Genomic DNA, 128333 nt, shown 5'->3' on the forward strand with positions numbered 1-128333 from the left:
AAAGATATATATATAATATATATATATATATATATATATATATATATAAAATTCATAATATATATTTCTATTGATATATATATATATATATATATATATATATATATATATATATATATCAATAGAAATATATATTATGAATTTTTTCTAGGAAATAAAGAATGTCGACTGTGTAAAATATAAAAATAATAAATAAATAATAACAATTAAAATATTTTTAATTAATTTAATGTAGTAAACAAAGTATGTTAATTCTGTAAAATATATACTAATAATAAAATAAAAAATGAATTATTTAATGAATTTTCTTTAGGAAACCAAGTATGTAAAATATATATAATAAATTTAAAAAATATATATTTTATTGATTTATTAAAAATGTATTTAATATTTTAGATTAGTCCATTCTTTCCCTCCATTTGTGGTTAATCTTATGTTACTTTAATAACAAAAATATTGCTCATCATACTCTTTACCTTCTTCTTTCTTGCGGTTATTTTCCATGATAAATGATTTTCATAATATATTTTTCTTCCAGAAGTCAAAACACATGGCGAGGAGTTGTACCAGGAACACTTGAGATGAAGAAGAAGAGGAAAACAAGCAATGAGGTTGATGATGAACGAGGACATGGAGATGTTTGTAGAGATGAACAAATATCGTATCAGACGGAGGTCTTGCCTTCATAAATCAATCCACTTGACATCACAGAAGAAGGGAATGTATTCTCTTTTAAGAGACTCTGCTCTTTTGGCTCGCGAGTGGCTCATGAAATAATTAACTCAAATTCATGTTGACTTACCGTGTTATTAAATCAAAAAACACACATCACACACAACACAAATGTTTCATTTTATATTCTAGATGGCTGAAAAACGCATAAAATATACTTTAATATATATATTTTATTTAAGAGCTTATTTTTGATTTAATTATTAATTGGTACTTATATTTATACAGCGATTTCTTTCGCATTCACCCACTGATGGCAGTAGGCTGCGATCCACTACACCACCACCGTACAAGCTATTGGGAAATACAGAAAGTTTCTTCATACAAGTCATTTTCATGTCTTTTAAATCCATATTTATCTTTTTTTAAAGACATAATTGTTGGAGAAAATGTATGAAATGCTCATGATGCTCATATACTTCCATTTTTTTTAGTTTATTAATCAAGATTTACAAGAGTTTTCTTCTGTTCCCTGCATTTCATTTTTTTCTGGCACATTTGGACCCATTCATGAAGAGACTGGAGACGTCGCTCCAGTGATCCGGCCTCAGATGAATCGTTGGTCATAAGCAGCTTGGACACGGTTCAGTTCTATTAAAAAACATCTTTAATAAATTCTTCTTGAGCCCAAAACCTCAACCTACACTCACGTCTCCCGCCCTCAGCTTATAGCTTTGGCCTGACATCGCCAGGAGACAAGCCAACGTCGACAAAGACCTCAGCGGTGGAAGTCGTAAAACCCTCATCCATAATTCCCTTTATTGTTTAGGGGAAAAAAAACACGGCGTTATTCTAACGAGATTGTTTCAGCCTTTACGTCTCGACGTGGAACCACCCGGAATATCCCCGTGACGTCGGTCCGGTGACATCCACCAACGAAAATACGCGTATTATCGTAACCTTCTCCACCCGGAGACCCGCGAACGCACACTGGAGTCGGACGAGTCGATGCGAGTCATTAAAAACCGCAAGAGAACAAAAAAAAAAAACGAGGTTGAGGAGCGGAGACCCCGGAGCCAAACCTCGGGTCGGCCGCGTGGGAGTGTGTGGGAACGGACCGTCCGGTATCAACTGGCGGTTGAGGTTTGAAAACCCATGACACATAAACCGGTTCTCAGATGACCCGAACATTTAAATCTCATTATGTTGACGGCTTAGTGGTGAAAAAAAAAAACCGGCCGACGGTCGGTTCCCGACAGATTCATCTCAGAGAAACGACGAGCCAAAAACTGTTGAGTCGTTTTAAAACTGAGCAGGAGTCTTCCCAGACCTACATTAACCCATGAGTCACGACCCATTCCACTGACTCGTAAAACCAGCTGTAAAATATACAGTAAAGGTTTGACCAACAGAGGGCGACGTGGGTTAAAGTCAAGACTGAGAATCAGTGATGGCAAGACAGGAAGTTGTAATAAATCAGCAACACTAATGACTCAGGTCGTCTCTCTTTAGAACGAATCATGCCAAAGTTTAAAGCGGAAACGAGTCGCTCTTTGTGTTGACCAGTGCTGTGTCTCAAATCGCATACGAGCGTACTAAAAGTTAGTATTTTTAGTACGTTAGTGTTTCTCAATTCTTAGTATGCGAAATTTAGTGCGCCATGCATACTAAATTGGCGTACTAACACGCCCACAAAACTGAGTATGGTTCGATGGACACTAACCATACTAAACAGCCGCCATTTTAGTGACGTTTTAAACGGAAGTTACGTCATATATAAATGCATATATATGCATATACTTAAATGTGTATTTTCAGCAGCAGTAGGAGGATAAACACGTCTTCGCTGCTGATACCAGCTTAAATATCTCTTGATTATTTAGATTCTCATATTTTTTCTTTATTTCTTTTTCCAGTGACTCGATGATAAGAGTTAAAGAGTGAAAATAGTCACATTTTACAAACTAAAGGTTGTGCAAATACTTTGGGAATTCTTCCGTGTCACATTTAAGAGGAAGTCATCTTGAGTTAAACTCGTGCTGTGTCTCAAATCGCATACTAATCTTAGTATGCTAGAAGTTAGTATGCATCAGTTTAGTATGCATACAAAGTTGCAAAACGTGCTGCCAGCAGGTGGCGATAGCGTTCAAACAGCTGGTTGAAACATCGTTAAATAGAAGTAGAAGAAGAAGCTGTCATGTGATTTCCGGTTAGTGTGTAGCAGCAGAGTTTGATTTGAGACATACTATCTGCGGAGAATTTGCGTACTAGTTAGTTGTAGAGTCGTTGATATATCAGAGGGAATCAGCGACTCAACAGAAAGTGAGTCTCTTCTGCAAAAGAAGTAGTAATGAATCCCCGTGACTCCTCACAGAAAAATGTTGTTTTGTTAAATGAAAATTTGAACAATTGTGGGGGTTTTTTCAACTCAAAAAATTGCTGGATCAGTTTTCCCCACAACTAAGTGAGTCCCTGGTAGTTTTTTTGAGTAATTTGATTCATCAGGAAGTGGGTAAGAATCATGTGACCATTGACCAGGTTTAGCCTCCTTCACTGAGCACCAATAAAAGTTTTGTAAAATGTTTTTAGGACAAAAAAAAAATGTTTACAACTATTTTGAATGGAAATACAGGAAAGGGAAGTGATTCGCTTGTTGTTAAGTCACTAAAAACCAATGAGTCAAAAGTGTTTAAAAAAGCATTTAAGGGTATGTTGTCTATCACTGAAACAGGTTGACTTAACGAGTCACTTAAATACTTTAAATCAGTTTAATGAATCGCTTCCATGAACTAGTGAGTCACTAAATACTCAATTTCAATTCAGTTTTTCTCAGCCGTCTGGAGGTTTTTCAGTCGAGACCGTTACCTGACACGTCTGGTCCCAGTTATATATAAAAAAAGGGGGATCAGGTTGAATCCCAGGAACTCCCAAAACATTGTTTTTTAATCAAAGACTTGATTCTCCGGAGATTGAAACAACGTTCCTTGAATCCGACCACAGTTTGGCTCTCGGACGACGATCGATTCTTAAAGGTTGACGTGGCAACCGTGAAGGAAGAAAAACAAAAACAAGTCAGAGGATCAACAAAAATCATCATCATCACCTCCTGATTTTGCATTAAATTACTTTAACTGTGGATATTAAACCTGGTCAACACTTAGAGGATCAGGTTTGTTTGAGTCAGAGATGAGTCATTGTGACGACAAGGTCCAAATTATTTTGCTGGGATAAAGACATTATCTGACTTCCAATTTATACTCATGCTGTGTCTCAAATTGCATACTTGCATACTCAAAGTTAGTATTTTTAGTGCGTAAGTGCGTCTCAATTCTTAGTATGCCAAATTTTAGTGCGCCATGCACACTAAAATGGCGTACTAAAACGCCCACAAAACTGAGTATGGTTCGATGGACACTATCTACCCTAAACGGCCGCCATCTTAATGACCTTTTAAACGGAAGTTACGTCTTATATATATATATATATATATTCATATACTTACAGGTGCATTTTCAGCAGCAGTAGGAGGATGACACGTCTTTGGGGCTGATACCAGCTTAGATATCTGGCGAATATTTCGATCCACATATTTCTTCTTCCAAACTTCAAAAACGTGCTGCCAGCAGGTGTCGATAGTGTTCCTACAGCTGGTTGAAACCAACGTTAAATAGAAGTAGAAGAAGAAGCTGTCATGTCATTTCCTGTTAGTGTGTAGCGACAGTGTTTGATTTGAGACATACTATCTGTAGAGAATTTGCCTACTAGTTAGTATGTACACTATCCTGATGCATACTAACTTCTAGTATACTAAGAGAAGATGCGATTTGAGACACAGCAACGCTGTTAACTTACATAAAGTTAGCGTCACTCGAACTTCCTGTTTGATTTAAACCTGGTCAAAACACGGAGCTTCTCATGTGTGCTGTAAACTGATAAATGATTCACTTCATGGAGGATTGATTTGAGTCAGAGACTCATTGAACTTAAATACCTCGTGTTTACAAATCTTGGGATCAAAGCATTGAAGAAGTTTACGGGACCCTCGACGAGAGGATTGGCCGGGCTTCGCCGTGATGATGTCACCGCCTACGTGCAGATATTGTTATCGGGAAATATTTACCCACCAGTTTTAATTACCGCCTGCAATTTCACGATGAAATCAAGCATCTCCGACATAACTCAAATCCAGCCGAGCCCACGTAAAAATAGCCGCAATGTGGGAGCAATTTATGCTAACTAGCCTTTTTATTTATGGTCCAATAATTGGGCGCATTTGAATTGTTGATGATGTTTTTTCTCTTTCTTGTCGTCCCCCCGGTGCGCCCCCTTTTCCTCCGCCCGCTCGCCGACTCCGCGGAACATCAAAGCTAGAGCCTGAATAGATGGTAATGGTGCGCGGTGGCTTAAAAAACAGTGGACGTGGACGCGATTAGCACAAATTACGTCCACCTTTTCACGACGGCCGCTCCCGTTTGACCTCCGAAGGGGTCCCTGTCGTCACGTTTTCCCCTCGATTCCCCCCCCCGGGGGTCTTTCCTCACCGTCTGCCGGCCCACACACAGAACCGCTCGCTCTCTGAAGTTTCCTTCGCCCGCGGGCTAGCGATTCCTTCCAGTCGGAATGAGCCAGAAATGTGATTCTGAGGAAACAAGGTGCATTATGTAGGTGGGAGGTGACCGAGCCATTGAGGGACAATTAGCATGAAGCCCAGACCATTGGAGGTCCGCGAGAGCCGGGGCCCGATGGGATGAAAAGATTAAGACTTGAGAAAAGATAGCGGGGCATGGGAAAAATCCAAAAAAAGGGAACGAGGCGACTGAAGTCGCCAATGAGCGGGAGCAGCACAATGGAGCAAAGAGGAGTGAAAATTAATGTGCTCCGATCTGATGCCAAGTGGGTCCACATTCCTGCAGGAGCACCAGTTGTTTGTGTCCACGTCCAGGGGCCGTCAAACCCCCGGACCAAAGAAGGGGTTCCTGCCGAAGCCGGACAGGTGACGGACGGAATGTTTTTTCGCTCTTGATTAAAACGCTGGTCGTGAAAGAGAAGCTGTCATGTTGAAGGTGTTGAACGCAGTGACACTAACCGTGGTGTAGTCCAGGGGTTTGAAAACTTCACCACGCCGAGGCCCCCCGAACCTCGTTAGCCTGTGGCCTGGAACCCCCTTTACAAAAAAAACAACTGAAAATGCCTCTAAATATACGAAGAAACATGTATTTTCTGACTTTTCCTCACTATTTTATTCACAATTCAATACCCGTTGAATATGTTTTATAACAAACTGTCAACTGATGCTGTGGTTCAGTAAAAACGGACAATACCTGAATCCGAATATCAAGGTCGTTTGTTAAAAAAACTTTTATTTTATATTAAATTCCATTCGTCCTTCTCCTCCACCTTCTCAGGCCCCTCTAGTGCCACTCTTCTTCTAAAACCATCAGCAAAGAGCCGAACAAAAATGTTTTTTTTTACCAAACAGGAAGTACAAGTCTGATTGCGATTCTATCTTTTTATTCTTGAAGGTTCAATCTATACTCATTTTCTCTTGTTCTCCTACAAACACATCATTCCTTCATCATCAGTTTTTATCGTATATTCGAAGTCTCATGATCATAGTTCATTATCTTATCTTAAACCACGAGCCATCCTTCCGTATGGCCACATAAAATGAAATGACTTGCAAAAAATTTTTAAAAAAGGTTATGGGGTTATTAATGCTGACACGTGTATAATTTTCTACAGTAACGGACACGATTCAATACATACGGTTGGTTTGGTTCACTTAACTATCAAGTTTCTTAAATAGCTAACAAATTAAATGATATGGAGACTTGTTTGCTTGAGACCCTGGCTCTTTAGAGGGTTTGAGTGAGGTCATCTTCTAAAAGAGCCTGTCTTTGTAATAGCCTGAGCAAGTGTTACCAGGTGGTATGTATAACTGCAATATTTGATATAAATCAGTTCTTTTTTAATATTAGAAATTCATCTTTTATTTTAACAAATGTATAGTTTTGTATAAAGAGTGCGTGTTTGTGTGTCTGTGTGTGTTAGTGAGTCTGCAGATGGTCTTTTGTTTTCTCACGTCTTTTTCTTTAGGAAGACCAAAAGACACCTTAACAAGCTGCAGCTCTTCGGTCTCTGCCTCTCCTGAGCTTCTGGTTCGAACTTTCGTCCCTCGGGAGGATTCAAAGATTCACCTCAAGTCCAGACGAGTGAAAGTTTGATTCGATTCCTGTCGGAGTTTAATGTAAAAAGTTGCACAGCTGAGGACGATCACAGTCTTCTCGTCGACTCCACCTGCGCAGGTTAAATCAGTCCTGGAGGCGTTTCTGAAGATTTCTTCTCTGAACGTCCACAACTCGGTCTAATGTTCATCGTGTAAAATAAAATGAAAAAATAATTATATTATAGATGAATGATGAAAATACAATATAAACAAACTATATAAATATTATTTTATATTCAAAAACTCCTGACACTGATGTTAAATCTGTTGACAGATTTAATTTGTTTATGATCTCCCTTGTAAACTGTAGTGGTCTAAGTCAAGATAACTCCCCAATTCTGCTTTAAAATGAGCATTTATATTTAAATATATACAATACATACAGCTATAGTTGTTTATAGAATGAATTTCACTCAAGTTTAAAAAAAATAAAAACATTTCCTAGAACTATTTGACTTCATTCTGGTTTTGACAGAAGTAATTTTGTATCTATCTTTTAGTTTGTTGCACTACAGAATTGGTCGGAGACGACAGTTGCTTTTATTTCCATCATGGCTGAAGTATTGAGAGGAATATTTAAAGCTTTGAAGAAGGGAAAATAGAGCTTTTATCTTGCTTTTTGGATACATATTTAATTTAATATAATCAATAATAATCGATTAATTTAATAAAGCATGTTTTAATTCATCTAACTGCAGTGGTGGGAGACCCTTCAGTTTTCACGACAGTTTACACTGTTGCAATTCTACTTTTCCAACATTGGGGGGAGCCAGAAAAAAAAGTTAACTCTCCCAAGCTGCTGATTATGTAAATGAATTAAAAAAAATTAAAAACATGGAATTGAAAACGCAAAAAGATTCACAGTAATGTTACATTATGGTAAATAATCCTTTTTTTTCATTATTATTGTCAATTTTTCTTTTTGCTAGCCTGGAAGACGTGTCAAACTTCTACTGGCTAAGAAATGTTAGGAAATAAAGTGATTAATTCTACTCGCCTACTTGTTTCTTGCCACTGAAGAAAGTTGCTTCAGACATAAACGGTTTTCTTTTAATCACAAAATAATGATTCAATTGATGTAAGGTCAACAGGAAGTTCATCCGAAGTCCACTTCAATCAGGAGCTTGATTGTGTCGCCGCAGGGCTGGAAATTAGTCGCCATAATTGCTGCCCGAGGGTTTGTTTTTTTCGAACTACTTGATTTGAGTTTTTTGGTCCAAACATGGTTTTGAAAAGCTGAACAGTAAAAACACACAAACTGTTTCGCCTGTTATTTAGATGCTTATTTGTGGCGAGCTGGGATGAAGTCTGGTCTGTAGCTCGTCCAGTCGCGCTCTGAAGGTTCCAGAACCGACTCGACCTGGAGTGAACTTCTGCTCTTTGGGCTGTTTTGATGTTTGTTTTCTTGTTTTCGACACATCCAACTGGCCTTCCCGTTGTTGTTCTTCTTATGTTTCACTCCAAACGATTTGAAGCTTTGGTGACCTTTTTTCTGAAGTCCTCCGTGTCCACTCGTCCATCAGTAGATGAAGAAATCGCTCACAGTCACTTCTGATCCAGTCGTTTGGCTTCAACGTCGCTTATTGTTTCCAAACTCTTGTGACTTATTCTGCAAATATTTCAATTATCCCGTCATCGATTTGATGTTATGAAGCGTTGCCTTCCAGAACGAAATATCTTCACTCGCTTATTTTTTCATTTTGGATTCAAGAAATTAAATTAAACTGGCAGGAGGTCTTTCTGAAGTCATGTTTACTAGTATGATGCTAACAAATGTAAATGTAATATTGACTTGTAAGCGTCAAAGTTTGACAGGATTTAAGACTCTATATCTGTCTGTTTAAATTTTGTGCTGAGAAAGTTTAATAACTTAATAAAAAATGGACTTCTTTGGGACGTGTACGCCAAAATCAACTTGGTGACACGCATAGCTGTTGGTTTTATAAGGCGTTTAATGTCGCTTTTCCACGACACAGTTCCAGCATTAGTCACCTCGACTCGACTTGTCTCGACACTACTCCACCGGCCCTGCTACATACTCGCAGTGGTCAGGACCATCATGAAGGCAACAATGTTCTTACCAAATGGGTCTGGACCTCATCCGAGGAAAAAACATTTCCGACATACATACCGTACTGCTTCTCGCATTCTCGTTTTTTTTTAATGGCAGGTTTGTTTCTTGTCTTGGCAGTCGCGCTGCTGACCAGTATGTGGTCGGTAGTGAACCTCCAGGATTTAGTGTGGATCGATGGACACTTTCCACCTTCAACGGCCGCCAACTTAGTGACGTAGATGACGCTAAACGGAAGCTACGTCTCTGACGAAACGTCTTTGAAACAGATACTTGCATAAATGTCTCAAGGAAAAACGAATTTTACCACAAAACAACAATAATAACACCATAAACCACAACTTGTTTCTATTGGTGAAAAGTGCTGTCAAGTGTTAGCAATAGTGTTCCAACGGCTAGTTGCAATCAGCGTTAAAAAGTAGTAGAAGAAGAAGCTGTCGAGTCATTTCCTGTGTGTAGTGTTTGATTTGACACAGTACTACCCTGTCGAAATTTGCGCACTGCGCAATTACGTGCACTGTCTTACAGTGTACTGTAGAGTAGTGCACTTAGAGTGTGCGATTTAAGACACAGCGACGCTCAACTGAGTGTCTACAGTCCCATGTCAAAAAAAGGAAAATTTGATAGGTAAGTGACCTCCTTTGAGGACGGCTTGAAGTTCATCATTAAAAATTATATTTCCACAGACACATGATTCCAGCGTCAGTTAGCCTTGATAAGGAAAGTTCACTCTGAAGCAGATGATGTAAGGTTGCGTGCTGAGGACCTAAAGAAGGTCCAAAAGTAATATTTTGAGTATTTATATGATTTTAATTCGTATAATTTGACAGTGTAACACCCAGCTAGCTTCGCTCATAATGAACCCCTCCAGGCTTTTTGGCTGTTACAGTAGTAAAACATTCGGAGCGTCCAAACATGTCTCACTCCCGACATCGCACGACTTTTAAAACGCCAACTAATCTGGCGGAACGGGCTTGGAGCATCAACCGGTCCGCGCTGCCAAATGCGCAGTGAGTTAAACAGCACTTAAGTCAACAGCATCTCCACAAATTAGCAAACCAAACAAGAGTCAGAAGAAATCGCTGAGGCAGCAGAGGCGGACAAGAACCAGATGTGATGCGATGTTCTGACACCCGAGCCAAGGGGTCGCGGTGTAACGACGCCTGTTTAGAATCCATCAGATGCTTCCAGAAATGTTCTCAGGGTGGTAAGTAACCAGCTCCACCAAGAGGTGGGACCCCCATCGCCCTCCCTCTCCCCCCCTTTGACTCCAAACAAAAATCTTTCCCTTTCATTTCCCTTCAACGGGCTGATGCTTTCATGTGTGTTGAAAGGACCTGGCGGAGGAACACTCGGCATGGAGGAGCACTTACGGACGGCGAGCACAGCAGCTTTAATGCAGCTGTGGGACTGAGGGAACGTGCGAAGATCAGGCCCTAATTTCTAGCACGTTCAATGTTGGTTCAATCATGGGCCCTTCAGGTTGGGTAAAAAAAGCCGATCGCAAGATCCTAAACCTCGATATTTACCTGAAAACAGGTGGATAAATGTTAAAAAGATTCTTGTTTGTAGTAGGAAACACCTAACATGTACCTCCGTGGATTTCGTGGACCTTGTGGCAGTGGTCCCGCGGGTGCACATGAACTCACTGTGGCGTGTTGGTCTCACGAGCAGACGAACCACAAACTTTTGTTTTCCTGTCTGGGAGTAGAAGTGTTCTTTTGTGTCGCTTTTAAACAGGAGCAGCTTTACCCGTTCAACGTCAGGGCCCTTGAATGTGCTCCATCTTCGACCTCAACAGTCCAGACAGGATGGTCTTGTGAAGTCGAAAAAACGTGTTTGAAATGAAATGAATCTAAATAAAGGTCTAGACACAGTGAAAGCATCGCTCATAACTCACAGGTTAAACTCATCAGGTCTGTGCTTCTATATGTCTCCATTTGTGTCATCTTATGTTCCCTCTTTATCTCCTTTTCCTTAATTGATCCCTCATTCTTAACACCCATGCTGGGTCTCAAAACACACTTCTATTAGTGCTTTACAGTGCACTAACTTGCAGTGCAAACATTAGAACAGGGTAGTACTGTCTCAAATCAAATACTGCCGCCACATCACTTACTGGAAATGAGTCAAGATCTTCTTCTACTACTACCAGCAGTAGGAACACTATCGTTTTAAGTTGTTTCATTGTGGTATTATTATTGTTGTTGTGTTGTTTTGTGGTAAAATGAGTGTTTTCTTGGGACATCAACGTTGTTCACGGCCGCCATTTGAAAAGTAGTCCATATAGCGACGTAGCTCTAGAAGTAGCTTCATCTACGTCACTAAGATGGCGGCCGTTGAGGGTGGAAAGTGTCCACCGATCCACACTCAATTTTTTTGGTCCTTTGACTGCACCAATTAAGTGTGCATAGTGCACTACATTTTCACACACTGCTCAAGGTGAACGCTTGTGTAAGTGTAAGTGCAGAAATGGTGATTTGGGCCACACCACCAATGTTGCTCCTTACATTCCTATCTTTAAATGTCGCTTCCTTTGTTGCCTTCGTACTTTTATCCCTCCGTTAACGCAGATGAAATAGGTTTAGCTAAAATACTTCTAGCTAGTCTAGTCCCAAAAGCCATTTGCAAAGACCCCAACTTTCGTAATTCCTGAGTTCTTACTCTCATCTATGGTCACCAACTTTCAGTAGTGACCAAAAAGAACAGAACATAGATGTTCTCTGTTCTCTCTCTTAGGAACATGGTAAGGTCCTCACTCGCTGTCCAAGCTACTCAAAGTGGAACCACTGCTCCTTCACATCTAGAGAAGCCTGTTGAGGCAACTTGGGAACATTTTGAAGGAACCCTTTGGATGCCTCCAGTGGAGAAACTATTACTATTACCTGGAAGAAAGTCAGCATTATTCAAGAAGAGCTGGAAGAGATTTATTTTGGGAGAGAAAAGTCTTGACTTATTTGCTCCGCCTGTTACCTGCACAACCTGATCTCAGATAAGATGGAAACAATCTGTCAAGCATCACTTAAAAGAGTAAAATATATTGTTGGTAAATCAAATCTAATCTACTCTAAGAATGATGTTGAATCAGACCAATAACAAATCAATTCTCCTGCCATGAACGCCACTTTTTTTCCCAGCCTCCTTTCCAACATCCAAACACATCTCCCCCTTTGTCTCAATGTCCCGGTTGTGAGAGTCAACACAACGACTTTCCCAGGATTCCTGCCTGGCTAACAGTTTTTTCGCTAACAAGGAAAGAACCTGCTCGCGCCGCACATGGAAAGCTAGTTTTCCCTGCGTTTTTTGGAAGAAAAGATCTTTGGACTCAAGCTGAGATTTCGTCCGCCCTCGCACTGTCCCTCTGTGTGGCGATGCATTCAAGGACCCGCTGAGGTTCTCAAACAAGGTCTGACTAAAAAAAGCTATTTGGAGCCGTGAGCGAGACCTTTCGCAGCCAAGTAAAACATCAATGAGTCTCGGAGACGCAGGGCTCTATATTGCTTTCAACAATTATTTACATCTGCCTTTTTGAGGTTTTTTTTTGGGGGGGGGGGGGTTTGGCATGTTTGAGCATGCTTATCTTCTCCATCATCGGGCGGGAGTGAACGGGAGAAAGCAGGGAGCCGTGAAGTCGACCGAAGAGTGACAAGTGAGTCTGGGTGAGTAACGGCGGGCTTGCCGGGGGGATCGAGGAAGGCGCCCCCGCCGATGGCGAGCTCAAGAAAACACGATAACGTGGGACGACTGATAGTGACGGGGAACAGGAAACCGACGCAGGGGACTGAACAAACAGCAGGAACCTGCCTCGCACAAGAGGAACATTGTTTCGTCCGTTTGAAGGATGTAAAACATTCGTCAGGACTGACATGGATCTGTCTATCTGACTTTCAATGAGTGGGAGTCACCCCCCCATTCCCCCCCCCCCCCCCAACAACCTCTCCTCCGCCTCCTCACCCCGACTCCCCCACTTTCTGCTGTTTTTGGAGGTTTTCCAGACTGGACGTCTGACTTGATGTGTTCAAGACTTCTTTAACCTTTCAGGACCTCTGTGACACGAGGACCACTTATCATCTCATCTCGCTTGTGTTTGTTGAGGTGCAGCTCATCGTTTCAAGGCCTCGCCGCTCAGAACCGCTGTGTGTTCCACAAAAAAGTTCTAACCCACAAAAAAGCTTGAGTCACTATCGAAGATGCAAAAATAAGTCTGTTTTCAATTTTCTGCGCTCGAGTTTCCCCCTCATTCCCATGCACACGGAACAACATTATGACCACTCGGCTATAACTCAAACAGAGATTTACACCTTCTATCCATGAGGTAAACGTACTTAAAACATTATGACCGCTTACAATTGAAGCAGGAAGGACGGCTGTCAAGCTGTGTGATGAAATAAAAAACATTCACCAGAACTGGTTCTTAACATTATGACCACCCATAGATGACTGTTAAATAAGGAGGCATTTTGGGCAAAAGTCACCACAGTTTTCTTCTCTTGAAGGAGCAAGTGGCGCTATTGAAGTCTACTATGCTCGACTGAGCTTCCCTCACTCGTGAACAAGACGTCATATTGATACTTCTCAGACTGAGAACATTGGCCTATTTACGTTTGCATGTTTCCCTCAAAATATATTAAAATTGTGTTTTAAGGTAACATTTTAATACTACACTTCATTTTCAATTGTACCTCTTTGTATCATCACACTGTAACTTCATCTTTAATTTAAGAAAATGTCTCTGGAATTTGTTATCCTTCCAATCAAAATCATTTCTTCAACTTGGTTTCTAAAAATAAACAACATGAATATACATGCCATAGTCGCCCAAAAAAAACAAATAAAATAAGCAGTTGGTAAATAAATATTTTTTTTATTCTGTTATTGGCTTTTTACAGGTACAAAGCGTACATCATGTTATAGTTTTATCAAAAGTGGAAAATACTGATGTTACATATGTAACAAATGTAAAAAATAAGTCTTTCAATCTTACTTTCCCCGAAAGTAAGAACATACATTTCAGCGTATGAAAATATCCATAAAAACACAGCTTAAGTGATTTAAGTTAATAAAACGTACAAAAACAAAACAAAAAAAAATGAGGATGGATTTACTTCATGACTTCACCATGAATTCAAAAATGTACACTTTTCTTTTTTTTCAGTTTGACAAGATCAAAGTTGGCTGGTGAGAAAACAAAAAACGACATTTCCCATACTGCAATTCTCAAATGTCTATAAGGCAGGGAACTTAATAAAACACTCACTCGTTCACCAGTAACACAGGACATGATGCCTTCAGGTGCAGTTGGCATAAAAACATGCTTCTTTTTTTTTTTGTCGAATTAAACAAGCATCTATACGAGGACTTTATTTTGTCCTCAAAACTCTTGTCGCCATGTGAACCATGTTTATTTTTGAAAGGATAATTCCAGCATAAATGATCAGAGGTTGGTGTCAGAATACAGACATGATCTCCCTTCATAACAACTCTGCAGGCCACTCATAATAATTTGGCAGGCCAGATTTGTCCCCCGGGCCTCGGAAAGTGAACCAAAAATTGAACCTTGTCACACTCAAAGTGAAAAAACACTCGTGCATTTAAAGAAAGGTGTTACTGAACTCCAACACTTATCATGTGTATATACTTAACAATGATTTAAAAATGTGCATCATGTCACAATTGTTTATTTTGCAATATATTTGTTCATGAAACTCAAAGTTCCTTGAACGCATCTTTGAGGCGATGTTCATTTTTCAAGTATTTAAACACTAATTTCTCATTTCGAAGTGCTTAGAACTATGTGCTCTCCTAAATGACCTTTTTTTTTTCTGGTATTTGTATAAACGTTGACGATTAACAGTTGCGACACCGACTATCAGACCTGTCTGAACCAAACAATTCATCTTAACAGTTTGTATTTTGGGTGAATCCCATTAATGCAGGGGCTCTAGAGTTAGCGTATGTTAGCATGTGACGTACAGATTACCACATTTGATTTCTTCACATGGCTGAATTCTTCATCGTAAACATGACGAGCTTGTTCGTAGGGAGAGGCAGAACCGGTGACGAAAAAACATTTTTGATAACAACAAAAAAGTCATTCAGAGTCAACAAAAAAAACACGACGAGGCATGAAGGTACAGTTAAGGTTCCGCCGCTAAATTATTCAATACGTCATGTTACAGGTGCTTCTGCTGCCTTACTGCATTGAAAGTTGTCTTCAGTCAAAAAAAAAACACATGGAGTCCGATGTTCTCTCAAAATGTACACTTCCTTTTTTTTCAAACGGAGAACATCACATTTGTACAACGTCGTAATAAATAGTCTCATACATATTGCTCAGCTTCTCCTTCATTAAGGATGGTCACCGAACCGTCGCCGCTGGTCATTTCAATGTCTTTAGCTGCTGCGTTTTCAGGAAGTAAGGCCAAGTCCTTGAATACGTCTACATAATGTCCAAAGCCTGGGCCCCAGTTTAAGAGATTGTCCCAGTTGAAGCTCCCACCTTGCTGGGATATTTTGTGCGGCAAGGTGTAGTGTTGGTCTCCAGGGGGCATCTGGACAATTCCAGGCCCCCCTTCTGCCCTCCTGCTAGGGTAACGCCTGGGCTTGAGTCTCGCACCGTAGTCGTCGTCATCTGCATCGGATTCGTTGACTTGCGAGAGCTTGGGAACCCTGGAGCTGTAAGACACAGGTTTCTCCCTGTCGTACTCCATCTCTGAGCAGGTGAAGGAGTCGTGCGAGTCACTTTCGGAAGATGACTCTGGTGCAGGAATGCCGTCGGCAGGGTTGCGGACCCGTGAAAGAGGCCTGCGGCAGTCGTCCTCCGAACTTGAGCGCCCATGGTCAGCACTGCAGATGCTAGGATTGCGAGGGCGAGGTGTGTTCAGCCTCTCAACTTCTTCAATTGACAACCCCACTGGTGGCCCAGTCTCCAACGGGATTTGCTCAATGGGTTGTTTCAGGCGACTGCTTGGCCTTGAGGTGTGGCCGTGATTGGCCATGGTCTGGGGGCTTTTGCTGCGCCTCCCTAGTCTCGTTGCATAGTTGAACATCGGCGGTGGCTGACACATATCATTGTGCAGGTCAAGAGGACTACCCTCACGACGTGCCAGGTTTAACTCTCTGGTCGGTGTATTTCTGTAGAAGGAGGATGGCTTTGTAAAAGGAGCCGGAGAGTGTCTTGACAACGGGTTTGGTGTTGGACAGGCGGAGTGAGAGTGGCTTAGAGGTGTTGAGCGCAGGGCTTGTGTGTATTGGGGCTGGTAGGTGTAACTTGTTGCTCCCAGGGGTAACGGGGACTGTCGGGCAAAACCAAGGGGACTGTGTCTCTGGATGGAGAATTTCGGGGTGTGGCTTCTGAATTGTTTGTAATGCTGTATGATGTCTGCATCTGAGGGGGCGATACTGCTGGCGTTGTCGATGTCATAGTGTTCAATATCAGCCTCTGGTCCATTGCAGGGGGCACAGGGAGCACTAGGGACGGTTTCATTGTTGTGCGGAATATCTGTTTCATCATATATCAGGTACGGATTTTCTCTCTCGATAATGTCTGGTTTGGGATTTCCTTCCGGCTGTTTCCTTACCGTCATATCGTCTCCATATGGCGGAATATTGTCCGGGTCATCGAAGGCAACATTCTCACTTCCCTTCTTTTTCTTCTTTTTCTTCTTCTCCTTAGGTTTCTTTTCCTTGGTGTCCTTTGGCACTTTGGTCTTGTTTCGTCCCCTGCAGTGGTTGCACAGGATGAGGCTGAGCACAACCAGTGCGAGGACGGTAGCACAGCTGCCAACAATTGCGGGCACAGCCCAAATCGGGAGAACCATAGACTCCGCCGTTGGGTTTGGACTACAGACAAATCCACCATTGTTGGCGGTTTTACAGACGGTACCTTGTGGACACTGGACACCGAGGCAGGCCACCAGTGTCTCACATGTTTGTCCAGTGTAGAATTCAGAGCAGATGCAGGTGAATCCCGAGTGTGGGTCCGGCACACAGCTGCCTTGGTTCTGGCACGGATTAGAAGAGCAGTCTCCAGGCGGGACGCACTGGTAGGTGTACCACTGGTTGACACACATCAGGCCATCCCAGCATGGACTGCTTTCACACAAGTTAGGGCCTCTGCAGCCGATCTTGACGGAAGAGCTAGTTTTGGTTAGCGCCACAAGGTCATGTTCTCCGTTAAATGGAAGATTCTCGCCGTTGTACTTCACATAAGCCAGGCAGCCGTCGAAACCTGCAAACAACAGAAAATGGGTTCAAGTAAAAGAAGCAGTCAACAACAAAACTGCAAGAAGAACCGTGTCCTCTCGCCACACGACAGTAACCCTAAAATGTCTGGTCAATCAGCTACCTCAGAATGAACGGAATTTTGTTTTGGCTGAATAATCATTTCAAGATCGTCTGGGAAAAACCCCTCGCAGAAAAACAAAACAGACTGGCCCAAATCTATCACTAACCAATTTTAGACGAGAATTATTATCTTGAACAGAGAACCCACCGTCTGGGTCACAGAGACGGACATCTGGGTTGGATGAACAGTTCTGTGTTCACTCAAGGTTTTGTTTTGTGTTCTTCCTCACAGCGCGGCCGGAACAATTTAAGTAGATATAAATTAGGGTCGTCCAAACTGTGTCTCAGTCTTTTCATCAGGACAGCAGGCAGATTAACATGCCGGAACATTGAGAGGACGACCTCGACACACTCTTGATTTTAGAAGTTTGTGATGATTAATGCTACGGACGACTATCGTGTCTGACTTTTCTGTTTCTTGTAAACTGACACTCAGCTGCTTCCCATCCAGTTTTTGTGTTTTGCACATTTGTTCACTTCCCCCTTCCTTGACTCTGACTTATAGGCTATAACTTTTATTTTTGGCTGCCATAGATGATTGCAAAGGCCTGCTGCCTCTTCTACTGTGGAACTTAGCTGTTAAGATAATATTCAAAACAACAGCCTCAAATGCATCTTGTTTTCAGCTTCCACTTTTCCTTTAGTTCAAGGTCAGGTCAGGACGTGAGGTTGACATGAACAAGGAGCTAACAAGCTAGAAAGGTTTATAAGATTCTCAATTGAGACCAAAGATTCCCCCCTCGCTCTCACCTGCTGCTGTTTTCTGTTGACCATTTCCGGACGGGATCCCTCCCAGGGAGAACGTCAAGACACCGAGTCCACCGAAGTCCTGCGTAGCGTGCTGGACGACCCTGCTGTGGCTGCCGTCCACTCGGATGACGGTCGCCGAGGCATTCTTCCGCAGTTGCAGTGTGTGCCACTGGCCGTCGGACAAGACGAGGTCGCCCACGGTTCGCTCCACCTTCCCGCCCACGCCGGCATCAGAGATGTAGTGGACGTTACCGTTTCTCAGCTGGGGAAATAAAACAGTAGATCTTAAGAGTCCTGACAGAGATTTAGCACCAAGGTCAAGTCGATCAGTGAATGTCTTGCTGGTCAGTGTAACCTGCTGGCTTCATGTTCTCGAGTTTGATATGACAAACATGCAAGAAGAACAATTCCAGATCTTTTCTAACAAGCGACATCGTTAATGTCTTATCCACACGTTGGTGGAGGAGTTTCCTCCGAAATCATCAGATAAGCCGAAGAATTGATTTGAAAAGCAGAATGTTCCTCCGAGCCAAAGTAAAGCGGAACATTCTGTGTGGGGGATTAATCAACGCCTTTATCTGTTCACCATATTGTTGTGTGTAGTTCAGACTCTTAAAACTCACCACTTGTGTTTCCGCTTGTTAAAAAATGTACTTTGAAGTGGGTATAAAGTTAGTCGATTCAGAGCTTAGAACTCAAGTTGGTTAAGCTAAGTTAGTTCAGATGAATTGGTATACAATTTTGGTAAGGCTAAGTTTGTAAACTTAAGTTAGTTAAGCTAGGTGAGGAAGCTAAGTTGGTGATGAAATAGTCATCAAGCTTAGACAGTGAAGGTCAAGCTCAGACAGTGAAGGTCAAGCTAAAGTACTAGTTTGGTTCATAAGTGGTATTTCAAAAGTGGTGGGTGGTCATGCTATGTTGGTCAGATAATGTGTAGAAGAAAAGTGAATCTTGCTAAAAATGAGTGATGTTAAGTTGGTCATGTTAACGTGATCACACTAAAAGCTTAGCCTTACAATGGGTCATGCTAATGTGGTAATGCTAAGCTAGTAAAGCTAAGTTGATAGCACTAAGTTGATCATGCTAATATGGTTAAGCTAAGTAGTAAGTACTATGTTGTTCATGCTAACGTGGTAATGCTAAGATGTCATGTTAAGATGATCACGCCAACATGGTAAAGCTAGGAGAGAAGAAAGTCCACCGCTCTGGTCTGGTTTTACTAGGCAACTGTGGGAAAGGACAAAGTTTGGACTCGGACTGAGGAACCCGATAGCGGTGGACGATGAAATCAGATGCTTTTAACGGATTATAAGATCGTTGTAACGCGGTGGAGGAGTTGATCGTCGATAACTGCGGCGCTACCAGCCCGACTCAGACCGACCCGTCTCCCTCGCCTGCTCTGATCCAAACTCCAGACTTCCTCTGGCTCTATTGTTCTGGGCAGAAGACGTCCAGTCCCACTTTACAGTCAAACCGCGACCGGAGCTGCTGACTTTCATTACGGAGGAGAGCGAGCTGCAGGATGTTGTTGTTGTGCCGTGATGACTCTAGCAGAAGCTCACCTTCACCGTGGTGTAGTTGCTGCTCTCCTGCACGTGCAGCAGCGTGCCGCTCTTCCCGCGAGTTCGGAACTTGAGCTCCAGGCTGCTGGGTCGGACCGGGTCGGGGTTCCGGCCCTGCAGGGACCGTCTCAGCAGGACGTCGCGTTTTGGACCTTGTTTCATGGAGTAGTCCAGGCGACCGGTGCCGTCCAGGGACAGAGCCGTGTCAGCCGTTATATCTGAGAGGAAAGAGCGAGAAAGAAATCACAGTCAAAATCTTCACTCGTGTAACAACTGAGTGTTTTCTTCTGCTACTGATCTTCTTTCAGGAAAAAACATAATTGAAAACAGACTAGTTTTTGCTACAGTTTAATCCTCTTTCTTCAGAGGAGGGTTTATACATTCCAAAAGAAAATGTCTTTTTCAAAAATGTGTGTTTCCAGCACATTTTCTTCCCCCCTGACTGTCAACTTTTATTTTTCATTCAGATTTTTGTGGGTGAAATTTTAAACTCTCACGTGTAAAAGTTTTGATCAGTTTATCTTCACACGCATTTTTTTTCTTCGCCAATTCTATTGCTGCAGTTTTATTTTGTAATTAAAGCACAATTTCTCATTTCTGTATTTTTTCTTTTTAGAGAAAAAACTGTATGTTTTAATGCAAATGTATTATGCTTTTATATTCTGTTTTCCTTTCATGAATGTTAATGAATTATATTTCATCCCAGTTATTTAGTTTAAACTTAACGTATTGTTTGCAAACGTTTAATTTTATTATTTTATGTTTTAAATTGAATCTTTCCAATTTTTTTTCATTACAAAATATATTATTTTGTAGTATAGAAACAACTTTTAAGTGAGGGATATTTTTTGGGTTCTTGGGAGCTTGAATTTGGAAGAACATTTTTTATATTTAAACAGTTGTGAAATAATATCCACGTTTTGTTTTGTTCTATAAATATTAACATTTTTGTTTGGCAAACAAGAGTTCGGTTCCAAAGGTTGCAGACACTTGGAGCACGGATTGTTTTGTGTTCCCTCAGAGTAAATACGTGTTGTTCAAGAAAAATAAAAGTTGAGGAAGAAATATTCGTCTCTGATGCGCCGTCGTACTTTAACTGCCTAATGTCGGATTAGTTGTTTCCCGCTGCAGCTGTTGGACCATCAAATGATTTTTCGGGGCCAAGTACCGCGACCACAAATTGTTCTTCGAGTTCCTGCAGGCCGTTAAAGATTGTGTCTAATAAACGGAACACGGAGGTCGACCTCAGCGCCATTAAAACTTTATCTGAATTTCTGCCTTCTTATGTCATCACACATTTCTTGTAAAACGAAAAGGCTTGATTTTGGAAAATTCTGCTCGAGCTGCTCACGTGGATCAACAAGCTCAAACTTTTGCACATGGAAAAGTGTGACCAGCCATTATTTTAAAAGCTGTTAAAAGCTCCAGAATTAAATCTTGTACGGCTGGTGAACGAACTCTATACTCCATTGTTTTAACACCAGTGTGGACTTTTATGTATTTTTTTTTTTTTTACTATGAAGTAGTTTTTTTAAAAGGAAAATAATAAACATATGGTTAATGGAAAAAAGCTATTTTTAAATCCATCTATCACAATGTTATAGAAAAAATTTAAAGTAAAATGGTTGATTCAACATTTTTCCCTAAGTATCCAAATATTAATATATATATATTTTCCAAATCTGTTTTTGAGATTAAAAAAAAAAACTTTACAGAAAGAAGAAAGGAAAAAAAAGAAAAAGTTTTACAAAAAATATAGACATTTTGCTCAATTTTTTATAGATTAAAAGCCCTTTTACCTGTGGCTTGTGTTAACTTTTTAACACATGTTTTTTAATACAGGTTTATTATAATCTACTTACATTACTTTTTTTTTTAAAAATATGGTCTATATTTTTCTTTTTTGTTCATACTTTAGTAAGTAAGTAAGTAAGTAATATTTATTTATATAGCGCTTTTCGAGACCAGGGTCACAAAGGTATCTTTTATTCAGTGTCTGGGGGTTTTTTTGCCAAAAAAGTAAACTATTGAAAAGCTAACCAGCGAAGACGCCGATCCTAAATTAAAAAAGATATTCAGAGGAAAAGTAAAAGAAAAATGCTACCAAAAGTCTATGGTGATATCAAAGTATTCAGGCAGTTCAGCAAGTTTGTGTTGAACCCGACGACACTTCCAATGATTGGCACGTCGGTACAGCGAAGCAACAATGAATTTTGTGGTGGGAATGTTTCGTGGGTCTACAGCTGCACACTTACATTTCTCGCAGAACTTTCCGGTGAATCCGTCCACACACTGGCACTGCTGCCAGGACCAGTGGTCCAGACAGGTTCCCCCATGTCGGCAGGGGCTGGCGGTGCAGGCTCCCTCCAGTCTCGGGCATCTGTGGGCACAAAGACGACAGGCGGACGTCAGTTTGACGAGTCATCTGTCCCGGCTGTGTGGTGATTCATCGGACCTCAAAGAGTCTCTGGGGATTTGCATATTAAAAGATTCTTCGCCTTTTCAGGAGCCGAGGAGAAAAACTCCTCAAATATCTCCTAATTGAATCCAGAGATGTGAAAAGGAGGCGTCCCGTGGCGTCACTGGGCATGGAGGACAGGAAAAAGAGGGCGGAGTTTTTGGTACTAACCTGTCAAGAATGCCGTGCGACGCCAGCGCCTGACTGGGCTCCAGAGGGCGACCGTTGACGGCGAACTCCATGATGCAGCCGACAAAGTCGTGGGTGGCCACTTGACCACGGCGGTGGAGGAGCGGCTCGATGGAGCGGACGCCGCCGACCAAGAGTCGGTTGGGCTGCACGTCCAGAATCCTGCAGGGACGCATGAGGGGTTGAAATGGGCTATTCTTGGCCGGTTAAACAAAGTACTCACCAGTCCGTGTGAACGGCAACGTTGCTGACGGCGCAGTAACCCGGTTCTTGGTCTTCGCCGCACAGATCCACCGTCAGCGACGCCGCCTGCAGGAGGTCAAGGTTTAGTGGAAAATCCAAAAAAATCCTTCCTGACCCAGTCTCGCACTCTCCCACCGGTCTCACACCTCAACACAACAATCATCCTTCTACTGTTTCCGTCCCAGTAAAATAACGATTTCACCAGCTTCCCACCAAACTCCCAGGGCTCGCCGTGACTGATAGATCAGCAGTCCGGCCGGAGAGTTTCCTGGTCGCAGCTCTGAGATGGACGGGATAACTCTTTCCCCTTTTTCCTGGACCAGATCGCTGGCACCGATAACCTGCTCACTCAGAGTTCAACTGTCAGAGGCTCTTTAGCTCCAAACCCCAAATAAAATAAAGCTGAAGAATTAAACTCGGTGCCAGAAAGGAAGAAGATGTTGTTCAACACCTTCAGAATCTCCTCAAGAGATAGGTCGACAAGGAGTCTTTATTTGAGAGCCCAGTTGGTGGCGCTCTCCATTTAAAAATGACGTTTCATCTATTAGAAGTTAAGAACCAAAGATTATAAAACAGACTGTATCATACTGTGAAATGGAGCCTCATTGACCTACTTTTTAAGGTGAATTTGAGAGACAACAGGAAGTTATTTCCGCACAGGAAACAACAACCACTTAGGTATGAATAGCATAACAAGTATTTGGTGTAAACCCCAAGTCTAAGACCACGGTGGGAGAGCATGCCAGGGTCTCGTAGAAGGATAGCGGAAGGACGAAGATCAGACTTGATGCTGTCACGGGTTCGACTCACCATGCCGGCTCTCCGGGCGATGACGGTGTGAAACTGTCCGTCCGAGACTCGAATCATGGTCATCAACTTGTACGTCCCGCTGCCCAGGTTGAAGGAGAAACGCATCCGACCCTCGAACACCTCCAGAGCCAGGAACTCCGCCTTCTCTCCGGTCTGGTTGTCGTGGTTGTACATGAGCAAGGCGTTGCTCTTCAAGGTGGCAAACTTGATGTATATGTAGTTGTTGTTGGGGTCCAGAGACGGGAACTCCATGTAGGAGAGCTCCTCGAAGCCGTAGCTGTTGAGCTCACAGTGTTTGCCGAAAACCCCTGAATGATGAGAAGAAAATCTTCAGATCCTCACAGCACAAGTGACGTTGGTTGTTCAAATGTATTGAGTTCGAAATCCTTTAACTAAAACAAAAGAAGTGCACAAAATGATGTGAAGATGTGAAGTAAAGTCAGTTTATAAATATGTTAAGTCCTCACTGGTCCAACTGTGGGACCAAAGCTTGGATTCCAAAGAGTTATTATGGAACCACTTGCTGGTTTCACAGAACCAATTGGTTCATGGGGGTATTTTTTTTTTTTACTTTGGGAGGAAACCGGAGTGTCCACAGGAATGAACAAACTCCACATAGAAAGGGGGTTGGACTCAAACCTACAACCTTCTTGCTGTAAACAGTATCCGAGATGTACTTTTTAAAGTCCAACAATGCTCTTACTGTCACTCAGACCACAAGGTGGACACTTGGACTTTCAGGAGTGACTGTAACATTACTTAACTGGACGTAAAGTGATGTAGATGTGTTGGGTCCTGAACTAGAACTCCAGCTCAGAACTCCTGCTTGTTTTTTTGGGGGGTTTTCTTCACAGCCCCGCCATGTGGAGGTTTTTAGTGCGACCATTCATATATTCAATTCACAGACTTCACTTCACAGCTGAACTTAAATCTCTCCACGATTACTCACCAAACGGACAATGACAGTTATATCCGTCCACCCGGTTCTGACAGGACCCGCCATTAAAGCACGGGTTACACTCACAGTGATTGATGATGGACTCACACGTCTTGCCTGGTTCACAAAACAACACAAATCAAAATGGATGAGGTGGCGGATGACACAGGAAAACCCACATGGAGGGAAGAGGCGGAGCTATTATATCATGGACAATGATGTAATGGAATAAAACATGGGAACCGTCTGTGTGTGCAATATAACCTCTTTATTACCCTTAACTCTGTTTAAAACACTTCTTAAACCAAAGCGCTCTTCAAATATTACGTACTTACTTACTTACTTAAACAGGTTTAACCTCTAATAAAACATGCTGATCTAGCAGTTAAGGCGGCAACAACAAATCAATAAAATCTATCAAAATCAGTGATAAAAGGAATTGGCAACAAATTTGTGTAACGATTTGAAAATAGTGAGACAACTTGTTCTTTCCGAAACACGTGATCACTTAACATTTGAAAGCATTTAACCTTCCGCAAATTGGACATTTTCGTCCCCAGCCAAGACTTTGCTTGGCTGCTTAAATCAGAAGAATTTAATTATTTGTGTGTGTTTATTACACATTATGGATTAAAAGAAACTTTTTCTGATTTGTCTATACAGTTTATACAAATTACAAGCACAGGTCCCTTTAATGAAAAACAAGCAAATGTTTTGCACACATGTATAAAAAAGAATACACGATATAATTGGAAAATAAGTGTGTGTATTATTTGTATAAAGGTTGTTTACATTATTACAAACATATTTGTACTCATTGAAGATGTGTCAGTTGTGTTTTTTATTAATAATGGCCTTGAAGTAAATCAGTGCGGTCGATTAATTAAAAAAATACTGTATATTGTTTAAATAAATTGTAAAACTAATCGTTTGTTGTGGCTTTATTCGCAGTAAGGCCAGAAGTGTCTTAAACATCTGTAGACCAAGGAACTCACTGTTTCTTTTTACCGAGGAACCCACTGTTTCTTTCTTTGTGCCACGATTCGTTCCACTTTGTTTGGAAAAAAAAGTTGTTTGTAACGCGATGAACATGAGGTGTAAAAATAAAAACAGATGTGTAATGAGTGGCACCACTGGAGGCAGAGAACGAACCTAAAACATGAAAACGTTGTGGACGATGGAAAGAGTTGTCTAATGGAGACGGATGCCAAAAAACGGGGCGGACAAAACAGGAAGTTCAAAGCGAGGCCAGGGAAACTACTACTAGGTGCAGTTCTCCGGCACAGTCGTTCGTCTTCATGATGGTTTCTTTACCGTTATAATAAAAAGGGACAGTAATGAGTCGGCTGACTGCAGGAACGACTCTCAGCTGCTGTCGACGTCCGCTCGGCTGTTTTAAGTAATTCCACTTCAAATAAACTGATGTGGACTAATCGAGCGCGTTGAAGCCGAAGCACGACTGCGATTAGATCTTTTATAAATCTGATCATTTGTCTCACAGAGACTCTGGACGTGAGAGAAAGTGAGTGTGTGTGGCCTGTGCTGTAATTCGATACGTGTGTGTGTGTGGAGTTAGCTTCATCTATTTTATTAAAGCAAACATGTCTGGCTGATGTTCTTCACCCTCGACAAGAATTCCAAAATAAACCAGCAGCTTTTCAGCTTCACCAGGTTTTATTCAGGCGTGCAAATACCAGTTTCGTAGGTTAGATTCGGGTTAGCTAAAATGCTAAGCTCCTGTGAGTAAATATTGATTCAAGGTTGTTGCTTCTTTCTCACGCAAGAAGCTTTATAGTTGTTTTTGTTCTTACTTCAGAGTGTATAAAACTCTGAAAAGAAAATAAATCGTGCAAATTAAAGCCCAGGAACAAACTCACCAAGAGGTCTTTTTAAACAGCCAAAAAAGTGGGGTAATACATTTAATGGAATTTAGAATAAGGTAGGACTTTACTGTCATTAAAAAGTTTGAGTGAAAGAAGAAAATTAAATTTACTCAATATTTTAAATGGAAGTGCATCTGTGCCCTTGTTTGTTCATGTGTTTATCTAGTCGTCATGAAAATTGGAGTTGTACCTGTGAAGCCGGAGTTGCAAAGGCAGTTGAAGCCGCCGGGGAAGTTCTGGCACAGCGCTCCGTTCTTGCAGGGGTTCGACACGCACTCGTTGACATCCCTCTCGCAGGCCATCCCGGTGAAGCCGTCGGGACAGGTGCAGGAGAAGCCTCCGACCAGGTTGTGGCAGGTGCCGCCGTTGTGACACGGCGAGGGCAGGCACTCGTCGATGTCGGTCTCACACAGCGCCCCTGTGTAACCGGGCCTACAGCTGCAGGCGTAGGGCTGCAGGGGGTGGTTGGACACGAGGATCACTGGGACACTTTCCTCTGTCTTCATATCAGGCCCGACACTGAGACGCCTCTTGCAGCTGCCACCATTCTGGCACGGGTTGTGTGTGCATGGATCATGGTCCACCGCGTCTATTTGCACCCCGCTTTGTCTATATAAAATGTCTTTGATACTCTGGAAGAATGTGGCCACCCCGCTGGGGTTGACATATTGTCCATGACCCCGTTTTACAGCTGCCATCACGAAAGTCTGATTGTTGAGTTCAAACACGTTGTAAAGCAGCACTCCTGTGCCCAGACCCGCCAGCTGAGAGTTGGCGATGCGTACGAAGCCGAGGTAGTGGTTGGTTAGGAAGTCTTTGACTCCCTGAGAATGGAGTCGGATTAGAATGCTGTTGTCCACGGTAGAGTTTGTGAATCCTGTGAAAAGTACTTTGGCTGTGTTGCTGACTGAGCCATGGACGCCATCACTGCTGCGAACGGTCAATTCAAACGCCCCATCTGTCGAGCGCGCTTTAGAGTTCAGGTTACATGTTCCAGTTGGAATATTAAACAGAGCAGATGAGGCCGGAATGAGGGAACAGTGGAACCGGTCCTGGATATCAGGATCCTGTGGCTTGACGTCTCCTAAAGAGCCTCCAGGAAACATGTTCCCAAAGTAGTGGACAAAGATTTCCACGGACCTCGGCTCAGAGGGGTTGTCGTTTTGGTCATTTACTCTGACGTGAATCGTTCCTGTGGAAGACATTTGAGGAACACCCGAGTCTTTGATTAGAACTGAGAGGTAGAAATCGCTGATCTGTTCTCTGTCAATCTCCCGACTTGTGCTCAGAACTCCAGCTTGACTTAAGGTAAAGTAGGTTTTCGCCGAGCTGGGGCTAAGAAGGCTGTACAAGTAAGGGCCTTGGTTGGGGGGTAGATCTGGGTCAGATGCCGTAAGCGTTGTCACTGAGGTGCCAGGCCGTTGGTTCTCCATGGTCTCAGTGTACGTCGATTTCAAAGTTGGACCATTGTCATTAATATCTTCCAGGTTGACAATTAGAGTGCAGCTTCCAGTGGCAGGCGGAGAGCCAGAGTCCACAGCAAGAACAGTTAAGTTGTACACGGGAGTTTTTTCTCTGTCCAGCTCAGCTGAAACTGAAACTTGGCCACTTCTTTGATTGATAGTGAAAACATTCTTATCAGACTCTGGGGCAATGGAGTAGGAAAATCTGCTCCAACTCGGGACAGAGTCGGAATCTTCAGCCCTTACAAAAGTAACCAGACCACCAATTGCCAGTCCTTCACTTATCTGCACATCATATAGTTCTTGAGTGAAAACTGGGGGATCGTTGGCGTCGAGGATTGTTATGTTCACAAATACCTCGTCAATGTCAGCCCCGCGGATGGCTCCCGCGTTCTTGGCCAGAACTCTAAGAGAAATCTTCTCCTCTTTCTCGCGGTCCAGAGTACCTGTGACATAAATCTGGCCACTGATCTTGTTGATGCCGAAGCCGCTTTTCCTGCTTCGGCCAAAAATGAGGTAGTAGACCACTCCATCATCTCCTTGGTCGCGGTCACTGGCGAAGACTTCCCCCACCACAGTGCCTTTTGGCGCGGCTTCAGAGACCTCGAAGTAGTACTGTTTGGAGACGAAACGGGGAACGTATTCATTGGCTCCTTTAAGCTGTATATTGACATTGGCGAAGCTACACCTCTCCTCGTCGGGGACATTGAAGGCCTTCACAGTCAGATGGTAAACCTGCTTAGCTTCATAGTCCAAGAAACCTTGCGTGGTGATGGTACCAGTGTTTGGGTCGATGACAAAAAGGTCGCTGTCCGACGACTGTATCACATACGCCATCACTACATTTGGTCCGGAATCGAGATCTGTAGCGTTCATTTTGACCACCGTAGTTCCGCTTGGAACGTTCTCTTGCACAACCGGGAAGTATTCGTCCGGAGAAAACACTGGTGGGTTGTCATTTATGTCTGTTACATGGACGGCAACAGTTACAAAGCTACTTTTTGTAATCCATCCGCCATCCGTGGCCGAAACCCGTAGCTCGTGCAGCTGTGCTTGTTCAAAGTCCAGAGGTTGAGCCAATGACAGAACTCCAGTTTTGCTGTTCAGCATAAACACACCATCATTGTTGCCTGAGGTGATGTTGTATCTGATCAGACCGTTCATTTCTTTGTCTTTGTCACGGGCGGACAAGGTTCTAATGGCCGTCCCAACAGCAAGGCTTTCGGGAACTGTTGCAGAAATTTGGCTTTGAGAGAATTCGGGTGTGTGGTGGTTCTCTTCAGTGACAATAACTCTAAGTGATGTTTGTGTTGACAGTGGAGGGTTGCCTTTGTCACTGGCTGTGACACCCACACGGAATACTTTGTTCACATCAAATATTAGCGAGGAGGCAACAGTAATCCAGCCACTCGTCTTATCTAACTTGAATTTGTTTGAGCTGTTTCCTCCCGTGATATCATACTCCACAATGGAATTAAGGCCAAAGTCTTTTTTGTCATGAGCTACCAGCTTTATCAGTTTGGTGCCAACCTTCACGCTTTTTGTTACAGGCGTGAAGTAATTGTTGGACTCAAACTCAGGAGGATTGTCATTACTGTCCACAATATTCACAATAACCGTTGACTCGCTCATCAGAGGTTTCACTCCTCGATCTGAAGCAGTTACGATGAAGCTGTGCCGGTTGATGTTCAAACTACCAGCAATGGTGGAGTTGAGATATTTGAGTTGCTGCTTTACAAATATTTCCCCAGAACTTGAGTTGATCCTGAAGTACTCCGACTGCGAGCGAATGAAGTAAAATATTTTGCCGTTGAACCCTTCGTCCGGATCTGCGGCGTACACCTGCGTAACCAGTGAGCCCACTTCAGTAAGTTCAGGATAGTCCAGGTAGTAAGACGGACGACTGAATCTTGGTGCGTTATCATTGACGTCAGTAATAAAGATGGTCACGTCAGTACTGACCGTCCAGCCGGAGTCATGAGCAGAGACTTTGACAATATAGTGGTCTGTATCTTCTCGATTGAGAGGTCTACTTATCGTTATGTCGCCGGAGCTTGGGTTGATATTAAAAGGAAGGCTGGAGTCTGTTATTGAGTAGCGACTGATGGCATTTGAGCCGGCGTCCTCGTCCGTGGTGGTGACCCGTGTGACTGTGTAACCAACAGGCGCATTCTCCGCTACCGTTGCACTGAAGATTTTAGAGAATCTTGGGGCGTTGTCATTTACATCGAGAACATTAATTTTGACGTTTACCGCTGAGTTTTTAGGTGGAGAGCCTCGATCTGTAGCCTTCACCTTCAACGTGTAATGCGCCACCTTCTCCCTGTCCAGAGGCCTGGTGGTGCGAATCTCACCCGTGGCCCGGTTGATATTAAAACTGTTGTCCATGTTGCCATCGACAATCACGTATTCCAGCTGACCGTTAGGTCCGTTATCGAGGTCCACGGCAGACACGGTGAGGACGCCCTGCGGGGAAAGGTTCTCCAGTATCTTTGCATTAAATGGATCTTTGTCAAACACTGGATGGTTGTCGTTCACTTCCAACACAATGATCTCCACCTTCTCATAAGTGGAGTACGGCGGGAAACCTTGATCCCTGGCCTCGATCCAAAGAACGTATTTCTGAAACTTCTCATAATCCAAAGGGTGTCGGATGGACAGCTCACCCGAGAGCTGGTCGATGTGAAAAGCGTAATCCAAGTTCCCACTGGCGATGTAATAAGACAGCGCCCCGCCTCTCTTGGACATGCCGGCCACCGTCGTGACGACGTGGTTGGTCGGCTGACTCTCCGGGAACGTGAAGGTGTGTTGTTTGAGCTTGATAACTGGAAAGTTCCCGCCTGTGACAAAGCGCACCGTCACAGTTGTCGTGTCCATTTTGGGGCTGACCCCTCCATCTTTCACTCGCACTGTGAGGGTGACCTCCGAGGTGCCCGTTAGCTTCTCGTTAGCGGTGATGGCGCCTCGTACGGGGTCGATCTTGAACTTCTCAGAGTTGCGGCCCATCAGGGAGTAGTGGAGCTGGGAGTTGGAGCCCGAGTCCTCATCCGTGACCGTCACCGCGAACACCAGAGAACCTGTGGAAACACAACATGCTACAATTAATACTCGACAAAGCTATCTCATGGAGCTAGCTAGGCAGATGAGCAGCTTTACAACCGCTTTAACTTATCTAGACCAGATTCTACAAGAACAGTGAGTCAGAAACTTTCTATGAAGGTCGTGTCCTCACCAGCTGCCGTGGACGCAGGTATGTGCGTGACGTAGGGATGGTGATGGAAGCGAGGCGGGTTGTCGTTGATGTCGGCCACCGTCACGGACACGGTGGCGGAGCTGGACAGGCCCCGCGGCTGACCGCCGTCTGTCGCCACCACCAGCAGCTGGTAATTGGCTCGCTCCTCGCGGTCCAGCAGGGAGCTCGTGATGATCTGTCCCGTGGCGGGGTTGATGGAGAACTGGCCGTGGCCTCCGGTCAGACTGTAACTGCGGGGACACCAGAGAGTTCGGGTGTGAGGTGAGTTGAGAAGCATGAGATCAAGGTCACGTCGAGTGCTTCGTGAAATTTTAAGAATTTAAAACGATAAAATAAATTTCATGTGACGTTTACACTCATGTCTATAGAGGGCGCTGGTTTATATTCTACAGCCGACTGGATTACTGTATATAATACATTTATAGCTTTGGAACGATCTTCCTCTCTCTTTGCACTTTATGGATCTACTGACTCCTTTAAGAAACATCTTAAGACGTTTTTATTCGTTCAGGCTTTTCCTTAATTTTCTGGAACTCCTGTTGTGTTATCAGTTTTATTTTGATCTTTAAAGTTTATACTTTATTGAGTATTGTTTTGATTGTTTAGGCGCTTTGTGACCCTGGTCTGGAAAAGCGCTATACAAATAAAAATTACTTACTTACTTACTTATATGTATTTGTTTAAACATTTTATGGCAATTATGTCGATTTTTAGTTACAAAGCCAGGATGAGACAGATATATTTTACACTTCTATAATACTTGTTTTTTTACTTAAACACAAAAAAATAAGAATATTTTCAATGACTTTTGAGACTAATAAAATACCTTAAATTCAATTTTTCTAGTTGGTGTTTTGGTGTTGAAGGTTCCTCTCCATATGGGACGTAAGAAAGCTCATAAGAAACGATGCTGACCCTCATTCTCTTCTGGTCAACGATGACATTTAAAGCACTTTATTGTTCCCCGTCAGTGATCATGAAGGGCTTCATCTGAAGTGACCATCACGTGAGTCCGATGGCAGGAGAAGGTCCTCGCTGAGAAAGGAAAGTAACCGACAGCAGCCAGGTTCCACAATGCTGACCCGGCCGCCCCCGATGAGCTGGACTCGCTCTGTCACAGACGATTAACGTCCTCATTACGGTGTTTTGGGAAACCAGCTCTCGCCCGGTACCCCCCAACGTGTTCCCTGTGGGGTGAGCGGGGAGACCAGAGGGTTTCGCGCCGGCGAAAAAAAGGGGGGGTTCAGCTCAGAAGCTCCCGCACGGATCCCCCCGTGGAGGGATGTGCGGGTGTGAAAACAGGGCTTCTCCACTCGGGAGTCAAACAATAACTGGGAGTGTCGAGTGCCGTCCTCACGTTCTGCTCGGCTTCTCCTGTCAGCGGCTGCAGCGAGTGATGAGGTGAGGAGCAGAAGACCGACCCGATTACCGTGGAGTCGGCGCTGCTCGCTTCCCCCGTGAGTCTGCAGCCAGTGAGTCTTGGAAGGCGAGACGCCTCGAAACGAGTTTGAAGAAACACGAAGCTTTGATGAGTAACTCGTATCGTTGAGTCTCTCTGCAGCTGTTTGACTCAAAAGCGGGGACTTATAACTCCTGCTTTCCATAAAGCTGGAATGGATCTCAAATATTAAGGAAATATCTTGTAAAAAACGGTAAAAATAGGTGTGATATGGACGAGTACGGCCGGACCAAGAATAGCTCACAGCGGAGAAGACTGGCTCAACTATTATCAATGTTGAAAATCGCTAAAAGATTCATCTGAAAAAGGGAATTTGGAGTCCCTTCCTGAAATTTCGGAAGGAAAATGATCCGTCACTATGAGCAATAAATGGACCATTAAAAAATATATATATATATCTGTATTTTTCATGGACACTGAAAACAGTGAAGCCTAATAAATATTAAAAGTGTATTATTATTATTATATTCTATTTGAATGTTTTCTTGATTTTTATACTTATACATTTTATTCAAGCTTTATTTTTTTTCCTTCAATGATGTTGCATAGGATTATGTAAGACGATTCAAAACAAACGTTTCTTTTTGTTAACAAACTGTAATAACAACAATAATTCATGTATTTTAACACTTGTGTGATATCCTCTGGTATAAGGTGAATGAACCCCCTTACTTCCATTAATATAAATGTAAATAAATAATACAAGGGATACCTCAAACACATTTGTTTCAGGCCTTTCGGGTCACCTTGTCCCTAATATAACACAAGGGTAAAGATTAAAAAAATACATAAATCCAATAATAAAGTTAATCATACTAACTTAAAAACGAAATAATCCAAAAAGTTAAGTAAAACTTAAACAGAAAATAATATTTTTGGTGTTGAAAATGAGTAGAAATCATAAAAAACTTAATTTTGCTTTAATTGTGGATATTTTTGTGCATGATTGCTAAGTATTATAAACCCTTGATCACCACAGAGCCCTCTAGTGGACAACAATGTAACATGTCTATAAAACTTTATAACCAAGATCAAAGAGTCGTGAGTCACAGTGAGTCACGAGTTATAGGTGACTCCAGCACTCGCGTGAAAAGACTGACCTGATCACGCCGTTCATCCCCACGTCGGCGTCCGAGCCGTTGACCATCAGCACGTCCGTCCCCGTCGGCGCGTCCTCCATGATGGTCGTGTGGAAGTTGGACGACGAGAAAACCGGAATGTTGTCGTTCACGTCCTTCACCAGGACCGTCACCGTCCCCGTCCCGCTCAGCGACGGAGAACCTGCGGATGAGAGAAGAAAAAAAAAAAAAGCTTGCTCAGAGGCTCAAAGTCGCTGAAACCAAATCTTCCCGGCGCCCTTCCTGGGGTTCCGGACCCTCGGCTGGATTTGATTTCCACAGCGAGGAATCTATTTTAGAGCATGTAAGCCAGGTGGAATTCCAGTGAGCAGGAATTCTATTTTCTCCTCACGGTGACGAGGGTAGACCTCAGTCGACTTCCCTACTAAGTTCTGGTTATTGACATCATTCCTGGGAGCACCTGAGGCTCGGAACCCTCGAGCGTTAACCTTCCCTCCCGCGGGTCTCTGCAGGGGGTCCGTGTTATCGCTCCGACACAAACAAAAAACCCTGCGTGTGTGTTCAGCTGCTTGGACGCAGCTTCTCCCACATTATTAAGAGATCATAAAAACATTTGGACCGGCGCCACAACAACAACGCGCCGTGACAAAACAACAGGATCCCTCAGAACCGGGTCGAAGGAGAACCCGGAGGACACGTCGCTCGACCGGAGCAGACGGGAGAGTTTATCTTGTGCAGATGTAGCTCATTTGGAAGTTGGGATTATCTCCCTGGTGGAGGCGATACTGGAGCAGGAACCGGGTCACGGGCCGAAAGTCGTTAGATGTTTGAAAATACTTGTGATTTATTAACGACAGATTCATGATTTGTTGAGACAATCAGAGATAATGAGTTGATCCGGGTCAGTAATTCAAGTCTTTTTTTTTTTTTAATTAATAAAATGTATTTTAAATAATGATGAACGTTATTTGGGGGGAAATACAAGGACAACAATTTAAGTTTTCTCAATAAAAACGGTTGGCAAACAAATATGACTTGAAAAATAGATTAAATGTCACTTTTAAAAGAAATGACTAAATTTGTATCACTTATCTTAAAGAAAACCTATAAATATTCATCTTTGGACAAAAAATGGACAAAAAAAAAGGATTTAGCCACAAAAAAAATGAGTCAAAAAGAAAGAACTGTGAAGTTGTTGAAAAAAAAGAAAAATTAACAAGTAAATTCAGCTAAAAAAGTTATCTTTTAAAAAATTAAAGCAGATAGAAGAGTACATCATAAACTAATATTTCTCAGAAATAGCTGAGATGTCAATTTAAATCACTCATTTTAGAAAAGCCTCTTAACATATTCGTCTTTAAAAAAACAAAAAGTCAAGGTAAGCTTTATAAATTTAAAAATAAATATATATATATATATATGTATATATATACTTAAAAAAAATGAACATTTGTAATAGTAATAATCAGGAAACATTTTTACTGAAGAAATAACTTGACAATAAAAAATACATATGTATATTCTTGGATAAGAATCAGTTTGTTTTTAAATATAAAAAAAATAAACAAAACTAAAACCTTTAGAAAACTCTAGATGGACATAAAGTTTGGTTCTTCTAAATGAATGACGATGATTTAAAGAAAAATGAAGCCGACCTTCTTCGAGAGAGTCGAGAGTTCTCGTGACAAACGTCTTCGTTGAGAAGATCAATGAAGAAACTCTTGTATTAAAAACTTCTGCTCGTTGTCCCGGCAACAGATGAATCTCTCGCTCTTCATCTGATCCTCTTAATTCAGGAGGTGTCTGTGTGGAGCTTAAGACTTGTTGGTCCAGTTCGATATAAAGCTCACGACAGCTGCTCCAGTCCAACTAACACGATTAATGATGCGCGAATAAAAGAACCTTAAAAAACAGGGATTTTAAACTGAATTGTGGGGATTAATATTTAATTATAAATACTATTTTTTATAACAATAATAATCACATAACTGCAGTTTTAAAATATCAATGGGAAAATACTACAAATAAAGTAGAACAACTAAAATCTAATAAAAAATATATATATATTAAAATAAAAGGGATTTCAAATGTATAAAAAACATAAATATGATAAAACGATTAAAATAAACTTTTTCTCATCAATCCAGACTCGACTGTTTTGTTTCTGACAGGAATTGTTTCCTGGCGATGGAATGTGCTTCCAGACAGGAAGTGATGTCACAGCCTGTTTACTGCCACTTCAGGACAAGCGCCTCTGCTACCTCTCATGACCTCCGACCTCTACAGCCTGACCAAGCACCGCCGAGTGGTGAGAACCTGAACTGCAACCTCTGACCTCTGACCCGGCCGTGACCCGGCCCGGCGTTTTGTCACTCCTTCTTCTGGTGCGTCGGCCCTCGCGGCATCACGCCGCTCGCCAGGTGTCACGTGACCGCCGTGACAGCTGTTCCTGCTGCAGCACTCGAAGGCGGATCCGGTTTCATCCCGTCCAGGAAATCCCGGCTCGTATGCTAATGAGCTTCGGATTCAGAAGCTCCGCGCGAGACGGTTCTGGTGATCGCCGTGACGACAGCTGATAAATGACCGGGAGACGATCCAGCCGATCGCTGCTTCAGGTTCTGGACGAGTGCGACGTAATCTCATTGAAGGGTTAATCACAGGTCAGTCTGGCAACACCTCTGAGGACAGAACAACTCTCTTTGAGTCGCTTAGAAATGGATTCGAGTCTTTTGAATCCAGATAAAAATGTGTTTGAGTCTTTTATTGAGTCATTATAGTTTTCGCTACTATAATGAAAACTACTCTTAAACTAGAGTCACAGGGACTTTGATAATGATTCTGACTCAGGGAATCACTTCTTTAGAGTCCAGCCAACTGACTCAAAGCTTGAATGTGACTCAGGGATCCATTGTCTACAGTCAGTTTGACTCGCTCCAGACATGAGTCAGACTCACAGTCGTTAACTTAATGAGTCATTTACAACTAGAAATACAAGTCACAGCTTTTTTTTTTCTTTTTTTAATGCGATTCACTTCTGTTTCTAGTGAGTTAGATTGACTTTCGACTCGAGTCACAGCGACTCAATGACGAATTTTATGATTAAACACAATTTAATAAATTTTTTTTCTGGATCAAACCTGTGAAAAGTGCGGTCTGGGGCCCACATGTGGCCCTTTAAGAGTATTTATGTGGCCCTCATGATTTTTAACATTCACCACTAGTCTCCAAATATGTTTATAAGTTAAGTAATAAGTTAATAATATTAATAATAATAAGTTAATAAGTTTTTGTTTTAGGACTTTGCCTTTATATTTGGGTATTTATTGACCTTCAAATATATTAAAAGTAAGTTTAAAGTAAACATAAAATAAGTTACAAATATGCAACTTAATAAATAATAACAAGCACATTTTACTTTATTATTTTTAATTAACATTTTTTGCACCTTCATTTTTTTATGATGGCCCCTCGCAACAGCCACTCTAAAAAATGTGGCCCCCAACACTGTTCTAGACGCGATATATATATATATATATAGTTATTATATTGTAGTTATTATAAACCTATTGATAGATAACAATTTAATTTTACATTAATTATTACAATATTTAGCTAACTTTCTTCCCTAATTATTCAACCCTGATATATGTTATAATATATGTTCTTATTTTAAAAAAAATATATACAACTGTTCTTTGTTTGTGTCGTTCAATTGTTTAAAAAATGTCTACTAGTTGTGTTAAAAAGAAGGTAAAAGGTAAAAATCTTTCAATCACTTGTATGAGTATGAATACACACTCAAGGGACTTCAGAGATGAGGTGCAGGAACGACAACTGCCAAATATTGACTACAAAAATGCTGGCGTCAAATGAAACCCAGGAATGAACATTAATCAAAGACGAAGGAAAGGAAATTGAAACACAGAACAGGAAGTTTAGGCAACATTTTTGGAGGGTAAAAAAGTTGATGGACTTCATGAACGACAAGACAAACACGTGTGTCGTCATCTCAGTAAGTCCATTATTTCCACCTCAAGCGTCCGTCCAGAGTCCACGTGAGCTCTGAGGGTCCGGGACCAGACCGGCCCGCCATCTGTGCCGGACCGGCCTAAGCCGCTGGACTCCGACATATGTCAGCAGACTGAGAACCTTATTAGTGTCCATTACCAGCGGATGCATCACATTAACCTCCAGCAAGGTGGCGCCGCCATGTTTCCGGCCAGCGGGGGGGGAACGTAGGAGCGCGTTAATGGACTCTAAGCTACCTGTTAGTGCCCGCGGAGGGGCAGACCCCGCTGGGAGGGTCCAGGCGGGGGGTTCATCCGCAGCCACCTCCCGGGAGCAGAGTCCGGTTAAGCTGCGCTAAGACGCATGTTTGCTTTGTTTGACTCACAAACTGCAGAGTTAGACCTGAAGGACCTGGAACGGTTTTTACTACACAACAAAGAAACAACATGTGAAACTAGAAGCTTATGATACTTATTTCAAAAGATTCGACCGAGAAAATAAATAGTTGATATATAAGTTGAAAAAATGTGTATTTGGATAATTTGTTAATAAATGCATTTTATGTTGTATTTTTTTCTTACACATATTTACTAATCAATACTAATTATATAGTTTATTTTACATTTCTACAAATAAAAATGGTAACTAAAAAATCTTAAAATGTCAAATAAAAAGAAACAAATGATAGGAAATAAAGATAAAAATGACAATAAAACAAAATTAAGATGGTAAATGTTGAAACCTTTTTACAAAAAACTTTTTTTTCTAAAAGATTGTATACAAGCTGTTGAAAATAAAAGAAAATTCAGAGAAAAGAAAATTTGAACGCCACAAAAATATTTGTTAGACTGAATAAATGTATTAAAAAGAAGAAGTTTAAAACCAAGTGACCGCGACTATATATGTTTTGTGTTTTGTATTGCAAAAAAAATATTAGGAAATAGCAGCAAAAACTAAAATAATTAGACAATGGTCTTTCAAAAATGCTGACAATGCAAAAATCAGAGTCAAACTCAAGAAAATTTTGATAATTCTTTTGTAAATAATGCTACGAAAATGTTGGCACAAAGCTAAAGAACGAACGTTAATAAAAGTTAAACGAGGAAGAAATAAAAATGTAAAAATGAATACAGGAAGTGAAAACAATTTTGGCTAATCTTTTGGCGGGAAAGAAAAGCTTATCGATTTTAGTCAAGTTGAAATTCTTCTCACTCCGTCTTCGACTTTAAGCTGTGTCTTGGTTCAAATGACGACGTGAACGTTGGAATTCTCGGGGACCCTGACCCGGGGATCACACGGGGGTTCTCACCGGAGGCGTGTGTGCGGAGGCTAAACGCTTCATTGGCGATCATGGACTGCGGCGGCGTTGGCGGCGTGAATCGCACACATCATTACTCGCGGCCGAAGAAAGGTCCGTTTGGCCGGCAAACAAGTGAAATTGAGATTTTTCCGCGACCAGATCCGGTTGCTTTGCGACAAAGCTTCTTTTAATGCGTCGGCCGTGAAAGAGCGCGAGCTGCTGCCCCTGCGCTCGCTGCCAGACTCTGCAAACACGGCGTTCTCACAGTCCACCGCTGCCCTTCCTCTTCCTCTTCCTCTTCCTCAGACCCCTAAGAAGACCCTCCACAGACCCAGAGATGACACCACGGCTCATTAACTCAATTAATGGCTCACTATTTAGCTTCTATGACATGAGGTTGTAGGTTCGAATCCCACTGAGGTAACGAATAAGAGCTTAATAACATGATTGATTCTAGTTTAAGATCATTTATATTAAAAAAAATATTAATAATTCTGACTTTTTCCTCACCTGAATTTTAGTGATTCAATTTCTTGCTAAAATACGGAAAAAAAAAAAACTATTTTCTGTTACACATGTTGTTTTATTTCTCCTTTAAGTTTTGATATTTATACATTTTATATTTTCTATACAGAAATATGGAAAGACAAAAAAATTTAGAAAAAAAAATAATAACTGAAACCTTAAAATTGTAAGAAAAAAAATAAGTAAATGAAAACTTAAAAATTGTAAGAAAAAATAAATATTATAAATAGAAAAGTATAAATCTGTTAAATAACACTGTAAATAAAGCTATAAATGTTGTTGATATAAAAATATCCCCTTGTTTTTTTTTTTTAAAGAAAGTATTTTAATGACACTATAATCATATATTTTTCATTTTCAAATAATTTGATTTAATTTTTTTTATTTCTCCTTTAAGTTTTGATATTTATACATTTTATATTTTCTATACAGAAATATGGAAAGACAAAAAAAAATAGAAAAAAAAATAATAACTGAAAACCTTAAAATTGTAAGAAAAAAATAAGTAAATGAAAACTTAAAAATTGTTTTAATGACACTATAATCATATATTTTTCATTTTCAAATAAATTTGATTTAATTTTTTCTTTTGAAGTATTGTTTTTTAAAGTAAAAAAAATAAATAAACGTTTTTCTTAATTTTTTAAATTAAAAAAAATGCTTGAGGAGCCTTTAAAAGATAAAATGTTGAATATATTTGTTATCATACAATTCCTCACTTTTTCATCCAAGCCTCTTTTGTTAAACGTCTAAAAACGTCCATATCTGCAGTGGAATAATTCCAAAACTTCATCTGATTTACTGTCGGCAAGACTTGAATTCTTCTTCATGTGTGACGACGGCTGGGTTTTTTTTTAAAAGAAGAGAAATTGTAATTTGCTGCAGCGAGTTTCTCGCTCGATGTGCTTTCATTACAATCGCTGCTTTATTCACGCTGCTGTTATGTATTTGGTGGGGAAGCTTCTGCTGACGCCGCTGCACCCACAGATCATAACTCTGGCGCAGAAACACGCTCGTAACTCCAGACGATGCAGAAGCTTTGGTGCTGCTGAGCGTCAAGTTAGCATCACAAACTTCCTCAGAGGTGAGCGGCGAGATGAGGCAGACAAACATCATTAGCAGCACCTTTTGTTTTTAACATAAACAACACCGCGAGGAAAACAGCAGATTAGGAAAGAAAAAGTTTGAGGAAGAGTTCAGTTGAGAAACAAATATCTAACGTCTCTGAACCTTTTCACCAAAATATTTACACTCACAAACATGTTAATAAACAGTCTTTATGTTTTACTTTTTTGTTTCTCTTTTTTCAGTAAAGTTTCTTTTTGTTTCATTTTTTTGTATCCTTTAATTTGCATTATTTCCTTTGATCTATGTTCCTTATACTTGCACTTTGTCATCCCTTGCACTTTGTTCTTTTGTTTACGCTTTGTTCTTGTTTTTATGAAACTTTCTTTGAACTGGAAACCTAATTTCATATCCATCCATCCATCCATCCATCCATCCATCCATCCATCCATCCATCCATCTATTATATCCATCCGTCCGTCCGTCCGTCCATCCATCCATCCATCCATCCATCCATCCATCCATCCATCCATCCATCCATCCATCCATCCATCCATCCATCCATCCATCCATCCATCCATCCATCCATCCATCCATCCATCCATCCATCCATCCATCCATCCATCCATCCATCCATCCATCCAACCCCCTTTCTCTCTCTCTCTCTCTCTCTTTCTCTCTCTCTCTCTTTTTTACATTCATATTATATTTACTTCAGGATTTTCTTGTTTAATGTAAATTATTTTCTGATGTATTAAATATATATTTTGATCATTATATTCAACACTGTATTTATTCATTTAAAATGTTTTTTTCTTATCTTAAAAGCAAAGAAAAAAATCCCGAAATTATAATAATAATAAAAATAATAATAACAATCAGTGGTTATTCAAATTATTAATTTGCCTTTATTCAAAAATGAATTAATATTTATTTAGCTATTTTTATTTGATCATCTAAAAAACGTGTTTTGTATCATTTTTTCGTTTTTCCTAAATTTGATCAATTTTTATTTATCTATCTTTTAATGGCCGGTCGTTTCGAGCAAGCTGTTTGATTTATCACCATGACGACAATAACCCTCTGTGATTGGTCGACCAATTACATATCTCTGATGGGTTCAAGAACGCTGAACAAAGTTCCTCAACACCCTGGTACTAACGTACAGTTCATGAGAGACAGCGGTACATGGATGAACTTTAAGATTTGTCGGAATATTTGAATCGATTTTATCCGCGATCACGACGCAGACACAGTTCTGGCGAATCCGAGACGAATCCATCGGCTCCGGCCCATGCGAGGAGATAAAATGTGACGTGCGAGGATGGATGTCTGCGGTCGCTAATGGCTCGTGGAGACGCACCTTTTAGCTTTTTTCCACGCGCCGCGTCTGGAAGAAGGATCTCGCCCACGCGGGCGCAGCGGGGCGAGTGTGAGCGGACGCTTCTGTGGTCATGGTGTGTGAACGCTGAAATCCAAGCCTGTGGAATAGTTGGGTTTTTTTTCCCTTGCTCTCTGTGAGGAATTTTAATTTTTCAAATATGTTGTCAATTCTTATCTTTATTTAGGACTTTTTTTTAATTCAATTTTTGATCTATTTCTGATTTTTTTTTTTATCACTTTTCAGAATCGAAATTAGAATCAAAGAGATTATTAAAATACCCCAAAAATGTAATAAATGATAGTAATTACCACAAGATTGCATACATTCGAGTCTACTGACCTTTTCAAGAAACATCTAAAGAAGTTTTTATTTGTTCAGGCTTTTCCTTGATTTTCTGGAACTCCTGTTGTGTTATCAGTTTTATTTTGCCCTTTAAAGTATATATTTTATTGAATATTGTTTTGATTGTTTAAGCGCTTTGTGACCCTGGTCTGGAAAAGCGCTATATAAATAAAAATGACTTACTTACTTATACTAATAACAAATTATTAATATAAATACATTTTTTAAAGCTTTGCCTAATGAGTAAACAAAAAATTAAGCCAAAATATATATATTTTTAATTGCAAAAATAAGACATAACTGTTACCATATGTATTGAGTTGTGACACGAGTCTAGGATCCATATCTGGCTCAAGCTAACGCCGCGAGGATTTGTTTGTGTTCGCGTCAGATGAAAGAAAAACACCAAAAAAAACAAACGAGTCAAAAAGTTTTGATTCGTCAACCTTTTGATCCAGACTCGTCTCCCCCGACGGCACCGGTCCCACATCAAAGGACACACCGAGGGCCCGTAATAATACAGTGTAGGTGTCACAGGAGTTAAACCGGGGCCACTTTCTCACAAACTCCGGAGCGGGAGACGAAAATACCCGGCATCACGAAGAGTCACACGGTCGCTCCAGGAATGAAACAAGAACCACCTCAGACCGGCGGAGCGATGCCAGCAGCTCCGGCGAACCTATACTTAAGTGGGAAGCATGTGATTTGGCTGCGACGAGGATACGCATGTACTCCTTCAACTGCACATTAACTGGCCTCCATGCAATAACAAGTTAACCTTTTATCTGGCTATAACAAGCTCCACCGCTCAGTCCAAATAAACACAGGACGCCATTCAACGCCGAGAGGAAAGAAGGAGCTAAAAACTCCTGTGTGTGTTTAGAAAGTTTTCGGCCGCACAAGAGCGATGACTGAAATCAAAACGATGTTTGTTGACTCGGACGAAGATTTTCTTTTCCACTGACAAATGACAAAAGCTCGCTTGATGTCCCGCTCTTCAAAAACCTTCCTTCCTCACGACTCTTGATCTCAGATATACACCATTGTGAGTGTTTGAGCTAATGCTGTTAGCAACACTTTGTTGTAAAATGTTTAAAAAAGGTTGTCAAATTTCGCCTCGTGAATATTTGTGAGCACATACGAGTTCAGTGTGTTGTCGGTTTTTGCCAAGATTTAAACGGTAACAGCCGCGTGGCTAGTTGCTAGCAATGCTATATGCTAGCGACATGATCGGAAACGCCTCCAAGTTTAAATTGACTTCACGCTAATGGCTACTTTTTAAAAGACTTATGATGATGTCACATGACGTGGCTAAATGTAGTTATTCTTACAAAGTTGTAGTGTATTAAAATATTTGCAATAGATAGCATTACTGTAGAAAGAAGTTTCTCACACACGAAAACGATAGACCACTGAAAGAAGCTTAATCTATACTAAACAGACAAAAATAAAAGACTTAGCGACACTGATAACGTTAACCATCCATGAAAAATTATATTAAAATTAACCAAAGCTACATTCACTATATATACTATAAATATTAGGGAATAATTGTTATATTGGATACGATTTTTTCCAATTTAAAATACTACGTAAAACATTGTTGCGCCAATTTAATTTAAATCTTTTTTAAAATTTTGAAAATAATCTGATAATATTATGATTTTAATCTATTATTAAAAAACAGGTTTTGCTTAAATACGGCAAAAACGGACAGTCATGTATAGAATAGCTTCGTATCAATAACGTTTTGGTCGATGCGCAGATGCGTCTCTTACAAACTTCGTGGTTTCCTACCTGAGTCCGTCGCCGTGACAAGCAGGATGTACTTGTCCCGAACTTCTCGGTCCACGGTCTGGATCAGGCTCAGCTGGCCGCTGGACGACAGGCTGAACGCGCCTTCGTCGTTTCCACCGCTGAGCATGTAGCTTAGCTGCCCGTTAGCGCCCTGGTCGTCGTCTCTGGCTACGACCTGAGAGAACGAGAAAAAAGATTTAGGACGCCTAGTACAGCCTGTTTTTACTTTTACGCTATTGCGTATACCTGTTACTACTATGCTAATGATTAATGTAGCTTCATATTTTCTCTAGGTTTTGGCTCCTAAAAGGCGGTTTATGGTTCCCAAACTATATCTGTCAAGTAACACTTTGTGGTCTGGGGCCCTCACATACCTGCATTTATTGAGTTAGCATCCCGACAAACCAGGTTAAGGCATTACCCCGGTCTCAAGACTGCCATTCAAACAAAACCACATCTCGAGCTATTTGATTAACAAAGTCCACTGATTCAATCACTGACCTGTAGGATGTTTTTCGGAAGGTTCTCCTGGTTCTCCTGGACGTGGACGGTGTATGGAGACAGCTGGAACGTCGGGGAACAGTCGTTGATGTCCAGCAGCACGATGTTCACCGTGGCCCGGTCCACTCTGGAGGGGCTGCCGCGGTCGGCCGCTTGGACCACCAGAGAATAGGACGACTGCGTCTCCCGGTCCAGCTGCTTCGCCACCGATATGGCGCCGGTGACCGAATCGATCCTGAAGTCGGCGTTCCCTCCGGAGATGGAGAACCGGATCTGACCGTTGGTGCCTTCGTCGGCGTCCGTGGCGAACACCTGGATGATGTCGGTCCCGGTGAAAGTGCTCTCTTCGATCTCGATGTCGTAGATGTTCTGCGAGAAGCTCGGCGTGTTGTCGTTGACGTCCAGAACCAGCATCGTAACATCCATGTGGGACGACAGCGGAGGCTCTCCTTTATCCGTGGCGACCACCGTGAGGGTGTAGTTGGAAAGCTCTTCCCGGTCCAGTTCTCCAATTAGCCGGACATCCCCATCGATGGTCCCGATGCTGAATTTATTCCCAAACGGTCCCTTCAGGGAGTACTCCACGTAGCTGTTGGGCCCGCTGTCGGCGTCCATGGCCTGAGCGGTGAAGACCACCGTGTCCACGGGCGTGTTCTCCTGGATGTAGGCCACTTTCTGGGAGATGAACGTCGGCGAGCAGTCGTTCACGTCCAGAAGGATGACGGACACCTGAGCCGTGCTGGTGAACCGGACCATGGGGGGCGGCGCCATGTCGTTGACGGTGATCACCAGGTTGTAGAAGGACTGGGTTTCTCTGTCCAGGGCTTTGGTGCTCTTCAGGACGCCATCTTTGCCGATGACAAAATGGTGTTGGGGGTCTCCGGACGCGATCTTGTAGAGGAGCTGGGCGTTGGGACCTTTGTGGAGTCAACGATACACAACGTTAAACTACATCTTCACACGCTTCATGAAACACTAGTAGCAACAAACCTGGGGTTTTGTTTATTACAAACCTTTAGATAGATGAGTGACCACTAGAGGCCACTAGAGAACATTATAACCACCTGACTCACTTAACTCAGGTCTACTTTAAGGAAGTTGCTTGAAAAGGAAGTGGTACTAACTCGTTACATCACAAAATCTTAAACAAATTCCTTTTTTCTTGAACTGCATAATAAAATATGAGTCCATCTGACAAATGAAACAATCCTAGACAGGAAATAGATCCGACTCGTTGGACTGAATCACAGATGATTCTCTCTGACTCAAGTAGCTCGGGAGGAAGTGTGCCGGAGTTGTTCAGTCGCTGAGTAGAGTCAGAGATACTTTTCAGTAACTCCCTGTGACTCATTTTAAGAGCCATGAAATTATCAACCTCACGCCTCAGTGAGTCTCTCGAGTTTGGAAAAGAGAGTGATTCGACTCACTGACTCAACAACCACCCAACATATGAAACTGACAGGAAATGGCTGAAACTCATATATGAACCAAACTCGTCAAAATTAAACGAGTCACTGTGACTCAGGATTCCGAGCCAGGATGCGAGTTAGACCCCTGGACCCCCCCCCCCCACATATAAGGGAGTCCTAATAACTTGAGTAGAACTTATCGACCCATCGAAAGATCTGACTCATTGACTCACTTTGAAAAATCAGCTCGACAGATTTTGGCATCAGAGTTTCTACCAGAGGTTGACAAAGAATAAGAATAAGATTGTGTTTTGATCGAATCACGAGGATGTGAATCAGCAGGAGCTGCACCTGCACGTCTGTTTCTGACTCCAGTGTCGAGCAGGAAGTGGTTTTCCTGTGGTCCCTGGTGACCGTCGACAGCGGAGGTGACTGAAATATCAGTCGCGGACCGAAGATAAGGACGAGAGTGGAGGTCAGCGGTTCTTTTGTTGCCAGTGAAGGTTTCATTATCAACTTGTTTCCACTTATTGTGCACATTTTCGAACCAGAAGACCTCGATGGATGTCCACGAGTGACGTGTAACAATTGATGAAATACCTTGATTTTTTTTTTTTCTCAAGGTCACTGGAAATGACTTCAGTGCAGTGTGAAGGAAACTAAAATAAACTTTTGGAAATTCAATCAAAATCACATGATTCATTTTTGGATGGGGGGAGAAAAAAACTGGAAAATTCGAAAATGTTTTTTTTACTGTAAACAAAAAACAATCTTCTAAAAATAACAACATAATAATTATATTTTTATATCCAAACGTTTATTGTATTTATATATAATTGATTAATTTGGAGATCCTAAAAAACATATTTAATGATTTATAAAAATTTCTATTAAAGACCTGTTTTTTATAAATAAAATATAAACATGTTGTTTTACCGTAATTAAAATAATCTGTTTATAACAAAAACATCAAAATCTTTTAAAAATCCAAACTTTCATAAAACATTTATAATTTATTTTTTATAATATATGATTCATTTTTTGGGCGATTCCAAAATATATATTCAATATTGCACAACATTTCTATTAAACACTTTATTTTGATATAGATAACTAATTAAATACGCATAATATAATCACTGAGAATGCAAATAAAATTAGGAAAACAAATGTTTAATCATTAAACTATTATTAAATGTCACATTATTTTAATTTTGTATAATAATTGCGAAATATATAAATATATCTTAAGAGCAAAAAAACAATTTCACAAGGAATAAATGTTATGAGGTTAAAATTAAAGAATCTTGAAATTTGACAATAAGGAAAAAAATACAAAAAATTCCAAATAGATACTAAATAGTTAATGATATTCAAAATAAATTCTTAAGATATAATACTAAAATAGCTAAGAATGTAAAATTATATTTAAAATGAGGAAGACCAATTAGGATTATGAAAAAACATGTGTAAAGAATCCACTAATTTAATTAGTTTTTAAAGCAAATTAGAAAGAAGGTATTATCTCCAGAGGCCCCGGGTCCATACTGTCCAGAATGGGCCCTTGTCTGCCCATAATCCTCATATGCAGCTTAAATCGAGCGTCTGTAATTCAACTCAACGGGTATTCATGTGGAAGCAGCAGCACCTTCCCACACTCTGGCGCGTATTTACAGTACACAAGCTTATCAAAATCCATCCCGCTCAGGGCCGCGTCGTCCGCAGACAAAGGCCGCCGGGGGGGGTCGAAGGTCGCGGCATAGGAAGTGCTAACAATGCAGCTGCTTCATGTTGACAAATTGTGAGAGAATGTGGGTCGAAACGCTCACCGTCGTCGGCGTCCGTGGCCCCGACCGTGACGATGCTGGCCCCGGGCGGGAGGCTCTCCGACACCGAGGCGCTGTACGCCGAGCTGTTGAAGACCGGCGGGTTGTCGTTGACGTCCAGGATGTTGAAGTAAACCCTGACGGCGCTCGCCTGCCCGCCGCCGTCCCGCGCCCTCGCCGTCACGATGAAGTACTGCTGCGACTCGTAGTCCAGCGGCCGGGTCACATTGAAGACCCCCGTGACGGGGTTCAGCAGGAACGTCTCGTCCTCGTCCTCGTCCTCCAGGGAGTAGGTGATCTCGCCGTTCACCCCGGAGTCCGAGTCGCTCGCCAGGATCGCCGCCACGATGGAACCTGGAGTTATTCACGTATAGTCACAAAAGGGGGCGCTGTGGAGCGACGAGAAGCGACCGTACCTGGCGTGGTGTCTTCTGGGATGTCGAAGGAGTAGGTCGGGCGGGAGAACTTGGGCGTGTGGTCGTTGACGTCCTCGACGGTGATGTTCAGGCGCATGTCGGACGACTGCTTCCCGTCGTCGGCCCGGACCAGCAGCGAGTACTTGGAGCGACGCTCCCGGTCCAGCTTCTTGGTGGCCATGAGGTCCCCGGACTCCGGGTCGATGCGGAAGCTGTCGTCGGCGCCGCTGATGATGGTGTAGGTCACCAGAGCGTTGGGACCCTGCGGGGGGAGAGACGAGGAGCCGTCAGACGGACCTCTCGCGTGATCGGACGCTTCAAAGAGGGATTCTGGTCGCACGCAAACCGGTCCACATCAAAACCTGAATGAAGCCTTTGACTGCGTCGCCTTCACACGGACCGGCCTCTGGAACCAGCGACAGATCACTAATCGCATCTGCTGCTCGTCTGCTCTCACCAGAGACACTTCAGACGCCAGCATGTTGCAGACAGAACTTAAAACAACTCAATTAATTAAAACAAATCTACCTGTTGAACAAAAAAACTAAGTTATTCCACTTGCTTTAAAAATACAGATAAAAAAGCTGATAAAAGGAATAACAATAAAATATAAAATAGATAAAACATTTTAGCTATAATGAAAAATGAATATAAAAAAAACAAACTGTAAATAATGACTTGTTATAGATTGAGATATAAAATCTCACAAAATAATTATTTTAAATTATTATTTAATTGCAGTGTTGAAAACATTTTTTTTAACATAATGTGAAGATAAAACACTTGTATTGATAATATTTTTCTAAATTACAAAAGGAACAAAAATAATAATAAAATTAATGAAAAAAAAAAATCTAATACACACAGAAAACTAACAAAAATATTCAATGTAATTTTAAAAAACCAACAAACTTCTGTAGTCATTTTTTAAACATTTGATATTTTTATTCTTATTGGATTTATTATTGTGTTTATTTAATTGTAATTTGTTCCTTTTATTATTATGTGATCATCATTGATTATCCTTCATATTTATTGAATTATTTGTATTATTGTTCTTATTGTTATCATCATTATTTTTAATATGTGTAACGTATTTCTTTAATGTAATGTTAATGTCTGTAACATACAACTCAAATTTGGGTAAAATAAAGGTTGTATTAATCATTCAATCCTTCATAAAGAAATATTTGACGTCTCGTGAGAAACAGGGTCACAGTGTTACAAACACAGAATAAGCAGAATGAAGCGAAAGCTCCCATTCGTGCGATCTTTCGACGTGAGACCAGATATGAAAGACGGCGTTGACTGACGAAACAAAAGCATCGCTTTTTCTAAAGTGACTTCAAAAAAAGCGACAGAGCTTTGGTTTCAAATGTGGAGCCGACCGGCGCTGAAGCTGCTTTTTGATCTGGACAAAGAGCTTTTTTTTATCTGAGCTTTAAACATCCCTGCTGTTCATCGCTCACCTCGTCTCACTGTCTGTGCTAATGTCTACTTTTAAAATGTCATATTTGAAAAAAGAAAAAAGTTGTCGATAATTGTTGTTGTTTTTTGGGTCTTTTTTTTGTCCTGGTCAGACAGGAAGTAGAATTGACTCGTAGATCTGGACAAAAGGAAAGGAAACTAGCTTGTTGCTACAAACGCTTGACCTCCTGAAGAATCAACTTTTTATCAACATTTAGTCAAACAAGTTTACATTTTTTGTGTTAAAAAAAAAATGTTGGCGTATGTTGATCCTCTTCTCTGATTGGCTACATTCAGCTTCGCCACATGACGTAATAAAGAAAGGTCACGGAGATTAAAGTCAAAAAATAAATGAAGAATTCAACAAAAAATGAAGTTTTGACTTTTCTCTAACTCAACAGCAGGACTCGGACCATCACCTAAACAAATCTTCTGGTTCCTCACGAACGACTGACTCGAGTCGATCGCTCACAGATCGTTTCTACTTCCTGTTTTTAACGACCACGTGACCTTTTTTCCCCACAATAGGTCCGGGGACCCACTTGAACCGCTCGTGGAGACCCCCAAGGACACAGCGAAGTCTTTGTCGTCTACACGGATCCTGCTGTCATTAATCAGCGACTCACAGATCTGGCAATCCCATCAGCCACCTGGGCTGCAGCCCGGAACCAGACACCCATGGTTTGCCAATTAATATCCTAATAGAGTTCAGAGCTAGAACACAAAAAGGGAGGAGGGCTCGGGTCGGAACCACACTATTATTAGATGTGCGTAAATGAAATCATCGGCCCGTCCCGCTAATCTCATCTCAAGTGAGCCGACTCTCACAAACACGGCAACAAATCCGACTCTTGACCCCCACAAGAGGGTCGAGCGCTTAACGGCTCTCCAGACTCTGAGTTGGTGAGTGTTTGGGGGGGACTGAGGAGGGGGGGGCGAGTGGGAGATGCGGGGCCACCAATTAAACGGCAGCAGAAGGAAACTCGTTCAGCAGAAGAGCGAGGGGCGCGGGGACGAGGGCGCCGGCGGGACCGTGGACTTCCTGTCGGTCTGAACCCCAAACACAAAGTTCAGTAAAGTCGATAAAAACAAAGAGCAACACGTGCTCCAGTTTGGAGGTTCAGGAGGCTTCAGGTTTAGTGCATTAAAATACAAAAACACTAAAAATATCAACTTTAAAAGAGATAAAAAGTTGTAAATGTGTAGAAATAAAAGTAAAAAATGTATACATTCATTAATCAGATACAGATGTTGAAATATCAATAACAGATTATTCAAAATTTTTAATTAAAAACAAGAATTTGTGGTTAAGAAAATTAAAAAAAATTAAGTATGTGAAACAATCTTAAGTAAAATTCCAACTTTTAAAGTTAAAGTCCGACTTTTTTTTACTTTTAATTATGCGTTGTTGTTTTTTTTAAGTATAAAGATATGTATATATATATTTTTTCACAATAAAATAGAAGTAAAAAATAAATTAAATTGATTGCAACCTATGAGTGATACAATTTCCCCATGAATAAAATATTTTTGAAAGAAATTGTCTAGAAAAACTAACGAAACTAAAATCAAAAAAGGTTATTACACCAAAAAAATTATAACTATAGAAAAATAATAATAACTATAGAACAATATGAATAAGAAATAACGAGATCTTGCCAATAAACATGAATTAAAACTCATTAAATATTGAAGAATCAGAAGGAGATGTGAATAAAACTCCTGTAGAACAAAATTCAACCATCAGGAAAAAAAAAAATTCTCTTTCCTGGAAAGAAAAAAAAGGCGAATGAAAAAAATCAACTGAAAAACTCTATAAAAGCAATAAAAGAAGAAAACAAATAGCGATGATTAGTCGGTGTGTCGTGAGCCTCTCAGCTGTGGCTCCAGACATCCTCGGTGGACACTGTCGGGATAAAAGAAGGTCACAGAAGTGACGACCTCGGCGCTGCGTCTGATTTACTTACGGGACGTTCCTTCACTTCAGCAGCAGATGTTCAATAAAAGATGTGTGGCCTCGTAAATTCACAGTCCGAACCCCACCAACCCCCCCCACACACCCCTCTTTCTAATCTCTTTCCCCTCCACCCGCCAACTTTTTCCACCTCTGGCCGCGGCGAGGCGAGCGCCGGGGATCCTGGCGCTGGCTAGCATCGGGATTAGCGCTCATATCCGGAGCAGAATTCAGCGTCAGATTAATGGAGGCCGAGGCGGCTGATGTCATGTACGGTCCGGACCGGAGCCCGGGCTCAGACTGTAAACGACTCTTCTGTTGACGGCTACAATTTTGTTGTCAGAGTTCATCAGCCGAGTCATGACTCATGGGTTAATTCACAGGGCCGGTGGGTTTAATGATTCGGAGAGAAAGTAAGAAGAAACTTTTTTTTTTTTTTTTCACTGGCGAGCTGCTTCATCTCTTTATTTCTTCCCTTCTTTACATCTTAAAATGGTTTCCACTTCAACCCGATGAACTAATGGATCCTTCATGAAATAAAAGACTCATAATTGGAAGACTATTTGTTTGAAAACTCAAAAGAAATTCAAATATATAAAGTTAAAAGTCAATAATAATAATAAAAAGTACTTATTTTCACAGATCACAATGTGTTGTCCTTATGATAAATCAATTTATTTATTATACTTTTTTTTTTTCCTTTTTTTTTTCACTGGCGAGCTGCTTCATCTCTTTATTTCTTCCCTTCTTTACATCTTAAAATGGTTTCCACTTCAACCCGATGAACTAATGGATCCTTCATGAAATAAAAGACTCATAATTGGAAGACTATTTGTTTGAAAACTCAAAAGAAATTCAAATATATATAGTTAAAAGTCAATAATAATAATAAAAAGTACATATTTTCACAGATCACAATGTGTTGTCCTTATGATAAATCAATTTATTTATTATACTTTTTTTTTCACTGGCGAGCTGCTTCATCTCTTTATTTCTTCCCTTCTTTACATCTTAAAATGGTTTCCACTTCAACCCGATGAACTAATGGATCCTTCATGAAATAAAAGACTCATAATTGGAAGACTATTTGTTTGAAAACTCAAAAGAAATTCAAATATTTAAAGTTAAAAGTCAATAATAATAATAAAAAGTACATATTTTCACAGATCACAATGTGTTGTCCTTATGATAAATCACTTTATTTATTAAAATTATTTTTTTTTTACTTTTTTTTTTCACTGGCGAGCTGCTTCATCTCTTTATTTCTTCCCTTCTTTACATCTTAAAATGGTTTCCACTTCAACCCGATGAACGAATGGATCCTTCTTAAAATAAAAGACTCATAATTGGAAGACTATTTGTTTGAAAACTCAAAAGAAATTAAAAAATATATAGTTTAAAGTCAATAATAATAATAAAAAGTACATGTTTTCACAGATCACAATGTGTTGTCCTTGAGATAAATCAACTTATTTATTATACTTATCTGGGTTCTACTGTGAGTCTCTCCCATAGGACTTTTCTTTCCATCCTATCTCTAAAAAACGTTTTTAGGAGCAACATTTTTCTTCCTTGACCTAGAAAGTCTTAATCAAAAGAAAACTAAAATTAAATATATAAATTAAAATATATATATATATATATATAGTCAATAAAGAGATGACGCAGCTCACCATTAAAAAAAAGTTTATTCTACTTTCTCTCTGAATCATTAAACCCAACTGCCCTTTGAATTAACCCATGAGTCATGACTCCGCTGATGAACAAAATTGTAGCCGTTACCAGAAGAGTCGTTTACAGTCTTTTTTTGTACTTATTTTTCTTTTTTTTTGTTATTTATAATTGTATATATATTTTATATACATATATATATATGTACCTGAACAATTATTTTTTTAAGTCTCGTATCGCTTTAGAGAAGCTTAAAATAGCATGCTAACTAGCAACATTAGCTTTTAGCCACACAACGTTAGCATCCTGCTATAATAAGGTGAAATTCACTATTAGTCTTAAACCACGATGCTTAAAATTCTCCAATGACTCATTGTCAAAAGGAAAGCCTGACTCATGGTTAAATAATACATTTAAAAAACGACAAACTGAGTACCAAAAAATATGATGAAAGAAAAAACCCCAAATACAGAAATGATTCCCCTGAAAATCCCCTGGAAAACAGTATCAGACAGAATGACGTGTTCAAATCACATGAACAAAACATGAGATCTTAAATCTATTCAGAACATTTGTGGTTGAATAATCTCGATCTGGGGTTTTTCAAAAGAATTGTTATCACACTTTTGGGAATAAAAGCACGAATTCCCCTGATTGCGTCATGTTATTTGCAAGACATGAGCGAGTACTTCACAGAGATTTAAAAGTCGCGGTCGCAGGAAATTACCTCGTCCGCATCCGTCGCCGTCAACTGCATGATCTTGAACCCGTCGCCGATGTTCTCCTCGATGGTCACGTCCAGGATGTCGTTGGGGAAGACGGGCGGGTTGTCGTTGACGTCCTGCAGCGTGATCTCCACCTGGAGAGAAGACGCACAACGTTAGCATGCCGCGAGAACGTTAGCGTCATGCTAAACAGTCGAAAAACCACAATGCTTAACTTCCACTACTGACTCATAGTCAACAAATGAGCCCTGACACATGGTTTAACAAGCGGATTTATTTATGTTATTTTGTTCAATTTTGTCGTTTAAAAAAAGTCTAGAGTCGCTAGAGAGTAACTTAGAATAGCTAGCGTACTAAGCTTAGCTATAAGCCATGTTTTTTTCAGGCATATAACAGCTGAAACTGTGACTCATAGTCGACTGTCCTGACTAATGGGTTGACAAAGTGATTTCTTAAAGTTTTGTCAGAGATGTTACAATGTCACAATGTTAGCATCATGCTAAACAGTTGAACAACCACAATGCTTCACTTCCACTACTGACTCATAGTCAACAAATGAGCCCTGACTCATGGTTTAACAAGCGGATTTATTTATGTTATTTTGGTCATTTTTTTTTATTTTTAAAAATTCTAGAGTCGCTATAGAGTAACTTAGAATAACTAGCTTGCTAACTAGCAACATTAGCTATAAGCCATGTTTTTTACAGGCAAACAACGTAAGCATCCTGCGCGAACAACAGCTGAAACTCTGACTCATAGTCGACTGTCCTGACTCATGGGTTAACAAAGTCATTTCTTAAAGTTTTGTCAGAGATGTTACAATGTCACAATGTTAGCATCATGCTAAACAGTTGAACAACCACAATGCTTAACTTCCACTACTGACTCATAGTCAACAAATGAGCCCTGACACATGGTTTAACAAGCGGATTTATTTATGTTATTTTGTTCAATTTTGTCGTTTAAAAAAAGTCTAGAGTCGCTATAGAGTAACTTAGAATAGCTAGCGTGCTAAATAGCAACAGTAGCTATTAGCCTTGTTTTTACGGCCATACAACAGCTGAAACTGTGACTCATAGTCGACTGTCCTGACTCATGGGTTAACAAAGTGATTTCTTTAAAGTTTTGTCAGAGATGTTACAATTTCACAATGTTAGCATCATGCTAAACACTTGAAAAACTACAATGGTTAACTTTCACCACTGACTCATAGTCAAAAAATGAGCCCTGACTCATGGGTCAACAAGCGGATTTATTTATGTTATTTTGTTCAATTTTGTCATTTTTAAAAAGGCTAGAATCGCTATAGAGTGACTGAGAGTAGCTAGCGTGCTAACTAGCAACAGTAGCAATTGGCCATGTTTTTTCAGGCATACAAGAGCTGAAACTGTAACTCATAGTCAACTGTCCTGACTCATGGGTAAACAAAGTGATTTCTTAAAGAAGAAAAATCTGGAATCGCTGTAGAATATCGCTAGAACGCTAACCAGCTACATTAGCTATTAGCCATGTCTTTACAGGCATACAACGTTAGCATCTTGCTAGAATAACGGCTTAACTTCTTTCACCACTGACTCATCGTCAACAAACAAGTCCTGACTCATGGGTTACCAAGCTTATTTCCTAAAGCTACGTTAACAATTGTGCTGTCGCTTTAGAGTAGCTTAAAATAGCTAGCATGCTAACTAGCTACATTAGCTATTTGCCTTGTTTTTGCAGTCACAGAACGTTAGCATCCTGCTAGAATTAAGTTAAATTGACTGTCTTAAACCAAAATCCTTAACATTCTCCACTTACTCATAGTCAAAAAGCAAGTCAGACTCATGGGTTAACATGCAAATGTCCTAAAGTTATACCAATAATCTTATCATGGTCCTTCTGGAAAAGTCCGGAGTCGCTTTAAAGTGGCTTGAAATAGCTAGTATGCTAATAAGCTACATTAGCCATGTCTTTACTGACAAACAATGCTAGCATCCTGCTAAAACAACGGAATATAATGTCACGATGCATATCTTCCACCACTGACTCATAGTCAACAAACTAGTCCTGACTCATGGGTTAACTAGCTGATTTCTTTAAAAGACACACAAGCATGCTAACTAGCCACATTAGCCATTAGCCATTTTTTTTACACACAAAAAATGAAGTTATAATATAAATGTTGAGTAACTGGGACACATTGATGCTTGAAAACATCACTTCTGATGGTGAAATGTTCATGAATAAACCACAAACGTGTGTTTACAGACAAGCTGATAAACACAAACAAAAAGCTGCAGTTTTCCCAACAACACAACACAATGGACCTCGAAGGCCACTTGACCGCCGGGTCAGAATCTATTCTCAGCGGAACTGAGAGGAAGCAGACAAATCTGAATAGGAAACTTCCGGATCACTCCTCCAGACGATCCGGGTCGCAACCGGCGAGAAATAAAAAGACGCCGATGCGACTACGATCGGAAACCAGTCCCAGCCTTTTACGGCGACAAGTGAAAGCGGGTCATCCACACGAAGGCGAGACGCCAGATCAAGACCCGAGTCAACAAACGGTGAATATTTATGAGGAGTAAATAATGCATGTGATGCATGTGCTAATGAGGAAGAAAGCGGTCGCTGCAATAATTAACTCGCCGCCTCCCGGGAGACGACCAGAGCGAAGGAAGCGAAGAAGGCGAAGGAAGCGAGGTCAGCGAGCGGCAGGTGAGACGCTTCAGTTTTCGGCTAAAAAAGATCCAGTTTCAGACGCGTCGAGTTTCAGCCGCTGACGAGCCGTCAGTTTATTATTGATGCCCTGGTTCTGGTCGGGTTCTGAGGCGTGAGGAGTGAAGACGATCAGAACTATCTTCCCTCAGTACCTTCAGAAGTCGACACACACTTGCTTGAGACATCATAGACACAAACTAGCAATATAAACACAATTACACAAAGTAAAAGTGCTTACACAGATGCACGCACACTCACACATGCAGTAACACATAATAAAGGATGGGGAAAATACACAACTATAAACAAACTGAAGCACAACAACTATAAACTACACAACTATGCAGATAGGCATTATTTACACAAATCAGCAAAACAAATACACAAAGTTCTGACGCAGATGCATGCACAGACACGCATTAAGTAGGAAGGAAACAAAAATGAACACAAAAAAATACACAGTTAAACTATTTAGATACACATAGACAATCTACACACATACCTAAATAGAGAGACAAACAAACAAATAAGTTAAACACAGATTCAAACACACACTCACACAATCAAATAAGCAACATGACACATATGCTGAAATACACACACATACATAGATACAAAGATTCATGCACACACAAAAGAAACAATAAATGCACACATATAAACCTACAAAAACCCACAAGCAATTAGACACATGCACACATAACCACACATTGAAGCACACACACATTCAAACACACAACATTAATTTAACATTAAATTAACTCTACATAGAACTACAAAAACACACATATGCAGGTACATGTTAAATACATGCAAACAGAAACACACACATAATTAAGTGCACAAAACAATGATCAAACAAATTCAAAAAGATATATTCACAAACAAAACAAAACAAACTTAAAAGCACAAACCAACAAAGGGACACACAAACCTAAAGAAATTCATTCAGAACCACAGATGGACACACACACACACGTTTAAACTCAAACACACATTTAAAGGACTAATAGAATAACAGATACATACATGTACCCATACAGACACACAATTTATACACATATAACCCTAACACACATATAAAGAAAAAAGACAGACTTGAACACACACAAATAAGCACTCACTGAAAAAAAACACATGCATATATGAATAAATATTCCCACAAATATAAACACAATAAAACGCACACCGAAAGACCCACATGGACACACACAGACACCAATCCAAACACATCTGTGAGCAAACTTGGACACACAAAAATATGTCATCACGTGTGTTTTTTAAACAACCCAGAGAGGAAAGTTGTGTACTTTTTCTGAACAGAACTTTTGCTCCTCTTGATTGTACCATGTGACCCCGAAACCACCACGTGACCTCTGACCCGCCGATCCCCTCGATCGCAGCCTCAACGCGAGCATGTTTCAGGTGTGTCTCGTCCAGCAGGATTGTGCGTCTGCTCTAGGATTGTGCGTCTGCTCTGCACACACCGTTTCCTCGGGAGGGTTCTCGGGTTTCTCAAAGTGGGCCGGAGGAGAGAGTGGAAGCTGCAACAGACGGTGCTGATTTCTGATGGTTCCGACAGAAGCTCGAGTCCTCGGCTCGGCTCGCGTCCCGTTGACGACCACCGACTGCACGACCTCATCGCAGAGCCACGCCCACAACTGATCGAAGGCAATGATGAAGTGATGTCATCAATATAGTCCTGGCGCCGGTTACACCGACTACACGCCCCCTAGTGGTCCACGACAGAAGTCTCATTTTGTTTCCTTTGAAACTGCAATATTATGAGACTTAAATTCAGTTTATAGATTTTAAAATAAATAAATGTTTAAGAATTAATTTTAAAAATAAAGATGAGGTACAAAATCGAAGTATTTCATGTTCTATTTACAATTTCTTAAATTATGGATAATGAGATTAGATCTTTCTTTTTTTCTTTTTTTTCCCCCAAAATTTGGAATAATAAATAGTTAAAAACTTAAATAATGTTCCACCTAATTTAGTATTTTTCATTTCGGTTTTCATTAGAAATCTAAGTAAAATAATTTATATTTTAATAATTTAATAATTTTTTTAAATTAAATAGAAATTCACAGTAAAACGTAATAAACTTTTGCCAAACACAAAACGACAAAAATAAATATATAGTAATAATAATAATAATAATAAATGTTTTATTACAAAAAAGAAAAACAAATGTATGAAACTACAAAAAAAAACATTTACTTTAAGTTAGAAAAGTGGACATTACATTATATTATAAGATAAAGTAGTTTTACTTTATTTGTTGAAAAATATATTGTATGAAAATTTAATTTTCAGAAATAAAAACAGGCATTTCTAGGGTTTTTTAGGGCACTAGAGTTATATTATTGTCTTGAATTATTTTAAATAAATATTCTAAAGGTGACTTTGTTATATAAATATACTTTTTTTTTTTAATTTGTATTAAAAAGCTTGAACTCGTTTTTAAAAAGGGAAAAATTTGCGAGCGAACTCATCGACCTTCTTCCATTTCGGCAATAATAAAGCAGTCTGGTAAGAAGATGTTGTGGGAGGATCCACTGGAAAGGACTCGGGTTTTTATTTGGTTCAACTTGAGTCTGCGGCACCAGATTTGTCCTCCGGCGGCCATTTTGGTCGGACTTTAAGTGCGACCGACTTGAGGAGTCGTCGGCGGCTTCACGAAAGTGAGCTCAGGAGCCGACGTCTCCTCCACCACGTGTGCACTCGCACATGCCTGCAGAGTTATTCATCCTCCGACCGCAGTCGTCGGCAGGAATCTGAGCGTGCCGGAGATGGGAATGCGGAGAGGAAAAAGCAGACAAAGCTGGACGGGCGCCAGACCTCGACGCAGAAGTCAGGAGGCGATCATATTCCCGAGCGCTCTGAAAACCTTTAGCAGAACCACCGAGAGACGAAACAAAGGAGGCTGGAAGTGATCACAGAGCACCTCGGCCCTTATGTAACCCAGAGAGGGGGGGCCCGCGTCCGACAAGTGGTTCTAATAAAGGGGATCGCCGTCCTCTCCGAGGACCACTTCACCCGCTGGTGAGCTGCAGGACCCTTGCCAGGGTAGTCCTCCGTCTGGTTCCGACACGGCAGCTCGGTCCTTCCACTGCGTCCTGATGAAGTGCAGCTTTTATTGGACTCATATCCGCCCACAGAACCGAGGCTCTGGAAACGGCCCAGATGTTCCAGAGATGTTCCGACAGGGATCGGAAAAAAAGTGTGGCTCGTGGGCCACGTTTGGTCCTCTGACTCACGCTCGGGCCTTCATGAGGTCATCGGGTCAGGAACTCTTAACTGGAATTATCAATGGGTTTTACTCCAACATATATTTTTAACTAAACTGAATATATTTCATCATATTTTTATTAAGACTGTTTTTTAATGTTTTTTGCCATTTTTAAATAAATCATGTCTGTCAACGTATTCTCCACCTTATTTTTTAGGTTATTATTCTTTTATATGTATATATATTTTCCTTATTATTGACACTAAAATTTATAGGAATCTATTTACTTAAAAGATATTTGATACTTATAAATAATCAATTTTATCTTTGGGATTTTTTTTTCTCTATTTATTAAGATTTATTTAATATTAACTCGGAGATATATTTCAAAGTAGAGATAAAAGGCACACGACCCATATTTTTAAACATTTTATACTAAATTATACCAAAAAAATGACCAAATGTCAAAAAAACATATTGTTTTAAAAAGAGAAACAAGTTCAAATCCCAGTTATTTTATGCTGCAGTTCATCTAAAGTTTACATTCTAAGGTATCGTCTAATGAACTCTTTTTCTTCGACCTTGAGTGACCTCCTCTCCGGATCATCATCGGTCGTCTTTCATCGCTCGCGTCGACGTCAGACTCGAGGCCCGGAAGGTAATTAGACCTCGTGCACCGTGATCACGGCGCCGTTAATGGAGGCGCGAAGACGCTCCTTCAGAGCTCGCGATTCAAAGCCATCATCGGCAAATTACCGCGACCTCATAAACGCCCGCCGCTCTGCATCCTTGGATTAAAAGGTTAGAACATCAAAAAACAAGAAGTTCTTGAAACAGAAGAGGGATGAAAGCTGAAAAACAAAATAATGAGCTCGCTTTGAAGATTTATTTTTATTTGTGAAGAATGGAGGAGGCCGTCGCTCCGCTCCTGATTACACGCCGCGAGACGGCGAGGGAAGTGTCTTAAGAATCTTCTTCTACGCGTGTGATTTACTCCTCTTGGCCAAAACATCACAGATGAACACGCCAAGATCTCGGCTACGGCTTTTACGTCGACTTTTCGGCGTGAACGTTCCCTAAAAAATACACATTTGTTTTATAAATATGACACGAGAGAATGTTCCTCACGCACACTCCGTTCTTCTATGGAATCAATCACACAAAAAACTCCTCTGACTCACAACCTGAGTGACCGTGACGTGTGAATTACTGCAGTTCAGTTCTGGCAATCCCAGCTACTCAGGGTGGGAGGCGGGGGGACGACACTCAACCTCTCAAAGTGTGACTACTTAAACCATATTTTTATGGACTGAAGAAAGAGCTGAGCCAAAAGACCAAACTCTTACTTGCAGCTCTGACTTTTTAACAAGATCAAGATATTAAAATATTCAAAAAATCATAAATATCAATATTGTGTTTCACGATACCGTCAATATATTCACCAGCATTGTGTCTTTTTTCAACACTTTTTTTGTCTATTTTGATCATAGTTTTTTTCATGGTTTATATTTCAAATAATAACTTGATCAAAATAAAATACGTTCATTTTTGTGTCGCAATTAAACTTCAGGCCACTAGGCAGCAGTCATTACGTCCTTCGCAGCGGAAGAAACTTTGAAATCTCATGGGATTCCGTGGATGACTGAGGACGAGAGGATACAGTAGACTCCAGCAGCTTTTAAAGCTGACGTTTGGACATATTTTGGTTTGAAAAGCAGTTACGTCTTAGTCAAGAGTCATGTGGTCTGTAGATTCTGCAACACCAGAGTCAAGTACTCGACAATACTACAAATATCTACTTGTTACTACCATATCACAATGTATCGTATTGTTTCCCCAGTATCGCGATACGTATCGCTTCGCCAGATTCTCTAGAGAAGCTCAGTCATCCAGGAGAGACTCAGAGTCTTCTTCTCAGGAGTTCTCCTGATGAGAACACCATACAAACCTTCCATTGTGGCTCTTGACAAGGTTCCACAGAAGTGAGAGTCTTAACTTTGGCTCGTCCGGCCACTAAGTCTGAGTTTGACTCTCTCCCGACAAGAAGCCCGCTTAAGTCCTCCGTGGCGTTGGTTTGATACTTTCTGTCAGCCGGTGATGGATGTGCGAGATTTAGAGGATGAAAACCCAGTCTGACCTATTTACGACAACACCGTCTCTGTTGCGTCGCTTCAACCTCAGCGCAGTGGAAGTTATCTGCAGCGTCAAGAGTACGGTTGAGTCCCGTAAAGTAACTTCACGTACAGATCGTGTGATCGTGTCAACAGAAGAGGTCAAAGACAAAAACTAAACGATATGGATGAATAAAAAAAAGTGAAATAATGTAAGAAGTAAAATGAAGAAAACGATATTTTGTTGTATAGATGTTTGTTGGTAAAGATGATGAAATATATATACTGTATGTTTAATGTCAAATAAATGCTGTTTAAAACAATACGCATGAAAAAAGTTGGAATTTTTTATCAGATCAAATATTTAAAGTTCACTTACTGGTTGATTAATTTAAACTTTTGTTATTTTATGTAATATTTTTTTGTTTATGTTTAGTTTGTTTACGCGCTTTGTAACCCTGGTCTGGAAAAGCGCTATATAAATACAAATTACTGACTTAATTACTTAATATATATATATTTTATACCTCAATATCAAGTTCATTACACTTTTCCCTTCTCAAAAATTACAAATAACTTTAATAAATTTACACTTTTATAACAACTTTCCCGAAATTCAAAAAGTACAACTTACAACACGCTAGTCCTGGTCGTTCACCGATTTCTTTGCCAACAGTTGGTCCCAGAGTTGCCGGGCAACTACCTTTCTTTCGTTCCCCCCGACCCTCCTCTCCGAGCTGAGACCACCCCCCCAGCTTTCAAACATGGTTGCTCTTCGGATTAAAACGAGCCCGAGCGTGTTCATTAGTGCGGCGTAGAGACGAGGAGGAGGGAGAGTAAACACTCCGACTCGGGGACAGGATCTCCTGTGGTCCCCAACTTTAGTGTTTGAAAGTGGATCACGTCTTTGCGAAAGAGACGGTTACGGGGCCTGTTTCCAGGAACCCAGTTCTGCCTGCTGGACTGAGTGGTGAATTGGTTGGGAACAGATTACCTTTTAACGGAGAAATCTCAGGCAATTTCTTGAGGTACTAAAGATTTCCTGGACTTTGGATGGTCCAGATGGTATTACTTCATTAGGTCTACATTAAGGGGGGCCTTCAAGGGGAAGTAAGTAAAGGTTATTTGTAAAGTGCCTTTCTAGACCAGGTTCATAAAGCGCTTTAACAAACAAAAACAATAAAAAGTTTAAATATAGTTTAAATGTCTTGAGATGTTTCTTGAAGGAGTCAGTAGATGATCAAACACAGAGGGAGAAGAAGATTGTTCAAAAGCTTAGGAGCAACAGCCTGGAAGGATTTCTCTCCTCTGGTCCTGAAGAGTGTTCAGGAACCATCAGTAGATTCTGATCCACAGACCTCAGAGCCCGAGCTGGGGTGTAAGTCTGGATCAGATCAGTGATCTAAGGAGGAGTCTGACCATGAATAGATCTGAAAGTAAGAACCAGATTTTTAACATTGATCCCGAAAGAAACTGGCAGCCAGTGAAGAGTTTTTAAAGGATCGGGGAAATGTGAGTTCTTCTACTAGAGCAGGTCAGAATTCTCGCTGCAGAGTTTTGTATAAACTGCAGGCGAGACAGATCCTTCTTGTTTAGACACTAAAATAAACCGTTACAATAGTCTAAACGAGAAGACACAAATGCATGGATTATAAGCTTCAGACCGAGTTGTGACATCATTTTCCTAAATTTAGATATTTTTCTCAGTTGAAGGAAAGAGTAAGGTCCTGTTAGCTAGAGGGGTATCTGGTCCTCATCGAGGCAGGGACCCTGAGGTTTATTTAACTTGAGAAAAGTTCACATGGTTTCATTTGCCTTCATGGCAAAGTGGACTTTGGTTCTGGATTCGTCGACCACAAAAAAACTGAAGCCGCCAAACAGGATTGAATTTAGTCTCCTTGTTTATCAACAGATCTGGTTTAAACATTAAGTTCCGAACTCATATGGCCGGATTTAACTGCAGCGGTGCCTCATGGGAAAATCATTATATCTGAATATTTGACTCGTTTCTCTTTTAACAAGTCATTTGAAGTTTAGACTCGCCCCGGACTCTGCCAACGCCACGCTACAAACAAAGTCGAGTATTGGAGCGGAACCGACTTTTGTTTCTTTTATCCGAGTGTTCTCCGGTTCAATCTGGATATTTACTTTAATTAGAAAAACAACTTTATTGCTCGTTCACAAACGAACGGTTCGCCTCGCGGCAGTTAAACACCAAACAGGTATTTAGCTTTAACTGCGAGCGCATCAGCTTCTCCGAGCACAAACGTCAGTAGAATGCACCATTTCCTCCCCTTTAATGAAGTTTGAAGGTAAGATGGCGGAGATCTAATGAACTATTAAATGGAGAAAGAGCCTGTTTTTGCATAATTGCCATCGGGCTATTTTAGTGCGGCGTACATCTGCAGGCGTCGTTTGGGCCTCGGCAGGAAACGGCTCGGCAGCGCAGACCGAGGTGAAGACATTCTGAGGGGAACAAAGTTGATGAATTTAACATGAGGTGGTTTAAAAGAGGAAAAAGAGGAGGGGCGCCTGGATCTGTGGAGAGTTTTCTCTCTCTCCGAGCTGCCGAAGTGGAGGTTTTTGAGGAGTTATACAGTAGCTCCATGACATCACTTCCTGAATGCCAGGATGAGAGTGTGTGAACAAGTTGTGGCAACTCTTTTTATTTTTTTAATTTGTGCTACTGTGTGTGGAGAACGTTAAACCTGGTCAACAGAGGGAGAGAGTCACACCAGACTCGCAGTTGAGTTTCTCTGTGAAGGAGTCATTTGAAACCTCAGAGTGAGTCAAAGTCATCATGTCACCATAAAACTTAACTTTTAATCATGAAAAAAAACGGATTTGTTTACTCTTATATGACTCACTAAGCATTTTAGAGTCAGCAGAATTATGACTCATGGGTCAATGAACAGATATGTGTCAATTTTAAAGCAAGTCATCTCAAGATATTTCACGTCTACTTTCATTAAGAAAGGACCACATTCTGAAGCTAATCTTGAAGTTTTTTCATTGGTTAAACCTGGTCAAGATCTGAGCGACGCATGCCTGCCTTTTTTACTCTCGGTTGATGCTCCGAATATTTATGAAGTAGTTATCAAGATCAAGATGTTGAGTGACTCAAGTCTGTAACGTAACACGGTACATTTTTATCACAAATCAGTTAGAGTCTAACTCACTTCCTGTCATCTCGGTTAATGTATTCGACTCAAATAATGTCAAGGTCGTCACATTCTTGCAGTTGAAGTCTATGATCTGAAGGGAATGTCGGTGAATCAATGCCTCTTAGATACTCGTGTCTGTTGTTATTCTGAGATTTCTTTGAGTTCAAAATTCCCCCAAAAATCCTTCAAATCAGTTAAACCCTGAAAATATCAGAGCGACTCATGTCCGTGAATAAGAACGAAGGTTTTAGCAAATCAACTATTTGAGACTCACTAGTCTGCATGGATGCAGCTTTTATACAAACACAGTTTTTACAGTAATTGTAGGACTCAAAAAAAAAGCAAATATGAGTCACAGGAAAAGCAGAAATGACTCACGGGTTAATGTAGTTATATTGGGGCTATTACTTTGACAGACGACTGTCTCGATCTGCTCAAAATTTCCCAAACTGTGAGACGGAAATGTTCGCTGTGGCTAGAGTTTGACGACCTGTCAGATGATGCTGATACATGATGTGAGAAGATGTTTTCCTGTTATTGAGCGAACCCGTCCCACGGTGGTCCGTACGAGCCTCATTCAAAACGTGTGCGACCCCCCAAAAAAAAAAAAAACGTCCAGCTCGGCTTTATCATGAAGATGTGCCTTCCCCAACGACCATCCGTCTTAATTAACGGCCCATTTGTATGCTCTTCAACCCTCGCGACGAAATAGCATGGGAAGCGAACCCCCCCCCCCCCCCCCCCCCCCCCCCCTTCAGCTCAAATCTGGGTCTCCAAGACATCATTAGCGGATTAAAACCACAAAAGCTTCAATGGCCTCCCCCGTGTTGCCGGCACATTTCTTTATCTCCCACCGTTCACGCCGATTCCCATCCCTTCGCCTTCACATCCCGCATTCCTCCGCATAACTTTTCCCGGCTATAGCGTCCGACTCGAGGCGGTCCGGGGTGGGGGTCCCCTCCCTCTGGACCCGTGTCAGGACAACAAAAAGGAAATGTTTCAAAAACAGCCGTATGGGTAAGTCGCCTTCACAGCCACCGCTTTTTCCCCCCCTCTTTTTGTCCGGAGCACGCTTGAGCGGAGCCCAATAGCCGGGAGACAATTCATCTCAATTCCCCCATTCAGGGACCCTACAGAGACTATTAATTGTCGACTCATAAAGCCCCCCGCGGAAGCCCCCCGGAGAGAGAGGAAGCAGTTGTTTTCGTGTCCTCCGTATCATCACCTCCAGGTTTTTTTCCTCCAGGGTCCGCGGGGTCGGTTCAGGAGGTGAAGGGGTGACGATGATCTCTGGGATCCACGTCTCGGGGGGCGGGGTGGAGACCCCGGGTCAGAGCGAGGGTGCCATTTGTTAGTCGACCTCTCCTGCTGATCTGACACGTTTTTTTGTGGAAAAGGAGAATTACGGGCGAAAGGGGGCGGAGACCCCCGTCTTGGGTTTTTGAAGAGATGAGCGGGATGTTTGGTCTCTACACACTTTTCCATGGATCGACTGAGCAGCCGGGGATGGAAAGCAGGGAATAAAAGTCGGAGTGAATTAGGGAAAATATATTTTCCATTTTAAAAACTTAAATGTACGTTTCCACATTTATTTTTCGTCATTTTATCCCACATTTATTTTTTTTCCAAACACACCTTTGGATGTTAAACGTAGGAGTAGGAATTTATTTTTTTCTAGAACACTTTTTATTAGATCAATTATATTATTGAAATGCTTTTAGTCAAACAAATAGTACTCGGAAAAAAAAACCTAAACATTATAGATATGTTACTCAATCACCCTGTCATCCGAGTTGCATCGAAAAAATATGTCAATTTCCTAGGGAGAGGGGGGGGGGGGGTCTAAGGGTAGTGGAAAGTCAAAGTGGTGGCTCTGAGAGAATGAAAGAAAAGACACATTTTGACGTCTTCGGGTCCATCAGATCCTGCAGATCCTGTGATCCAGGACGGTGTGCAGCGAGGAGGTAAGAAGACTCCGGGTGTCACACTCGATCTAGTCACCGACAGGAGCAGTCGCCACCCCCCCTTCCTCCCCCTTGCGTCCCCCCCCTCACCACCCGACCACTTGGCGTTCACAACAGAAAGAAGGTTAAGAGAGTGGAAAAGGGGGACGAGGGCAGCAATTGAGAAAGAAGACAAGTGAAGTCGGCCGTGGGCCTCTTTTGCTCTCCTTTCAAACGCCCCCCCCCCCTACACCGCCTCCTCCTTCCTCCTCGCCATTTCGAGCGCCCCCTCTTTCCTCCCCCCCCCCCCTTCACACATTCTGCCCCACAGCTGTGGACAAATGTTTAGCATTCGTCGGATATCGACTGTGACACATTTGAGTCGCTAAATTGAAAGATGCAATGAGTCGACATTACGACGATATGAGTTCAGCCGCGGGCGACAAAAACAAACCCTGCAGCGAACATTATCCTGGTGCTTAAACAATTGAGTACGATTAACTTAACTGCAATAAAATGCTACAACGTTCCGATTCCAGTTTGACGCTGGCAACATGCTGAGGGTGCCTCTTGCCCTGGGTAGCTGGGATATACCCTAACCCCCTGGTAATACATTAGAGATTAAGCAGACAGAAATAAATGAATGCACAAATCCAAACGTTACAATCTTGTTAAAGATTGACATTCGTTGAAAACACGTCACAGGGACACACACGAGTATCTGCCGACCATTTAATCAATTACAGTGATAGATGTTTATTCATTCTAGTGCTGCAAAACACGAGCAAGAACAAAAGGGATTTATTCCATTTATACCAGTCAATTTATAAACCAGTTATCGTAGCTCAACGCTATCATAGCTCTATGCTAATGTAACTCTGAGCGTTCATAGCTATATGCTTTAGTGGCTCTACGATATCTTAGCTCTACACTATAGTATCTATATGCTATCGTAGCTCAATGCTTTTATAGCTATACACTATAGTAGCTCTATGCTATCATAGCTATACGCTTTAGTGGCTAAATGGTATCTAAGCTCTACACTTTAGTGGCTCTAAGATATTGTTGCTCTACGCTTTAGTAGCTCTATGCTATAGTAGCTCTGCAATATCGTCGCTCAACGCTATTATAGCTACACACTATAGTAGCTCTAAGCTATTATAGGTATATGCCTTAGTGGCTCTACGATATCATAGCTCTACGCTTTAGTGGTTCTATGATATTGTAGCTCTAATCTTAAATAGCGCTACGCTATAGTAGCTCTACGCTATCATAGCTATATGCTTTAGTGGCTAAATGGTATCTAATCTCTACACTTTAGTGGCTTTAAGATATTGTTGCTCTATGCTGTAGTAGCTCTACGCTATAGTAGCTCTACAATATCATCGCTCACCGCTATAATAGCTACACGCTATAGTAGCTCCAAGCTATTATAGGTATATGCCTTAGTGACTCTACAATATCGTAGCTCTATGCTTAGTAGCGCTACGCTATAGTAGCTCTGCACTATCATAGCTATATGCTTTAGTGGCTAAATGGTATCTAATCTCTACACTTTAGTGGCTTTAAGATGTTGTTGCTCTATGCTGTAGTAGCTCTACGCTATAGTAGCTCTACAATATCATCGCTCAACGCTATAATAGCTACACGCTATAGTAGCTCTAAGCTATTATAGGTGTATGCCTTAGTGGCTCTACAATATCGTAGCTCTATGCTTAGTAGCGCTACGCTATAGTAGCTCTACAATATTGTAGCTCTACGCTATAGTAGCTCTCAATATTTTAGCTCTATGCTATCGTAGCTATGCTATTGTAGCTCTACACTTTATATAGCCATATCCATAGCCATAGGCTTTAGTGGCTCTACGATATCATAGCTATATGATATCTTAGCTCTATACTTAGTAGCTCTACACTTGTAGCTCTACGCTATCAAGATTTTCATTACAAATCAATTTTCTTAAGGATTTTATCTCCAAAACAAAAACATCGAATATTTGTTCTTGGCTCGTTTTTCTTGACATGTTTTTGGAAATGATTTATCAGTTTTTGGGGAAACACGTGTGTTTTTTTGACAGATTTCCTGACTCATGGATCCGTCACTAACCCTCTACCTTCTCCACATTAAAGCGCTCGGCGCGATTATGTCGAAACCTTCTCACGGCGAGACAAAGCCTGTCCTCTGTTTGTTTCACGTGAGCTTGTTTGGTTTTCTGGTAATGAGCCGGCTCCAGGAGGGAGGGCTCCTTTTTTTTCTGTTTCACAAGTCCATTCTCCGTCTGCTCGACCCTAATCTGGATTAGCAGGTTTTCTTTCCTGGGATTAACAGTTAGCCGTCCCAGCTAAACATCAGAATGGCGGCGGGGCAGCAGGGAGTGGAGCTGGACGGGGAAGGAAATGAAAAGAAGGGCTTCGTGGGAATGGAGGTTTTGGGCTGTCGGGGCCAAACCGACTGGTTTCTTTGGCTGACCAGGGAGTCGGGCTACCGTGCTATGGAGAGGCATTCCGAGACACGGTGGAGTCGTGCTGAGAGGCGGTCGCGGAGTCTGTGCTGCGAAAACATTCCTCACATGTATAATTTTGATTCATGAATAAAGATTGGCTGGACGTCTGTAATCGTGATCTGCCTCTGAGGTTGCAGGTTGAAATCTACAGAGATTGCCATGAGTTCTTTCACCCGCTTTTTTCCTCCCCAATTCTTCCATGTGGATCCTCATTGTGTTGTTTCCTGCCTGCACTTCCTCACACGACAGGAAGTGGTTCAAATAAAGGAAGTCATATTTTCACGGACGACCTTATAATCAGCTGGTTTGGTTCGTAAAGGTCAACTTATTTTTTAAACTTCAAATTATTTGTTATAGTTTATTTATGTATTTTATTTCTTCCTGACATTTTTTAAAGCATTTTAATTAAACTATAAAGTTTTCATTTTTTCTGAAACTTAAAAGTAAACAAATATTTAATATTTTAAATATTTTAATGATATATTTTTTCTCAAAATTTGACTGTTCTTTACGTATTGTCATATTTATTGTATATATTGGTGGAAAACATTATTGTCTTAACAAGTTTTTTTTTCTGATTTCTTGGATCTGTCTGTTTTATAAAAAAATATTTGTTTTTCCTCTTAAAAAAAAAAAAAAAATGTAAACAATCAACTTATTGTTGGGTCTTGTCATGTGTTTATATTTTATTTTATATTAAAATAAAAATTAATTAATACAAATAAAAACAATAGCGTTAACACTATGATTGTAAACCTTTTGCTTATGTTGTTTATTTCATTTTTTTAATTCTTTCCCATCCTAAATTAATCATTATATTTACTTTATTTACTACATTTATATTACTTTGTAATTAAATGTTGTACATATATGTTAGATGTACTTTCTTTTTTTTTAATCTATATCTATTGGTGTTTTTTTTACCATTTTATCCAGTACAATAAAACATTCATGAACACTTTAACCTAGTTCAACTTAAATGCTAAAACCACATAGACCAGGTTTCTGTCTCTTCAACGGTCCATGACCAGAGTTAAGTCCTGGCTGTGGCCCTGAATAGATCGCGGTCGCGAAAAGACGACACATTCACGCGGTTGGAAACTTTTGGCGATACAAAAATACCAGCAACAATATCAGGCAAACAAAAGTCGGTCTCACTCTCTCGGGCCAGACCCTCGCACCAGCGCCACACGCCCGCCGGTCTAATTCCTGCTGCTATTTTCCCCCCCGACGGCTCCGGCTCCTCTTTCACTGCAGTTGCTGCGACTCTACCTGCCTGATCCCGGTTTAGAGCGAACCGCTGCACACCTGTGCCGCCGTCCCACGGATTCGCTTTCCGTGACTTCATTCCTTTAATTTGAATTCTCCGATTTCTGCTGAGCAAACACCGCGGCTCACGGTTACACCTGAAAGTGCTGAGTTCTGGACCGGCGCAGTTTTATTTGGATACTTGAGGCTCATTTGAGCGGTTAAGAGGCTTTCAAGGAACCTAAATGTTATTTATTTAGGAGACCGACTTGTTATGCCAGCTGCTTAAACTCTGCTGGAGTTTTTCACCCTGAGAGAAGAACATTTAAATAAGACAGTTTAAGAACATTTAGAGGTTTGAGGGAAAACAGTGGCGGCAGACGAGGAGACGACCAGGAGACCATCGGCAGTGACAACTTATATTACTGACGAGGGAAATTCTGGAGGAAGACGAGGAGACGACCAGGATGGAGAAAAGATCACATACATTGTAACACTAGAGTCAGAGACAAAATCTGGACTGGATGTCTCTATGAATCAAAATACCTTAATTCAATTAAAAAACAAAAGTGATTTATGAATGTATTGAGTACTGAGTAATGTAATGTAAATTTGTGCTGAGTGAATACAATTAAAAAAAATAATAATAATATTGATACATGTTTTTGTATCTAAACTGATCAATAGAAAATGTAATAATTTAATAATTTTAATTTAAGATAATATTGGCAGACAGGGGGAAATATTTTAACATCATATTTTTTTTCTTTGACTCTTTTAAATGTTACTCTGGATAATTGTCAAATTGTGTAAATTTGAGTTTTGAGTTTCTGGATTTGTATGTTTCAGGAAAAAAAGAGGAGAAATAATGTATTGTGTCATTAAAAAATGAATTTTGGAGAAAGAAAACTGATAAATAATTTATGTATACAGTTTGTTTAATATTAATAAGTGAAAATGATATATATAGAAAAACATGAGAATACAATTGAATTGCATTAACAGATACTACTTACAACGTTAAACAGTTAAACAGTAAAAAGTTTGACATAAAAATGAAACTATCCTGCAAATACATTGAAATAAGTTAATGAATTAAAACAAAAATTATCGTTTAAAATATATACTATGAGCGAATATAATGAAAAAAAAAAGAATCTATCTCTGCTGACCAATCGCAAGCGACCTCGCCTCTCCTCGCACCTGAGTTGAATCAACGTCAAGATCTGTTTGTTTGACTCCGCCCACTGTTCCACTGAGCGTTTTTCAAGACCAGGGTCACAAAGCGCTTAAACAATCAAAACAATACTCAATAAAATATATACTTAAAAGGTCAAGAAACCACCGAGATCAACACAGGAGTCTCCAAGAATCAAGGAAAAGCCTGCACGAATAAAAGTGTCTTAAGGAAGATCGTTTCAAAGCTTAGGAGCAACAGCCTGGAAGGATTTCTCTCCTCTGGTCATGAACCATCAGTAGATTCTGACCCACAGACCTCAGAGCCCAAAGCTGGGGTGTAAGTCTGGATCAGATCACTGATGGAAGGAGGAGTCTGACCATGAATAGATCTGAAAGTAAGAACCAGAATGTAAAAGTCTTGTGACGAGCTTTGATTAATCTGTCCAACAATGCTATAGTTCTACAAACAAAGAGCGGCTCAAGTGCATTAACGCTCTAAGTTTGGCTCCTGGACTCCCTCACTACACACACACACACACACACACACACACCCCCCCACACACACACACACACACACACACACACACACGCCACCATCGTCACTGGAATTCCTCAGAAGGCTTTTAAGACCCAACACAAGAATGTTTCATTTCTAATAGTGAGCTAAGTCATCTGAGACTCAGACCAGAGCTCTGGAACAGAGAGGAAGCTGTGGGTCCAAAAACCAACGGGACCGACACCTCGGCGTGAAGAGGCTCAGCTCAGTGATCTCAGGTGGACGTTTGTCCAGGACCGTCATGCTCCTAACGGTCCAGCGCCGACGAGCCCCGACAGAAAAGCAGCTGTGTTTAGGAGATGAAGTCATTCGTCAAATACGGTGGCGATCCCTCTCTGGTTCTGGACCGCATCATCCCTTCCACAACTGTTCCCACACATCCATCAGGGTCCTGAGGACGGAACCTCGGAGGCCTCGGGCAATTAGTGGACCCGGCAGCTGGAGAGCCCATTAGACACTGTGTTTGCTTCATCTCTCTGTTTAAAGAATATATAACGAAGGAGGGAACGCCCGGCTGGGAATACTCGTCCGACGGTCGCTGAGTGAATTTTGGGGAAAGTCGAGTGAGGTTTATTAAGATTCTAGCAGATGTTCATTAGACTTGAATGACTCCTTTTGAAGCGGCGATCGCTGATCTCAGACATTGACGCTCGTAAAGTTGGAGCGAGGTCCAGTCTGGTGCCGCCGTGGTCGGTTCTATTCCGGCTGGGTTCAATGACTCAGGTGTGTGTTGGCGAGCTAGCTCTCAGTCCAATGAGTGTCAATGGCAACGACAGACGTCACACTAAACACCTTTTAAACCAAATACACAACCACCAGAACCAACAATCCAACCAGTAAAATCACGACATCAACTTGTCGTTTGATAAACCTTTCCAGGGTGTCCCTGACCTCGTATGACCAATTATTTGGTCAAGATACAGGGCCAATATCATATTGCGATATATTGTGATACCGTGGTAACAAGTATTTTTATTTTATTTGTAGTATTGTTGAGTACTTGACTCTGGTGTTGCAGAATTTACAGATGAAGTCGTGACTGCCTGTTTTGAAACCAAAATATGTCCTAACTACAGTTTAAAAAAAGGTGCTGGAGTCGACTGTATCCTCTCGTCCCCAGTCATCGCCGGATTCTCATGGGATTTCATTGTTGCTCTAAGAAATCAATCAATAGTGATTTGTTTAAAGAAAAATTGATACAGTGCTTTTAAATAAGGATACAGCATGTCGATATATTTGTGTATGGATATTTTCTCACACCTCTACCTCCCACCCGAGGTAGCTAGGATGGTTTCAGTCCTCTATGACCCTCGCATAAACCACACTGTAACAATTACTTATACAAACAAAGAGTTACACAAACCATTTTATGTTCACCACCGACTACACAACTGGACCAGAATAATGGGAAAAAAACACTACACAATGATGTCACAGAAATAACACAACAATTCCTTCCTGGTAATCCTTTGTAACAAGATTCAGAGGTTCTACTCTGAGTGACTCCTGGAAGACTGAGCATCACTTTTAGTGTATTGTAGATGTGTATTGGCAAGAATCTACGATGCGTATCACGATATGTATCCCGATGCGTATCACGATACAGTGGCCTATGATACGATATATTGCGATAGTGTTGAATAAGGATATACTTGTAGTATTGAGTACTTGACTTTTGCAAAACGTTCAAACACCAATACAGTGCTTTTCGTATCATATGATATCGATACGGTATCTTGAAAATATCTTGAAGTTTAGGTGTATCAATTTCTTTCTCACACCCCTGTTATCTCTCTAGGAAAACCTGCTGGGAAGTCTCCTGGCTCAGCTCTGTCTTCAGCAACAGAAGCCGACTGTAGGTGCAGGTACAGTCGAGACCGTGGGAGTCTGCGAACCGTTCGTCTTATCCGAACTGAAGGTAAATCATTCGTCAGCCGATCACGACTCGCAGGACTGCGTCTCTTCACCTCCGCTCTCCTTACTCGCTCACGTAAACACCCTAAAAAAAAAAACGGGCACTGGGACTGAGATAAGGCTTCTGGTCGGGGTTCAAGAGGAGGTTGTAATCCATCGCGGCGACTCCTCTTCGCTGTTGTCATTGGCAGCGTTTACACAACGTTGTTTCAGGTCTATTCTGGATGTTGTAAAGTTTCTTCTGCGGATTTAAATTGAAGGTCTGCAATCAGTTCTCCAAACTTCCTCGCCAGACTGTTTATTTCTATCCAGCGACGGTGATGAAGCACCAGATTTGGGGTTCTTCCCTCTTTTATTATGATGAAGAACCGGGTCTGCTTCATGTTAGCATGAACCGGCTCCAAGTGTGTCATCTGGATTTATGGCCCGGGCCGCGTATATCTCTGTGATTTTCCACACATTCCTGCAGCAGTTTGCACTCGGCGGCGCGCTGGCCTTAACCTGCGACACCAAAACAAATGGGACGATTAAAACGCTGTTGACGCCAATTAAACGCTGGATCCAGATTTAGAAGACAAACAGAACTCGGCCAGATTTAAGTGTGAGCGAGCGTGGCCGTCCGTAAATCACTTTTACAACTCGCACGCTGTGATTTACGACCCTCTGACCGACGGCGGGACACCGCTGGAAAAGTGTGTGGAGAATGTGTGGCGAAGTGTCGGGATACATTTAGTAATAACTGTACGTTTTTTCACCCTTTTCGGTGAAGGGGAAGCCACCTCTGCGACTGTGGTCACATGACTCTCATTGGACTGGTCCCTTGCTAGCTTCCTCACAGAAAAGGTGTTACAAGTGAAAACAAAAATCCCAAAAAAAACGACGTCCATCAACACAATGATACAAGCAAACAAATGAATGGAAGCTAATTACGTAGCCAAGTGGTCGGCGAAGTGGTTCGTACATTCATTGTTACAATAAATTAAAACTGAAATAAAGGAACTAATTATTCCTAAATTCAACTTCAGGTTAGTTAAAAAAAAGTAAAAACGACTTTTCACATAAACACTACTTTACAATTTGTATGTAAAATTCAAATGTTTTTCTCTTTAAATCGTTTTTAACCCTAGTGTTATCTCAGGATCAAGGTGACCTGGAGGCCCAAAAGCAAATGTGTTTGTGGTATCCCTTGTGTTGTCTCTGGATCAAGGTGAAGGACCTCCACCAAGGCATATGTATCTAAGGAGGCCAGGGTCACCTTGACCCCTAGAAAACACAAGGGGTACCACAAATACATTTGTTTTAGGGCCTTCGGGTCAACTTGACCCTGAGATAATGCAAGGGTTAAGGTGGCGTGCCAAACAATTTTGCGGAACCACTGGTAGTAATAACACAACAATCCGAATACGCAACAGACTTCACTTCAAAATAAAGACTCTTTATAACACTAGCCAAATACACAACTGTACAGTCAACCTAATGCACAAGTGAATATATGACACACAAACAACCATCTTACCAGAGGCACAAATACACAACCATGCTTAAAAAAAACAACAACCTTGAGGTGACAATCAACTACATAATAATCCACCCCACAAAGTGAATAGCCCGAAAGGTTGTGGGTTTGATTCCAGCTGGGTTTTAAGTGAAATCTGATGTGAGTCAAACATTAGTCTCACGAATTGTTTATGAACCCAGAACCGCTTCGGAGAAACTTTTGCCCAACAAAAATAATCAACTGAATGCAAAACTAGTGAAAAAACAAAATAATTATTCATCGTCATCATGTTTTGGTCTTAATAGGGGCAAACATTTACTGCATAGGGGTAAGAGAAAATATTGATACACTGATATATCGCAACTATTTTTTTCTTTTACAATACAAAATCGGTATTCAAAAAGTACGGTATCTTCTTTTTTTTTTACCATAAATCTGATTTTTATCAACAATTAAAATGCAAATATTTACAGCATTTGTTCATTTTTGTGTTGCAATTAAACTTCCAGTCGCTAGAGGGCAGAAGTCATCCCAGCGATGACTGTGGATGAGAGGATACAATCGACTCAGGCATCTTTTTTCAGCTGACGTTTGGACATATTTTTGGTTTCAAACCAAGCAGTTACAACTTCATCTGTAAATTCTGCAACGCCAAAGTCAAGTACTCCAACAATACTACAAGTATATACTTGTTACTACAGTTTTGCAGTATATCGCAATTTATCGCAATATATCGCATAAGGTAAGGTAAGGTAAAACTTTATTGATCCCTCAGGAGGTCTCCTTCGGGAAATTGTTTTTTACCAATAGCCAGCAATTTTTCATAAACAATAAAAAATAATACATAACAAATAAAATAAGAAGAAGAACATAAAGAGGAAGAACAAGATGACACAATCTAAGTCTAAAGACAAAGACAAAGAACATAGGTCAAGGAAAGAAAAACAACAAAGACAAAGGATACAAAGACTAACATGGAACAGAACATCCAGATACTCTCACTGCACTCCTGCCCCCAAACTCAGAATTGGCATAGTTGCCCTTGTACCATGATTGCGTATTGTATCGCCCAATTTTTTCAATTTGACAGACCTACTTATATAGAGACAGAATCAGTTCCTTTAAAGGTCTGAGCTACTATGACTCTTTCTATGAGTCGATTTTGTGGTTCACTTCGGAAAAATGAGTCGGAAAAGTGATTCAATAACTGTTTGGTACAGACACTGTAGCAACAGGATGTCAGGAAGAGAGTCTAAGAAGTGAGTCAGTTATAGAATGAATATAACTCGTGGCTAACATCTGGTCAAACTTATGATGGATCGATACCGACCGACTCGGGCGCACAGGTTACTTCCCGGCCATCACTGGTCATGTGACCGTTGTACTTTCTCACGCTCCGGCGTCCTCCCACACGAGCTGCAGATACGAAGAAGGGCAACCGTGGATGTTGTCCAGACCTGATTCTGGTGCGGGCGGTTTATCAAGCTGTCAGGACTCATCCAGTTCAAAGTTCCTCTGGAAGGGCAGGCGCAACAAGACGTGAGCGCTTTCGCAGACGAGCGTCTCGGACCGCCGTCTGGAAAAACTTAATGAGGGAAAAAGCTAAGATGGCAGCGTGACACGTGACGTTTCTTCCTCTCTATTCTCGGGGAAAAACTTCCATCTTTGGTTCGTCTTGACCGACAGGAGGGTCCGGTCAGAACCGTCCGTCACTTCAGTCCGACCAGAGGTTGTGAAGTTAAAACGAGTCTGAGGGGAAACACGAGGGCAGGGATTGTTGTGAGCTCTGGCAGCGAGGCCGGCACGACTTCCTGTTATTTGTTGTGTAGTAAGAGTCGACTCTCAGGGGACTTCTTATCGCAGTGTTTTTGAACTCTGCAGAAACTTTTCCTACTTTAAGAGCAGAAATACCTTCTGTGTTTACCTTGTCATTGAATCAAAGAAATCAAAGTTGTGCGCTTAAAATGGGTTGTGTAACTCTTTGGTTGTGTATATATAAGTCATCAAATGCTCAATAATCATTTTACTTTTAAAAATTATTTTGGTTTCATTTATATTTTTTGAAAATTTCTATTACTTTAAACTTTAATTTAACTTTACTTGATTTAAGTTCTCCTTATTGAGATTTTCTTAATTATTTTTAAATTAATGTTTTCCCATTCATTTGGGTTTGTTTTAAGTTTTATGTATTTTTTCAATCTTTGCTTCATTTGTTTATTAGTTATATTTTTGTTTGATTACTTTGAGGTTGGGTTATGTTTTAATTTTTGTAACATTTTACATTTTACTTAAGATTTTACTTTTTTACTGTTTATTTTTATTGTTGTTGAAAATGTTTTAATGTATTTATAAAAATTTACATACATAGAAATTCAGCCGGAAATACATGTCAAATAATACAATTGTTATTTAAATATATTTCAGGCTGAATTTGTATTCACTTGTTTGTCCATTGGTCCAAATAAGTTTATATATTTTGTTATTATTATTTCATCCCTTTAGATTTACAGTACATACACATTTGAATATAACTATAATCTATTAAGATTTTGTGTTGTATTTCATTACTTTCTCTAAATAGATTTCAAATAACAAATATTCTATAAAATGTTCTTACCATTTTTTTTACCACCTTTTGAAGTCAATAAACAAAAATAATCTCATTTAAGATTTTTATGTATTTCTTTTCAATCGTTCCATCTTATGTTTATTAATTATATCTGTATTTTTTACATTGTATTACATTTTTTTTAATGTTTTTGAAACGTTTTCCATTTAAACTCTTTTCATATTTTACTTTTACTGTTGTTGAAAATGTTTAAGTTTTTTATTACATACTCAAATTTTATTATTTTAATGTTTTCAATGCTGAATTTTTCCCCTTTAAAAAATCTTATTAATAAAAAATCTTATTTATAAATTATTACAGAACACTTTTTTACCCTTTTATATTTATAGTATTACTACTTTTTAAGTATTTTAATACATTCTCTAAATACATTTCAATCTAAATATTCTATAAAACTCTTTACAATTTTCTACCACTTTCTTTCCCCTATTTTAAGTCAATAAACTAAAAATAATTGCTGCGTGTCTGCTCTCGTGGACAAAGCAGGCGAGGTGAGAGTGGACCAGGTTGGCGCTCGCAGACTCGTCGGCGTAACTTTTATTGTCCTGATTGTAAAGTCGCTCTCGGTGATGTGAACCAGCATTCATGTGGCCAGACAGACCTGATTAATCCACGCTGAGTGGGCGACGTGTGTGAACGGACCGAAGACAAGGCTCTTTCTTTTCCCCCCTTCGCTCTATCTCACGTCCCGGCCCGTCCTAATTGGTTAATTTCATAAAACTCCTGAGGGTTTCGGGGGGCGACGTTTGGCGTCTCACACTTATTACTGGGAAACAGCGTCAATACCTGTAGCTCTGCGCGGACAATCGGGGAAAGGGGTGGGAGGCGGGGTGGGAGTCAGACGGGGGGGGACCACGGGGGTCCCTTCCACGAGGAAGGAGATAATGGGCCTAGACGGAGCCTGAAGCGAGTCGGTTCTTGATCACAGGAAGTCGTGATGGGAGGGAATCGGCGGCGCTCCTGGAGATGAATCTTAAGTGATCCGAGTAAAGGGAATCCTTAAAATCAGGAGTCGACTTTACATGTTCATGTCGACTTGTGAAAGACTTGAGCAGAAGGTACTTCCTGCTTCTGTCTCTGACTCACAATTAATGCTGTACAGAACTAAGAAAAGTTTTGGCAAAGTTTTTCTTTGAGGCGGTTAAACCCGGTCAAAAGTAGGAGCGACTCAAGTCACGGGAACTAATCTATCAATCCATCAATTTACTTCAGTGATCACAGCTTCTGATTCGTTACAGGGAAGTAAGTAATTTTTATTTGTATAGCGCTTTTCCAGACCAGGGTCACAAAGCGCTTAAACAATCAAAACAATATTCAATAAAGTATATATTTAAAGATCAAGATAAAACTGAGAACACAACAGGAGTTCCAGAAAATCAAGGAAAAGCCTGAACAAATAAAAACGTCTTAAGATGTTTCTTAAAGGTCATTAGATCATCAAGTGCAAAGAGAGGAAGATCGTTCCAAAGCTTAGGAGCAACAGCCTGGAAGGATTTCTCTCCTCTAGTCCTGAACCGTGTTCAGGAACCATCAGTAGATTCTGATCCACAGACCTCAGAGCCCAAGCTGGGGTGTAAGGCTGGATCAGATCAGTGATGGAAGGAGGAGCGTGACCATGAATAGATCTGAAAGTAAGAACCAGAATATTAAAGTTGATCCTGAAAGAAACTGGAAGCCAGTGAAGAGTTTTAAGGATCGGAGAAATGTGAGTTCTTCTACTAGAGCGGGTCAGAATTCTCGCTGCAGAGTTTTGTATTAACTGCAGGCGAGACACATCCTTCTTGTTAAGACATGAAAATAAACTGTTACAATAGTCCAGGTCCAAGTGTCATGTGCCAGGAGATGTGGATGTTTGGCAACGTTCCGAGATCAAAACCAACAGCTCCAACACCGGAGGCTTAGTGCTCTTATCATAGCGGTTTTGTGCTAGTATTAGTTGAGGTGGATGTAGTTAACCTTCTAAGATCATCAGCAGGAGCTAGCGCTAGCACGCTAACACTTCACGCTCCGATAAATTGGAAGCGAGCACTCGTGGCGTCACATGGTTTCCGTGTCGGGCCAGTGTGACCGAGGAGAATGAACCTGAACCTTCGGTCACACCCTGGGTTCGACATTAAAATGTCTGCATCAGTTACACAGGAGTCGACTGTTCCAGGTATCGCAGGAAAAAACTCCTATCAATCCTCGGCATCAGTTCTTTGGGAAAAAAAAAACCCTGAAAGACGGCCGTGTTTACACTCCATCAGAGGAACCCAGATAGCATCAGTCCGTCGTGGCGACGCTGGCGATCCTTTCATTTATTCCGTTCGGTGATTTCGGACTTTCTTATTTTACGAGTGGAATTCGGCGGTGGGCTTTTTTTTTTTGCCGGAGATAAAGCGGAGTATAAACACGCTCCCATTAGGAAACTGGCGGCCGACCAGCGTTTACCTCAAAGACTTCTGCGTTATCTGCAAAGTGGCCCGGGTGCTCGGGACCGGTGAGAAGATCCAGATTTAGCCGTCTAAAGGTCAATCCCTCTCTCTGTGGAAATGACTTCGTATGCACTTGTACTTAGCTTGTCATGCGGCTACCTGGAGATGACGTCTCAGCCCTTAAGGTTTTTCTCACAGATTCAAGGAAGACCTGTTTAAGGTAAGGTTGGGTCGCCACTTCCTGTCTGGAGTTCCCGACGCATCATAGAGGATTGAACCACTTTTTTAAAAAAAGACATACCCAGGAATCGAGGAGGGGGTTGTGGGGAACAAGCCGACAGGATGAAAAGAAGTTGGGGGCCTCATAGAAATGCTAAGGAAGTGCCCATCTCTTTTTCTTTTTTTTTACCCTCTCTCAAGTCGCTCTGTGTGAGGAAGTTCCCAGCCCCGCCACTTCATTAATTCATGCTATTTAACAAGCGGGATTGTGGTGGGCCTTCTTCGGCCCCCTTCACACTGGAACCAACAACAGTGCCATCAGTAACTGACAACCCCCCGGGCGGAGGGGCTGTGGCCTCTGGGGTCCGCGCTGCAAACAGAGCCACGGGAAGCAGAACCTTGCCATTCAAGGGTTCAGCCTTTATTTGTCATCCCTGGTTTGTGGCGGCCATACACGTCCCTCTCGGGGCGGACGCCTCCAGGAGCCGCTTTGGATCTCACGCATTTCCTATATGGAGATTCTTGGGGGGGCGTGGGTTATGGGTCGGGGGCTCATCAACGGCAGTTAATTCAGCTCAAAATCTACTAAATAAAAACGTCTAAAGTGGGTCAGTGGGTCGTCACTCCAGGTGATGGTTGCTCAGGTGAGACTATAATAGCATCATCTGCCTTTAATAATAAGACTTTTGACCAGGTTTATCAAGATCACATGGCGGTTCCTCTCGTTCATGAGTCATTGAGTCATTGAGTCATACAGCTAAAATAATCTCTGAACTTGGATGGTTTTAAGAAAACTAATCCTCACTTTTTTAAGGAACTTTGCAAAAAAAGTCAGATTCCAATGACCAATAACCTGATTGTTACGCGGGTGAATCCTACCTCACTACCGAGTCAGACCCGAGTCTCTCGGAGTGTTGACCAGGTTTAACTCCCGCCTCATTTACGGTAGAACTACACAATAAAAGTGTCATCTGATTCTAGAAACTTTTGAAAGATCATGAATAATATTGTATTGTGAAATACAAGAAGAGGAAGTGATGTCAGCTACTTGTAGCAACATGCTAATATGTGACTTACGTACGAAGTATTTATATCGATTCAAATATTTTTAATGACTACCAACTAGGATTACTGTTTCGCTGATTTGGACTCAAAAGCTGTAGTTACCTGGCATAGTTGCTAAAGTACCATGTAGCTTAATGCTAGTTAGTCATGCTAGTTTTGAGTCACTAGAAAAGAAGATTCATGAGTCACAGGTTAATGTGACTTAATAGTGACTCGACAACGACTAGCAGCGTGAACAGGAACCGTCAGATGTGGACACTAACGATAAAAATGTTTGCTTAAGTTCAATTACAGTTCAAAGAATAAACTGAAATGCCTAAGTCACTTTTAAGATTCACTCAATGGATATATTTTCATGTATTTTAATCACATCCTAGAGTCGCCGATGTGACCTCGTCTCTGTTGAATTTCCCCCAAATTGAACAGCGTGATCTGAGGGAACGTTCCCCCCCCCAGCACGGCTCGGTCCTGGGGCCTCACATCACTCACCGGGGCCGGAGGTGCTGAAAACAGAGCTAAATTCCCATATCTGTAACCTCAACCTCAAAACTCCAGTCGCCCTCAGCTGTTCCACAAACTGCTCGTTTATTATCCGCGCAACTGCTGAGGGATCGACGGCCGAAAATAAACACGCCGCCATTTGGCCCGAGCGGCAGTTATCAGTGGGAGCGTAATGAACGAGGGCCCCGGAGTCGATTTAAACTCCGCTCTCGCGAGGAGGGTTCGCGGCCGAGGCAGCTGTGCTCGGCGAGCGCGGCCTCTTAATTGCCGATATAGTCATTAAGGGATGCCGGTGGCCGAGACCACCGGAGTGGGATTGTCCCCAAATTATCACAGCTGCCTCTCGGGTGGTGGAAATCCTCCAAAGACCCGATGATTCAGTGTCGCGGGAGGCTTTATCATCGTCTCTTGGGGCCCCGGCTAATCCTGCGTGAAGGGACGACGGCGACGTCGTGTTTAGAGACGTGTCGCTACAATTAGAAACCGAGGGGTCGCCAGGAATGACACGCTGAGTTTGATGTGCTGGGATTGACTTGATATCATAACTCGTCTGGATTTTCTTTTTCTGCTGACTCGGCCGCCCTCCAGTGTGACAGGAGTTCTTTGTAACACTATATTAAATTACAGTGGGGCCACTTTATATTTGGACTGCGAGGGGCCGTTGAGCCAAACAAAAGGAAGAAAGGGGGGGGGGGAAAGAGTCTTAATAAGAAAGAAAAAAATAAACTGATTTAATCGCATCATTTGTTCTATTTTATATTCATTTTATTTGAATTTCTTTATCATAAAATCGACTACGAACATAATTATATCATTATTTTAAAGAGATACTTTACTTCAAAATCTCCTATTACTCTTGATGAAGTGAAATGACTAATAAAAGATGTTATATTTGCCCCGGTGTGGTCAATACTTTTGTCGTCTCTCAACAACACACCCTCATGATTCAGATGCTCTTGAGTCGATGATGAGATCTAACCTTGTCTGTCTTGAAGAATGCCGTTTGAGTCGAAACGACAAACAGTGAGTTCACATTCTTCTCTCGAAGATGTGTTTCGTTCCGGGGAAAAACTCTGGAAACATCCTGTCAGACTAACACAACTCTGGGCGAAACGAATCGCTCAGGTGATGTTTATCTTCGGATGAAGAGGCTGCAGGAGATGAAACGCTCGTCTGCTCGCTTGAGTAAACTTCAGAAAACAAATGTTTCTACGGCACCGAAATGATGAGTCTGTTTCTTGAACTTTTTCCACGTCCGGCCCGAGTCTGCTCCAAACCAAAGAACGCGGACTTCTCGTGCACTTAAAGAGAATATTTTTCCTAATATGACCACAAAATCCTGCGCTATTGAATCATAGTTCCAAAGAAATGTGAATCAATGCCTGTGTCGATCATCTACAAGCCAAAATGAACATGAAAACTCTGGAAATATTAAATATATCGTTGAATGTGTGAGGAAAACTGCCAAATTACCGAATAATGAACAATTATGAATATATAGGGTATTGATCTTCAGTGTCTACGTAAGTAAATATATTAAAAAGTATATAACAATTAAATAATACTCGCAACTTAAACTTAAGACAATTAAAACTATAAATTGATATGTTTGGAGTAAATAAGTGATTATATTTGGAAAAACACATCTGATATAATTGAAATAAATGATGCATTTATTATTAGTAAAACGTTGAATAATAATACTTCTCTGAAATGTTGAATTAAAGACATTTAGAGTTAATAAAAATAAGGAAAATGATTATTATGACAACCTTAAAATAATAAGCCATTACAGGATTGTAAATAATAATACAAATAAAAGTAATGAAACATTGAACAATAATAAACATTTTAAAAAACAACAAATACATATATTTAATGGATTTAAAAAATAAATATTTACCCTAAGGTGGTTCATTTTCTCTGACCACAATAAAGTTATAATCTTAACCAAAATAATTCATATTTGAGCTGAAAGATGAAAAGGAGCCGCAACCAAACCTCCCTGATTGTGTCTGGATGGCTACGATCTTCAGGCGGCATGCGGCCCCTGATCTCCCCTCGACTGTTGACAATTCTCGCCTCGGAATCCATTAAAACTGTCAAACAAAACCGTCTCCTGAATGTCATGCTGCTCAATCCGACTTCAGAGTGACGCAAAGTTTTCCCACGGACGGCAAGTCTTTTGGCGGCTTTTTGTGGGGGGAAGATTGTTGAGGTCCGATAAAGATTCCGTCACGCCACTCCGGGACGAGGAATCGCCACCAGTTCTGGCACCGGGAAGTTTCCGACCCGCCCTCGAAAAAAAATTGGTTCCCAATTTCCTGAAAGGAAGTCCATCGACTAACAGTTCACAGGGACGTCGGCGTGTTTGTTCAGCCGCTTTTTTCGTTGGGAAAAGTGGTGAAAGTTTGGCATCTCATGAGTCAGTGCTGCCCTGGACCGTGTCAGGAGTGAGATAACCGAGTGGAAAAAGAGACGACACTCTTCAAACACAAAACTCGGTCGGCTCACAAAAAAACTGCTGGACTCGTGAGTTACGCGACGTCACTGACCGAAGCTGTCGCCGACCGGCGAGGAGACGAACCAGCTAGGAAAACACAGAGCGGCGAAGATTTATGTTGGCTGATAAAAGTTCGCTAACTTTGTGTTTAGATTCATCATCAACACAAAACACAGCACCAAGAGATCACCGCAGATAAACAGACACAGATGCTGAAATTCCCAACAGGCCTTGAGCATCTCATACCTCACCAGATATCTACTGTAGCTAAAATCCTGTCTAAAATTCATCTCTGAAGACTCAAATTTTATAAAAAACAATGCTAGTACGAGAGTGTCTATTACACTCCAGTATAGCATTAGCTTAGCTTATCTTGGCTAATTCATAAGTGACCTAAGTCTCTGGCTCACTCAGAGAAAAGGTAAGAAATGAAACAACGGATCTCACTCATGTGTGAGTGATGTCAATGCTAGTTACCTAGCTTAGCTCTACGCGTAGCATTAGCTACTTGAAACAAGGCTAAGCTAGGAAACAAAACAAGCTACTTTATTGTACAGTTAAATAATAAATTGTATGTTGTGAGGAAGATAGTAGGCTCTATCTTAGCGAAGCTAATGCTAGGTTGCATAGCGTTACTGGGTAATTGCTACAAGACAAAACTCGAGGAATTTTGTTAGCTAGGAAGACGTTAGGCTATGCTAATGCTAAGAAGAAAAATGTATTACGGTGTCATCATTAAGAGACAAAAAAAGGAGGAGCTTTAAGCTTAAATAAAGTAAAACAAATAATTTAAAAGCTTAGAGAATTAAAGTTAGCGCTTCCATTCTTGGAGACAAAGTAAAGAATTCCGAACTAGCTTCCGAGAAAGTCTACCACCAAACACCAGGCGCCTCAATCCTGACCAGATTTCAGGCAGTGCAAGTCGAGCGAGAAGATCATTCCAGTCGTGGATTAAATCTTTTTTTTTTAGTTCCTGACTTAATTTCAAAATGATCCTCTCTTTTAAACGGCAGGATAAAACTTGGATGCGCGGCGGCGGCGATAAGTCGACTGGTAACCATTACTTCTGAAACCTTCAAAGAATCTGGAGAACACACACATTAACATCTTTTCTTTTTAAAAAAAAAAACCTTCCTTCTCTTCCTCTCCGGGTGACCACAGCCGATCGGCGGGCTTTGTAGAAGGACTCCATCCCAGACACCCCCGTGCCCCCGCCAGCTCAATCCACCACTCTTTTGAAGTGTGGATTTCTGGAGAAGTGCTCGGCAGCCCCCCCAACCCCACACCCCCAAATCTGTCTATTGATGTATCAGCGCCGGCTTTCATACGGGGGAAAAAAACGCTGCCTCGATTTTGGCTTGTGAGCTCTTTATCGTAATTTACTGTATCAGGGAGTGCTTCCCTCCTGGTATGTGGGGATTGGAGGAACGGTCATGTGCTGGACTGATTAAGAAGTTGGTGGTGACCCGGGGTTAAACCCTGAGAGAGAGATGAATGGAGGACGGGTCGGGGGGATGGGGGGGTGCTTTAAGAGAGCGGGCGAGGGTGAAATGGGTCACACGTAAGGTTGAGGAAATATCTTGTCCCGCTCGGAGAGGATGAGGAAACTTTGAGAGAGTATTTCGGCCGCTACCTTGAAGAAGTTGGCCCGACCAGGAGCTCAAAGGGATTTATTTTTGGACTTCACACGAACCTTTGTGGGTCAAATCATGGACTCTGCTTTTTGATATGTGACAAACCTGTTCAACTCTTGACTTTATGGAAATGGGTGTAACTTCTTCTGATGTTCGTTGCTCCACTGACATCTGAGGGATCGAACTACACATTGTTAGTTGGAATGTGGCCAACGGGTTAATGTGGGTATTGGCAAGAATCTGGCGATACGATACGTATCACGATACAGGTGCAATGACACGATATATTGCACTACTGTCGTGAAAAGTATATATGTGTAGTATTGTCGAGTACTTGACTGTGGTGTTGCAGAATTTACAGACCACATGACTCTTGACGAAGTCGTAACTGGTTTCATTTTGTTTTGAAACCAAAAAATATCGACTGTATCCTCTCGTCCTCAGTCGTCGCTGGGATCTCGTGGAATTTCATTTTTGATTGGTATATTTAGAAAGAGTGAATTATTTATTATTATTTTATTATACACCTTTTATTGAAATATGAACCATAAAAGTAGTAGAATAAAAATAAATTTCATTTGATATTTTATCCAGGCTGTGAATGGTTGACGCGTGAGGACTAGTCGTCAAAGTTCCGGTTTTCAACTCAAGTATTTGATACTAAATATCTTGTAAATTTGCGACCTTGTTGTCTGAAGCGTGTCACTTCCGCCAATCCCTCAACAAAAGTATAACTGAAAAGTGACATAAAGAATCACAATATGAAGATGATCTGAGTGTGTAGAACTTTAACATCTGAACTTTTTGTGAGTTCACTTTCTAACTTCCTATTGTGTTCCAATTCTAGTAGCTTCGCTGGATTTCTGAGAGATGGTAGTGGGGTCAGTGGGAGGGGGTCGCACAATTTCCTGTGTTCACCATGGAGCCAAAGTTCACAGGTCAGAAGGAGCTTTTAAATTGTTGGCAGGCAAGTCGGCAGGGTCAAAGTTCAGCCCGTACCGCTTTCTACTCAGGGCTCAAAAGTCATCCAGCGAGCTCGCGTCAGCGCCGCTAATCTGGGAACGCTTGGATTCAACCTGTGCGATTAAGACGTCCCCAAACATAAAAGGTAAATTACAAACCCTGGGCGACAGCGACCCGATAACTTCTTGACCCGTCTGGTGAGCTCGCCGGGAGTCTTTTGTTCGGCTGGAGCTCAGAACACGGAGAGATAAACACTTTCTTTGTGCTGCAGATGAGGTTTCTGTTGTGGAGATGAAGTTTAGTCTGCGAGGACAAACTCCAGTTCTGATCAACCTGTGTACTTCTGGGGTTTGTTTGTTCCCTCCGTGTTTACAGAGGCTCCTTCATCACTCTTCGACCAAAAGTCTTTGGTCGGACACTTTTATTTTCAGTGAAAGTGACTTTTCTTTCTTCACTCCAACATTGTCATGCAATTTCTTCTTTTTGTTCTTCTCTTTAGTGAATCATCTTCATGTTTTTTCTTAAAATTACTTTTTGGCATTTCTTTTTTCTGCGTATATCTTATTATTTATTGTAAGTTAACCTCGCTTTTGTCTTTGAAGTGGAATTTATTTTGTTTATTATCTATGCTTTAAGATTTTTTTTTAGATTTCATTATTTAAACTTTTTTTCACTTTTTTTGTTTTTTGTTGAATAGTGGATTTTCTTTAGGCCTAATTTAATTTTTTACCCTATTGTCTCTTTGTTTAAATGAAACATTCGTTTTACTTTCATATTTTTTTATAAACTTTTTTTTATTATTGGTCAACATTTTTTACTTTGTTTAATAATCTAGAATACTATTATAACATTATTTTGTAGATAAACCATTTCTCCTGGCGGATTTTTATTTATTAATTATTATTACAATTTTTAAGGTGTGATTTGGGTTTTTTAACAGGAAAAAAAATGGTTTCCAAAGCTTTTTAGTTATTTATATGTTCAGTTTCTTCTTTTTTAACCCTTTGGTTGTCTCAGGGTCAAGGAGACCCGAAGACCCAAAATCAAATGGGTTTGTGTTATCCCTTGATCTAGGTCAACACTGGGGATACCAACATTTTTCGGCCTTCGGGTCTCCTTGACCCTGAGATAACACGAGGGTAAAATGTTTTTTTATACATATTTTCATCTGGTGTATCTGTTTAAATGAACAAACAAGAATCTTTGGGATCGGAAAAGTCTTTGACTGGCTTGTCGCTAAACTCTCACATGCCGTCCAACCCCGGCCCGACACTAGAAACGGGAGTGTGTGTGCCTGTCGTCTGTGATAGATTTGAGGGTTCTTGAGCAAACCAAGTTGACAAACAACCTCTGCACCCCGAGGTGATGGGACTCTGGAGGAGGGTGTCAAGGGGGTCGCAGAGAGAAACCACGACACCTCTGCAAACCACTTGACAGAATGAAAAAGGAGCCGGGGTACCGGGGTTGGCAGGGTGTCTGAGAGAGGGTGGGAACAGCACTTGAGGGTTCCAATGGAAGACACAAGCCTCCCAGCAGCACAGGGACACAGGGGCTACTGTTCCCATTCAAGCCTTTGTCTCCCGGTCGCTCTCTTGTTTTTCCTCCGCGAACCACGGTGCACAATGGAGGCGGCGTGCTCCCCTCCCCTCACGCTCAGGACTGTCAATACCGCACCTATCGGCCCATGAATGGGTCAATCATGCTTCCCAGGAAAATCATAGCTGACGGTAATAAGCGAGCACTATAGAGAAAGTCATGTTGCCGAGGGCCCCCGACTCGGCGTACATCCCTTCGCCCCGGGCTCACCGTAAATGATTCGATTGTGGCCGATTCGACATCCCAGAGTAGCACAACATGCTAAGACAATTTTGAGGCAAACATTTAACTTCAGCCTTCTGACCCAATCAAGTGGAAGAGAAGACGGGCTTTGTCTACGCCGGGCCATCCCGGAGGAAGAGTGAGGGGGGATGTAAAGATTCTGCCAAGCTTTTGTCACGCCTTAAGGACTGGCTTAGTCAATCGCTGTCAGATCAAGAAGACAGAAAGAAAACAGCCTTATATATTTGGCAGCCAAGTCGGGAGAGACGGAATTACACAGTTACTTTAAAAGGATTTGCATTTAAAAGATCGGGCCTGGGACTGAATGCGGGTCGTTTCCCTGTGACCATAGAAACACTAGGAAAGGTGGAAAATTCAGTCCGCTGAACTTTAAACGACTTTATTAAAGTGTCACTAATCAGACGTGAAAGACACAAGGTTTTAGGGAGAAATAAAAGAGAGAAAAGCTTAATGACCTGTTAAGAGCATTAGTTTGAAAAGCCTCGTCCGGCGAGCGATCCCACCGTAGCTCACGTCGCTCGGCCCGAAATTAATGCTTGAAATATTCCAGGAATTTGACATCTATGTTGTTTTGTTTAGGTTTTTAAGAGGTTTACTTCTGACGGATGACTTTTAGAAGTGAGGAGACGGGATGAATAAAATAAAACATGTTAGAATTATGACCACACACAAGAGTTGAAATCCTCCGTGGTGGCTACCATTGGACCTTGCGGAATTCTGAATTTGTCTTTTTGGTCAATATTAAAGATTCAACAAGGTTCGCATTTCCTCTGCAGGATTCCTGATCTGTTCGCCGTTCAACTGCCCAGACAGACGGATGGTCTTTCCATCCCTTTGTATTTCCATCTATCTAAGTATCTAGATGCCTGGGTCTCTGTCCTTTTGTTTATTCTTCTATCTTTCTACCATCATGCACATCGAATTTGTCAATCCTTCCCTTTGGACACGTAGCTGTCTGCCTGTTCAGGCATCTGTCTATCTTTCTATTTGTTTATCTGCATACCTGGACGGTCTTTCTCTCTGCCTTCCCGCTCAGCCGTTTATCTGTATCTCTGAATGTTCTCCCAGACCAGGCTTTCCATCATCTGTCTATCTGTCCAATTCTAAGTCCATCTATCTAACGTTCTTGCTTTTTCTCTGCCCATCAATCTGTCTATCTTTCTGGCCTCCTACCAGTCCTGGCTCGGCAGTCCATCCATCTATCTGTCTGTTTTAAATCTATCCAAAAAACCTACCTGTCTGTCTGATGGTTCATATGCCTGTTAATACGTCAATCCATCTGTCTCGCAGTCCATCCATTTCTCTGTATTCTTCTTCCTTTTTTTTACCAATTGAATGTCAAAGAAAACCGGTCAATCGCCTGAGCAACCGGTGTCTGTCTGCGGGGTCATAATAAAGCCATCACAAAAGCGACTACATCCTCGTACGACTCATGGGTTAGTTGATGATTGTGCAGTGGAAACATGTCTGATGCTTCCCACAATTGCTTTTGCACTCGCAACCATCAGATGCTCTTATCATATCCCTGAATCTGAAAAAAATGAAACAGTGTGGTCATGATGATACCACACAATTACACGTGTTATGTTTCCTGGATCCGAAAAACATTCCAAGAAACCATCAGCGATCGAACCGCAGCGATGATATTTAGACTCAATTCTCCCATATCGCTAATAACGTCGATAGATCAATTTTCGAGCGCGGCCGTGCCAACCATTCAAAAGTCGTACGGGCTTTTGATTCAAACCCATTCTGGCATGTGTTTCCTTAAGAAGATGCCAAATTCCTGAGCAGAAAATTGCAACTATTACAGCGTAATGGGATAACAACCCCGAGAATAATCCCTCCGAACAATGGCCCCTGATCTGCGTCGGCCACCAACTCGCCAGGGTCTCCGTCCTCTCCTCGCTCTTAGGTACAACCTCGTTTCTTTGTCACATGGACCAGATAAATAAATCATGGGGTGGGCTATGGGGTCGTCATGCGGCGTGGGGGGATGCTAGCAGCCGAATTAACACCGAAAACTTAAGAATGAAAAAGTCTCTGATCTTCCAGGCCGCCGCTAATCATATACACCCTAATTAAATCATCCCGGGACTTCTGTGATCTAAATCTGGTGCCGGGAATTAATGAAGACCAAATTAATATGTAAATTCTCGAGGCAGAAAAACAAACATCAACAATGTGCTAACGATGGGATTTGTGTCAGAGCTGGATTGTGTGAGATGTTTGTTTTTTCGAGATGTGAAGTTCTTAAACGATGGAGATAAAGGATGCTGGGAAAATCAATTAGCACGCCGACGGAGGAATTGGAATAATGAAGCGCCCGTAGATTGAAATCGAATTCTGCTGATTTGGCAGAAGAGATGCCGAGTTTGTTTTTAAGTCGAGAGTTTATCATAACACATTAACACAAAATGTGTTTGTTGTTCAACCTATATCTTGCGGTTCGTCGCCTAGTAAGACCCAGGACGCACCGGGAGGCCGACTTGTCTTAAGGGAAGTGGAAGTGGGCCACCGTACCTCAGCTGCTGCCCCCGCAACCTGACCTCTGATGAGACGGACATTTATTGAAACTTCACTACACCTCAAAAAAAGGGATGTCCATGTCTGTCTAAAATAAAAAACGATGGCGTCATGAGGAGCTCAAGAGGATCAGCCCTTGAGGGATCAGCGCTATCGAATTTAGAATCCTCTTTGAAACAGTATATTTATTCGTGAAATTCCTGCGTGACCCACACCCAGCCCCCACCGGTGAATTGGCACCGTCGCTCCGGTCGTCAGTAACGCCAGCTTCGCTCATCTGGAACCAGTTTGGGTCCCAGTGTGTAACGGTTGCCCCGAGCGTCCCCTCAGAGGGTCCACCTCAGCTATCTTGTGGTGGCGCGCTGAAACTCGGGGGTTGTGTTTCTGCCCCCCTCAACCGCCCCCTCCTCACTTCGTGTCCCCATGAGGTTTGAATGATGCAGAGGGCAACTGTTGAAATATGAAGTGGATTTGACATTTAGACTTTTGTTGCCTGGCATCGACTCCACATCTGTTTCGGGTCGGGATAGGAATCACTCATATGTAAATGTGTCCTCAGTATTGTGTTGTTTACTTGTGTCGTGCTGAGAGACTCGACGTTTCTCAACAAGAAACTCTAACAACTGACGTTCTCTGCAAATGGCTCTAGCAGAAGTCCGAAAAAAAAGAGTCCTGTGATTGATCATGATATGTTAAACACTTAGTCTTGTTAGCCATTTGACAAAAATGTAAACTTGGATTCCCCCGCAGTAGCTGAAGACCAACTCACAAACGAGAGAGATTCATCTTGTTGAAGGAAGATGTGTAAACAGTCAAGTTATTACCATTGCAGACGAGAATGACTTTGGGGGAAAAAAATACAGTCGAAAAAGCCCCCCTGCCTTCCATCCACCTTACCCACTTAATACCCATCTATTGCACACTTTCAGAGCAAGACCAGCTGGACCGATGCTGCTGATCTTTTCATACTACCCACCTACCTAAATAACCTCCTTATTAACTTCAATCTACAGCGTTTCTGGTAACTTCACACCCATCAGGCTTCTTAAAACATTGACACCAACACTTCCACACTATTTTATATGTATATAACATCCAGCTACCTATATAGTGCTAGACCTACCTGCCCTTTCATCGAGCTAGCCAGCAATGTTCTGGTCAGTCATCTCTTACCACGAGCCTAGTTAACTTTATCGTAGACACGTGTTAACCACTAACCAGACCTACCGTGGTGTTGGCCAAAAACTAACAAGCTATGTCCCTAACTTACACCAAAGCTGTGTCTCAAATCGCATACTTCTCTAAGTATACTAGAAGTTAGTATGCATCAGGATAGTGTACGTACTAACTAGTACGCAAATTCTCAACAGATATGTCTCATATCAAACACTGCTGCTACGCATTTACAGGAAATTACACGACAGCTTCTTCTTCTACTACTATTTAACGACAATTGCAACCAGCTGTTGGAACACTATCGACACCTGCTGGCAGCACGTTTTGCAAGTTTGGAAGAAATAAAGAAAAAATATGAGAAACGAAATATTCATGAGATATTTATGCCGGTATCAGCACGGAAGACATTTCATCTTTCTACAGCTGCTGAAAATGCACCTATAAGTATATGAATATACACATATATATATATATATATGACGCAACTTCCGTTTACAACATCAACGTCACTAAGATGGCGGCCGTTTAGGGTAGATAGTGTCCATGGTACCATACTTAGTTCTGTGGGCGTTTTAGTGACAATTTAGTGTGCATCGTGCACTAAATTTTGCATACTAAGAATTGAGACGCAATTACGCATTAAAAATACTAACTTTGAGTACGCAAGTATGCGATTTGAGACACATCTCTAGTCGAAATACCAACCGTAATTCTCAAAGCTACCTACTGCTAACTACGGACTTCTTTAAGGAACTAATAAACAGTTAACTAATTATTCCTTCCTGCCAATCTACTCGCTGTAATCGAAAAAAAGATAACCAGGGCAGCTACTTAACTATCCATTGGTACTTATGTCCTCCCGATTGTCCTACTCTGACACTTACCTACCTATAACTACCGGTATAGCTTTGGGTGAAAACTCTACCACAAGCTCCCAGCCTACGTACCCGGGAGTGTGTGTTTTATTCCATATATGAATGACCTGACAACTGTTATTTACGTTTATCCATCAACCTTCAGTGGCGTCCTATCTATTAGCAAACAACCCCCCGACTAGCCCTCGACAGCTACTAACAGACATGAGTTTTTTTCGATGTCAAGTTGTCAGTAGAGCAACAGGGGTGTGTATGTGTGTATGTGTGTGTGTGTGTGTGTGTGTGTGTGTGTGTGTGAGTCTCCAGCTGCCTCGGTGTTAATCCCTCCTCTCCCAGACTCTGCATGATCCCACCGAGGCGTTGTGTCATTTGATGCAGTCATTTGATAACGAGCGAGCGACCCAACACCCCGTCAGTCTCCGTTACCTTACGAATCGTGTGACCGCTGACCCCTGACTCGGCAGCACCGGGGCGGAAGCTGGGCTTTCAGACGTGTTTTTTAGACGTGTGATTGTGTTTCATCACGGCGATAAATGCCCCGGGCCAGAGAGCGCCGCGTCCGGCTGGCAGCCCCGGCCGTGAACCCTGCGTGTTTCTTTTATTCTCCTGACGTCTGAGACGGCGGTGGTGTCGGTAATGATGTGGTTATTACTTCCCATAATGCCTCGCTGTGGCTGTAAAAAAAACACCTCAGCTGTCATTGGTGGACCTGAAGGTCCTTTATAGACCGGCAGTCTACTGAGACCCTGACAACACGAAGTCTGCTCGAGTGTGTTTCAATTTTGTAGTTAAAAAAAGTGATGACGCTGCAACAAGAAATGAAACCTCAGCAGTTTGAATTGGTTTAAAAAAAAAATATACGGTTCTGGTTCAGTGATGTGAGACTGATTGATAACAATGTGTGTGTCTGGGTACAAGTTTGGGCGCGAGGGTGTGTGCGTTTGTTTACACGTGTGTGGTACACTCGGCCAAAATTACTACATTTTTGGGCGTGTTGCTAAGTTTTTGTGTTCAAAGTGTGAGTCAGCATTGTTGAAAATTGATTCTACTGGGAAAGTGTGTGTCAGTGTGCATTTAATTATGTTTACGTGTGTGTACGTTGCCACAGTTTACGCATGTGTGTATTCGACTTGTAAACCATGTCATTGCTGGCCCAACAATGCTACATTGTGTGCGTGTTTTGTCCCGCGTCTGAACGCTCTGGTGTGTATCTGGGTTTGTGTGTACAATGACTTTGTGCGTTGTGCAGTCTGGTCAGTCCCTTTGTGTGTGTGATGATGTAGAAGTGTAAACAAAACCGGACCTGATTGGTCATCGGGGAGAGATCGAGGTTAGAAATGAGGCAGAAAAGAAGGAAAGTAAACGTTCTTCCTCTCTCGCCTCAGAGCCTGGAGTGAAGCAGAAGCTTCTATCTGATCTTTCTCCTCCGATACATGTCCTGGAGCAGAGTTCATTACAGTCCGTCAGTCAGCGGCGGGTCAGCCAAGTCTACGCTTTCATTCTTGCACTTGATTCATAATAAAGTTTTACAGTTTTCAGGTGAAACTTTTGTTTCCCGAACCAAACCAGAGTTTTGAATGTCTGACTAATTGAGTTTCAAGCTGCTGAACGTTCTCCAGCTTCGGTCCGTTTCCCTGAACGCCTCATTGCCAACTAAGGTTATTCGAGGAAGCTGGAAATTTGTAGTTGTCCTTGAACACCTTAAAACACAACCTGAGTTATCAAGTTAGACTTGATGGTTTGAAAAGTTTTTTTTAGTTTCAAGTCTGGCTCTGACGGTCAAAAGCAAACAGGCACCAATATAATGGTTGTTGCTTATTACTTATTAGCAATACAAGCTAGCTTAGAGCTATGTTTAGCAATGTAGCACCAATAGAAAAGGTAAGCATGGTGTTAGCATCTTAGCACAGCTAGCCAGTAGAATCATGTTTCGCCATCTTAACCAGCTTAGCTTGAAGTTTAACAAGTTAGCACAGCTAGCTCATAAAAGCAAGGTTACAACAGCGAACTTGTCATGTTTCAAGCATGTTAGCAACTTAGCAAAACCATGCATTTAAGAACGCAACTAGCACCATTAGCAACCACATCAAATCACTTCTCACAAAATAACTTCCATTTGTTCCTTCCTTTGTTAAAAGTTTTCAAATAATATAACTAACTGTGTGCTAACATAAACTAGCATGCTAATTTAGTAGCATCAATGTTGATGTACGTAAAACGTCAAGGTTTTCTGCCTCACTGTAAGCATAAGTCACATGTTTTATGATGGTTTCTTGAGGTCGCGGAGTTCAACCGGAATCCAACAACATCGTAAATATCAATCATAATAATGACTCTGTTTCTTAACGTAGTAAATAAAGTTGCTATAACACTTCATAACCTTGAAATCTGCGGTTCCATGTTCTGCTTCTTGTTAAATCGATGGAACATTTTTCTTCCATTTCTGTTCTAAAATAACTTTTATTGGTATTTTTATTGTGTCGGTGGCACAGGACGCACTTTCTGAAACAATTTATCGTCCTTCCAAAGTGTCCTAGTGACGGATCGCTCTGATATACGAGCAGTATTAATTAAAACATCGCAGTTGGCAGGACGTCTCAGGTACCTCACTTGTTTAGGAGAGCCGATATTGCTGCCCAAATCCTAAAACAGCTGCTTTCAATTACTGGAAAGCAGAGAAAGGCCGCATTCACCAAAATGGCAGACTCACTTTTGAGCTCATTTGTTCCAAATTTGTATGAAATATTGTTTGCTGTTCAAGAGTATCTGGTGACCGAGCGGACGAGATACAACCGTGGAGTAACACGGAGGGATTAGCGATCTCCAAACACAGATTAGCACCGTGAACGTGGACACTATCGGCTCCAAGAATCTCCACCAGGAGATAATAATCAGCTCACGCTCGGCTGTTATTGTCTCATTTGTTCATAGACGTTCCACCGAGCTACGTGCTCGAGCGACCGCAGACTCGCAGCAAAACAACCCCCGGGAGGACCACGCGATTGGCCGGTTTAAGAAGCAGAATAAAAACAGAATTTTAATAAAAGACAGCTTGTCTAAGAACGATGCTGCGTTGGAAACACTCGATAAAAAGTACCTCACCGAGCAACAGAAACATAAACAGTGGGTCAGGAATCTCAAACTCGTGATTTAATGGCTCGTTCTTTTCCGAGTCGTTCTGCTCTCCCGGGGTTCTGAAGTCCACTTCTGAGTTGAAGGAAGCTCTGATGCTTAGAAACGGAAGAGACAACTGGGGTTGATGACGAGGTTAAACCTGGTCAACCGTCTGAGTGACTCACACCTGCTGTCTTCAGCAGAAACATTCACTAAAACCACTTTAGATGACCCGAATTTGGAGTAAGATCCACTTTCTATTTGGGTTGTTGATGTTAGGTTTGACCTGATTTACAATATTATGTATTTATTGTATTTATAACATATAATCACTATTGTTCACTTATTTGTATTTATACTTTATGTACATTAATTATTATATGCAATATTTATGTTATTTATTCATTCTGTTTATACTATATTGCACTATTTTTAACGTATTAATATTTATATTCATACTTTTTTATATACATTTCTCTGCTGTGTTTTTTAACGGTTGCCAAGCAACGAAACTTCGTTGCCAGTTTTACTGCTGTGTTTTCTGTGCAATGACAATAAAAGAAAGTCTAAAGTCAGACTCATTGAATCATTTAGAATAGTGGTTGGAAATACATGTGCTAGAATTATTATGAAATTGTATTATATTATTATTTGTATACATTTATATCAAAATAAGCCAAAAAATACGGATAAAAAAGTACAAAATCAGGTATATTTACTTACTTTATTAATTTAATTTATTACATTTTAAATAAAATATTTTGAAGGACAATAAGAACTCACAAAAATAACAATAGTTCAGGATAAAAGTCTCGAAACACAATATTTAGAGATTAGTAATGAATGATAGTAATAAATAGTAATAAAATAGTTTCTACATGATCTTTGGCGATAATGGGGGCCACATAAATACAGTCAAAGGGCCACCTTTGACCCCCAGGCCTTACTTTGGCAAGGTCTGATTTAGAGTAAAACATAATATACAGCAACTTAAATCAACTTACGGAATCCAAAACATTCAAGTGGGTCTCAGAAGTCAATGTACACATTTCAATTGGCCAAAGTAAAAGTTGTTGCCAAGGTTCATACATTCGAACATCCAAGCGATTAAGAATTGACCCACATTTATTCGGGTTGATTGTTAAGTCCCATCCATCCAACTGAGTCCTACATATGTGGAATCTAATGAATAACCCATCCCGCGCCTTTAAATAAAATGTATTATTATTATTATTATTAATTTAAAAAAAAAATACATCTGACCAGGAAATATACTCTCTGAACAGGAAGTTGCATTGAGTCCTACACATTCAAGTGAGTCCTACTCATGATGCAATGAAATCTGTGTTGGTCAAACCACTACAAGGGTAGTGTTTTCTAGATAAGAAAATTAGTTCACCTCATCAAAAATTTCATTGACCCGCATCAACTTGAGCCGGATCATTGGGTCCCACCCATCCAACTGAGTCCTGCCTGAGATGTGTCTTGAAGTGAGTTCTCTATCTCGCCCCTCTGACGGGTCCAGACTGGGCGGCCAAGCGTGCGGTTCGGCAGCGAGGACCGGTGGTCCCTCTGCCCGCACGCAACCTCCGCAGATCACAAAAATTGGAAAAAGACCGAGCAAGAAACCTTAAAGTTATAGATTCCCGACCAAAAAACCACATGAGATGATATTTCATTTATTTTCTTTCCATCAGTGGAGTCCACAGAACCTGACAGAGTCCACTCACGTCTTCTCCACCGCAGAGCATCGGCCCGACAGCGATACTCTGCGAGGTTTTTTTGGCCGATCGTCGGTGGGAGACGCTCATGAAAAAAACCCTCATGCTGGTTTTCTCCAAACACACAAGAGCGTGCGCTGCCAACGTCAACAAAGCTGTGGGTCCAGAACCGGGACCGGAGGACGCTTGGACGAGTCGGATCTCATCGACAGTGACATATTAGAAGCAGAAATGATACGATGCCGGAGCTGGAGAAACCGCCGGACAAATCCTCAGTGAGCCTCGCAACAAACTGCACACACCACAAGACAACGTGGACTCGCTCACCGACCGACCCGATGATGTCGAACCTACAGCCTCGTTTTAAGATTGTGTCCACCAGGGGGAGCCCATCTAGTTTCTCGCTATATCATCAGCAGACATCATGGTCCATAGAGACAAATGATGTTTTTTTTTCTCAATCAAGTGATCGCAGATTCAACTTTGAGGTTCGAGCTCCAGGAATAACTCGGACCCCCTCGACATGCTCTCCTCCCCGAAGCTTCTGGAGCTATTATCTGGAGTTTAACGTCTGTGTCGCCTTTTCAACTCCTCATCAGCTCGTCGCGCTTCAGCGACTGGAAACTTTTGACTGATTGTAGCGATGAAATCTTACTGAGCATGAACAACAATCACGACTCCCTTGATCGCCTTCGACTGTCCGCGTTATAAACACTCGGATCTGAGGCTGGAAAAACCTTTAAACAACGTTGACCTTGATGAGGATCTGATGATAAGTTAGAAAAGGAAAATAATTGTATACACTTGATAGAAATAAGTATGTCAATTTAAAAAAGGTTTTACAAAGTAAAGACATATTGTTCAAGGTTTTAAAATATACTAATAATTAAAAATAAATAAATATGAGACTAACCCAAAACATTGTATAAGTAAAATGTTTATTTAAAGGTGATTTATTATCATTTGTATTATTATTATTAGTAGTAGTAGTAGTAGTAGTGGTAGTAGTAGTAGTAGTATTAACATTATTTTTATTGTTATTATTATTGTTACAATTATAAGAGGAAAAAAACGATTAAAATAAAAGTAAAGTAGTTGAAAAAGTTGTAAAAGAAAAGCTATAAAAAAAGTAAATATTTTTATAATCTCAAAATATATAGATTTTATATATTTTACTGTATATACATCTTTTTAAGAGGATTTCAGAAAAGTAAAGACTGAATTTTTCAAGGCTTGAAAACATTAATTTTTTTAAGCCTTTTTTAAGCGTTATATTATAAATATATTATTAAAAACAATGTGTTTTAAAAGGAAAACTATATTATATTTTTATTTTTTGAGATCAAAATTCTGAATAAAATCTATGTAACAGTTGTCTTTGATCATTTTATTCAATCATGAGATGAAAAAAAAGACAATTTCAGTGAAATTATCTTTACATTTATGATACGGATTAAAAATTATTATATATAGAGTGAAATATATAGAATAAAAATACTTTTTTTCTATATTTTTCATTTCAAAATGAATGTAGCTGATTTATAAACGCAGTGAGGAGAATATATAGGGTTAGGGTCGCTTAATTGTCGCTTAGGTGCTGGAAAAAAATTCAAAAATCATTACAAAAACTTTTTGCTTTAAATAAAAGTACTATAAAAAAGTGTCAATGAGGAAAATATTCAAGAGAAAACATTAAAATACTTGTTAAAGATCCTTAGAAAACCATTTCAAGTGTTTTGAAATAATAAAGAACACTAAAAAAAAGTGTCAAATTACAACAGAAAAAACTACAGAATAAGAACAAGTACGACGTCACTGTTGTCAACATGATTAATTCGTACGTCACGATCGACGACAGACGAGTCGAGGCGGAATAGTACCGTCGAAAAATAAAGCTGTTGACGTCTGCGGCCGAAGTTTGTTGTCGCAGCCGAAGCTCGCTGTATAAAAACGGGCAGAAAGAGTCGACGCCGACAGACGAGTGGACTGACGCTTCTCGCAAACATTCGCCCGCAGCAGCGTAAAAATAAGTCGGTGTATTTGCGGGCGTGTTTGGAGAAGCGGCGGGCGGAGCGGCCGCAGCAGCACAATTCGATTTCCCACATCATAAACACTCACATGACCGAAGCTCAGCAGCTTCTGGGACCTTCTCAGGCAGACGGCGCAGAAATGCCCATGTGACCCTTTCTGAAATGCTTGGATATTCAATTTTTCCAACTTGTTTGATTTTTGCTTTTACATGTTTTGTAGCAATTTTAAATTTTTTAAAAGTACTTTTTTATTCATTTTGGTCCTTTTTGTTTTTTACTTGTCAATTTTTTTGTGATAATCACATTTCTACATGTTTTTCTTTTTAATAACATCTTTTTTTTTTCTTTCGTTAGTTAACACTTTGTCAAGAGATTCATTTTTTGTTGTTTTTGTTCTTGTAAAATGTTCTGTGATCGTCAATTGGTTTACTTGATTTATATATGTTTTACTTACTTTACTTTACTTTACTTTACTTACTTAACTTTCAATCATTTCAGTTTCTTGTCTTTTTTTAGTCATTTATATGTAATACACTTTTAATTATTTAATTTCATCTGAAAGGTTTATTTTTATATATTTTTTTTTTCACTAGTTTATTTATTAACTTGGCCTTTTATGTTTTTCTTTGTATTCTTAACTACACTTGTAGTCTTTTATATACCTCTATGTTTATTTTGTCTCTAGTTATTTATTTGTTTATTTATTTATTCATTTTCTTGCCAAAATCAGGTCTCTAAGATTTTTTTAGTCAATTATTTGTTTATTTATTTCTTGTAACACCATCCTTCCCTTTTCACTTGATTGTCTTTCTTTTTTCTTTTACTTCCACTCACAACATGGAAATCCCAGTTCTTCACACACCAACATTGTTTACAGAAAAAGTTTCAGTGCGAAAGCATCATTTTTAGGTCAAAAGTTGAAAAATACAGTCTCTGGCTGCCAAGAACAACATTCGATTTCTTTCATTTTTTCACTTCCATCTTGGCTGAACTCTCCAGAACGTGGCGGTTTGCAGAGTCATGTGACCCGTGGTGTCAGCTGACCCCGGCGTCTCCACCGGTGCCAACCCTCGCCCGTCATGAAGTCGACTCAGGTGGGAAACAGAAGCATGTGAGAGCGGAACGACTCTCTTTGGTTTCATTCCCTCGCTCTCACTCGGATTGTGTGATCATTTATTTATACTTTTCTTTTTTTTTTTACTTCTTTGTAAGCTGTGTCATATTTTGTTGTTTTTTTGTTTAATATAGTTCATTAACAAGCACAATATTTTCAGTTCTTTATACATATTTTATTTGTATTTATTTAATTACAGAGAATATTTTATTCCCAAATTCTTGTTTTTATTTATTTATTGGTGTTAATTAATTTCCTGTATTCTCCTTTTTTTTGTTTTTTTTTAATTCCTTTGTGTATTATTTATTAATTCCAAGCAGTTTCTGTTTGTTTTTTAACTGATTTTCCGTAAAAAAAACAACTTTCTTTTGATTCTGTTGAAAGTAAATAACTCGACTCTTAAGTCATCAGCATTTTTAGCTCAAGTCTCTCCCGCTGAGGTCGACCCGGCTGACGTGCTCGCATCTAAATCTGCCAAAAACCCAGTGTCGGTACCAGAGTTTTTACTATGTGTGTGTGTGTGTGTGTGTGTGTGTGTGTGTGTGTGTGTGTGTGTTTGTGGAGGCAGCAACACTTTATCTGCGAGGCAAAACAGAGGAAGAGCGCGACTGTTGACTTTCGGGGAGGAACAATGACCCGGAGAGGACTGATGTGGCACTCGAGGGCCGCTCCAAGAAAAGCACTCCAGTTTGATTCACTGAGAGTTTAAGAAAATAGAGCAAGACGGGGAGACGAGGAGGGGGTTTGGTGGTGGACCTGGACGTGTTTGCTTTCTGTCCCCGGACACTTTGATTATTTATTGCGAGGGGGAAAAAAAGCATTTTTTCAATTAGAATTTAATCTTAATTGACATTTTATGATCATTTTTCGTGGATTTCAAAGCTTCTGGATGATTCGAAAAGGAAGAAAAAATATATAAAAACGTGTAAATGGAGTTAAAAGTAGCAGCACAACATCTGTGAAAAGGAATCGCAATAAAACATGGACCCCAAAAAGATTCTTATAAACATCAACCACAGAAACTATGCTAACTAGCCACACTGCTACAATGTTAGCTAGTCTGCCTTAGCATCATGAATGCTAATATTGTTGCTTTAGAACAGTTTTTTGGTGTTTTTTTTCATAAATGTCATTAATATTTTTCATAAATAAATATTCAAACAAAAAACCCAAGCAAGTTATTAATTTCTTTGTGGGTTTTTTTGTTTGAATATTTATTTAAACTAATATATATATATATATTTTAATCTCTTACATAAAAACCTTGTGAATTTCGTTTTGAATTATTATTTTTTGACGTCTTGGTCATTTTTTCAAGTTTTACAAAAACAAATGAACCATTTAAAATAGTTAATAATCAACATCAAAAGTAAGTGGGTTTTTTTAGGGTTTTTTTTTATTTAATTTGAGAAAATAGTTTGAAGGTTTTCAATGTTTTGTTGAGTTGAAATCCTCGTCACCCTTGAATAATTCCCATGAGCCACATCAGACTTCAGAGTCTCGACCCGGCTCCGCCTCCAGTGTGGGAGGTCAGCACCGGCGGTCTCCCAACACCAGATTCAATAACGGGGCGAATCCCGACCTCCTCCGTCACCAGGAGACGCATTAACAGGAACCGCGTGACCCCGGCACCGCATGTGTGACCCCCAACAACACTCTGAACCCCCTCAAGCACATTTGGTTTTGGTTCTGCAGAAATGAAAAAATCTTCATATTCGTCTGCCCTCGCCGGATTAAGAGGTCGCCCGATTTTAACGCTCACTTATTGCCTGTGGAGGAGCCGCGCTGGTTTCAATAGAACCTCTGGACCACCCCCGAGTCCAAACATCCCCCCCGGGCCCGGGCCCTGCTGATGAACGGCACTGGAGGAGATTATCCATCTTTAAAGTTCTGCTGTGTCGACTAAATTAAAAAAAAGGTTGTTTGACTGATGAGTTAAGCAACAAAAACACAAGTAAACGTTTCACAAACAGCTTTGTGTCAGTGTCGGAAAATACTAAATCCACCAAAATAAAAAGTAAAAACATCAAAGAGACTGAAACGTGTTTTTCCTAAAAACTAATGATGATAAAATGAGGAAAAGAAAAACAATAAACATGATATTTAAATGGTAGACGTTAATAAAAGTGTCGATTTTATTTTTTTTATGTGATTTTAGATCAAATTTTTGTAGTTTTGAGGATCAAGCTGAAAGTTTTTTGTTTTTTTTTTGACAATAACAATCGAACATATATAACATAAAATCTCCTAGAAATATATATCCAAAGTGACCTTCTAAAATACAAATAAATCAAAAAGAAAAAATAAATAAATAAACTTAATGTTAATAAATAATGGATAAGCAAAGAACAAAAACATAAAAAAACACAAAGGTAAACATATCATAAATGCAACAGATGAAGTAGTACTCTAGGCTTATGCGAAAAGTCGGACGGCGCCGACAGATGACATCATCAACAACAGCCAAAGAGAAGTCAAACTGAACTCACCTCTGCACGCTGTGTTCTCGGCTGACCGGCGGCCGTCTCGATGGCGTACACGTCCACCAGGTACAGGTCGGAGCCCTTCTCTCTGTCCAGCTCCGCCGCCGTCTGTATGACTCCCGTGTTGCGTCCGATGGTGAACAGGCGACCCACAGCTCTCCCGCCGCTGCGCACCGCGACGATGAAATACTCCACTCTGGTAGCAGAACCTCTGGGGCTGGCGGCGTCCAGGGAGATGACGTTGGTGCCGGGCGGCTGACCCTCCTTGAGGATCGTAATGTACTTGGGTTGGGTGAAGACGGGACCGTCCAGGCCCTGCAGGATGATGGTCAGCTCCGTCCGGGAGGTTTTACGTTCGTTTCCGTGGTCGGTGGCAGACACGGCGAGAGTGTACATGAGACGAGTAGGGAGGAGCTGAGAGGCCAGGCGAATATCTCCGCTGTACCTGTCCATGATGAACGTGTCTGAGTCTCCCTCCACCAGCTCGAACTCCACTTCGCCATTTTCACCTTCATCGGGGTCAAAGGCCACCACTGTGGTCAGGATGGAGCCGATGACGATGTTGGGTTCGGCCACCAGTGCATTCTGGGACACGAATTTGGGGACGTTGTCGTTCACGTCGGTGACCCAGATTGTGACATTCTTCAAAGCGAAGCGTCTGAATTCAACCGGCACCGCCTGGTCCATGGCTTTTATGGTCAGTTCGAAAAGGTTGGAAAACTCCCGGTCAATTTCTTTGTTGGTGTAGATGAGTCCAGAACTGGGGTTAATCCTGAAGTGGGCTCCTCTGGGAATCTGTTGGACTATGGAGTACTCCAACAGCCCGTTGATGTCTGCGTCTGTGTCGTGCGCTGTGATCGTCATCACCGAGGCAGAAATGGGAAGGTTCTCTGAGATGGACTTGAAAATGTCTCCAGGCATGAAGACCGGAGGGTTGTCGTTGAAGTCACGGACATGAATGACCACCGGGATGGACGAGGAGCGCGGCGGTCTTCCTTTGTCGCGGGCAGTGATGTTGAGCTTGTAAAATGACTGAGTTTCGTAGTCCAACTTCTTGAACAAGAATATGCTGCCGGTGTTTGGGCTGATGCTGAAGGTCCCGTGGTTGTTTGTTGCGGTGATAGTGTAGGTGATGTCCGCGTTAGGACCCGAATCTGCGTCGGTGGCCGTCACCGAGGCCACCAGCTCTCCGATCCTCATGTTCTCTAAGACGTCAACTGACAGCGATGACTTGGGAAAGGAAGGGGAGTTGTCATTCTCGTCCATGATGCTAATGCTAAGCATACAAGATGAAGACAGGGGAACAGAACCAGAGTCTACGGCAATTATTTTGATGGAATAGGAGGACGTTGTTTCATAGTCTAGCTTTCCAACCAAAGTCACTTGCCCAGAGCTGCTGTCAATCAAGAACTGCCCCTCTTCGTTGCCCTCGACAACAAGGTAATGAACAAGTCCGTTTTTGTTCTCATCCACGTCAGAAGCAGAGACTCTGAGAAGCTGGGTCAAGTTTTGAGCAGACTCCGAGATGGAGGCCTGGTAAATGTCTTTAGTGAACTTGGGCGGGTTGTCGTTAATGTCCTGGATGTAAATCTGCACTTTGGCCTGGTCTCTGAGGGGTTTGGGGAGACCTTGGTCTGATGAGACCACCACAAAGCTAAACACAGCAGCTCCTCTTTGTCTCATTAGTGACTCGCGGTCCAGTTTAAGGGTGCTGGTCACCTCCCCCGTGATGGTGTCAAGCTCAAAGTTAGGCTGTGGAGTCTCAAACGTGTATCTGATCTCACTGTTGGGGCCAAAATCCTTGTCTACAGCAAAAACCCTTCCAACCAGTGAGCCCCTTTTCTGTTCCTCTGCAAAGTGTAAAACATAGTTTGTGCTGTTGAACAGCGGCCGGTTGTCATTGACGTCGTCCAAAACTACACTGACGTTGACTGTAGCGCTCAGAGGCTCCACCGCCTTGTCCGTCGCCACCACCAGCAAATTGTACCGGTCTTGTATCTCTCTGTCCAGCTCTGCTTTTATGTACAACTGTCCATCCGGGAAAATTCCAAAAATGTCACCGGTGTTGCCATCAACAATGTTGTACATGATCTCACCATTAAGTCCTGAGTCTTTATCGGTGGCCTCGACCTTAAAGAAGCGACTGTTGACAGGCTCTGACTCTAAGATGACAACTTCGTAGGAGAGCTGGTCGAACATTGGTGAGTTGTCATTGACGTCATAAACGCTGACGATGAGAATAAGAACAGAGCTGTGTTTTGGGACCCCCATGTCCGAAGCCAAGACCTCAATCTCATAGGAGCTGGTGGTGACCTCAAGGGGCCCGGTCAGGGTGATGAGACCGTGCTTCTCGTGGATGTGAAACAGACCTTTGGGGTTTTGTTTAAGACTGTAGACGACAGCACCATTAGTGCCCTCGTCTGGATCCGAGGCTTTGGCCTGGAAAATGACGTGACCCGTGCTCCAGTTCTCCACTGCACTCACGTGCTCAACCGAGTGGATGAAACGGGGCGAGTTGTCGTTCAAATCCTTCACGGTGATGTTGACAAAAGTCTCTCCGGTGATCTCACCAGCTCTGGCCACAACTTTAAGATGGTAAAACGCCTGTTCCTCTCTATCTATGGAGCTGGAGGCTGTGATCTGACCATCGCTGCCCACCTTAAAAACCCCCCTCTGGTCCCCTGCTGTGATCAGGTATGAGATGTTTGTGTTTAAGTCAACAGTGGTGGCGGAGATGGTTCCTATGACGGTCCCGACGCCAACATTCTCGAACATGACGAAGCTGTATTGCTTCTGGCTAAAAACCGGCGGGTTATCCTGGGTGTCTATAACGGTCACTGTCACTATTGCTGGGATTTCTGAGCGCAACCCGCCACCATCCATCGCTGTCACCTGCAACTGGTACGCTGTCTTTTCTTCTCGGTCTAACGGTATCAATGTAGTAACTTTGCCTGTGTTACCATTAATGCGGAATTTATTAGAATCTCCTGCACTGATAATGTATTTAATGGTACCATTTCGACCCAAATCTGGATCTGTGGCGGACACAGTCGTAGCATATGAGCCTGTGGGCTCATTTTCTTTAACATTAGCAAAGTACTGGACCGGGTAGAAAACTGGACGGTTGTCATTTATGTCTATTAGACTGATACTAACTTTTCCGATTGAGTGTAGAGGTGGACTACCGGAGTCTTTCGCCTGAATGTAAATTAAGTAGGAGGCCTGGTCCTCTCGGTCTAATTCAACAGCTGTGCTCAAGCGACCGGACGCAGCATCCAGGCGGAACAGCTCGCGAACATCTGCTGGTGTCTCTGCATCAAATGAGAACCGGACTGTTCCATTGAGACCGAGATCATCATCTGTTGCAGAGAGAACCATGAACTCGGTGCCGGCGGGAGCATGCTCCACCAAGGAGATGTGGTAGGTGTCATGCGCGAACGTGGGAACCTGGTCGTTGACATCGGTGATGTTGACCACCAGCCTGGTGTAGGAGATCTTGGGCTGCAGCCCCTGGTCTTTGGCACTGATGTTCAGAACTATCTCAGATGCTATTTCTCTATCCAGCGGAGCAGCGCTGGTAACCAGACCACTATTCTCACTGATGGCAAACCAGCCCAAAGTGTTTCCAGACACCAGAGAGTAGCGCAGGTTGGCATTCTGCCCAGAGTCACCATCTGTTGCAGAGACCCCTTTTATGTAGCTGCCTTTGGGAATGTCTTCACTGATATCTACTCTGTACACTGTTTCCTGAAATATTGGTGGGTGATCGTTGATGTCATTCACGAAAATGACCAGACTAGCGAAGGAGAATCTCGGGGTCGGCTTCCCGTTGTCAGATACAGACACGGTCAAGTTGTAGGAGGAGATCCTCTCGCGGTCCAACACGCTGGCTACTTTGATGAGGCTCAAATTGGGCACCGGAGATTTGTGGACTTCAAAGTGTCTCTGCTCGTTTCCTCCCAGGATCGCAACCGATATATTCCCATTTGCTGACGCGGAGTCTGCATCCGACACGGTCAGCAAGGCCACGACAGTTCCAATTTGGGCGTTTTCATCGACAGAGGCAAATTTGGAAGTTGTGGGGAAGTACCTGAACTTCACCACTGGGTCGTTATCGTTAATATCTAAAAGTTTGATCGTCGCTTCTGTCCTGCCTGACAATGACGGGACACCATTGTCCACCGCTTGGATGGTCAACGAGTACTCGCGCTTACTTTCAAAGTCCAAACCCTCTTTTATGACCACGGTCCCCGCTTTAGAGTCAATTTGGAACGGCGACCCCTCGTCGAGATAGTACCTGATCTCTGCGTTGGCGCCCTCGTCCTGATCTGAGGCAGTGATCTGAAGGATGCTGGAACCCACAGCCGCATCCTCCAACACACTCGTCTGATACTGGTCCTGCTCAAACACAGGGGGGTTGTCGTTTATGTCCTGAATTGTGACATTAACTTGGAGGTAGCCAAACTTTTTGGGATCTCCCTTGTCCTCCACTTCTATGAGAAGCTGGTAGATGTGGGTCACTTCTCTGTCCAGCCCTCCAGTGGACACCAGGTGCAGGAAAGCACCCTCTCCACTAGGATTGACTGTAATATCCAAACGGAACTTACTTTGGTCGTTTCCCTTCACTATCCTGTAGGTAGTGTGGTCCACGCCGTTAGATCCAATGTCAGAGTCAGTGGCTGTGTCCAGGATGACCTGGCGACCGCTGCTGGCGTCCTCCTTGAAGGACACCACGATGGAGGCGTCTGGAAACACCGGGGAGTTATCGTTGATATCCAGGACCAGGATCCTCACCTCCGTGGGGTAGGTGGGCTGGCTGGACAGCACCACCACGTTGATGACATCACTTTGCAGAAGTTCCCTGTCGATCACGGACGAGGTGTAAATAACTCCCGTGGTTCCGTTGATGGAAAAAAGTTTGTGGTTCTCGCTGAAGCGGTAGGTGAAGCTGGCGCGGGTCTCGATCGTGCCCACGTACGTGCCCACCGGCTGCTCCTCCAGCACCCGAAACTCTTGGCGGACTTGACTGGATGCTGAGTACCGCGTCAGGGTCCACAGCAGGAGCAGAACCAGATGGAAGCGACGCAAACATGTGAGCGCCATGGTCACTCTACCCGCTCCGGCTCACTCTCAGACACAGTCCATGCTCCGGGACGCATCCAAAAAGTTCACTCGAGCATCGTAATCCAGCAGGAAAAAAAACTGGTCTTCTTTTGCGCGCTCACGTCGTTCCAAAAACTTTCTTTTAAACTCCGTCTCCCTCCAGACATGCGTGGATGAAAACCTCAGCGTCTTTCATCCAACGAGAAAAGTTTCCACAGGCGCGTAAAAGTATCCACAGTTGCGGGGAAGAATCCTCTCCGTCCTGGAGTCACGGTGCAGAAGGCATATTGTGTTCACAGCAACTTGGAGGCGAAGTGGAGCTCCTCAGACTCCCTCCCATCATCGATCCCATTGGATGCTCGCTCCTCCCTCCCTCCTGTCTCCCCCCTCCTCGCTGCCATTGTGCGCCTCCGTCCATCACTCGCGACAGGTAAAGAAGCTGCGCATTAACATCACAAACGTCTTAATGAAGCTCTGAGGCTGGAAATGAAGCTCCACGAGTGTGTGTCGAATTTTAAAACACACCAAAGACACACAAACGTCACTCAGTGAGTCCGAAACTTTTTTTTTCTGCCATAGAACAGAAACGCATGCGGGAAAGTTTCAGATCAAGTCACTCGGTTTGTGTTTTTCTTTCCTATTAAGAGACGTTTTTTTTTTTTACAAAAGTAGATTTTATTTATTTCATTTTCTGTTTGTAATTCACGATTTTTCTCTTTTCCACAAATAATTGTTTTTATTTGATTGTTGTTAATATTCTTATTATGTGTTGTTGTTGTTACTGTCGCTGATATAAGTTATTTTATGTTTATTGAAAATATTTGTTAAATGTGTGTTTTTATTTTTAAAATGTTAAAATAAGTATTTGAAATAAAAATGTCTTTGTAAAATGTATTTGTAGTAAAAAGGCATTTTTCTTAAAAAAAAAACATAATTTGTATTATTATTGTAATTTCTATTACATTTTTTTTTAATTTACAATATTTTGAAATTATTTTTATATATTTGTTACATTTTACAATTTTTTTTAGTTGTTTTTATTTATTTATTTCACTTTTAGGTATAGTATTTAACCCAATTGTATACAAATTACACAAATATACATCGAAATAAATGTAATCATTATTTTTTTTTATTCGTCTTTTTATGTTTATTTATTTGCATTGATCTTTTAATGTACTTTTTTATTCTCATAGTTTTGTGTTTTCAAAATGTATTGTCTTTTTTAATTTTTATTCAATACCTTTGATTCGGTTTATATTAAATCATATTTCAAGTGATTCATTTAAAAGCCACAGAGAAGCTCGAGATAAAAATGTTTGTCTACAAGAGTGAAAATTGATGAACTTGCACTTTTGACTCGTTTCCAGACGTCGGACTTGATGACGTCACTTATGCGCTGGACTTATGGGTGAGCAGCGCTATCTAGCGACAGAAGTTAGACACTGCTCTTAATTTATTTTTTTATGACGTCGACTGACGTTATAGTTTAATTTTAAAAAGATGGGGGAAAAAAGTAATAGTCAACAAGTGTTTTTATAGTTGACAATGATAACATCATGTTGACAAAACCAACATATTGTGTGAAAATGTTTCACTATGGATACACTTCTGGAATATATACTGTCAATATAAACAACAGCTTAAACATTTAAACATTTACGTATATTCAGAAAACGTTTTAACTAAAACCGTGCATCTGTATGAGTTTTTGAAGATTAGGTAATATTCGTATGTATTTCTAACTTCAGACTGTAGGTGGCGTTTGAACAGTGGAACATGAGGACGATCAGAGACTCACGTTAAATCAGCTGTTTCAGATATTTACAGATATTTATCAAGTTGTATGTGGTTGTAAATGACTTTGATGTAACGTTGACTCACCAGATTTATGAAAAATAAAGATCAACGTTTGTCAAGATTATTTTATTTTCTTCCAAACTGTTCTTAAAAACTCTTCATGAGCTTCATCTTATTTCTTTATTGAAACCTTTAATTCAGATTTTCATTATAACACTGGAAAATCACTGGGACGAAACATACCTCTGACAAGGAGCTAAGGTCATGTGACCTTGTAAAAAAGACAAAGGGGTTTGAACTTGATAGTTAAGTCAGTGGAAGAGTTTGTGAAATGTTTTTCCATCAGTGATGCACATTAGAATCTCTAGTTTTTGAACCGATGTTGAGCAAAACCAAACCTTCAAATTTAGATGTCAGACAAATAAGAGGAGACATTATTTTGTCCAGCAGTAATAACACATCCATCCATACAAACATCAATAAATAAAGGTAAAAAACAATCAAAATTAATACATGAATACAATCAAATAAATACATGAAAACAATCAATTAAACCATAAATAAGTGTAAAAAAGGATATAAATAAATACATGAGTAAAGTAAAAAAAATCACAATAAATACATGAATACGATAAAAAATATGAATGTAAAAAAAATCACAGTAAATACATGAATACAATAAAATAAATTAATTTACAAAACAATCACAATAAATACAATAATAAATACAATCAAAAAAATTAATGTAAAAAAAATCACAGTAAATACATGAATACAATCAAATAAATTAATTTACAAAACAATCACAATAAATACAATAATAAATACAATCAAAAAAATTAATGTAAAAAAAATCACAGTAAATACATGAATACAATCAAATAAATTAATTTACAAAACAATCACAATAAATACATGAATACAATAAAATAAATGAATGTAAAAAACAATCACAATAAATACATGAATACAATAAAATAAATGAATGTAAAAAACAATCACGATAAATACATGAATACAATAAAATAAATGAATGTAAAAAACAATCACGAAAAATACATGAATACAATAAAATAAATGAATGTAAAAAACAATCACGATAAATACATGAATACAATAAAATAAATGCATGAACACAATTAAATAAATACATGAATACAATCAAATAAATACATGAACACAATCAAATAAATACATGAACACAATCAAATAAATACATGAATACAATCAAATAAATGAATGTAAAATACAATCACGATAAATACATGAATACAATCAAATAAATACATGAACACAATCAAATAAATACATGAATACAATCAAATAAATACATTAATACAATCAAATAAATGAATGTAAAATACAATCACGATAAATACATGAATACAATCAAATAAATACATGAACACAATCAAATAAATACATGAACACAATCAAATAAATACATGAATACAATCAAATAAATGAATGTAAAATACAATCAAATAAATACATGAACACAATCAAATAAATACATGAATACAATCAAATAAATACTTTAATACAATCAAATAAATACATGAACACAATCAAATAAATACATGAATACAATCAAATAAATACTTTAATGCAATCAAATAAATACATGAATACAATCAAATAAATACATCCAGATGTTGGACCAGGTGATTTTCCGTTGCAGAACGTTCTCCCATTCAGTCAATGTTCCTTGATGCCCCAGTCCCACCATCATCCTGCTGGCTCTAACTTCCTCCACACCTGCCCGCACTTCCTCCTGGAGCTCCTTGAGGAGGACATTGTTAACTCTGGTTGACAGAAGGTCGCCAATACCTGCACGCCCTTCTGCTATGGACCCCACCGATGCCTTCTGCCTGAGCCGAGACCACATCTAGAGCTTTGGCTGCACTTCACTTCAGGCCTGTTCACACCTGGATACCAGCTCATGCCACCTTAGGATCTCTGGATTCTCTGTACTTCAATGCTTCCCGTGTTCTTACACCATGAACCCTTCAATGGAGCCGCTGGTTGGGAGCTGAGGATGTTGCTGGTGTCGTACAGAGCGGAGCTGCTAAGCCAGTCCTCGAGTTCTTTGGTGGTTCTCTGGATGGAGGCAGAGTCTTAGAGGCTACATTAGAAGTACTTCCCAAGGCTCCTAACTGGCTGTGATGGTTGGGATATTGGCTCCAGACAGTGAGAAGGGGAATCTATCCACTACTTTTCCTCGCTTGAGCACTAGAGACCTTGATTTTGATGGATTAAAACATCCTTTTCCATGAGACATAAATAAATGTAAAAACAATCAAAATAAATACATGAATATCATCAAATAAATACATAAATAAATGTAAAAACAATCAAAATAAATACATGAATATAATCAAATAAATCCATAAATAGATGTAAAAACAATCAAAATAAATACATGAATATAATCAAATAAATCCATAAATAGATGTAGAAACCATCAAAATAAATACATGAATATAATCAAATGAATCCATAAATACACCTAAAATAAAAACATAAATAGATGTAAAAACAATCAAAATAAATCCATGAATATAATCAAATTAATCCACAAATACACCTAAAATAAAAACATAAATACATGTAAAAACAATCAAAATAAATACATGAATATAATCAAATAAATACATAAATACACCTAAAATAAATACATGTAAAAACAATCAAAATAAATACATGAATACATGTTAAACAATCAAAATAAATACATGAATAGATGTACAAACAATCAAAACAAATACATGGATATAATCAAATAAACTCATGTAAAAAACAATCAAAATAAATACATGAATACAATCAAATAAATTAATGTACAAAACAATCAAAATAAATACATTAATACAATCAAATAAATACATGTAAAACAATTAAAATAAATACATGAATACAATCAAAAAAATCTATAAATACATGTAAAAAACAATTAAAATAAAAACATAAATACAATAAAATAAATTAATGCATACGATCAAATAAATACATGTTAAAACAATCAAAATGATTACAATCAAATAAAACTATAAATTCATGTTAAAACAATTAAAATAAAAACATGAACACATGATACATAAATACATGAGGAAGTTGTCACAGCGATGCGACAAAAACTGGAAACGCTTCAAAACTACAGTATAATGTGTGTTGACGCAGATGCCTTTGATGAACGTGATTTGAGCACAAACAAAGAAATTAAAATAGCATCTTTAGTTTAATAGTTTGTAATACACAGGTATAAGATCCTGATTATACTTATGATTGTGAATCATCGATGATAATCGACTCAACAGATAAAATCTGTACATACACACGTCAGTGGAAATATATAAATATAATGATAAATTGGAATAAACTGGTTGGTTTACCATCATCAAACAGCAGGTGGCAGCAGAGTCTCGCGGTGTTAGACCTGAGGGGCGAGATGGGGGCGGGGCTAAAGAGAGGGGGGGGGGGGTGCCAGCTCAGCCATTATCTGGATCCAGTTTGATTCCATTAAAGAAGCTGAGTCACGATGCGACTCTGCAGCCTCAGAACAAACCAGAGGTTCTTATTATCGCCACGAACCACACGTGATCCTCTGAGTTAAAACAAACTTTAATGCCAGGTCACCATCCATCACTCACACCCTGATGATGGCTGTCAATCAAGTCATTTAATTTGATTATTTTTACATTTTAATTTACAGTATTTTATGTTATTTAAAATAAAACAAGTAAAATGAGTTAATATTTGTTCAATACATTAATCATTAATAGAAATGGAATATTTTTAACGATCAACACAAGGACAACAAACAAAAATATCGATCAGATAAATAAAAGGTTTGTCAACGATGGCGGCAAAAAGAAATGAAAGTATAAAAAAAATTGATCCAACAAATAAATTATAACGAAAAAGTTGATGTGACCTACAAATAACATACAAAAATAACAAACAAATAAAGCGTTTAACTTAATATTGAATAATATTTATATATAATATTTTATAAAGGTTAACAATGTATAAAAAGAATGATTGTTCCTAAAAATAGTATAAACAAATTGATAATATTAATAAATAAAAGAATAACAAACAAATAAAGCGTTTGACTTAATATTGAATAATATTTATATATAATATTTTATAAAGGTTAATAATGTATAAAAATAATGATTGTTCCTAGAAATAGTATAAAACATAATAATAATATTAATAAATAAAAGAATAACAAACAAATAAAGCGTTTGACTTAATATTTAATAAATAATTAAATGTAATATTTTAATGTATAAAAAAATTGATCATATAAAAAAGTGTTGACAACAGAGGTTTGTGAAAAAATGGCTGTGGAAGGAAATGTAGTTTAAAAAATTCCCCAAAAAACCTCAACTCTTCCTCAAAAAAATACCAAAAAATACAATAAATACAAAATAAATAATACATACAAAAGAATACAATGTTTTAAAAAAGATTTGCAAAATATGAATTGAAGAAAAAAGTGTGTAAAATTTGCGAAAGATTTTTGCAGAAATAAAAAAACAGAAAAAGTTAAATAATTGCAATAATATTCAATAATTTTTTGTTATTATAATGTAAACTATAGAAAATAAATATAAGAAGGATATCATCCAGTGCCTCTTCCCCCGGGTAGCTGGGACAGACCTCCGCCTCCTCTGCAACTTAAACATTAATATCTCTTGTCTTGTTAACCCACATGAAGACCTGATGGAGTGTGTTAGGATCACTTACACTCACGTTCACCAACCTCATCCTCACGCTACATTAGCATTAGCCCCGACGCTCCGCTAATGTCCTCGCGCTCCTGCAGGCTTCCGTCTTCGCCCGCAGGCGTGTTGGCTGCTCACCAGCTCGTGTCGCTAAACCCCGCGGTGTTGGTGTCGCTCCGCGTTAGCGTCGTCTTTAGTAAGCAGCGGAGGAGGGCGAGGACGCTCCGGGGGCGACTCCTAAGGTTGATGGACTCTGAGATCCTGCTGCCGAGATGTTAACGCTCCATTATCCTGGACAGATGAAGACGGTCGAGGCCTGATGGACAAACTCCAGTCCTGGTTGAACGCAGTCTAGTACATCATCTGTAGTAACAAGTATATAGTTGTAGTATTGTCGAGTACTTGACTCTGGTGTTGCAGAATTTTCAGACCACATGACTCTTGACGAAGTCGTAACTACTTTAATTTGTTTTGAAACCAAAATATGTCCAAAAATCAACTTTTAAAGCTGCTGGAGTCGAATGTATCCTCTCGTCCTCAGTCGGGATCTCGGGGGAATTTCATTTTTTATTATTTTGAAAAACTGAATTATTTGTTATACACCTTTTATTGTTTCTAGACGTCGGACATGATGACTGCTGCCATCTATCGGCCGGAAGTTTAATTGCAACACAAAAATAAACATCGTAAATAAATTGCATTTGCAAATCAAAGAATCGAAAGAGTACCATGAAAAAAACGAATATTTAAGTGTATGCATATTTTCTAAAAACTTTTAAATGGGCCTGGGTATTAATCCCGGGTACAGATGAAGACGGTCAAGTCCTGATGGACGAACTCCAGTCCGGGTTGGACGCAGTCCAGCACATATCGTGATACTTTAGTAACAAGGATATATTTGTAGTATTGTCGAGTACTTGACTCTGGTGTTGCTTCTACAGACCACATGACTCTTGACGAAGTCGTAACTGCTTTCATTTGTTTTGAAACCAAAATATGTCCAAACTTCAGCTTTAAAAGCTGCTGGAGTCGACTGTATCCTCTCGTCCTCAGTCATCGCTAGGACCTTGTGGAATTTTATTGATTTTTATATTTTGAAAAAGTGAATTATTTATTATATACCTTTTATTGTTCCTTCGGCGTCGGACATGATGACTGCTGCCATCTATCGGCCGGAAGTTTAATTGCAACACAAAAATAAACAAACATCGTAATTAAATTTCATTTGCAAATCAAAGAATCGAAAGAGTACCATGAAAAAAACGTTTATTTAAGTGTATCGATATTTTCTAAAAACTTTTAAATGGACTTTCATATTAACCCCGGATAGATTGTCTCCACTGTTGTCTAGATAAGTCAATAAAGTTTATTCAAATCATTATTGATATTCAGACCTGTCAGTTCCCTTCAAAATAAAAGCACTCTTTCTGACCAACTGTAAACATCTCTGTGAACCCGCCAGTTTAGAACCTCTGATTCAAGTGGACACCACTTCACAAACTGGACTCGAGTCGCTCAGAGTTCTGACCCGGTTTAACTTCCTCGGGTTATTGAAACGATCAACAGATGAGGGGTCACCTCTGGATCTGCACCCGGACCTCCTCCTAATCCTTCTCTAGAGATCTACCAGAGACTGTTTCTCGAGGTCTTCCTCACAAGCTCGTCGATGTGTTTGAAACGAGGTTTCAGGTTTAATCGAAGTCTCAGATCACGACGACACTCGACCGAGTCACTCGGGTTCAGTTTAGTTTCTTCTTAACGAACCACAAACAGGAAACACAATCACGCCCCCGCAGGAAGGTGTCACAAGGGTCGCCAGCGTTCACAGCCTCGGACGACGTGTTCCTCGGAGGCTGAACAACGACGACAACGACGACATTATTGTGTCGTTACGTTCGACATCATGAGTGGGTTAATGTGAGTTAATGGGTCTAAAGGTGCTGATGATGTCAAGGAAGTCCTCATTGTGTGTCTTTGTGTCCTTTTTTTTATTCTGAGTAGAAAGTTGTGTCGCCGTAATGAGAAACACACAACCCTGAGAGACGCACTAATGAGTCTACCTGTTATATTACACAATAATCACACAATGTTACACTATAACACACAATATTACACTATAACACACAATATTACACTATAACACACAATAATCACACAATATTACACTATAAAACACAATATTACACTATAACACACAATATTACACTATAACACACAATATTACACTATAACACACAATATTACATTATAATACCCAATTATCACAAAATATTACACTATATCAAACAACATTATACTTTAATACACATTATTACACATTTAACACAATATTCTCACAAAATGACACAATACCACACAATAATCACACAATTTTACACAATGTTGCACAATATTACCTAATAGTCACACAATACTAAACTATAATCACACAATATCAAACAATATTACACAATAAACCAAAAATATTACACAACACACAATATTACACTTTAATCACACAATATTATACAATCATCACACAACATCACACAATATTACAATATAGTACACAATGTTACACAGTATCACACTATAACACACAATAATCACACAATATCATAATATTCACCCATAATTACACAATTGTACACTATAATACATAATAGTACACTATAAACACAATATATTACACAATGAAAGACAAATATTACACAACATACAATATTACACTTTAATCACACAGTATTATACAATCATCACACAACATTACACAATATTACACTATAGTACACAATGTTACACAGTATCACACTATGACACACAATAATCACACAATACTACACTATAACACACAAAAGTACACAGTATCACACCATAACCCACAATATATTACACAATAAAAGAAAATTATTACAAAAGATTGCACAACGCAGCCATTGTGTGTCTTTGTGTAATTGTCTTTTATCTCTAGTTGTGTGTTTCAGTAAAGAGTGACGCCACAAAGACACACAATGAATAAATTGTTTATATACTGAAAAAAAAGGTCTATATAACTTTTTTCCTGAGGCACATTTTTCATTTTTTTACTTTTCTAATAAATCTTTAGGCGTTACTGTTTCTTTTTAAGAAATGACAAGAAAACTATTTTTATTTTTGTTGTATTTAGTTTCTAGTTAATATTTGTTTAAAGTAAGTTATGGAACTTTATTTCCTACTCATTTAGTTTTAGTATTAATATTGTTTGTGTGCAAATAAACACAATTCCATAGAAGAAACTTGTACGAAGGTAAAAAACTGGACGTCACATCAGAGAAATATAATGATGGACGGTAAGAGAAAAAAAGTTAACTCTCGACTCGATCACGACTTGAATTCTGTTCGTATCTCCAGCTGAGATCAAAGTCTTTTGTCTGCGAGTGATTGTCTCTCTGCTGTCGATCCAGAGACCAGGACAGGAAACAGACTCCGGCTCCAGATGTGAGTCGTGGATCTCGTGATACACAATCAGTCAAAAGACTCTTTGATATCTTCCCGTTTTTCTCCCAGCAACGGCTGGAGTCGTGTGATCCGTCTAATGGCAGGATTCACGGGTCGCCTCCGGGTCGAGTCACTCTGCGGGACGGCGAGTCGCAGCGAACGAGTCATCGTGTCTTTATTAGTATTCCAGCTTCTCTCTGTGATCAAAGTGTGATCCACCTGCAGCTCATCCTGCAAGAGGCCTTGAGTCGCGAGATTAGACACAACAAGACTGAAGGCTGACACTGTCTCCCGTGTTGCACCATATTACACTATGACACACAATATTACACTATGACACACGATAACACACTAGAAGACACTATGATACACTATGATACACTATAACACACTATAACACACAATATTACACATTAATACACTATATCACACAACATGACTGAAGGCTGCCGCAACACTGTCTCCCGTGTTGCACCATATTACACTATGACACACTATAACACACTAGAAGACACTATAACACACAATATTACACATTAATACACTAGATCACACAACATGACTGAAGGCTGCCACAACACTGTCTCCTGTGTTGCACCATATTACACTATGACACAATATAACACACTATAACACACTATAACACACTATAACACACTATAACTCACTATATTACACTATAATACACTATATCACACAACAAGACTGAAGGCTGACACTGTCTCCTGTGTTGCACCATATTACACTATGACACACGATAACACACTAGAAGACACTATGATACACTATGATACACTATGATACACTATAACACACTATAACACACAATATTACACATTAATACACTATATCACACAACATAACTGAAGGCTGACACTGTCTCCTGTGTTGCACCATATTACACTATGACACACGATAACACACTAGAAGACACTATGATACACTATGATACACTATGATACACTATAACACACTATAACACAAAATATTACACATTAATACACTATAACACACTATAACCACTATAATACACAATATTACGACATAATACACTATATTATACTATTACACACTATAATACACTTTAATACGAGATATTATACTATGACACACTATAAGACACTATAATACAAAATATTACACTATGACACACTATAACACAATAAAATATACTATAAGTAAGTAAGTAAGTAATATTTATTTATAATACACAATACTACACTATAACACACTATATCACACAACAAGACTGAAGGCTGCCGTGACACTGCCTCCTCTGTTGCACGATATTACACTATGACACACTATAACACACTATAATACACAATATTACACCAGAATACACAAAATTATACTATAACACACTATAATACACTTTAATACACAATATTAAACTATGACACACTATAACACACTATAATACACTATATCATACAATAATACACAACATTAGACTATAATACACTATATCACACAACATTACACTGCAATACACGATATTACACTATATTAGACAATATTATTCAATAATACACACTATTACAGTAAAATACACTATATAAAACAACATTACACTATAATGCACAATATTACGCTATATTAGATGATATTACACTATAATACACTATTGTACACAATATTACACAACATTATAATATAATACACCATATTACAGTATAATAGACAATAATACACAATATTAAACCATAATACACAATATGAGACTATTAAACAGAATATTACATGATATTACACCATAATACACAAAATTACATGATATTAAACCATAACACACAACATTAAGGTAAGGTAAAACTTTATTGATTACACTATAATACACAATATTACAAGATATTTAACACCATAATACACAATATGACGATCTAGTTGAAGACTCGACAGAAAGGATTCATGACGACGAACCTCTTAACACAGTGATCTGATCACATTTGTCGGCCGCTGGGTTTTTCACCATCAGCTCGTTGAGCAACACATTTGTGTCAGAACATGTAACGTTTGAAGCTCCATCTTGTCACTTGTTGTTTCACCTGCAGTCGACACATGTCCCTCGAGAAGACTTGACATTCACATCCACTGCACACTCTCTCCACGGACGCACAACCCGGAGACCAAGACCCACAATCACTCACACTTACACACAATGTTACACAACGACTCACAGTATTTTACAAATACACACAATATATGACAAAACAATGACTCACAATATTTAACAATCACTCACTGTATTTTACAAATACACACAATATATGACAAAACAATGACTCACACTATTTTACAATGACTCACAATGACTCACGCTATTTTACAATTACACACTATATATGATAATACAATAACTCACATATTTCACAACGACTTACTGTATTTTACAGTTACACACAATTTTTCACAACAAATGACACACTACTTTACAATTACACACAATATATGACAATACAATGACTCACACTATTTTACAATTACACACAATATATGACAATACAATGACTCACACTATTTTACAATTACACACAATATATGACAATACAATGACTCACAATATCTCACAATGAACCACAATATTTCACAACGACTCACTGTATTTTACAATTACACACAATGTTTCACAACCACTTAATATTTTATATATATATATATATATATAAATATGTTTTACAATATATATCTTTTTACCTCGATTTTTATTCATATCTCTTTTTTTTTAGATACAAATGCGATACAGTGACAACTCTATTGTTGTAAAAAAAAAAAAAAAGGATTATTTTTAATTTCCCGTAATCTTCCTAGATCTATTTTGGTTCAATATTTTTTATTTTCCTTTTTTTTATTTTATTCATCTTTTCACTTGTTTTTCCAGTGTCCAAATGCTACCATTAGCATAGCTGCAAGAATGTCTTTTAGTGTATTTTTTGCTGTTGTGTCGTTAGCACTGTAGCGGTGACGCAACATCACAACCTTATAACATTCCAAGTTAATCTAATTTATTTCATCGTGTAATTTGACTCCTACGTAACATAGCATCAAGCTACATACAAGCTAGCATGACTTAGCATGACTTGTATCACGCGTGTAACATAATAACATCCTTGAATTTATTTGAGCCTAACCTGATTAGCATTATCATCTGTTAGCTTTAGCACGCCAGCAGCTCGTTCTTCTATGTAGGTCGGTCACCGTTTTAATAATATAGCTTTTGTTCTACACAACTTAACGCACACACTGATGTTGTGTAGCAGAGACGTGTGTAGACATCGGTGTTTATACTTTCACTGTGTGCGAATGTAAACTAAAGGTCTTTAATATTCAGCTGTCGACGGACGTGTGTGTTTGTGTGTGTGTGTGTGTGTGTGTGTGTGTGTGTGTGTGTGTGTGTGTGTGTGTGTGTGTGTGTGTGTGTGTGTGTGTGTGTGTGTGTGTGTGTGTGTGTGAAGTTCAACTGTGCCAAGTCCCTCAGAAGAGCTTCATGGGAACAGGAAGTGTTTATCCTGAAGTACAGAAAGAAAATAAATAAATGGAGCAGCTGTTCTTCTGGACCTTCTCCACATGTGTGTGTGTGTGTGTGTGTGTGTACTTGTCTGTGATTGTGTCTGTGTGTAAATGTGTGTGTGTGTCGGAGAGAAATTGTTTGTGTGTGTGTCTGTGTTTGAGTGTATGCGTGTGATTGAGAGTCTCTGCGTTTGTATGATTGATTCTGTGTGTGTGTGTGTGTTTGAATAAGTGTGTGTGTGTGTTTGAATAAGTGTGTGTGTGTGTGTTTGTGTTTGAATAAGTGTGTGTGTGTGTGTAAATGTGCGTGTTGGTTGTGTCTGTATCGCATGTGTGTTTGGGTGCGTGTGTCTGTGTTTGAGTGTGTGTGAATGTTTGTGTACATGTCTGTGTGTGTATTTGTGAACGTCTGTGTGTGAATTTTGTGTTTGTGTACATGCATGTTTGCATCGTTTTTTTAAGTGTGTGTTAAGTCTGTGTTCTTGTGTGTCTGTGTGTTTCTGTGTTTGAGTAAGTGTGTCTGTATTTGCACGTGTGTTTGAGTGTGTGCTTGTATTTAGTTCTGTGCCTGTGTGTGTGTCTGTGTGTGTGTGTGTGTGTGTTGGTGTGTGTGTGTCCATGTGTGGGCCTGTGTGTGTGGGGGTGTGTGTGTGCATGTGTGTGTGTTTGCATGTGTGCGTGTCTGTGTTGGTGTGTATGTGAGTGTTTGGGTGTGTTGGTGTGTGTGTGAGTGTGTGGGTGTGTGTTTGTCTTGTCTGTGTTGGTGTGTGTTTGAGTGTGCGGGTGTGTGTGTTTGCGTGTGTGCGTGTGTGTTTATGATGGTGTGTGTGTCTGTGTGTGGGTGTCTGAGTGTGTGTGTTGCTTTGTGTGTCTGTGTGTGGGTGTGTGAGTGTGTGTCTGTGTGAGTGTGTGTGGGGGTGTGTGTGCATGTGTGTGTGTTTGCATGTGTGCGTGTCTGTGTTGGTGTGTGTGTGTCTGTGTGTGTGAGTGTGTGCGTGTGTCCGTGTCTATGTTTGTGTGTGTTTCTGTGTGTGTGAGTGTGTGCGTGTGTCCGTGTCTATGTTGGTGTGTGTGTGTCTGTGTGTGTGAGTGTGTGTGTGTGTCCGTGTCTATGTTGGTGTGTGTGTGTCTGTGTGTGTGAGTGTGTGTGTGTGTCCGTGTCTATGTTGGTGTGTGTGTGTGTGTCTGTGTGTGTCTATGTTGGTGTGTGTGTGATCAACTAGTCATCACCACCAAGACTCTATTGAAAAAACAGCTGGTCGTTCATTTCTCCATCAGTCAACACACAGTCGTCATGGCGACAACAACAGTCATTCAGTCGCACACTTGCACACAAACACCAGCGACACACACACTCGTGACGAGGAGATGAAAAGTTGTGTAGGAGGTGAAAAGAAAGAAACAAATGTACTCCACGAACACGACGAATAGACGAAAACAAAACATTTCAATGAATGAACGATTGTTAGAGGATGAAGGGATGAAAGACGGATGAACGTCGGATGAAAGGATGAGACGAGGAGACTCACCCCTCGGGGGAGGAGTCGGGGGGGAGGCACCAGTGTGTGTGGGGGGGGGTGAGGACATGAAATATGTATCACGGTGTCTCTGATGATTGAACCATTAGCTGGTCTGCACCTGCCCACACACACACACACACACACACACACACACACACACACACCCTCATCCTGACCCCCTGGAGGTCCAGACTACACCTTCGCCCATCCCGGGTCACATGACCCGCCGGGGTGACCCTAATATCTGCCCGGAATCGATGATCATCCGAGCGAGCGGCGGCGGCAGTGACTCGTCCATTAGCCGGTCAGTGGAGAGAGAGAGGACGACGACAAAAGTCTGTTGTGCGTCGCTGCTTCTACACAAAGACCAGAAGTAGGTCAGCGAGAGGAGGGACCTCCTGCCTCCGGGCTCCTCCTGTCACGGACTTTCGACCCACGACCTTTTCACGAGAGAGACCCGCAGTCGACCGGGAGACACTCGGAGTAGAACGTTGGTCGTCGAACTAGGAGGAGGTCCCGGGGCGGACCCAGGAGGTTCCTGTCTGGGCAAAGTTGTGTTGTATTTTATTTAGTGAAAGAAACGAGAAAAGGTCAACAATTATTGTTTTTGAAACTCGGGAGGAAACCAGAGTTCAACAACACAAACTCATTATATTCAGCAGACAGACCAACACAAAGACAAGTGTGTGTGTGTCAGTGTGTGTGTGTGTGTGTGTGTGTGTGTGTGGTAACCATGGTAACATGTGTTTGAAAGCATTATTGATCCGCTCCGAGATGATCGGTGAGCGCTCGCGTGTGAGTCTTTGTTCAGGATCTGATTGTGCGACCATTACTGAGGGTCGTTGTTCTTTTTGATAACACAACTATAACACAATAAGTGTTGTGTCTCTACTGCGCTTCGTAACATTATGACCACTGGGTCTTTTCCTGCTGATGCTAACGTGTCGACATCACTTCCTGTTCCTGTGAAGGAAGTTAAACCCGGTCGGCACTCAGAGAGACTCACACCTAAAGATGACCCAGGCTACCGTATCATTATGACCACCTCCCTTAAACCTTCTCTTTGCCGTCAACTTCATTAAAAGCTGCTAAAAAAGTGTCAAAATTAGTCGTGTGTATTTGCAAGAATATTACGATACTTATCACGATACAAGGACAACGTTACGGTATATTGTGATACTGTAGTTACAAGTATACATTTGTAGTATTGTCGAGTACTTGACGCAGGATTTACAGACCACAAGACTCTTGACGAAGTCGTAACTCCTTTCATTTGTTTTGAAACCAAAATATGTATCAGCTTCAGTCGACTGTATCCTCTCGTCCTCAGTCATCCTCACACTCCACTCACAACAGTTGCAAACTGCAGTTGTGTTGACTGTTCAGACCCGACGAGACTCGCAGACCCGCTAAACGACTCTTTCCTCCAGAAAACACATCTTCAGTTTCTGAGAACCTCAGACGATGTGCACTGAATGAAAATAGTTTGTCGACCGACCCGACAATTATTGTGCGATCGTGTTGTTCCTTCGGTCAGTTTGAAGTCTGAGACTCGTTTATGACGAGTCGAGTCGGAGGAGCAATTATAGAGGCGCGTCCCGGCAGTTAACGAGTGTTTGCGAGCGCAATAATCTTAACACAACGTTGTGTTGTTGAAGTTCACTGAGATACTTTCCTTTCGTCCGACCCGGACCTGGACGGTCCATCGACGGTCGGTGAAGGTTCTGGTCGAAGAGACGACTCATCCTGGAACAAAAGTTCCTGGAAGAGTTCCTGGAAAGTTCCCCCCGCCCCCCCTGAATGAGGTCGGACCTCTGAGCGTGTCGTAGGTGTTGACCTGGAACCGGGTTCACACTAATGAGGAGGCTCCGGGGTCAGTGGGTCGACCCTCATTCAGGGCCCGGGTCGACATGTTACGCACTAGTTGTGTTGAATAGTTGACAAACGACCGCTGAACGTTCCAGAAGAAAAACATCATGAAAGACCTGAAAATCTTCTAGTTTAGTGACAACACTATACTATACTTATTTCCCCTTGTCAGACTAACTTATCTTATTTATTTAGGTAAATTTACTTTTAAATTTGATTTGTATTTATCAAATTAAACATGTAAAGTATATCAGTATAGTATATAGTATGTGTCCAAATATACAATAGTTTAATTTAACTGTTATTTATTTTATTTGTTGAACGTTTTATTTTTTAATCATGGAATATTTTTTAATAATGTTATTCAATAATAATAATAATAATAATAATTGAAATAAAACTTTTTTTTATATACATTGTCTTTTAAATACGATACAAACATATTGGTAACATCTTTATAATGAATTTAAAAGGCAATTAATTAAATATTATAAACATTAAAAGAAAATGTTGAAATATTTGAATATCGAACTCTATGTGTAAAAAATATATACATACTCATCTATTTCATGTACAAATTATTTAATTTATTTATTCAATTAAAAATGCATCATTTGAATATAGAAACGATTGAATTATTATTATTATTAAATTAAACAATCGTGATAAAACTTACATAAATCTGAGAATGAAGTGCATAACATTAAAAAAATATGTTAATATTTAGAATTTAACTAGTAATACGTCATGAACTTCATGTTTTATATATAAATATTAAAGGGGCCCTTACGTGGCCCCCGAAGGCCTCACTTTAACCGAGTCTGGTTTAAATATTGGCTCAATGTATTCCTAACTTCTAACTTTTCCATTTGACTCAAGAGCCATGAGTCGCCTCAGGACTCGTTCTGTCTCTGATCCACCGTCACTGTAACAGTCGACGTGGACCAGACAGAACTAGTCGAGCTCAGATCTCCAGTCGCCTGTGTTTCCTCATCATTCTTCTTCCTCTCAACACATCAACACATGTTCCCGTGTGACTCGTCCTCATCTAATCTGGTCGCCTTTCATCTTCCTGGAGGAGAGCGAGGACCTCCTGGTGCAAGTCAAGGCCCTCGATCCGCAACACCCTCCCTCTCCTCCCTCCCTGTCCTTCCTGGTCCGGCAGCTTCCGTCACGGCTGCGGGAGTTCATCTCGGGACAGGCTGTGAATCAAACAGGGGGTGCAGGGGACAGATGGAGAGCAGGGTGGGACGCTTGCAGACAGCGTTTGCCACATGATATCACTCCTGGAAGTCGAGGAGTGCTTTGGCAGCGACGTCCTGGCGGGCGTCGCCTCCGCTCTCCGAAGTCTGCCAGCGCCTCAGATCCATGTGGTCATCAGAGCTCTGGACCTCAGGTTCCTCAGTCACTCCGGAGCAGAAGAAGAAAACGTCATGCGTTCATGTAAAAGAAGCGACGAGATCGAGCGAATGTGATCGGAGGTCGTGCGAGGTCACGCATGTGATCCAGAGCTGACATTAAGATTGATGTCGGTGTGTACGGCGTCCAGCTGCTGCAGCGACTTCACGTCCAGATGTTTCACTCGTCAGCCAACAAACGCTCGAACGTCGTGATTAAAACGATGGTGTGAATATAAACAAGATGTTTTTCAAAATAATGCTTTCATTTCTTATTCGAAAATCATAAAT

At 40.6% G+C, this 128333-nt stretch overlaps 1 protein-coding gene across 2 annotated transcripts; it reads right to left on the reverse strand.

The window, feature by feature from the left end:
• Positions 1–14108: 14108 nt before the first annotated feature.
• Positions 14109–109846, reverse strand: fat4 (FAT atypical cadherin 4). 2 transcript variants are annotated; one of them, XM_087799562.1, is made up of 17 exons: positions 104661–109846; positions 53794–53925; positions 47975–48236; positions 47562–47912; positions 44324–45240; positions 43823–43997; positions 33423–33603; positions 30843–31093; positions 26338–30687; positions 24277–24381; positions 23328–23635; positions 22498–22583; positions 22257–22436; positions 21883–22007; positions 19628–19845; positions 18066–18327; positions 14109–17199 (listed from the first exon to the last, which is right to left on the reverse strand). In XM_087799562.1, the coding sequence occupies exons 1-17, from the start codon at positions 109755–109757 to the stop codon at positions 15290–15292; spliced, it is 14910 nt and encodes a 4969-aa protein (XP_087655688.1). In that variant the 5' UTR covers positions 109758–109846; the 3' UTR covers positions 14109–15289. The 2 variants fall into 2 exon arrangements, with proteins under 2 accessions (XP_087655688.1, XP_087655689.1); XM_087799563.1 differs by lacking the exon at positions 24277–24381.
• Positions 109847–128333: the final 18487 nt, after the last annotated feature.

Source organism: Callionymus lyra, chromosome 9, assembly GCF_982586985.1.
Source record: "Callionymus lyra chromosome 9, fCalLyr1.hap1.1, whole genome shotgun sequence".
Lineage (NCBI taxonomy): Eukaryota > Metazoa > Chordata > Actinopteri > Syngnathiformes > Callionymidae > Callionymus > Callionymus lyra.

Coding starts and splice junctions, on each gene's coding strand:
- fat4 (XM_087799562.1), bottom strand. CDS start 109,757: ATGGCGCTCACATGTTTGCGTCGCTTCCATCTGGTTCTGCTCCTGCTG. Junction 47,913..47,974: donor CCCAGAAGACACCACGCCAG/GTACGGTCGCTT, acceptor GAATAACTCCAG/GTTCCATCGTGGCGGCGATC. Junction 23,636..24,276: donor TAACTGTCATTGTCCGTTTG/GTGAGTAATCGT, acceptor CTCATCATTCAG/GGGTTTTCGGCAAACACTGT.